This window comes from Hippoglossus hippoglossus, chromosome 21 (genome assembly GCF_009819705.1).
Source record: "Hippoglossus hippoglossus isolate fHipHip1 chromosome 21, fHipHip1.pri, whole genome shotgun sequence".
Taxonomy (NCBI): domain Eukaryota; kingdom Metazoa; phylum Chordata; class Actinopteri; order Pleuronectiformes; family Pleuronectidae; genus Hippoglossus; species Hippoglossus hippoglossus.
This window is the reverse complement of record NC_047171.1, coordinates 19,491,836-19,636,014: the sequence shown is the minus strand read 5'-3', so window position 1 is coordinate 19,636,014 and position 144,179 is coordinate 19,491,836. Positions and strand designations below refer to the sequence as shown.

General features: G+C 41.2%; 1 protein-coding gene across 1 annotated transcript; it reads left to right on the top strand.

Annotated features, from left to right (window-relative positions):
- The first annotated feature begins 67,823 nt into the window (after nucleotides 1-67,823).
- On the top strand, nucleotides 67,824-128,762 carry klf7b (Kruppel-like factor 7b). Its single transcript, XM_034574164.1, has 4 exons — nucleotides 67,824-68,875; nucleotides 108,261-108,912; nucleotides 119,623-119,746; nucleotides 127,372-128,762. Exons 1-4 carry the CDS (start codon nucleotides 68,774-68,776, stop codon nucleotides 127,421-127,423), a joined length of 930 nt encoding a protein of 309 aa, XP_034430055.1. The 5' UTR covers nucleotides 67,824-68,773; the 3' UTR covers nucleotides 127,424-128,762.
- Nucleotides 128,763-144,179: the final 15,417 nt, after the last annotated feature.

Sequence of the window (144,179 nt, the reverse complement as noted above, 5' to 3'; positions counted from 1 at the left end):
TGCCTGTTTTGAGTCATATTTCCTGAGTTCTATTTGCCTGCTCGCTTTTGGACTAATTATTTTTCCTGCACCTGTGCTCGCCAAAAACGTACCAGAACCTTTGTTTGGCTTTAGTTCAGGTGAGAGATCAGATAACATGTTTTCTGGGCATGTGAGACACTGATAAACGACCTAGTTGTCGTATAACTACAGTTTGAGAACTTGCTGGATGAGTATAAAAGTTGTTTTCTTTTCCAAGGTTGTGTCGTATCTGCTGCTGGGATTTTTGGATTCCCCTTCATTATCATGGAGTAAATTGAATTCAGGGTGTGGTGTCTAAGCAAGTTGTACAAAAATGTAAGAGTTTCTGGTCCCAGTAATAATGTCGATCTGTTCTGCTTAAGGCCTTTAACAAGGTGTGTGGGTTATTCTAAATAACTGGAACACTCTGCTTCTGTTAGGAGCCGTTGAGGTTTTAAAAGTTCGATTCAAATTATTCCCATTCAGCTCCTCTGTTATGGGGATGTGGTAGAAAGTCTCCGAGATGGTTATCTGAAAACCTTAAACTGCAAATAAAAGTCAAAGTATCTGCAGAACTGGAAACCATGGAGGCTGAGTAAGGAAATATGTTGTTGGTGTGATTCGAGAAGCCCTTAAAGGAAATCTCTACATCTGTGTGTGAGGATGTGATAAAGCTGCAGAGCTGGAACAGTCTCAGTGCACTCTGTGTTTACTTGGCCTCCATTATCTTTTATTTGTAGGCTGATAGTGTCTCTTGGCAGGGAATAAACGGGCTGCAAATCAGAAGTGTGTTTGAGCATGGGTATAAAGGAATTCATACACACAACAGGCATAAATATGCAGGTGAGGAACAGGAATGCAAAAAGACTCTTTCCATTTTATTTCACTGTGTAAAACTGGGGGAAAAAAGGCTGAAAACAGCAGCTCTGATGTGTCCATTAGCTGTGCAGAACAAAACAAACCCTCTCTGTGAATATGCACATTAGAGAATCAGCCGTAGCAAAAGCTTCACTCCTCAACACATTTGAATATGCAAATGTTTCCCGGCACAAAAAAAGCCTTGACAAGCTGTTATTACATGATTCCTGTGGGTGCAGAGACAACAGTCTGAGGAGATATTAGAGGCGGCAGAGCAGGAGAGAGAGAGGAGAGCAGCCTCAGACAGTTGCTGGGGAGATGTGTGCACGTCGCTTGCATGTTTTTGGAATGTAATTGTGCCAGTGCTGACCAGAATATGGGATGTGCACGTTCAAGGAACTAAACCCTGAACACAATTGAAGACAGCAGAAGAATAGTCAGCTGCGACTCAGATAATGTTTACAGACCATGTTGTGGTAAAAGAAAAAAATCTGTCATACAAGTCAGCAGTGGCGCTTTACATATGTTTAACTGTAGCTGTGTCCCAATTCAGGGCCTGCAGTCTAAGTGGCCCACAAAGGAGGCAGCCTTAAAACATCCGTAAAACTCTGAGCATCCTCAGCAGGCACACAGACCTCAGTTTAACACCTGCACTACACTTTAAGAGTGTACGTCAATGTGCAGGGTGATGAACTTGTTGTATCTGATTTGTTCATTTCTTACTTTTTATTCACAACCATCAATGGGTACCAGCTGGACCAATGTATAGTCTTCTGGTCGACTTGTATTTTATCTTCATGGGGGTCTAAGGAAGCACCTTAATAGCATCGATACTAACCCTGTCATGTATCACCAATTTCTAAAAGGGGCATCGTCAATTCTGTTTGTTTTGAATTTAAAGAATAACCACATCCTGGTAATCCTGTGTCTTCCATTATTTTGTATCTTTAGTGTAAAAGACCACCCAACAGTGGACAGCTCCTCTTTTAAAAATGGCAAAGATCAGTTAATGTTGACGTTAAAGTCTTGCTGAGTCATTATTGGACACAAATGTCACCACCAGACCTTAAAGTATATTATCTTATTATAATTATTGAAATACCACAACCTTACTGCTGAACGAATATTATAAACATAATCCTGCATAGGACAAATTAGCCACAAATGATTTATTGCATAGGAGTTTTATTATAATAAGATTCCTGCAATAAAGCAAACAAATAATTAGCCACAATAGATGAAATAACGTTTTTAACAGGATGGTAAAATCACAAATCTTTATTAACAATGCAAATTGCACACTAGTTGTTAATACTGTATTTACATTGAGAAATATACTGAGATATTTCTAATTACACTTATGGTATTTGTTCATATTTATGTAGTTAATACCAGGGTCCACTCTTTCAACTTTGTGTGTTGACTACATCCTCCTGCGAGGGAGTCGGAAAGCAGTGAAGGTCAAATGATAATTTGGAGGAAGAAGCAACAATGAGAAAAGGGAAATGACTACACCTCCCATTCGATGGTCATTTTGTAAAGGTCAGGGGGAAAATGTTAAAAATCTGAAGGGAATAAGAAACTGCAAATGGCAGTGAATTTGGAAACGTGTTTGTCTGCCGAAGGTCCAACTTCTTCTGTTTAACTGTTGGCGCTGGTTTAGTGACATTTTAAACTACTTTCCAAGGTCAGGTTACTTCATCATCAGCATGAATAATCTGATGTAAACTGAGATCTACACTTTGTGGAGGTTTTGGAGCCAAAGTTCTCAGTTTGATACACACAAAGTGAATAAGAACAGAGATTCCACTACCAAACACTGGAACTTACATTTTCCTACGATTAAACCTAAGCCCGAAGCATCTTGATTGCCACCTGGTGACTGGTGCAGTATAGCTCATAAACCCTGCCTCATCCATGTTAGCAGATTGAACATGGACCAAACATAAAAAAGTTAAAGTACCGGTGCCACACATTTTCTTCAAAGATGGTTTCTGTTATTTAAGCTGGTTTTTATCACACAGATGTTCAAGTGTTGGTTTAGATTAGTTCTCTTCATACTATAAAAAGATAGAGTGTTTTGGTGGGACCTTGATACCATGGGTCCCCACCACCATCACTACTGTGCAGACTCTTATGTAAAGCAAGAATTGCATTGCTGTTGAAATGTGCTATACGATTAGCCTGGCAAACAGTCACCTAATGTAGAGTCAGACGGGAACCAGCTCTGACCCTGTGACATGTTTTAAAGTACATTGAAGGAAACAACAGGTCATATTTTGATTTATTGCTTGTTACATGAAACTCTGAGTCTTTCATTTTAACGGCCAGTATTATGTTAATGGGGTCAAAGGAATACTCTGCACTGCAGGTGTCCATCCACGGTACTTACAACAACCTTCATCTTCTTGAGTTTGACTCATGGAGCGAAGACCTCATGGGGTCTATTCACTAAAGCTGTGGACATACACAGAGAGTTTCAGGTCAATCCTTAATTTCGGGCCTCTCAAAGAATCTGGTTTATGAACAATATTTATACATGTGAGGTATACTGACTGAGAGTTATTCTAGTTTCCTTCTGGATTTATGTCAATCTGCAGCATGTGGATAAAATAATTGGATTGTTCAGAGGTTGGGAGTGTCACAAAGGACCACCCCTCTTCCAGTTAAGCCCCAAATTCAAATTCATTGTACTGATCATCTAAACAGGTAGACTCTCCAATGACCAAAGAAGACTCTCTTAAAGAGCCACCAGTCAGAGATGCTGCACTGGAGACCCTGGGATGCCCAAATCTGTAGGAATGAGGACAAATATCAGAGAGCCTGTCCCAAATTGCCAAAGGGCAAGAAAAAAACCATACAAATGCTCGAGAAAAATGTTCAACCCAAATTATGAATTCAGAAAACTTGAATCTGTGCCATCGTTTTGTCATCTTGGGATATTTTGCATTTTCTGTTTGCAAAGACAGTGGCTGGTTAGTCACAGTCTAAACCAATACGACTACACCTCTGGGGACCACTGTTCTGAGATCCCCTGCTGATTTGGCCTGGTTTTCTAGCCTCCCAGTTTCCATGGGCTGCCATGTGGAGGCACAGCGGGAGTCTTGATGACTGAGAGGCACTGACATTAAAATGTAAATCCTTTACATTTTGTGAAGTGCCATCACATCACCCCATAGCAGGATTCTCACCAGCTCCCCAATAAAGTTAGGAAAAAAGGGAAGGAAGAGAAAAGTGGGTCCCCTGCATCATAACAAAGGTTGCACAGACACTGCAGAGCCGATGTTATGAATGTCCATCTGCAAGTATCAGAGGAACTTGGAGTTCAAAGTGCCAAATGCATGTTCTATTGCAACACATGCAGTATTCAACGTCCTGTTGAAGTTTTTTTGGGCTGTCAGGTGTCCATTATCCCCGTAGGGCCTCTACAGCTGAAGCAACAGCAGGCAGACCCTGAATATGTGCATACCCTACGGTATAAGTGATTCAGGATCTTCTTTCAGAGCACAGGCAACCGCTGTAAGGCAGAAGGTTCTGGCATTGAACCAGCTGCCAGGGTGCCCCCACACTGATGTGACAGAGCCGTCACCTCTGGCTGTTGCAAAAGACAGTCGAAATAATAACATACATTTCTCCCGTTGTTAAATCTGACTCGTGGGCCACATCAAAGGAGAGATATGTACACAGATCTCAGCTTTAACAAACCGACATGATTTTATTAGATCACAATAATGAAATGATTATTAATGATATTATTATAGGTCATAAACCCCGCCTTACATTTTTCTGTCATTTCAGAAAGTTCTTATCACACTGGTGTTTGTCAATTTCTTCGAGGTAAGTTTGCACTTAATTAGACATTTGATGCTATAAAAACAGGGCGAAATGTAATGATTGACAGTGCGTGTTTGGAGGAACTCCGGCTCCACCCCACGACTCTGGCTCCAAATTACATTACTGCTCAAGTTAGTTAGTGAGCCAACGTTAGTCAGTCTTCTCAAGTTGAACACATCAGTTTATTTTAAGTTTATTCAAAGTTAAGATGTGTAATAACATGTTTATTTGTACATGTCCAGGTTACTAACACAAACATTGGCTTGAAGTATCAACATCCTGCAGTGTATTTTTCACTGCTTCAGTCCATACGTCTCTACAGATTTTTGCTAGCAGGTCTTTACAGTCTCTACAACAGATCCTCAAGAACTAGCTGTCACAATTAACATCAGAGTTGGTTGTATTTTTTGTGTAAATGCCCCGTTGGATGAATAAAAACAAAGTTGAATAGAAAAGAATAAGAATACAATCTTTTCAGCGGCTCAGACATTCACAGTGAACACTGAGGCCACTCATGACCTGACCTCTTAAACAGTGATTCAGCCAAATGTCAAGTAACAATAGAAGGAGAAAGATACAATACGACACACACACAATAAAAAAACGGACATGAATAGGCTGCCACTTTCTTTTCTACCAGCCTGAAAGGTCAAGAAGCACTTAATATATGTTCCTACATGTCAGAATAACTTACATATAATAACTATTTGAAAATACTGTCACAAACTGATGCTACACACACACACACACACACACACACACACACACACACACACACACACACACACACACACACACACACACACACACACACACAGTCACACACAGTCACACACTGCTCCATTCAGCTGGATGGTTAAATGCCATTAGAGCTGACAGTGTGAGTGGGCAGAGGGGCAGCCAGTCATTTACTGAAGGGTGCTCACTCTGAAGTGTGTGATGGTTGTAAACAGACTTCACCATCATTCCAGGTCCTAACACAGATGTACTAAAGCTCCTCATATTAGACAAGCGTAAAGAAGGTAAATCGTGAATCTCTTGAGTGTCATGTTTCCATCACTGTCAACCGGAGCCTATACAAACCTGTGTCTACTGCAGAGTCATTTGGCCCCGGAGTGAATGCCGCATCCATTGGTATCCGTGCATCCAATTCCGTATGCCGACTAAAGCCAGATGTTGCCAGGTTCTGTGACCAGTGGAAAAGGGGCTTCAGAGAAACAAAGGTCATGTGGGATGAGCTTTTCAGACACCATGTCTCCACTAATGCAGATATATTGTTGTCAGCGCCAGAAAACAGAGCTTTTCAGAAGACTAATATGAAGTTAGATACAGGATTACGTAAAAAAGCTTCTCAGTGATCGAATTCTGTAGGTCAATTGACAAGATTTACGGAACAGGCCCTTATCCAGAGGCACAATACTCAAGAAGAATGACTTAAATTCAATTGGTTAAAACAGAATGACAAAGCAGCTCGACCACATCTGCAGGGAGGACGAATAAATTCTGCTTAAACCTTTCAATAGACCTTCTCTGCACAAGCCCAATAATATTTGACCTAAAAGCAGGTTCCTGTTATTTGACTATAATGACCCTGGTATCCTCTGAAAGCTAACTCCTTAAAATGTCACATTGTAATTCAAGGAGCACGCTAAAGACTTTTTGTATGACACACGTATTCCCTGTGCTAGACATCAATTGGTTTATAGACATGCATCTGTCTGTGCGTCAATCGGTGGGTAGTAGACTTTTTGTTTGAATGGAGAAAATGAGCGAATCGGTTAATTTGGTTTAATTTGTTTGCGCCTCTAATATCATGATACCAGCATCACCAACTTCGCAAGCAGTACTCCACATTAGTTTGAATGTCGCAAATAAACGCCCTTGTCGCTCAAACATAATATGTTCAGAGGTGACGACTAGAAGCAAGAGAGAGACCTGGAGAGACCAAAGCCTTTAGATTATTTTTGTTCTATTATTTAATGCTGTCTCAGCTTCCTGCAGTTGGTCAGAATTAAAAACAACTAACCAAACCATCGCTCAGTTTGATCCACACTTAAATTTTGCACCGTTGGTCAAACAAAGTAGGTCTGAAAACACCCTTTAAGTTTTCAAACATTAGTATAATTGCGTGATATACACCTGAAGTAGCATTATCAGGGGCAAAAAGGAGGCAATTTGAGACATAAGTTACATTACTGGGATTTTCCTACTATGACCAGTCAGCTGTGAAAAACACTGAGCAGCTAAGACTGATCGAAGTGATCAGGGCGATGCAGAGCAGCTGGACCTGACGCGGCTCTGAACAGACACTATACCGATTTTTGTATTTTTGTCATCACAGACTTCTTTCTTTTTGATTTGGGTTTATTGGCGGGTGGCAACAAACCTGAAGCAATTATGTTTCAGCTGGACAATGTCCATCAAATTGGTTGTTTTGCTGCTTTTACTCCTTTTATTTCCATCATCACACCCATACAGGCATAAATCTTCGATAATCTTCCAAGCCTTGTGAAGTCTCTGAAGGTTTGTTTCCCTGATAGCACTTTATTCTTGCACATTTGAATTCAGCCACAGTTTTCTCATCAAAAAGAGGGTGTGAAGTCACTTTGTGGAGTGCAGACACAAAATCCACCTAAAACTCAGTCTCAACAAATTGGTCTCATAGTTTGCACCTTTCCCTTCGCACGCACTGATGATAAATGTAACCTTCATTTGTCTAATGAAATTAAAAGGGTCTCTGTTTAAGAGGAAGCTGCATAATGCATCTCTGTGCAATTCCTGTGGGGACAGTTTAATGGCAACAAACAGCAAACACAACAAATGAGGAGGGAAACTCCATTTCCCCCTCAGCGCTGCATCCGTACACCTCCCTAATTTGAGCCTGACATTGCAGACAAATTTTCCAGATCCTCCTTTCAGCCCGTAGCCAAATCAAAAAGTTCCACATCATTAAGAAGGGTTAAGGTTGCTATACTGCTAATGAGAGACCCAATTAGCTTTTATCAAAACAAAGAAACGGGAGGGTGTAACTCAGAGGAACAGTTTCCCTCCTGTACAAAATATCGCGGACTTTTTGCCAAGTTTGCACAGACCGAGAGAAAGATGGAGAGAGAAAGAGAAGATAAGAATAGTAAAAGTGTTTATATTCATGAATTTTACCTGTGCAGGATTTTCTTTTTATACATGACAGACAAAATACTTTTTTTTTTTTTAAAGATCTTTGAGTGATGCTGAAGAGTGAATATTGTGATAAGATAAGTAAACTGCATTGATCCCATGTTGGAGAAATTCGCTTGTTACAGGAGCAGATTATCAAAATGAGATAAAGAAAAAACATGAGTATAAATAACACAATGTGTGCATAATGTACACCTTTTACTACAGAGGGAAATATTTGTATGGAACTCGAGTAAAGTGTGGTGGCACCAGATGATTGCACAAGGATCTATATTGTATTTGTGCAGCATGTATAAGGACTGCACTGCATGCCCACTAACACCTGTGACCTGCACCCACTGGATGCTATTAGCTGTCATGGTATCCATGCCCCAATGCATACGGTTCTTAATCGTCCATTTTTATCGACTCTAAATGTGACCATTATTTATAAAATGAACTTCATGCTGTATTGAAGAAGACTTGAGACCATAAACTCCTCAGGAAAATGTTTAGTGATGTTGTAAACAAATGAGAAGTAGAATTTCTCCGTACCCAGAGTCTACGACCATTTTTATCTATGCTTGCCACTCGGCAGCCATCTGGGTAGCGCCCTTGTAAATTAGGACTAACAAGACCAGGCTCCTATTTGAATCAATAGGGAGAGAGTAAACTGCGCCAGTCAAATGTGACAGTGTTTATGTTCATGTGGTCATTAGTCACTGGTAAACATCACATGAGCCGAGCCGATGAAGAACCCACAGCAGCATGTAACTAAAAGAAGCTAGAGGGCACAAAGGGAAGCCAGCCGCCCCCCTGTGCCTCCAGGCAGCGCAGGAAAACACGATGGCTTCACCACAAAGCTCGTACATTTAAGATTTATAAGCATCATGGAATAATTTGGGTAAAAATTGGAGTCTAGAGGCAATGGGAGAATAGAATAAAAGGGGTTGGATTACAACTTTACCCCAAGGCTCTTATGCCTGTCTCATGTTGTGACAGGTCATGCATCACAAAAAACAAATTGCTCTGCTCCAGTGTGGATGCCTCCCTGCACACAGGTGCAGACACAGGAGCTGAGTTCACTGACAGATGTTGCCTGGTGCCTTCCCCTCCTCTTAACTTGACAAATTCTTCATCTGCTGATTTGGCTTCTGCCCATATATATCATAGTTTTATGTGATTTCTGATATTCATCTGATTTCTGATATTTCAACTTTATGAGCTGAAAAGACCAACTGAGTAGTTAGTTTAGTGAGTCACAGATTCCGAGAGCACATGATCTTCAGAGACTGAGCACTGGGGAGGATGTTGTATCTGTAACGTTAATCCAATCTACTAAAACATGAGATTTATTTTCGACTGCACAGCAATTAATGTCATGGCCTGTTTGATAAGTTGCAGATATTTTAATACTGAAAATGTTTGTCAAACGTTCACAGACAAAATATTAGTTAATCTGGCAGAACAAATGTAGTGATGCATGTGAAGTTAAGTTTATATATTCAGCACATTTCATCTGATGAGCACAGACTTGATGTGCGTCAATATAACAAGCAACGAAACACAACAAATACATGGCATGAATAAACATGTGAAATGAAATTTTTTTAATATATAATTATATATTGCAGATGTAAAACATTAAGCCAAAAATACATAGTTAAAAATGTTATATAAATAAAGAGAATAAAATTTAAAAAAAAGACAAATAAAACAACACATTCAAGTTTTTTATACTATACTACACAATACTATTCTGTATGTCGTATATTGTCGTATATCTTTATATGACATACAGAAGAAATATTCACAGTGTAAAATGTTCTTTTCACCTATGTAACATTTCTGTTGTTATATTTCTGGCACAGGAAAGAGGTTTTCACATCGTTAATTCTGCTTACAGACTGGAGATGGCTATTTAGATGCCTAGAACCAGATTGCTCAAATCCTTCTAGGTCAGCACAAAGATTTTAATATCACTGAAGGGGTATTTTGTATATTCATTTTAAAAGCCACAAAAAAAATAAAAAGTTGGAACTTCAAAACAGTGTCTTTGTTGTGCAGCTGCAATACTGCACGCACAGTTAAATATTCCACCATATAAATTCAGGTAAAGAATAAGTTATTTTTATACTTTTCTAAAGAATTTGTCTTTCTCTGCTCATCTAAAACACTGTTCCAAGGTCTGTCCAGAGGTACTGGAAAAGCAAAGAATGAAAAAAACAAAAGAGAGGAGAGAGGGAGAATGAAGGAGACAAAGCACCATTATTTTAAGCCCGTAGGTCAATGACAGACAGAGCTGCTGGCAAATTAAAGGAGAAGAAAGAAGAGAGCCCTAAAAATGTTTTAGGGGCACTTTCTTTTCTTCTTTTTCAAATTGATCTCTTCCACACCACATCCTTTTCTTCTCTTTTAATCAACTCCCCCTCTCATACCCCCAAACTCTCCTTTGTCTCTCTCTCTCTCTCTCTCTCTCTCTCTCTCTCTCTCTCTCTCTCTCTCCTCTTTATCTCTGTTTCCTCTCTGAAAGCTCGTCTGAAGCACAGCTACATCTCCGGGGACTGCAGGCCTCTCCGTCTCCATCAGCATCTTCCCTGCTCTACGTTCTCCTACTCCCTGTCTTTCTTCTCAGAGTTGTCAGATCAGCAGAAAGAGCAGCGGCTGCTCTGTTTGCACAGAGTCGCACGTCCACTATATTGTGACCAAAGATTCATCACAGCAGTGACAAACGGCTGGAAATCACAGGATCCACTGCAGCAAGGTTTCGTGTTACACTTCTAGTCTTTTCTTTCAGGAGCCAATATTTGGGTGATTTGCTGTTTAAAATATCCTGGAGCAAAAGCCAAAAATAAAGAACCTGTTGGTTAATCTAGATTTTTTTAAAATAGCAACTTCACCATTCATTTAGCACATTGACTGTCTATAAAGACGGACAAACGGCGTGGCTCTGGCTCAGGGGGTAGAGTGGGTCTTCCTACGTCTCCACTTCCTTCCACTAACCATAAATGTAGCCAAAATATCCAAATCAGACGCTCCATGGGACCCACGATAGCGAGGTCCTGCCGATATTCTCTCTTGACCAATCATGATTTAGTCTCAGCTGTGACTGTCTATCATTTCATTTCAACGCTTTCTTATATTATCAAATGACTAATTAAAACCACACTTACTGGAAAAACACAAACATCAGTGTGACAGGAACCATCTTTGTACTTTGACTTTTTATTTTGGTCCATGTCCCATCCACGAACATAGAGGAGGAGATATGACCTTACTGCAGCCACCCGCTAGGTGGCAATGGTGACGCTTTGGCTTCTGATTTAGGGAGCATTCATCTTAATAAACAGTCTATGGTTTAAGTTTTCATGTTTCTATGTTTAATATTAGTATTATTATTATTATATCATAACTATTTTATTATGACTCTGATTGATCGAGCGAGTGTATCAATACCTTGGCTCTAAATTAGGCCACCAGCGCAAGATGGCGGTACCTGTTTCCAGGATATTTTGGCTTCATTTTTATACAATCGGAGAAAGTGGAGACCAGTCAGTCATCTTTATTTAAAGGGCCCATATTGTGTAAAATACATTTTCTGGGCTTTTACTATCCGTAATGACTTGAAGGGGGTCAGTACGGACCCTCAAAGTATGAAAACAGTCACTCCGCGGACTTTTTCACTCAGTCCATTCTAAGAAATATGTTATCGAAACGTCTTGTTTAGTACTTCCTCCCCTGTATGAGTCATACGGGTTCGCACTCGTCTCTCAGCCCCACCCAGCCGGCACCAGTCCAGCCTCTGAAGCCACCACCCCCGCTCCCCACCACCACCCCTCCACACCAAACCCGACACCAAGCAGACATGTTGCTGAGCTAGCAGCTTGTTAGCTACCACAGGCTAACCACAACAAACAACACTGAAGAAACACTGCAGCGTGGAGGGAGGCAAGGAAGAGAATGTGTCCGTGCACATTCCTCCTAAGAAAGTTACTGTTCGAGACCAGCGGTTACGCTTTATTTCTTCTGACGTGCCGTGTCGCAGTGCTCAGTACGGAGTAACGTAGACGTTACTCGTTACTCGGGACTGAAACTCCGTTGTGAAACTCCGTTGTGAAACTCGGTACTGTAACTCGGGATGTTACTCTGTTACTCCTGCATTGGCCAACTGTCCTGCTAAAACTTAAACAGAGGAGGGTGTAACTTACCGTTCAGAAACATCCTGTTGTAACAAACTGTAAATATGTGGCTGATCTTCTACAGCTGTATCCAAACATACCAACGTGTCTTTCAGCTGTGTTTACCATCGTAAATGCGCCAGAATGAGACCGGTGATCCTGGACTGGTGAGGCCTGGTCGTGTGTCACTCAAAGTGCAGTCAGCCAATCAGAGGAGGGGCTCAAGAAAAACAGCCTGTTCTGTCTGCAGCTCCAGAGAGAGGCAGAAGAGAGGACATGGAAATACACATTGCAGCAGTTTTTTCGACTTTAAACCACTGATATATCATCTTAGAGGTACCAATACATCAATTTAAGTCCCAGAAAGGTGTAAAGTATGGGGCCTTTAAATTCTGTTTTAGCATTTCAATGATCACAGTACAAGCCGTGCACCCTTACAGCAGCCATTCTTAAGTGTTTACACTCTCAGGACTGTGTTGTGTCTGTACTTCATTTACATTTCCCTCACACTCTGTTTGGTCCGTTGCACCTGTTACGTCTGAGGTTGTTTGAAGCCTCCCAGCTTCAGCCTGATTTTTATTTCATACATTACAATACTGAGTTTATCAGAACTATCCAAGGATTATTTCTGTGACGTTTCTAACATTTTAAAATTCTTAAACTTCAACCGGTGCTGCTTCTGGTTAACTCTGAATAATTCATATACGCTCGACATGGAGCGTTGCTTGTGTCTGGTCCTTGTCAGAGCAGGATGATAGAGATGGCACATAAAGGCAGTGGTGTGTGGAGAAATAAACCAATAGCCTGCCAGAAGGCAAAAAAGCCTCAGTGTCCAGGGAAACACTTTCATCCAGTCGTGCTCATAAAGGACGATTTACAGCCGCCTGGGGCTTTGACCAAGGCTGAGGTGTGTTTGTGGCCATATGGGAGTCTGAGTATAGTTTTGTTCATAGGGGTGTGACCAATGTGTCTTGTAAAATCAAAGTTGATTTGTTTGCTTGTCAACACGCTCACTCACTCACACACAGAAACACATTCAACACCTGACTACATTGTTAATATCTTTTTATGTTTGATGCAGCCTGTACAAACTTCATCTGATTGTTGAGAAAAATAAATCTTGTGTTTCAAACCTTTGACGACAGACTTGGAATACTCTGCTCCTCATGAACACAAAGTGTATTCAATATCACAAATGGTGTCTCTGTCCTCTGGGCCACGCACTCAGCATCTTGATAAGACAATCATAAAAGGTCTGATGGTTATCTATCAGGTGCATCAATGTATGCCTTTGTTCACCAATGTTATAGATGTGTTCATTACCTTAACATAATAAAGTATCTGAGTTGTACACATGCAGCCTGCAGTAACACATCTTACACATGATGAACGACTTCCTCTGTCTCCTCCATTGTTTTCTGTGAACATGCGAATCCGAGGAGCTGAATTTGTGTCTCAACTGCTGAAACGATCAGGAATCACCCGAGAAAACCTGAACACATGAGGAGTGAGAGAAGAGACGCGAACGCCACCTCTCTCTCTCCCCCGGGCTGATAAACCGCACAGCACTGTGGCTTTTTAAATAGAATACACAGACGTTTAGACACACACATACAGACTGGGGGGGAAATGACTTGATGACAGGGTGAAAACCGGCTGACAGATATTTGTGTTCATTATCTTAAAACAGTTATGACACAGAGCAAACCATAGAAGAAAATACTCCCTCACAGCAGTTTCTCCGACGGGTGAACATGTCAAATGCTGATACATGTTGTGTGACATGATTAAACTTAAAATTCGACTCATCACTTTTAACGCAATAAATGGCCTCAATCCAAACTATGTCATGGATTTATTAACCCCTGCGTGCCTGTGTGTTCTCAATGGAGCCTGACTTGTCATTCCCAGTGACCAGGCCTGTTTTGTTAGAGCCCCTGAACTGTGGAGCAGTTTGAGATCAGACCATAGACTGTAAATAAAGATGGATGACGTGTCTCCACTCATTTTCTCAGTAGAGATTGGGGGATGGAGCCACAGTAGGATCACATCCTCATCCGATCGGAGGTCAGTGTCAGCTGTCAATCGTGACATTTCACCCTGTCATACTTTATCTTTTAATTTGGTCCCATCCACTAACACGGAGGAGGCAGGGATTGTTACCTATACTGCAGCCCGCCACCGGGGGGGGGGAATTGAGACACTTTGTCTTCACCTTTGGGGAGCTGCCATGTTGTCCATCTTTATGTGCAGTCAAGGGTCCGGACAAGTAACATCCTTATGGTCTTCATAAAACATTTTTTCATCCGGAAACGTTTTATGAATGTGAATTTGACATATGTTGTGTTTTAGCTCATGTGAAACTTAATTTCTTTATTCTTCACCGTGTTTCGACTGCTGTTCTTTTCGTCTCAGTTTTTTTTCTTTCTGTTAAGCACTTTGTAACTTTGTTAGGAAAACTAAATACGTTTTTCAATACAACCCTCTTTCTTAAATTTCTGCAGCACAGATCAACTGCTATGATCTTAAAACTGTTGCTGTCCATGGTGCTGAAGAGAATGAGGAGTTATAAAGTCACAGCGTCACAACGTCCACTTCTGCCGACTCTCACACATACTGTGTAAGAAAGGTCTCTCTCTCTCTCTCTCTCTCTCTCTATCTCTCTCTCTCTCTCTCCCCCCCTCCCCCCTCCCCTTCGGCCCCCATCTCTCTCCCATCCCTCTCTGTGTTACTGTGGTTAAGTGGAGACACGTGCTGGACTCAGACCTGTGCTCCACCAGCTGCATCCCAAACAAGGCATCTACAAATACCCAGTTGAGACAAATTCTTGGTGCATCCCATGATGACGTCTTAACTTGTTAATACTTAAATGTAGCTCTGAGTTACTGGCAAAGGCAAAAAATTACCTGATTGATTTACACACTGTGCCACAACTCTGCTTTTGGCTTGTGTTGAAGGCGACAATGTGCCACTTTCAACATGCACAGAGGCACCAGCTGCCTCTATTCTCATGCCAGAAGCGTCAGGGTTCGGGTTTCTGTTGAGAACTTACTGCACTGTGTCGCAAGAAGCTGATTATGACTCTCATTTAAAATGGAGATCAAATACGCCCTTACACACCCAGTGGTTATAATGCTGAATGTCACTTTTATAATCATGCTGACCTAGATAAAGCCTTGGAGAAACACCTTAAGACCGACGGCGTGTTTCAGTTTTTATTAGAGGGGAGAAGTTTATCTCCCTCAGCCGTGCTCTCCCTCGCTCCATTCCCCTGGCCGAGGCAGCAGCAGAAGGAAAATGGCGTTGTGGGATTTAATTGGCGACTTGTACATGTTGGGAAGGACCTGCACAAACACACAGACCTGCTGTCTCACATTAACAGGTAGAAGGACGATAGTGACAGAGGATGGACAAGGAAGAAACTACAAAGCTACGAAAGCTGGTGCTTTTGCTTTAGTGTACACTGATTTGTCCTACTCCATAATGGACATGATGCAGAGCTCATGCATTCAAAAACTAGAATGGCCCTCGGTGGAGCAAATACCTCCACCAAGGACCAATAGTTTTTTTTAAATTGAATCTTAGCTCTACCAAATATCACACACTCATAGATACCAAGTCCATAAATGTGCCTGAAAATGTAAAAAAAAAAGGTTCAAGAAAGTGAGAACAAAAATTCCTGTATCTGCTCCCTGATCTAAATCTGCACCAAAAATGTAAGGCGTTCCTCTCTGAGCTATAATGCCAGGGTTGTTACCTTTTATAAATAAATAAATCAAATGAAATCAAATACTGAAAAAGGAAAAAGTGATGAAAAGTTGAAATGTAATTAAAACATTTTTTTTACTAGTAAATAGGAATTGTTGAAAATATAGAATAAGCAAATAATACAGAAACTTAAATGGATAAATTAAATAATACAAATTAAAATATTTAGTATTATGCATTAACGAATCAGATACTGGATATAAGGCAGCTAGAATATACATAAAGAACAAAAGATACCACATTACCTCATATCATTACATTCTTACTGTATTTCTCCATTATAATATTCTGTAGCATACAATGCCATATTTATACATGTTGATTATATGCATAAATTGATGCAAAGAAAAGCATCCAGTAGAACACATGCATATACAGCATATCCATATAGTATATTTACTATATACAGACACACGTTTGCATGCACAGACATAAGGACCGAGGCACCTGCTTCGAATGTTATCACTCCATTACGCAGCCGTTATCGGTTTCATCTCCATAATTGAGCTTCAGAGGAGGAAATCTGCGCCTGTGGGTCGAACAGAAGGTGCATATAATCGACGCTGTCCTCCTCTGAAAAAACAGCAGTGTAGGTCACCTACCCAAGCAGCTTGTTATGACCCATAAGTACATTTTATAATTAGGCGACCTCCAGCAGCCATAATAATTATGAAAGGAGCAAAAGTCAGGTGACACTGGTCATGTCATACAAAGAGCGACAAAGTCAGAGGCAGGAGGGGTCGGGGTGGATGGGTTCTTGGTCCGTCCCTCACCCTCTGTAGCAGGATTGGTTCAGTTCCAGTTTCAGAAAATGGTCAGACGTCTTACTATGGAGTTCAATGAATTGGTCTGACCAAATAGCCAAAGTTGTAGGAGGGCTGTTTCAATAGTTTGAGGTTGTAAGCTAGATCCTTATGAGGTTTTAGGGTTTGTTCATTTGCAACCATAAAGAGCCGGTGCTACAGTGTTAAAAGGAAACATATTCTGCTCATACCCAGGTTGATCATTTTATTATTACTTAAAAAGGTTTACATGCTCTAATATTCAGAAAACACATCACTTTCCTCAGGCTGTCCATTTCTGCAGCTCCTCCTTTCAGTCTCTGTCTGAAACGCTTGGTTTTAGGTCCTGCCTCTTGAGGACCCCCCCCCCTTGAGCAGCCATCCTGAGCATTTGGAGCCAGAGTGCATTAGCGATAGGGGAATGGAGCCACAGTAGCGAGGTCCTGAGTCAGAATCTATTATCAATCATTACATTTTGCTCCATTTTGCCTCAAATTACTAATTATAGACAAACTTACTTACTACTAATTGAACACATCCATATACCAGAGTGATAAAAACAACCTACAATGACCTTAACATCTTTGAGAAAAAGTCCTTTGACGTGTAAATTTACTATTTATTTTGGTCTATGTCCTATCTGCTAAGAACGAGAAGGGAAGTTTACGAAATATACTGCAGCCAGCCACCAGGAGGCGATACATACGCTTCATTTTGGACCAATCATTATTATCTCAAAACAACGTCTAGTTCATTTATTTAAAATGACTAGAACTACAGGTCCACATTGATGTGTGTTGTTGTTGCTCTACCTTAGCTTAGTTATCAACACACACACATCCACTGGGAGATGCTTCAAAGCTGTCGGCTGAACTGCTTTGTGTTTCATGTGTCCTCTATTTTTCCACCTATAGTGCCCTCCCTCCCTCTCCCTCCCTCCTTTCCTCTCTCTTTCTCCCCCATTGTTTATTAATGGCCCAGATGTGGCGATGGCACACGGGGAGCTCATTACACAGAAGACAACACACAGCAGTTGTTTCCATATTCAAACATTTTGGGAGGAGGTGCTTTGATGTAACATGGAACCGAACCAGTGTTACAGCATCTTAAACTAACAATGTCGCTTGTTCGACAGTTTCCACTCTGTGTTTGATTAAGTGAGAGGGAGGAAGAGGAGGAATAAGAGGAGGAGGTTGAGGTGAGTTCATGTATTATGTAACGTTAACGTAGCTGTGGTTTGAGTTTCAGCTTTGTGTTTTAGGAAGAAAGAAGGGAAAGACAAGGAAGAGGAGGGAGGAGAGAGGAGGAAAGCATGCACAGTAAAGGTGGAGAAGGTGAGAAAAAGGTGATTAAAGTAAGGAGGGGAGAGAAGGAAAAAGAACAAGTGGAGATGAAGCTGGAGGAGGTAAAGAAGCTAAGAAAAGGAGAGTGTGGTGGGATGGAGGAGAAGGCAGAGCATAAAGTAGAGTGAGGAAGGGAATGAAGTGAGGAAGATGAGGGGATGAGAAGAAAAGGGGAAGGGAGAAGAAGACATGTCAAAATGATGAAGTGAGCATCAAGAGGGCACAGATAGTTGGGGAGACTGAGAAAGGAGGAGGCTATGAGGGTGACAAGAAGAAGATGGAGGAAGAGAGGGATGAAAAGATGTGGGAGGAGGAGAGAAAAGTGGGAGGAAGAGGTATGGCAAGTTGACATGGAAGAGTAGGAGGATATGGGGGAGAAATTGAAAGATAGTGTTTAGGATGAGGAGGTAAAGAAACAGAATGAAAGGGGAAAACGGAAGGAAGGAAAAGCAGGTGGAAATAACAATGGTGTGAGGGTAGAAGAGGAGATGAAGGAGGAGACATAAAGGGAGAAGAGTGGAGAAAAGAAAGGAGGACAAAAATAAAACAAGGTGAGAAAGAGCAGGAGGTGAGGAGGAAGACAAGGTGAGAGAGGTGGTGGAGGTGGTGGAGGGGGCTGTAGGTGAGAGAGGGGTGAGGAGGACTATGTGGTGAAGAGGAGGAATACAAGAGGTAAGGGTGAAGACGAGGAGAAGGGGCAGAGGACGGAGGTGAGGATGAGGTGAGCTAAAAGGGGTGAGGAGGACCAAGCTGCAAATCTAAAGAAGAGGAAGAAATGGAGGACAGGAACCTAAGAAGAGAAGATGAGGGTGGTGGAGGAGAGAGGGTGAGAGCAGAGGATGAAGTGAGGAAGGGGGAGAAAGGCTAGGAAATGGGAAGGGAAGGAAGAAAGTGCAGGAAATGAGGAGGAAGAGTTGACGGAAGTGTCGAGAAGCAACAGGGGGTGAAAGAGAAGAGGATGTTGGAGGAAAAAGGAGAAAAATAAAGGGCAAATAAACAAATGAGGTGAGAAGGAAGATGGGGGAACCTTCGGAGTCATGCATTTGACGATGGAGTGAAAAAAGAGGGGAGAAGGAGGGAAGTGAGGAAAAGGAGGTGAGGAAGAGGAGGAGGGGGAGGAGGGTGTCAGGAGTCAGACTCACTTTCGTCACAGAAAATTTGTCGTGTTGATTGGATGTGTGAACTCAGCAAATCTGACAAATCTCTCTCACAGACCAAAGATGCGAGGCAACTGCGCGCACGTGTGTGTGTGTGTGTGTTACACCCAGGGGGACAGTCAACCTTTCCAGTGAATAGTCTTTATCAGACTCATGTTTGGGTTTGTATCTCCGTCACATGATCTACCAACCAGAAGCACTGAAAATGTCCACGTCCATATTCACTCAGACGGCAGTTTGTTATTTACACCTCGCTGACGTCAACACAGTCTAACACATCAGTCCTGTAATACAATCTACCTGCAGAGGTCCAGATTCAGTTTAAAGTGTTTAGATTTGACTGTATCATACTTAAGGTTGATAAATCCCCTTATGAAATAACATTTAAATTCACTAAATCCAGATTTTTATTTGGATCTGCACCAAATTGCACTAACTCATAAATATCAGTCCCCTACATTTGCCAGATTTTTCTCATTAAGATCCAACTTATCTCACAATGTTAAAAGTGATCAAATATTTGTGGATCCGCCCCATGATATAGATCTGCACCAAACTGCAATGGGTTCTTCCCTGACCCAGACTTCTTCATTCCACCAAGTCCAGTGGTAAAAGTGCAAAAGTGAGTGCACACACTCAAAAATATAACAATCAATCAAAATACCCTTAATAATGTGAAACTGTGACACCAACCTTATGCAGTGTTGTGCCTCAGCAGCGGTGTTTGCAGGCACAGTGAATGATTTTCTTTTCCTGCACCAGTTTTGCATTTTAGTGACCTGATTGTTGTGGTAAGAGGAGAAGTACAATAACATGTGCCTGGAAATCCGGTGACGCATTACAAGTGGTGCCTTCTGCTGCTGCCTGGTATTTTGGATCAGATCAACAGGAGCGCGCCAAAAAAAACCCTTTTGACAGATTTAAAGGAATAACTAGAAACATTAAACTGTCGGTTTTAACAGTTGTAGGTCAACAACTTGATCTTATTTTTCATGTAAAAATCGACATCGTGTCAAATTGACTTTAGTTTGAACACTGCTTTATCTCATCTTCCTGTTTTCCATTGCCCACCTCAAACTTCCACTGGTTTTGCTTTGTTAAGTTGTTTTCACATTCAGCCTTTGTTCATCTGCTTGTGTGTGTGTGTGTGTGTGTGTGTGTGTGTGTGTGTGTGTGTGTGTGTGTGTGTGTGTGTGTGTGTGTGTGTGTGTGTGTGTGTATATGTGTGTGTGTGTCTGAGTTGTGATGAGGGTCTCAGTGGCAGCCGCTGTATTATCAGCTATGAGCCGAGCAGATCTGCTTGTTTGTTCAATCTGTGGCTCCACCGCTTCAAATCAAATCTCCTGTAATTAGCTGCGTCATGTGTTTGAGTTCATGGTGTTCTCAGTTGGCTGCATGTGTGTGTGTGTGCGTGCGTGCGTGTGTGTGCGTGTGTGTGTTTGCGCTTGATCAGAATAACCATATTCATGTGGTGCTCCTCTCGGTCCCACCGGAGGAATACTGACATCATGAGGGATGGAAAGCAGCGATGGGCAAACTTACAAACAACGTTATGATCAGACAGTGAAGATTGTTGTGTGTTTGCAGTTGGTTGTGTGGAGATTTAAATGACGTGCATGGCTAACTTTAGCAACAGATGCACTGAGCATGTGTGTGGACGTTTGACTGTGTTTGTGTTCAGTTCTGATTCTGGCTGAACTCAGAAGTCTTTCCCTCCGTCAGCCTCTTACATCCCCTCATGTCTGTGCGTTTCATTCAGGTTCATAAAGACCTTGAATATGTGTGAACATTTCCATTAATGCCACTTCTAAGATTTGCTTTGTTTTTTGGTTTTACATACAATTGTCAGATTTGGTTTGGGCTACGCTTCCAAACGGTGGTCTGTAGCTGAACAGTTAATTGTCTCTAAGTGCAAAACAAAAACCAGCAGCTTTTAGCTTTTATACTCAATGAAGCTGTGACACTTTGAGGACCTGAGATCAGCAGGAAGTGTCGAAGTCTTAAAACCGTTCTCTTTAGTCTGGCTTTTTATTGAATACGGTTTAATAGGCATTACTTTATTGCATCTATGTTGTAAATTTGATTTAATTGTATGTGTTAATATTATTAGTATTTAGTTTTATCCCATTTTTTTACTTTTATTTCTTCTATTTATTGTAAAAGATGTTTTATTGTTATTCCATCTATTTTGTTAAATCTCATTTGAGGCTTTTTTTGTTGTTTTGTCTTCTGTTCTTGGCTCATCAGTACAGTGGCAGAGGCGTCTCACATCAGTGCATTCATGCAAAACACTAATGAGAAAAGCATCAACACGAAAACAAAATCCACAACACGAATGCAAACGCAACAATGCAAGCGGGAGGTACTTTCTGCAGGCCCCTGTACCGTCACACCTCAAATCAACAAGCACGGAATTATTAGCGGCGGCGAGCTTGATCTGGTTTTCACAAGCAGCGGCTCAGTCATCAAACATTACGCAGCTTGTGTCATTGTTTACATCCGTTGTCGCTCACTCCCGTTGTGGTTGTGTCTCTGTTGTGTGGCTTTTGTAGCTGAGCTGTCAGTTTTGCATTTGTGTTTTCTGTTAATGCGCTTGTGTGAGACGTCTCAGCCATCGTACATCAGTCAGCCGTGAAGCACTAACCTGTGCGTAAGGTGCTATACAAGTAAAGATCGATTGATTGATTGATATAAGGAACATTAAAGCCTGTGGTTCCAGGTGGATTTGTAGTCTTGTTAATATAGTGTCGTGTTCTGATGCCAGTGTCGTGTTCCAGGATCTCAGAGAGAAATGTGCACATGTTCACAACAGAAGCTTTTTAACGAAACCACAACCTTTCAGTCAGTGTAGCTCACCTGTCCAACCACAGATCTGTGAAGTGGTCCAGCTGGGGAGGAACTGGAGCAGTTTAGGTTTCTTTCTCAAACCAACTTACTCACTCACTAGTAGGGGGGGGGGGGGGGTAGATTTAGAGAGTTGTGATTCTGCTTCCTCCTCCATTCTTCCTCCTCTTTCCCGCCTCCTCTCCGTCTGTTTCTCTATTCTCCTGTTCACCGCCCCTGCACTCGCCTTGGCCTTGATATCAAATAAAGATGAAGGTGTCGCTCTAATCGACATTGTTGCCAATGAATCATTTAGCAGTGCTAGTCTAACATCCCAGATTCCAGGTCAGTGCGTCTCACTACACATCCCTCTGCCAGCAGGGTTTAGCCTGGTGCGTCCTGCCGGCTGCACACTGGCAGCGCCGTGTCTCTGTTGTTGCCAACCAGTAAACGCCAAATGCCTTTTTTTTTTTCTTCTGCCTCGGCCATCCCCGGGGCACTGAGCCCTGATGTGTGCTGGCATTTCCCCACTGGAGGAGAAAACTGCTGAGGGAGTGGAATATTTTACAGAGAAGCATTTGCCCCTCAGCTTGGTTTGGGTCGGATTATTTACTAGATTTTGTACAAATCTGATCCCAAATTATTTAGTTTATCTCACAAGTTAAGTTAATGATATAATAATAATAATTCCTTTCAATTATATTACGCTCTTAACACTTTATATTGGTTGAAAAACAGAGGAAGCAAATAAAAGTAAATAACTAAAACTATAAAATACACAGAATACAGAAATGCTTCTAATAGATTCTAACTTTAAGGGTCAGAATCTGTAAGAGAATAAAACGTGGTGCATACTAGAGGATTGCCAACTCTTGACCGATTTTAAAAACATGACATGACATATTTATATATATATATATATATATATCAAATCGAACATAGTGGAGGATCGCGTCATTTGTTCTGTTTTGCAGCGAAAAACAAAGCAAGAAAAAACAACTATGTATGAAGTCATATCTGAGGTGGTGGAATTGTCTTATACGTTTTGTAGCTCGAGCTAAAGGTTAGTTGGAAATGTATTGTTGTTTTTAGTCACAGCAGTACAAGTACGCAACAAACGATTGGTTTCGCTTTCTGCTCAGCTCACTCTCATTGGCTATTGCGGGTTTCGATCAGAGCCGATTATTGTAAATATTAAACATGTTTGATATTGACAATTTGAGATCGGGGAGGCTCCCACTCAATCCGTAGCATCAAGATTATTTTATTAACCCCTCACACGTCAGGATTATTTGGGCAGATGATCGGCACCGACTGACCTCCAGTCAGGAAGACCCTCACGATTGTCGGAACGGGCAAATTCAGTCTAAAATCGGCCCGATTATTCTCTAGTGTGCAGCAGCCTGAAGCTGAACTTAAAATCTGTCTTTTTGATCCTGCAGCATTTTTTGTTCCTTGGCTTAGTACATTTATTATGTTGTTATCTTGTATTCCTCTGGCAATTTAGGGTAAATGTTTTAATAGTATTGTTAAAAGCTGACATAACAGTGTTCAGCAGTGGGGTTTTTTTTGTGTTACTTTGTGTAATTTCCCTGTAATCATTTAAGGTATAAGAAGAATTTGGAAGAATACAACACATGTCCTGTTTATAAACATGTAAAATTCATCACTGCTGGTTGGCATCGAAAATGAAAATCATTTTTTTATTTTTATATATGTGTTCATGTTTGTCTGTGTGTGGTCTGGGTGTCTGTTGTGGGGACCTAAATCTAAATCTGTGTACAGAACCTAATCATTGTCGGATCAATAACATGTTTTGACGTTAGGCTAATGTTAGGTTTAGGTTTAGTTTAGGTGAAGGTCAGGGTTAGTTATGTTTAAGGTTAGAATAAGTCTCCAGGAAATTAAGTCAAAGTAATGTCCCCCGAAGACTGTGTGTGTGTGTGTGTGTGTGTGTGTGTGTGTGTGTGTGTGTGTGTGTGTGTGTGTGTGTGTGTGTGTGTGTGTGTGTGTGTGTGTGTGTGTGTGTGTGTGTGTGTGTGTGTGTGTGTGTGTGTGGGGCAGCCAGTAAAAGTAGGTCAGGAGAGAAGGGCTCCGCTAGAAGACGATGTGAACTTGTCACCTTGAATTGCATTAGAAGCTGCTGAGGGAAGAGCGAGGGAGAGACAGATGTGAGAAAGAGGACGGAGAGGAGGAGCGAGGGAGGGTCCTGAAAGAAGGAGGAGAGGGAGCGAGAGAGAGGCTGAGAAGGGAGCGAGAGCAGGAAGGAGTGAAGGGGACAACAAACAAAAAATGAATGGCAGATGAAAAGTCACATGTGCAGGTGCCATCAATGGCTTCATATAAGCTTCTGTCAGACATTTAGAGAAGTCCCAACATTTTCCTGAAATATTTGCGTGGGGGCTGTTTCTGCCAGCATCCTAGTAAAATGATCCAGGAGATCCAATGTGAGAATATAGCAGGAAGAAGTCCGGAAAATTCACAGTGAGAAGTGAATGTTTCTATATGTGAAACTGGAAGAAAACAAATATGTCAGGATGAATATGAAAAGTCGTACATGTAGAAGACGCAGACGAAATGAAGACGACGAGATTCGAGAGCTTTTGGCGGTAAGGGCCGACGCTGGTGTTAATTTGCAGTAAACAAAAACTCTGGCTTTCTTCAGCAAAATTTACTGATCGAAAAATGTTTTGGTCAGTTCTTGTCTGAAAACAGCAAAAGTTCAAAATAACCTTTTTGTGATACGAAACAGACCAAACCATCCATCTCTTCATTACTCTATTCGTCTTTGTAGTTCTTTCCCCTTCAGAAAAAAACCTCATCAAAGCAAAACAATTGTGGGTAAATAATATATATAAGCATTTAAGGTCATCATTGAGATCTTTAAAACCCTTGATAAACCCTGCCTGCACTGGGTAGTATAAGAAGAAAGGAGAAACAGATTGAGGGATGAAGTGAGGGAGACATTGACTCTCATCTTATCACAAACAGAAACCTATGAACTTTTCGCTGATGGGATGTGTCGTGTAAATATGTCACAGGAGTCACTCAGTCCTTGTGCACAGCTAACTAGGTTTTTCCTTCCATTTGGCTATGAACATGGTAAATCCATTAACATGAAGGTCACTGGGTAATGGACGCACAGGAGAGCTCAAACACTGCGGCTGTCCTTGGTGGACAGATGTATAAGAAAATCGGATCTTATTCAGCTGGTGAGCGACAGAGCGATGACTTTGTATAAGAAGTGTAATTGACATTTGTACTGGAAGAAATGATTGTGTCAACAGTATTGGAGGAATCACAATAATTTTATTGACAGTTATTACAAACATGAGATCCTATATGTTAGTCACATGAAAACTTGTTTCACAAAGGTATCGACCAAATAACAGATTATTTACAGTTTATATCAACAGAAAACTTTGGATTCTGATTGGCTGGGAGGTTTAGTGTAACTTTCAATAATGGGCAGTAAAACTGGATACCTGAGGTGTTTGTCTAGAAGACAGTTTTAATGATATCATGTGGAAAGATGATAATCTATCATAGGGTGAGTAAATATTTCAGAACAACCAAAAATGTCACATTCTTAAAAATATAATATACAAAAATCCTTCATAAGATTGTATGACTAGACCTTTTTTGACTTGTGTATTTACACGATCCAAAATTTTGCTAGTGATTTTTTTAACTAATTCTTTAAAGATAATACTTAAAATTTTGTGTCAAAGAACATTAAGGAAAAACCCACTGCTAACCAGGATTGCTGGTTCTGGTCCTGGCTCATTCTTTCCCCAAGTCAAAGTGTCCTTGAGCAGGACACTGGACACTTGCACCCAAGCTTTGCATGCCTGTTATGTGGGTATCACTGGGTGGGTGAGTGTGGATGAATGGGAGACATGTGCTCCCACTGTGCTTTAGTTATTGATCTAAATCCATCATCAAAAATAATACCAAATCTTAATTTCCCCATTTTTCTCACCAATTGTTTGGTGCAACTTTACGCTTATCAATCCAATAAGAGAATAAACTAAAAGATTTAGACTGCGCTGCTTAGATTCTCTTAGAAGACTTAGAAGAGTCGTATGTCATCACTGAATGAAACGACTCTGCACAGGGAGTCTGACGAGGACGACTTCTCTCTGCTGGGTTTAGAAAATTGGAGCCTCGGTTGAGGCTTTGGACTAAATCCGGGATTAGTGAGGCCAATGAGGAAATGGCTAAAACCCATTCAACCTGCTCAGCTGCGAATTTAGTGGAGTTGAAGAAGAAGAAAAGACAAGAAAGAGAAGGAGGCATGATTTAAAGAGAAGAGAGGAGAGGAGAGAAGAACAGTGCAATTCTTCCTGTGTTGTGATGAAAGTTCATTTGGTTTTTGGCTCAGTCGTCCTGATGGTTTAAAATATCAGAGCATCAGGATAAAAACATGAAGGGATTGTTTCACTTGTTTGTTTTTTATTCCATGCAAATGTAATTGAACAACACATTTCACAACCAACCAATGAGTGAGTGACCATACAAAGAAACAAATGGACAGACGGACGACCAAACTACCAAACAAGCGAGCCAACAAATGAGCGAGTGAATGTATGAATGAGCAAAGGAAAAGAAGGACAAACTACCAAACAAGTGGGTGAAACAAGGAGCGAGTGAACGAACGAACAAAGAAACAACAAACAGACAGATGGATAGATGGACAAATTACCAAATGAGCGAGCCAACGAAGGAGTAAGGGAATGTACAAATGAACGAAGGAACAATGGAACTACCAAATGAGCAAGCAAAGGTGTAAATGAACGACAATGACACCTGACTGAACATGAGACGTGAAGTTAACACGTTATGATTCACATTATTGATTCCATTGCATACAAATTTGTGTCACAAATAAGTGTTACAAATGTCACAAAGTGTCACAAATAAACCCACAGAGTTGATGGAAACAAATCATATTTCCATTTGTAACAAAAGCTGCTTGACAATTTCATTAACCGTGCTAACTATAATTTTTAAATGTATACTCATGAAATAAACTGAATATAAAAAAGAAAGAAAGTCTCTAATATTGAAAATACAATAAAATAAATGGACTCCCAACTTTACATTAGTTTTAACAGCTGTAACCATGGGCAGTGCTGGTTATATATAAGTAAAAGAACACAGGTCATTTCAGGCAAAAGCTGCCACCCTTCATGGATCCTCAGCTCTGAGCCGCGATGACATCCTGCGATAAAACTGTCGGATCCTTGTTTTCTCGTCAGGATTAGATTTTCATTTCAGTGATGTTTCAAACTGCTTATAAAACAAAACCATCATCCACATAATACAAGCTTACAGCATGTTTCTGAGGAGTGTCAGGGTAAAGGTGAACAAATGTGTCGGTATGTACAGAACGTATTGAGCCAGGGATAAAAAACCAAACCCTTAAAAAAAGTAATATTCCACATGTAATTCTTTTAGCAACAAGAAATTGCAAAGAAAGTCAAAACTAACTTTTAGAAAAAATTGATTTAGAATCAGTGGCAACAGAGACATGCTGCACTCAGACGTACATGCAATCATACCGTTGTGGCAAGATGGATTAAAAACACTAATTCAGGTTTCGAGAGTGAAACAGACGAAGGGCTTAGTCGTTCCTGAAACTCAGGGTGCAACAATAGAGAAAGAAAGAAAAATAAGAAAGGCAACAAGGAAGATAGACAGAAATAAGAAAAAGATGTGTCCAGTATTGTTGAGAAGTTGAGCAACAAGATCCGACATGATTTCCTGACAGGGACGTTTCCGGTCTGGTCGCTCTGAGCGGACATGAACGATGAGGAAACTGCTGTCTGGACACTTTCATCAAATCATACGTCCAGAGCATCTCACTCAAAGACGGACAAAAAACAGAGGAAGCAGCTGAAGACTGGACACGAATTCCACCTTCAATCTACTCCAGTGTGAATGCATGATCTAATAAGTCAGTATTCGTGCAGTGATGTCATATCCAGTGGGTCGGCCACCTCATCCCACGTTAAGTCAAACATGGGGATGATCTAAGCGACTTTGACCGTGGCATGACTGTTGGTGTCAGACAGGCTGGTCTGGGTATTTTGGAAATTGCTGATCTCCTGGGATTTTTCACGCACAACGGTACCTAGAAACGTCTTGTTGATGAGCGAGGTCGGAGGAGAATGGTCAGACCGGTTGGAGCTGACAGAAACGGTAAGTGAGATAACCGCTCTTCACAACTGTGATGAGCAGAGGAGCTTCTCGGAATGGACATCACATCAAACCTGGAGGTAGATGAGTTGAAACAGCAGAAGACCCCTCGTCAGGTTCCACTGCTGTCAACCAACGCACGAAATCTGAGGCTGCAGACGACACGGACTCATGGAAAAACAATAAGTGGGCAAAAAGTCTGGTGATGGTAGGGTCTGAATTTGGCATCAATGGCATGAATCCACCAACAATGTTTTCCTTGGCACAATTTGGGCCCCTTTACACCAATCAACAGTGATGTAGCTCTGATAGCATGGTTACAGTAGTTGTAGGAAAGTCAAGTTCTGATTTTACCACTAGTTCTATCCTCCTCTTCCTCTTATTAAGCTCTTTAGACACATCATGCCGTTAGCTGCAGATCTTTGTTTGAACATTCATTACGTTGAAATAACCCTGTGATATTGATTCTGGCGACAACCAGTTTGATCAAAGTCTGGATGAAAGTTGAACGTGGCCTCAAAGGAACGTCTCTACCTGCAGAAACCATCCTCTGTGGACCCAGCTCGGGCATTCAGCACATTTCATTTCTCTCCTCCAGTCCAGGAAGAGTCATCCGAATCAATAGGAGGGAACCTGTTACTTCCCATTAATGATACTGTGTATGTGTGAGCACTAATTAGCCTCCATTAGCTCGGACAAGAGCTGCAGAGAGAGGAGAGCATCAAATTTTAATGAGCCTCTTGAAGTCGCTCTGAATATTTGCTGTGGTTTAAGTGCTGCATCTACCTCTCTCTCTCACACACACACACACACACACACACACACACACACACACACACACACACACACACACACACACTTCAAATAAATAGGTGGGTTAGTCAATGCAAGTGATTTTAGGTCAAGGGAAAACATCATGTCCACTTAAAAAGAGACGCTTGTTTGTGGCTGAGATACGTTTACTTACATGAACACTGAGCATCTTCCACTGAGTGAATGAGGATCTCTGGACGAGTCCCCAAGAAGAACAGTTCTCTGTGCAAGAGACCTTTTTTCCAGGTTTATCTTTGATTCACTTGAAAACCTTGAGAACACATGTGGACGTGGAAGGACTTCATAGAAATCAGTGTTTTGTGAAGTTCTGACCAAACTGTCGTGTCTCATTTGTCACAATCCTCTCTAAAACACACCCTCCCAACACCCTCGCCTATAGACGATAAACACCAAGTATGTTCTGCTGCAATACACATTTCAAACGTAAGTTAATCAAATCATCTGGCTGCAGAATAGAACATGAACACCACCTTCTTCATGTTAGTGGATGGAACGTGGACCAAACTAAAAAGTCAGTTAAATAATTCCTTCTCCAAGACAGTCTCTGTCTTTTTAGGCACCTCTCATCCCACTGGCATATGTTCTAGTAAATTTGGTGTTAATTCGTTTTTTTGATGCTATAAAAAGATAGTGAAGCATCTGTTTGACTCCTGATTGGTCGAGAGTGTGTATTGGCGTTACCTCCATCTTTAGATGCCGTCTGTGATCAACATGACCCACGAGGGGCTGTGTGCGCAATAATCTTACAGATAAATTAATTAATACACCCATCACTCCAAATAATTCTGTTTCAATTAATGCTCAATCATTATGTATCAATATCAAGCTTGTTTCTCTTATGTTGTACATTGTTTACAGAAGAGTTATGTATGTAAGTACGGTTAAAGAAAAAGTTGCAAGAAGAAAGTGCAGTTATTGACTTTCTTGTTGAGAGGTAGAGGAGATGATTGACATCAGGGACTTCCTGGTTGTGCAGAAAATAGTGAAGGAAATGATCATGTTACATAACCTCCATAAAAAGACTCATATACTGTTAAATAAATACATATTAATATTGTATAGTGAATGTGCAATGTAAAAAAAGCCGCAAATCCTCAAATGTTAGGATGTGTTTGTTTGTCTGATAAATAAATCATGAAAACTGATGTTGAATTACAATAATTGCCATTCAGCGCTGGAATATTATTACCATCAATATCTTTTTTTATTTTATGCCTTCTAACTTGTTTACATCAGTATTTGCTGCAAATAAACGGGGATTTTGTTTTCTTTGTTTTTTTGTTTCTTTTTTTCCGAGCATCTGGAAACCCAACCCCAGATATTACAGCATCTTAACCAGCGCTTGCCGGGTCTTTGGGGTTTAGGTAATTTATTTTATTCTAACCCAGTTATGACACTTTTATCGACCAAAACTCAGGTGGTTTTAAATCACCTCTCGGAGAGTCCATTATAATTGTAACTTTTCCATGTGAGGCCTCGGCTGTGGGGGATTGAGCAGCAGCGTTTGATGAGCTTCTGATAAACCTTCATACAGACCCACACACACACTTCAGACAGACAGAGAGTCTGCCTCCTGGGCCACTAATGGACACGATCAATACAAGCAGACACACACACACACAACTGCCCAAGAGAGAGAGAGACCGAGAGAGAACAGACAAATGTTAATGGACTGGTGCCTAATGCTGGTGGCTTTAGTTTTGAGTTGGAAAGGGCAATTAGACACGTGTATTTGTGTCTGTACATGCACATTAACACGTGTTACAACAAACTACATATTTCTAAAGTCATCAGCGGTTTGTAATGTGCTTTTCTTTTCTTCTGCTGCAGCTCAACGTGTGTAAGTATAAGAGCCAAGATCTTGATTATTACCAATCTCATTGTTCCTTGAGAAACTATGAAACCTCTTTGAAGATAAAACAAACATTATAATCTCTGCCGCTACCAAACATGTCCTGCTGCACTAAAAAGACCATTTCCTTCAAGTACGTAAGGTTCTTTGCATATTAAGTCATGATACTGATGAGTCATGATACTGATGAGACAAAAGATTAAGTACTTTGTTGTTTGTGAAACTAAAGTATAATTTAATGAGATGCTCCACATTCCTCATTTTAATGCAGGTAACATGCTGATAGTCTGATATACTATCTGTATAATGACACGTAGCCGAACATTATGACCTCTATTCTCATAAAATTATGTTTTTGTAATTTTACAACTTTATTCTCTAAAATCCCCTTTAAGTGGTCTTAATACTTTGTCATGTACGTGGTCAAGGTAAAAGTTTAAAAGTAAAATACATAGTAAAATAAAGTAATGAAGTGTGATTATAGTGTAAAAGCAAACTCGATCCATTCTGAATGTGTTAGAACCATAAAAAGCACCAAGAGGAGACAGAAAAGTACTTTATTTCACTGTCACTGCTTTGAACTCATTGATGAAAACGATGAAAAAGAAAATCAGATACCTCTTACAGTGAGAACTTTATGCCAGTTTAAATCAATCTGTCGCAGTGTGAAATGATGGATTTCAGTGACCAAACAGAAACGCAAAGAAACATCTCTCCACAAAATATAAAGAAATAGAAATGAAGAAATCTCTGTCCGTCCGTCTGTCTGTATTTCAATTTTCCCAACAACAGCTCATCTGATCAACTTCCAACTTGGCGCCTGTGTTCCCAAGGACCCCAGGAAGTGCGATGTTGACCGTGAAGTTTTTCGGACGGGCAGTTGTCGAGAAAGCTTCAAATATCGCTTTCCTACATGTTACTGGATGTGAGCGCAGTGCAGCACCAGGACAATTTACAGCATGAGGATGCCAGGGATTTCTGGGAGGCGTAACTGAACTGCGACGGCACTTTCTACATTTTCACCCACACACCATCAGAGCTGTGGAGGGCAGCCAAGTGCGGCAGTGACTAGAATGGGGTGATGCAAAACTCCGCCAAGGCCCAACAATCGTACAGAAGATTTTTTACTTCTTATAGTAGAAATATAAAAGGGAAAGGGCTCCGCAGTTTTTCCCAGGTCATCATCCATCCACCAAGTTTGGTGGAAATCAGTGTTGACGTTTTTGCGTAAACTTGCTAACAAATAAACAATCAAACAGACAAGAGTGAAAATATAACCTCCCAACCAGAGTCAACGAATGAGAGAAGCTGAGTTCACACCACAGCCCCGGAAATTACACAGGCAGAGTAATTACTTACTGTTATGCATTGTACCAGTCTGAATATTAGTCTGTATATATTGCTTGTATGTGTTGACTGTAACAAGTCATTTTATTTTAATTTTAGGTTGCCATTTTAAAAACTGGCCAGGGACAACAGATGAAATTAGCCTGTTGAGCTAACTCTGGCTCATTTACAGTCATTTTGCAGTTGATTAATGAGCATTGTCCCTGTTAAATAAACAAATAAATGAAATTAAATAAAATGACCGGTACCCTGTGAACAGGGTAATGACAGTAATCACATCAGAATCCACAAATTAAGCTATGTTTAGCTTAGCTAAGCACAAAACCTGGAATACAGGCTAAAGGTCAGAAAGTACTACTTTAATATTATTGTACAGTAGAGCAGATTTTATGGGGCCTGTAATGAAATTATGCATTTTTGCATTGTGTTGCTTAATTATTATAATTTATAAGTTTTTGTTTTTTAAATATGAAGGCTCCCCAAAGTGAACCCAAAACATCTTGGTGTCTGGTTGCAGTAGAAACAGTACAAACCCCACCTCCCTCAGGTTAGTGAATGGGACATGGATCAAACTAACAGGCAAAGTGCATGTGGTTCCTGTCCTTTAGGTAGTCCTTACCTCACTGATGTATGTTCAAGGGTTACTTTTTCGGTGCGTTTGGTATTAATTAGGCAATTGATGCTATACAAATGGGGTGAAATATCATGATTGACGGCTGATACTGACTCAGGATTGGTCGAGCATGTGTATCAGCATGACAGCTCCACTCCACGATGAAGACAAGATGGCAGCCTCCGTATCCAGGATATTTTAGCTGGGGGGACGTGGAGTGTCATTATCCATCTTTATGCAAAGTCTATGTATGTGTGACTTTATAGAGTCTTTGCTTTCTTTTGTCTCTTGTAATCAGTTGCAATCGTTTACATCGCTGCTGAACTTCTCGAGAACTGAAACTTGTTTTGAACATTGAATCCATCAGCAGAGACTCCTAGATTACCTTTTTAATAGGTTGCTCGCTCCCTGATTTAATTTGTTCGGCGAGGAGACAGAAGCTTGTCGCGGGGCTGAGGCTCGGAGCAGCGATGACACGTACAGTTCAGCAGGAGTTTTTGACCACTTTGCTATTTTCTGTGGGAGCATTAATTATGTTCATATGCCAACGTCCCCTCCTGTTTGTCTTATCTATTACTATCAGCGAAATGGATGAAAGTCATTACACTGAATGATGAGTTTGTGTTGCCTGGTTTATTTACACAGTAGTTCAATTACAGCTTATGGATCTACGTTCAGCTAATGTTTTCTGAAGACAAACAAACCTCCAACTTAATGAGTAGCTCGCTAGAACAAATTTGGACTAAATTGAATTAGACCTCGTGCTGATGCGGCCCATGCTGAGTATTCTGCAGACTGCGTCGTTTGTCAGTGCCACAGAAGTGACGATGTTTACACGACTTAAAAAACAAATCTCACTGTGTAACGAGCTCAGGACCCGGTTATGAAATGCAAGATGTAATTACGAGTCATTTTAAGTCTCACAGCAATTATTGTTGGCTATTATCAGCCACACAAAGCAGCAGCCACTTCACTGATGGACTGGAGACTGCTTCCATTTGTCACTGTCACACACACACACAAAGAAAAAAACACTACTAATACACACGTACACAGGGTGTACACACAGCTACGCAAATATACACAACCTAATGGTGCTTGTTGTGATGAGACCAGCTACTCGTACACACATAACTCATAGACGGGGTTATTTTAGGTACAACTTTGATGAAGTTTTTTCTTTTTTCAGTGACAGAATAGATCGTCATGATTTGTTGTGAACACATTCATGGTCCCCTGAGGATGAAGCTGACTTTAAATCTATTGGCACCAGAAAATAAACATTTTTGGCTAAATATCATCATCACCTAAATATCTGCAAAAGCAATGACTTTTTTATAAACAAGGTAAAAATTGTACCTGCTACTTCAGCATGTCATCGTAAACATGTTAGCCTGCTAGCATTTTCGCAATTCGAAGGCTAGTTTAAATGCAGCTGACAAATGTGTTCTTCCATCCCTGATAACTGAAGGCTCGAAGCGGCCCAACCCATCCCAGAATTCATTGCACATGTGAAAAAAAACAAGGGGCATTAAAACTTTCTCGCGTGTCCAAATTCATCCCTGCTGCCAGGACAAGGGCGGGACGAGTTGGTAACAGAAATCCTCTGTAGACCAGACCGTCTCGTTTCAGTTCGGCCTCCTCGGTCTATGTGGCCCACGAAGGAGGCGGTCTTCATAGGCCGGGTAGACCCCGTTCTCTGAAGGATGCAGCTCCTGAATTGAGAGACAGCTACAGATTAACCTCAGCTGGTTAAACATCAGCTCTGTGTGTCATAGCCTCTACTATCTGTTAATACAGCCAGGCTCAATATTAACTCACTCTCTAATACACAGTTTTATATTTCTGTGGGTAAATAGATGAAAACTGTGATTAACAACCGCTCATAAACCTGTCAAACAGTCAAACAGTAACTGCTGAAATGATACACTAGTCAAATCACTATTTTACCATCGCAAACATACAGCCGGAGAGACGAGAGATTGATCCATTGGTCTGGATTAAACCATTTCTATTTTCCTGGATGTCTCGTCGCTGCCTCTGCATTAACAGAAAAGAACATTTAGAGCAGAACACAAGGAAACACAATTTGCTTCCAGGTGATGTCAGCGTTGGCTCGTCTCATTCTGAGATCACAGAGAGAAATCCCCCTACAGACATGTTTAGCTGCATCCATGGATACTGTCGGCTCGGTAACAGGGAAAATGCTTTATTAGATTACTGTGTCGTACATTGCAGATGAGACACACACACACACACACACACACACACACACACACACAAACACACTGGAATTGAATGGAAAACAAATATAAATAGATTTCAGTCCGAACTAAGAGTTAGATTCAGTATTCAAGACCTGTTTCCTGGGGAACAGGTCATAGATTCCAGATCAGTTTTGAGCGCCGTTTTTTAAAATGTTTTTAACCAAAAGAGAAAAAACATTTTAAGGGTGATTTCTCCTTCACTCGGTGGGCTTTCTACAGACCTCCAATGTGAGTGTGTGTATGTGTGTGTGTGTGTGTGTGTGTGTGTGTTTTGCGGGGGCACGTTCACCTTCACTCGTTTCCTTGACCCAGTTTCAATGTTGTCTCTGCACATTTTTAAAGCTGAAGGAAAAGAAATCCCATTTAAATCCCTCCAACATGTCTGACCTTCTCTGCTGCCCTTACACACACACTCACACTCACACACACACACTCAGTCTCACACACACACACACACACACACACACACACACACTGCATGTCGTCCTCTTTCTGCCTGGCTTCACTGCAGTTTTTGGGCAGAAGAGTTGAATTATTCAGTATTACTCCTCCCTCCAAAACACAAAAACAAAACGCATGTAATTTCATTTCAATAGAGACCCCTCCCTTCTTTCTTTGTTTTTCTTCTGTCTGTTTTGTTTTCACACATCACTGTTTGTTTGTTTGTTTATTATTTCAGCAGGATTGCGCAAAAAGCTACTGAACCGATCTGAACCATACTTGGTGGAGAGATGGAGCCTCGGCCAGAGAAAAATGAAGAACCACTTGTTTTTTTGTGGATCCAGTTAAAGGGGTGGATCGTTTTCGCCTCACAAAAGGAAAGTTCCGGGTTCGAATCCCTGTGGAGTTTGTATGTTCTCCCCATGTCATGGGTTTTCCCATTGTTTTCCAGCTCTAGGTTATTAGGAGACTTTAAATTGACTGGTGAATGTGATTGTGAACATATATACATAGGTCTCTGTGTGTCAACCCTGTGATACGCTGGCGACCTTTCCAGAGTGTGACCCGTCACTCTCCCAATGTCAGCTGGGATTGAAACCAGCTCCTCTGCGACCCTCTTAGGATAAACAGAATAGATAATAGATGGATGGACTTTCCTTTATAATCTAGCATTTCTTAACACTTTTGTCCATTTCTCAAGAAATTAAATCTGGATGTTGATGAATATTTATATATTTACAGTATAGAGATGTTTCACGTTCTACGATAAAAATAATTCTCAAGTTTTTGGTGCAAATTATCTGAGGATATCCACATTTTTCTATTATAAGAATTAGACAGACGTGTATTTCTGTGTATCCTTATTTATTACATGACATCATTACATTACAACCATACATTGTTACTTTTGTTGTGCTTAAGTATAGTTACATACAAGAAATCTGAATTCGAGTCAAGACACAACAGTATGAAACCAAATTTAAATTCACTAGATCTGGATATTAATTTGGATCCGCACCAAAAATATACACAGTCATTATATGAGAATGTTATAGAAAGTGTTAAAAAGACTCCTGGATCTGTCCCCTGATTCGGATCTGCACCAACTTTTAATGGGTTCCTGACCAGAACCACGTCCTTCCACCATGTTTTGCGTAAAACAATCCAGTAGTTTTTGTGCAATCCTGCTAACTAACAAAAACAGTGAATAAATCATAACATCTTGGTAGGAGGTAATAAGTTATGTTATTTTAGGGCTGCTGCAAACTTAAGGATAATCGAGCAGATTTTTGAAGCCTCCCTGATCTTGAATAGTAAATATCAAACATATTTGATATTTACGATAATCGGCTCCAATGGAACACTGAGCAAACCCGCAATTGCCAACGAGGGCGGGCTGACCGGGAAGCGTCACCAACCGGATGTTGTGTACTTGTACATCTGCGACTAAAAACAACAATACATTTCCAACTCACCTCCAGCTCGTGCTGCAAAAGATAATTTCTTCTCAGCAATGACTCATCCATTGTTTCTCTTTCTTTTTGGTTTTTCGCTACAAAACAGATAACAAGTGCAGCCAGCACGTCCTCCTCCATGTTTGTTTTTCTTCTGAACTCACGTGATGTTTCTGTGAGATCCCGAGTCTCTAGAATCATCAGTGTGAAGTTGTTGTTGTACAAAGTGTGTGGTCTTACGTTCTGGCCAAATCATTTAGCATGTATATTCTAACGATTATAATATAAAAAATCTATTAAATCTTTCATTATGTTTTTTTTAATCGGTTAAGAGTTGGAAATCCTCTCGTGTGCAGAAGGGATCAGTCCTATTGAGAACTGTCACCAGTTCTAGTTTCAAAGCACATTTACATTTAGTGTTTAGTACAGTTTCTGTTCAGTATTCCATCCTGTAGTTTAAGTACAGCTATTTGTATTTTTAAGTGTGTTTAAGACCCTTATGCAAATTTAAAGTATCTCATTATAGTGACGCATTTACACGTATATAGGCTACAAGAGAGATGTGTTGCTCACCAGAGCACTAGAAAGCCTCCCCTTGGAAAAAACAAAATGCAGGATTTTAAACAACACTTGCATTCGTGCAGAGCTGTCGTGAGCTAGTTTGACATCTTTATACAACAGGGTGCAGGGAAGGCTTGTAGTCAGTTACCTGCTGAACAGTTTTTCTTCGAGTCAGACTATTCTTCAGGAATCCACCTCCCACTGTGTTTGTGTGTCGCCTCTAAATGGGCCACAACCCTGCGTTCAATAGGTTTGACACGGACACAAAACATGTTGCCAAAACAATTAAACCACATCATAATGGGAAAACAGACGCTGCAGAAAAGACAACTTGACATCAGCGTCTGAAACTGAGGAAGAATTGAACTGTTATGGAGATGAAGCAACTCAAACAAAAAAAGCGCACTGACCCTCTACAATTTAATTTAAAACAATTTGTTGATTGAGATTTTTTTTCTGCGCGGTGAAAAAAACAAAACGAGAGATTTTGGGCCAAACTGTAACTGGTGCTGTTGTGCTGCTGTGTTGTCATCGTTGTCCCTTGACAGGCTTTTCTTCCTCGACAGTCGAGCTCTCTCTGTCTCTGGGTTGTTATTTTGGTTTTCTTTTTCCCCTCAGGCAAAGCTTATCAGACAGACCCTGAAGTATTGACGCCAAAATCCCAGTCTAGTTTCGTTGTGCTGCTCAGCAGGTGGCTGCACACACACACCCACACACACACACACACACACACACACACACACACACACACACACACACACACACACACACATCTCGATGGTAAAGTCCCGAGGGAAAATGGTGGAGGAAAAAAAAATGTGTAGAAAATAATACCACGGCTCGGCTTCCTCGGCTCGTACGGAATTAAAGAGCTTTCCATCTACTGTTTCTGCTTCTTCTGTAACCTCCAGCCATCCTCCCAACAAGACAGATTTTGTAGCCTGTGGTTCATCACAGCAGGCGCACACACACACACACACACACACACACACACACACACACACACACACACACACACACACACACACACACACACTCTGCCAGCTTATTGCTCAGATATAATTACACTTATTTTAGTCATAGAACCAGATGTGTTGACAACAGTGGTTGTGTTGGAGCTGGAAGGTGAAGTCAGGCACCAAACATGATGCTGCATCATCTTAAAGTCAAACTGGAAAACTTTCAAAGTTGGACATTTTCATCACTTTAGAGAAATGTGCAGCCAAACAAGAAATAAGTCCAAATGGTAAAATGCAAGTAATTTGGACACTTGATGGAGAAAAGCAAAAAAGTTTAACATTTCAATGGTGAATATACACAAAAAATGGTTAAACCTCTATTGCATGAATTATTACTTTAACGTGTTAAAGAAGTTTTGAAATCTAGGGGTGGTGGTTCGTAAATTGTTGCCATTCATCACCACTGTTGATGAAAGTTCTGGTTGTTTGTAGAAATTAATAGTAAAAAAAATAAATAAACCAACTTTGCCACCACTGGGTCATGATTGTGTTGAACTTTTGAAAAACCTTTGGACCATGAGGAGACACTTTGTCTCGCCTTAATAACTTTCACACGTGTCTTATTAACTTTGGGTATTTAGCTTCTGTGACACATAGGTGTCCGCCCACTTGCACGTCAAAATAAATCTTCGTTTTGCATCTGCATGTGTGTCCTCACCTGACACACCCCATGTTTGTGGTGTACGCGTGTTCACATGCGTCCGAGGCAGAGCAGCAGATGGTTGTTTCATGTTGTGATAGTCTGGTCCTCAGAGTATCAGACATGAATACCGAACCCTAAAGACCTGTGGCAGATATTTAGGCAGCGATATGAAAAATTTAAGCTAAATACCTGTGGCATTTATTCAAATGAATGACAGATGGTGCAGAGCAGATAGTGGAGCAGCTGAGAGGAGAGATAAGGAAACTGCACAGAGAGAAACACCTCAGTGTGAGGACGAACACTTCAGATAGATGAACCTCAGATCATCTGGGATGCATTTCACAACAAACTGCTAAGATTAATTTATTTTGAAGGTATAACAACATTTTTAATACTGAATACAGCTGATAGAATTTGATTAGACATTAACAGCGAAATGATTTTCAATAACATTTGGCTGTGATTCAATTAGAAGGCAAGTACAAAGATAAACCACAAAAATCATAATTTTTAATCTGGTCTGTTATGTCACCTTTTTACTGCCACTAATGTTGAGGAACATGTGTGTTGTCTGGAAACTGCTGGATCAGAATCATCGTGAATCCAGAAGATTATTTTTCTGATAAGGTATAAGGTCATATGCAGGAAAATGGTATCAGTGGTTTTACAGCAGGTTCACAGACAAGCCATCAGGGGTCAATAGGTGACCGAATTGGAAATCCCAGTTCCCTGCTGTGTGTCTGTTTTTGTAACTCGACTCTGTGTGACGATTGTGTTCTGTTTCGTCAAGAGGCCAAACCAGGATCTAATCTGTTGTTTCAGGTTTCTTAACATAAGTTACTCCCACCACGGTTACCCAGCCTGGGTTGATCAAACTTTGACTCGTGTCCCAGGATCATGAGTCATTCTCAGTTGTCAATCATGACGTTTCACCATGTTTTTATCGCATGTAATAACTAATTTAAAACAAACTAATCAGAAAGTTACTTATCTGCTCTAACATCCTCCTGTGAAACTCTTAAATTCGAATGTACGACTAAAGGCACATTTCCGCTGCTTTTACGTATGAAAAAGACATAACCACAGTGCCCAATGTACGTCCTTGCATCCTTGGATTACATTGTTAGCATAGCAATACATCCACTAGAGGGCAGTGCGGAATCGCAAGTTTTGACAACAACAACGGTGGTGGACAACAACAACGGTGGAGGAGGGTCCGATAATGTAGCTTTTATTACAAAGGCCAAAGCCTGTGTCTTGGCTAAGTATACGTTATATAGACCCCCCCCCCCCACTTAGCGCTAAGTGCCAATTGAAGGCTCCGTCTGTTTCCGTATAAGAATGTAACATTGGGCCTTAACGATATGGATAAAATCCCTGTTTATATTTAAACTGTTCCTTTGTCCAACCAGGGCTCACCAGTGCCGAGCACATGATCCCTCACCAGCTTCCCACTCATGAGAATAACATGAACTCTGATGGTTCGGTGTTACAGTGAGAGAAGGAACTGCTAAGGCAGATTGTCACGGTGCAAATTTACTCAAATGTAAACAGATAGAGATTTTCAAAAACTGTCAAACTGACTGAATCCATGACTAAATTCATGTCTGCATCAGTCAAAGCATGACATGTAGAAACAGCAGCTCAGGGGGAAATGAAAATATATTTTGGTATATGTACAGATCTATATCTGTGTTTTTTTAAACGTGCATGTTTATAGTTTGTGTTTATCTCCTTCTCTGTCTCCTTCTATCTCTTTTCCTTCCACATTTAATAATTGCAGAAGCACACACGCAGAAGTTTTTATTGCCAAGCGAGATTCTCGTGCCAGTACCACACTCACAGAGTAGGGAGAGAGAGAGGAGAGAGGAGGGATGGGAGGATGCGGAAAGACATTCGGGGAGATTGAGGGAAAGATGGACATGGAGAGGAGACAGGAGGTGAGGAGGCGGGAAGCAGTTTGGGAACTTTCAGAGTGCACGGTGGAGAGAGTTTCGAGGGGCACGCGGGCATGTGTGTTCATGTTGTCTGCCCATGTGGGAAGCTGATAACTGGTGTGAGTCTGTGTAGGTGTGTGTGGGTGGATTCAGTATGTGCGATGAGGTTTCTGGTTCACAGAAGTTTGGGAAAAATCACCAGAAGCACAAACTGTTGAGGATTTTAAAAACTGAAAATTCTTCTGGTGCTCAGCTCCACACACACACACACACTCTCTCTGTGCCCTGAGCCGGGTTTCTGCTTCACAGGACCTTCAGTGAAGAGAGAAGAATGATGTCATCTCTGAATAAAACATGTTAGAGTCAAGCGAGACGTCTCCGCTGGAGGAATGATCTCATCGGTTTGCGGGAAAAATCTGCTCCTGAGCGCAAAAAGATTTAAATGTCAGTGTCAGCACATCACATCAGATCTAAAATTATGTTGTGGCTTCATTTAAATCAGGCCTCACACATACACACACACACACTTGTACCTGTTTCATACACACACACATATGACTCATAAGCCGTCATTAAATCTTAAAGTTGTGGCCTCATCTTGGATTGTGTCAGATTGTTTTAAACGGCTTCACTAATTCCCCCAAATTTTCGTCCCACTGGCATTTTACTTTCTGTCCGTCTGTCTCATTCATGTGAGTTTGACGTTGAGGGAATTTCTTCAAATTGGTTTCAAATTTGACTTATGGCTGAACTGATTGGATTTTGGGGGTCGAAGGTTAAAGGTCAAGGTCCTCATGTTCTTGTGAGCGTCATATGAGGAACATAATGTCACTATAGTGAAACTTTACATTTGACCAAAAATACAATTAATAGTTTTTATTAAATTACTTTTAAGTCAATAATCACATATTATATGAGTCTTAAGTCCCTGGTTGGTGGAAGACATACAAACACATGACATTCATTCTAGTTTTTTTCTCATATTCTTCATCTGATTCTTTACACCATGATGTGGATTCCTGCTTCTCTGAACAGAACCTCAGAGCCCATCGGTTATTGTCTGACATTTAGGGCCTTCGCTGTAGACAGTGGATATCAGGGTCGACACTCTGTCGTACACTGTTTACAGTCTGATTAGTTTCTCCTGTCACACAGTCATATATTTCTCAACACAAAACACAGTTATAATTGTGTAGGTGTTTTATGTCCAGACCATATTTTGGCAAATCTGTATTAACAGCTATCTGCATATGAAAGTAGACAAATTAAAAACCAGATAGCCGATACATTTCTCTATGTCTCTTCTCCTCTCAACACAGACATGATTGGTCAAACTAGAAATAGAAACCAGAAACCTCCAGCCCCAAAATCTTCTATCTCAGCCACATATTCTGCACATTCACACATTGAATCTGTTTATAGAGATTGAATAACATTCAAATCTCTAATGAAAAATGTAGCAAACATTTATCTGTGTGTGTGTGTGTGTGTGTGTGTGTGTGTGTGTGTGTGTGTGTGTGTGTGTGTGCTCAGAATAAACAAAAAGGATGTAGAATAAAAAGAAACTGAATCAAACTACAGAAACTGACATGTACACCTGTTCGTTCAGTTGCACTGCTGATCACATCAGTCAAACAATCAAACCAATGAGAGCAAAGATGAGGAATCGAACATGCGGTAATTACTGGAGAACATCACGACCTCCTGCTTACACACCCCGGGCTCAGGAAGGGACATGTGAGAGCAGACAGTGGTTAATTACTATTGGCCCTCCACCGCCGTCCCACCAGGCATCAGCCTCGGTCGCTCCTGGTGCTAAAATAATTAATGCTGTTGCCGTCATCCCCGCTCCCTGTAGCCATGGCGATGAGAAGATTTCCCCCCCCTGAGGCCCCCCTGGTTGTCAAGCAGCAGTTAGCCAATGAGAAAAGTCAGCGTATGTGTGTGTGTGTGTGTGTGTGTGTGTGTGTGTGGTGAATATAGTTCAACGATGATTGTTTTACATGATTTAAAATATGGACTTTAAGGTTCCAGACGTCTTTCCTTTGAATCAAAGTCGCGGACATCAACTTTAAATCAAATGAAAATTTAATTTAATTGTGTGGACATTGAAAATCATCTTTGACTTTGAGACAGTGGGTTTCTTAAGACCCAAGCATTTTCTTTTTATTGCTGATAATACAGACATTTTTTGACAACTAATGAACTTTCTGCACAACTAATGACGAACGCGTCCAAGGCTATTTTTGCTTGAAAGTTGGATTTATTTGTTGCAACTCTAAAATTTATGTTAATATACTACTGAATGCTTTTGCTAGATATCAGTGGTGGAATGTACCAAAGTACATTTACTTCATTACTACACTGAAGTATATTTTTCATGCATTTGTGCTTTACTCTATTTTCTGGTACTTTCAGCTGTACTTTTGATACCAAATAAGTATAATGCAAGTACTTACTTACTTTTACTCAAGTGGAAAAGTTAATGTGGTACTTTTGCTTTTACTTGAGTACATGTTTGTCCATTTATTTATACTTTCTAAGTAAAATGTTTGACTACTCTCTCCACCACTGAGGAAACATAACAGTTGCCTAAATTATGTTCGCTGGCTTTAACACCAGAGGTCAGAATTTTTCGTTCCACATCGCACATGTGAGCACACTGGAGCTTCAAAAACACTCGTGATTTTGGTTAAATACTTAAACTTAAAAGTTGCAGAAATAATAACTTTAAAAACATAACAATGCTTCAGTTGCTATCGGCAATTATTGTAGGAATACATATACAATTTACAATTGAAAGAATCTACAGTTCTTTCCAAATAAATGTGTTTTTGTAGATTAAAAAAATGTAAAGGTATTTCTTAGGATTGACTACAAGGATGTTGGTAAACTCTTGAGGGATCCAGGAACTCTTTTGGTTTAGCTTGAGCTCCAAACTCAATGACGCTGAACATCATGATTGGTCGACTGTCAGAGAACTTTAAGCACAATAGTTAAGGACAAATGGACGACCAGCATTTAGGAGGGAAAAGGCGGTAGGGACAAAGACGCTATAATGTGTTGAATTAAAAATATGTACTTATGTATTTGACATCTTTTTGTTTTTAATTTTCAATAAGAATAGTGACAAAATAAAGTGGAAACACAGCAAAACATGAAAACTGCAGGTGTCTCAGCACAGTTTTTGTTCAAAGATTGAATTTGATGAATGTCTTTGTTCAGCAGGAGTAGCAGCACGCCTTTCTTACCTAAGTGGCTGCAGTCGTTGTGAAGGTCCTGAAGGTGCGATTGTGTTACTGTTGAATAACAGAGGACAGAGAGGATAGAGAATTATGTTTAATTGTTGCAGCAGTTTCAAGGTTTGTGTGACTTCTCCAGAAAGCTTCTAGGACTATGACCCAGAGCTGAAACTTTCAGGGGCAGGAACAACAACAAAATACAAGATTGACAGTAAGCATATCACCACTAAGACCTCTCTGAATTTATGTAATGGTAAACTACAATTTGTCTTTTCATCTCTTCTGTTCTGTTAATTCATATTTTCATCCGTAAAGTCATATCTGCACATTACAGAATTTTCAGTTTAGAAGTAGAAGTAAGTTTAAAAGTGTTGCTTTAAATGTTACTCCATGGTCAGTATAAGGCATTTAAAGCTTTATTCCTGCATGGAGTCTTGTAACTGGTTTGCACGTAAAAAGATTTGAACATGACTTTGTTTCATGGCTCTCTTCTTTGTTTTGTAGAGAGTGTTAAAGTTAAACTCAGGTTCATTTGGACACACAGTAAAACTATTGAAGAAACACATAAACTGTTGATTCTCTATTGAGTCCACATCATCTCAGCTACACATCCGTGGTAGCTAGCCTATCCTCCGATGAAACCACATTTAAATCCGATATCCAGATTTTTATTTTAATCAGCACCAAATTGGGAATTCATAAATATCAGTCCCCTAAATGGGCCTGATATTATTTCATCAAGATCCATTATTCTATGAGAATTACTCTCTGAGAAATCAATAAAAATGTCAAAAAAATACACTTCCCAATGTTAAAGTAATTTATCAAAAAGATTCCTGGATCCGCCCCCTGATCCGTATCTCTACCAAAATGTAATCCGTTCTTCCCTGACTCATATTATATCCTTTGACCAAGTTTCATAGAAATCGGTTCTGAAGTTGCAAAATGATGCTTACAAACAAACAAACAAACAAACAAACAAACAAACAAACATGGGTGAAAACATAACCTTGTTAGGGGAAGGAATAAAGTAAATTATTCCCCAGTGAATCTACATCATTTCAGCTACACATCGGTCATACTGTGCAAAAACTAAAAAAAGTCCTATGCCCCTATAAAACAATACTTAAATTGTCTAGATTTTTGTAAATATTGTATGAATCAAGATCCATACAATATTTCCTGGGACACTAGTGAAAATTAATGGAAAAAAATAAACCTGATTCCTGGATCCACACAGAAATGTGAAGGGTTCTCTCTAAGCCCGTGTTCCATCCTTCCCCCGAGGTTTGTAGAAATCTGTTCTGTACCTTTTTCTGTAATTCTGCCGACAAACAAGCAAACAAACCAACCAACAAAAAACAGGGCTGAACACATAACCTCCTCTGTGGAGATAAAAATCACTGTACACCCGTGTGTCCCTACAGAACATATCATTCCAAAACTACTGGCATTAATCTGCAGCCTGTGCTCTTTTGGTTTCCACCAGATTTGGAACCAGACTGCAGGGATTTGTTCCGATTCAGCCAGAGGAGCATCAGTGGGGTCCAACACTGATGGTGGGTGATAAGGCCTGGCTCACAGTCAGAGCGTTAGAGTTGGACGGGGTTGGAGCTCTGCGCAGGCCAGTCGAGACCATTCACACCAAACTGGGAAACGCCATTTTTTTTATGGCTGTGGCTTTGTGCACAGGGACACCGTCATGTCAAAGAGAGAAACACAAAGTTCGAAGGACAAGCATTAACATTTCCCTTCACTAGAGGCTGACGGACTGGATAAAAAACAAGAAAAACATCCCCAGGCTGTAAATACATGGAAGCTGGTGTCCACGCTGCAGTAAGAAATCGCATCACTTCCCTAACGGAGCATCTTCAGTCTCACGAGCCACATTACAAAGCACTTGTTCTGCACGCGATAATCTTGCACCACTTTAGGTCACATTGATTTTTATGGTTTTGCTCTCCACAGTAAATCTCTCACACTCTCCACGCGCCTGTTGACCTCGTCTTCCCCCTGCTTTCATTTCTGTCAAACGCACTGTGCTTTTTACGGATTGAATCGCGATGACTATGGGGGCAAACAATTTGCAACCAACCACTTGAAAAGGATTATGTGCGCGCGTGCCCGTGTGCATCAGGAGGTGTCCTGGTGGTCCTCTGTTTTCTGTTGGACCCTCTAATCCTTTTAAATCAGCTTCGTTAATCCCACTTTCTTCTCACAGCTGCCGCGTCTTCCTGCAGCCTCATTCAAGCGCTCTCTGCATGGTGCTGCGTTTTTAGCCCAGATCTAAAAAAAAAAAACGCTGACATTTTTTTGGAAAATATGCTTCCGTACAAAACACAAATCACACATCGGTTTCCCCTCTGTGTATCAGATCTGAGACACTGAGTCATTTAACTGGTAAATGGTTTACAAAGGAAAACACAAGTGAAGCAAGTGAAGATTTGCTAGGAAACACTGTCTAACACTTCCCCCTCACTTTAATCAATCGATCAATCGATCAATCAATCAATCAATCAATCAATCAATCAGGGATGTTTAAGACATCTGTTAGCTTTGTTGCTACTCTTGCTTCAGCCATGAGACACGGGAATAGTTTTTTTTCCTCCTGTTCGGTAGCCTCATACTTTGAGGAAGAAGCTGCATGATGATGGGATCGCTTTCCAGGCGAATGCTACCGACACATCCTGATCGTAAACAGTTTTATACCAGTAAGAACGGTTTAGACAACTGTTTAACTGTATTGTTGTTTGTGCAAATTAAGGATAACTCCCTATAACGTCTCACATTGTAGGTCACCACCTGCTGCTGTTTTTGTTGTACGCGCTCCTCATATTTGAACAGCGTTTGTACCCTCTTCTGGACCCGCCTCCTTGAAACCATGCTCAAACACTGTTTAGCATTTTGACCTGCTAGTGTCATTACTTCATTCCATTAATGTTGTTTGTTGTTCATGTCACTTTAAAACATTATTTTACAGTATTTCGTTGTGGGGAGGGTTGTGCCCTGGATGCATGTGACTGCCTGGTAGGATCCCTTATCACCCCACTCACTGGTTTCAGCCTGTATAGGGTCAGTCACCTCCACCGAAAATACTGCCTATATTCATCTTTATTGGATTTTAAATTTTTTATAACGCAAGTTTTGTATTTTGTCGCACTGTTTTCACTTTTTTTTTTTTTTAAATACACTGACATCTGCTGTACCATCATTTTTACAGGGTATGTTAGTCTAATGTACAACTTTGTATGATTCAGTTATTTATCTTTAAATCTGTATCAGCTTTGTAGTAGTTCTGGGGGCGAGACTTTCATCTCACTGCAGTGAACGTATTATTGACTCATTTTGACCTTTTATTATTCATATGCTCTTTGGTTTGACTGTTTTGTGTGCAACTTGATGCCTAAATTTCCCTCGGGATCAATAAAGCATCTATCCATCCATCTATCTATCTATCTATCTATCTATCTATCTATCTATCTATCTATCTATCTATCTATCTATCTGTTTTCATTGCCATTTGTTACTTAGTTTTTTTGTCTGTCAGCAGCTTTACTCAAAAATGGAAAAACCCATCATCATTTTGAGCAGATGCTTTCTTTTCTCTTACATGATAATACGGAGGTTTGCACTCTCCAAGCATCCTTCTTGCTTTGGTTTGTCTCTTTTGAATACTGGGGGTGCAGTTCTGTCAAATATTCTAATTAGAAATGTTGAAGTAAGATTTGCATCAGATTACTTTTGCTTTATCTGGCCTCCACTCTGTCACTTCCAATCACTTACTGTCATCTGATATCCTCCATTTCTTTGCTTGTCTCTTATTCAAATGCTAATGTAATATAAGTATTTGGCTCAGCGGGTTTCAGCTGATGTTAGCATGTAGCCAGATCAGACATCAGCGTAACCTACGTGCAACTGGAAGGTCTCCAGATCATGTTTATTTTGCATTCAGATCTTTATGATTATTGTTAACTTCAATGAAATGTGTTAAGTGTGTTACACATATTTACTCTGTCCTATGTCTCTTAAATTAGACGATGAATCGTTAAAGACGTTACAGGAATGGAAAGGAATGAACGGTGTGAGATCCAAAAGCAACTCTCCCCTGTGTCACCGGGATTTTTTTTGTTTTGCAGCTTTGCCCTTTTTCTCCTTCAAGTATTCGCTCGCAACCTCCTTCCCAGAGATCTGTTTATGGAGGCAGAGTCTTTGAACCCCACCCTTTATAGTTCACAGGCTGTGATGTGGGGGGGGGGGGGGGCTAATGTCAATGCTAATTATGCTTCCTCAAGCTGGAAACGCACCTCTGCGGCTCCAGTTCACAGGGTCCAAGGTGCCAACCGACCCGAGTCCTCACTTTGGAGGAGTCAGGACGGGTGAAGGGATTATCGAGGGTGGTGGCACCAAATTTCTTTGCTTTTCTTTTCTTGAGGAGCTCTATGAATGTATTCATGGAAAACAAAGATGAATGAGAAACCGCTAAAAGTTGCAATGCTTTCACAGAGAGCAACTAGAGAGGCTGCATCATTCAGCTATAGCTTGTCAACACTGAATTAGCGATGCAGCTGTAAGCCCCAGGGACAGAAACACTGGGACGCCCTTTTATTTTGCTTACTAAAGAGAACCTGAGGAGGTAAGCAAAGCTGCGGAGGAAAAAAAATCATAATGAGGATCTTATACACAACGTCTGCAGCTGTGGCCCGTTTCAGGCTGCCGCTGCTGCAGGTGGCATCCTCTCCAGAAGAGGGCTGAAGGTCAATGGACTGAAACTGCTCGTCTTCCAAAATTAAACCGTTTCTGAGGAGGATTCAGCATCGGCTCGAGCCTCGGAACCCCATTGGTTTTGCATTGAAAGGTCAAAGGTCAGAAGATGGTTGAACCTATTTTGGCCACAGACTGTATACAAAGATGGACGACATGACAGCTTCCTGAAAGTGAAGCCAAAGTGTCTCAATAGCCCCCTGGTGGCTGATGCAGCATAGGTCAGGCTTATGCTGCCTCCATGTTTGTAGATGAGACATGGACAAAACTAAAAAGTCAGTAAGTACATTTTTCCCAAAAAATGGTTTCAGTCACTTTAGGTAGTTTGTTTTATATGTTTTCTTGTTTTTAGTTCTTTCCTACTTAACCAGTGTTTTTATCCAGCTCCGACTTTACAGATTGCTCGGTTCAGGGTTCTCTGTTTTGTTTCTTTTTACCTGACTGATAATGTGATACATTAAATCTTTAATTTCTATCGGAGTTTTCCATTAAAAGTTTTTTCTTCTATTTTACGTTCAGCTGATGTCCAGTTATCTCAGGTTTCTAAATTCAACTCAACCACCCTCTGTGCGTTTCTTATATTTATATTCATTACATCATATTCATATTTATCTTCTGCCAATTACGCCGGGATTTTAACCTAGTTTTCTATTCCCCTGCTTGCTCCACTGTTCTTCACAATTAGAGTCCAACACTAGCTGGCTCTTAGTTAGCAATTAGTGTCCTAACCCACAATAAAACACTGCAGTAATAACTGTTCTTCCCTCTTTCCCATAAACACATCAAAGCAATTCAATTAGATGCCCACAAAACAGAGATTAAACTATTAAGCAAATGAGGATGCAACAAGAAACTGAGCTAAAGTGAGGTAATGAGAAACAGTCCGGTTTGGAATGAGGATCTGTCACCAGGGGGCGTTAACTACGAATAATAAGCTTTAATTTTGTGGCTCTTTCAAAAACTAAATATAACAGCGCTTTTACAAAGTATATTGTACAGTAAAGTCAAACTATAAAAAGTCAAATTAAATCTCCAGAAGGTAAATTTGATAAAGATTATTTCTTATTTGGTCTTTCTTCGATTATGTGGTTGCTGCCTCCAAGATCTCACGTCACGATTGATGTTTGTTTTCTCCTCACAGGCAGAATCATTTACTATAAAGTGCAAAGAACATAGAGAATAACAAATAAAATAATGATTAAAATAGGCACAAAGATCTGGGACAGGCAGAACTTAACAAAACTGAGAGACTGCAAATTAACGTGAGAAGAAGAAAACATGATGCTTTGGTTTATAACAGTGTTTAAAGGCTGCTGAAGTGAGAAGAAAATATAAACAGATTTACAGCCTCGGGGCAGAAAACCCAAATCAAGGGCCACAGTCTTTTTTATCTTTCAGTGCGAAACTCAAACACTGCAGCAGTTGGCAGTTGCATAGCAATTAGAGGCAGGATAAATCGATACCTCCCAGGATATGACACAGTGGAACGGCTTCCTTTCACAGATGAAATGTATTAAGGTCGGTGAGAAATAAAAATAGTGATGGGAGATGGAGAGAGATGAGAGCTGGGTTGTGCTCTATACGCAGCCCAGAGCCAGTGTGTGTGTGTGGAGCTGCTTCTATTCAGCGAGTGGGAAAATAAATATGTGCAGAAACAAGTTTGATGCATCAGAGGTTCACGTCCTGGGTCTGAGCACAAACTACTTCTGGCTATTAAATATATATATATATATATATGTATATATATATATATATATGTATACATTGGCTAAGTAAAACACGATCTTTAATATAATTTCAATGTGCACATACTCTGCATTTAATTTACATTTAAAAATTACTGAATTGATTTATTTTGGGGGTTTTGCTCTGATTGGACCGCATGGCTGCAAAGGCTCATGGGACTTTTCAGTGTTGTGGTAGAATGTAGCTGCTTTAATCGTTTTTGTAATGTTGCGTTAATATTCTGACTTGGTTGTAGTGGTTTTTATGTCTATGCGTTCAGGATAGTTTTAAGTTCAGTTCATTTTAGCCACTCTGACTGAGGGATGTGGAGTCACTGTGCATGTGTCAACAATCTGATGAATCTTCAACACACCTGATCTGCTGACGTATTCTATAATGGATCTAGATAAAAATGTGTGTCCAGTCTAAACCATCGTCCCCATACAAGACTGTTTCAGTATGACCATAACTATCTTTACTAAAATGCACACATGAGCCACTTATTGCTTTAAGTTCCAAAGCTATTTCACTTTGCCAGTACAGTTAAATTTAAACAGTGTCAAGAAAAAGTCACTGAGGATGCTCACCCACTGCAGCACAATGACTCCTCTATGTGTTTATAGTTTGGAGCTCTGTGGCCCTTCTGTTATTGATAGAAATTGGCAAAAATAAATATGAAACTCCTTTTACTTTTGACCTAAGCACCACCAGGATGATCTACAGCTATTAAATACAGGTTATTACAATAAATCTTTAGGGGCTGAAAGTCTGACTGTGCGTCCTTCACTTGTGAATGTACTTTAACTTGTGATGCTGCAACTTTTAGTCGAGTGAAAGAACTGAATCGCTTGTTCAGTCTCTGCAAACAGTTTTTATAAACAGGTGAGGAGAGCAGCAAAGGTCTGGAAATGATCACCCTCTATAGGCCACATTAGCATCACATTAACCTTTGAGACGTGTGTGTGTTGGAGTGTGTGCTTGTGTAGAGGACAAAAGAGTCAAGTTCTTTCTCTCATATCCTGCAACACCAAGACGTTCTTTCTCCCTTTCTCTTGTTTCCAAGCTTTTCTTTGCTTCAATTTTTGCAGCAAACCCATTGTATCTAAAATCAGCTGTTCTCAAAAATGCATTCATGTATGATTTTCTCTCTAATGATGACTCAAAGTTCAATCTTTGATATGCATAACGGTTGTGTGGGCACAAATGTTCTGCATCCCAATGATAAGCTACAAAACTAAAACCTTGCAGGAACACCCCTCTTCAACTTACTGCAGTGGACTAATCCACTAACATAGGTAGTTCACCTTTATACAGCCTTTGTACTTGTAAATATAAATAGACAACGTGGCCAAACAGATGTTTGCTTTTTGTTTGATTCAGTTTCCAAATCAAGATGCAATCATAGAACTAACTAGGAATTCAATTTAAAAACAACTACTCAAAAAGAGATACAAAAATCCCCGAAGATGATATATCAGGGGTTTAAAGTAAAAAAAAACTGCTGCAATGTGTATTTCCACGTGCTCTCTTCTGCCTCTCTCTGGAGCTGCAGACAGAACAGGCTGTTTTCACCTGCCTCTTGAGCCCCTCCTCTGATTGGCTGACTGCACTTTGAGTGACAGGCGACCAGGCCTATCACCGGTCTCATTCTGGCGCATTTGACGATCTCTCTGGTAAACACAGCTGAAAGTCACGTTATGTTTGGATATTGTTATAGACTCCGTACTGAGCACAGCGACACGGCACGTCAGGAGAAATAAAGCGTAACCGCTGGTCTCGAACAGTAACTTTCTTAGGAGGAATGTGCACGGACACATTCTCGTCCTTTGCATCCCTCCACGCTGCAGTGTTTCTTCAGTGTTGTTTGTTGGGGTTAGCCTGTGGTAGCTAACAAGCTGCTAGCTCACAAGTCTGCTTGGTGTCGCGTCCGGTGTGGAGGGGCGGTGGGTTTGGAGGCTGGACTGGTACCGGCTGGGTGACGAGTGCGATCCTGTATGACTCATACGGGGGAGGAAGTATGAAACAAGACGTTTCAATAACATATTTCTTAGAATGGACTGAGTGAAAAAGTCCGCGGAGTGACTGTTTTCATACTTTGAGGGTCCGTACTGACCCCCTTCCAGTAATTATGGATAGTAACAGCTCAGAAAATGTATTTTACACAATATGGGCCCTTTAACATATCAAGTAAGTTAGTAGCTTTGTTAGTATCTAAGAGCAAATGGAAAATAGTTTGGTCCTCAGTGCTCTTTTATCTGTTATCTGCTTTGTTTAGGACTCAACAAATCTGCTGCACAAGAACAAACATTAACACACAAATAGCATGAAACACAACAGTATGAAGTGGAAAAAAGTCAAAAACAATTCTTTTTCTCTTTCACCCTCAGGTCTGTCCACAGACTTTTGGAGGATCCTGCTGACGAGACCGGTCTGACACCAAATCTGGTGAGAAATATTGATTTCAAGCTCCTTTTAAAATAGTGCGCATGCAGTCAGTTTACGAGGTCACAATCAATGAGCATTAACAGGTGTGAAGGAATGAGTGACATTCTAGTTGGTTCATATTTTAGGCCGTGTTGCTCTGAAACGTTTGTATCTTGCTCCTTTGTGAATGAAGGACAGGATCTAAAGACCGTTTCCATTCACAGCAGCTGCTTTGGATTCTTATAGGCGACCAGTGGGGAAAAATCCATAGAAACACATATGTGGTTTGTAGCTACTGCTGTTAACGCTTTCATCTGTCATTCATGACCAATGCAAACAAACACATCTGCTCTTCAGAAACACGGGATTTCAGTCAGACAACTCGCGTTCACACGTTTATTGCAACAGCAGAACAGGTTAGTGTTTGTCTTCTAGGCTCCGACTTAATCACTCCCCCGATGTGATTACACAGATATGATGGGAGTGATGAGCAAATACTTGTAACCCCAGCAGCGCAGCTCGAGATGGATGCCTGCACTAGCTCGCAGGCGTCGCTCCATATAATGGAGTTTTTATTTAAGAGAAGAAATAAGAGGGAGGACTGATAAGTAAGAATCTAAATATGTTAACTCTTTGTTGCTGATCCTTCTTCTTGCGTCTCACTTCTCTCCACATGAAACATCCAGAGAGAGATGAGGCCTCTCCTCTGTCCATCAAACCCCAGACTCACACATGTGCACATACACACACACTCAGCAGGGGGACGTTGTTGGGTTTCTACTGGCTTGATGAACTGTCCTTGTGTGTGTGACTGACAACTCACTGCTGTCAGTAAATATAGGATTTATGAAGAATTTCTATGTGCATATACACACTATATATGTGTATATACACAGTATATATGCAGTCTTATACCCCCCCATTTTTATCAATGAGGATAACAATGAAACGTGTGTTGCATCTGTGTAATGCTGAACAGTTTGATATCACAAGTTGTGAAATCATACAAAAATACAGACACAAACTGAGCTCTGCTGCAGTGAGGTTCACTGGCTGTCATTTTTAGCTCAATCCGAGTAGAATTTAAGAAGCGTGTCCATGGATGTGTGTGTGTGTTTATGGATGTGTGTGTTTGTGTGTCTGGGTGCACGCATGTCCATCTCTCCTCCTCCCTCCCAGTTTTAAGCCCAGTGCTGAGCTACTAATGGAGGACAAGCCTGTTAGAGCAACACGCCACGCTTTACCAGCAGCACACCAGGGACACACACACACACACACACACACACACACACACACACACACACACACACACACAGACATAAATACACAGAAGACAGACTGAAAAACTCTGACGTATTCATGCAAAAACACAGAAATGCACCAAAAATACAGAACACATACACAGATGAATACTCAGGAAAACAACAAGTATTCAGTTCCATAATAGGAAACTTGCAAACACACAGCAAACCCTACACACACCCTCACACACACACGTCCCAGTAGAGTACACCGCCATAGCAACAGCCTGCAAACAGCTAATCTATTCAGTGATGCAGCAGTCGTCTCTCAGTGTGAGCAGAGCCTCCAATTATACCTTCATTTGTTTGTCAGTTGTTTTGAGGGGAACATGAAAACCAGCAGAACTGTAGCTCTCCAGTTTACAGTGTGGAACCTTTTCTCACATCATACAACGGAAAATTAATTATTTTTGAACAAAAACGCTTCAGGACACAGAAAAGTATTAATTAGTAATTTGCTAAATGCAGCCACGTAGTGTGTAATAGTAGGAAGCTTGCAGGTTTATCACATCGGGATTCTCATGATATGATATTACATTGTAAACATTTGTATCTTTATATTTTGTTGTCCACCCTATGGGGATAAGGACAAACACCTTTGTATGTATGATGCAAAACAGTTGCCTGAAATCTATGTTATCTTAAATGACCAGCAGAGGGCGACTTCACTGGTTGCAATAAGAACTTGGTTTCTCAAAAAGTCTGAGAAAATGATTCTACTTTTTACTTGATTTGTAACATCAGTAAATATTTTCCGGAGGAGTTTATGTTCATTTTGTAAATGATGGTCAGAGTTGGAGTCAAATAGACGATAAAGCTCGATATGCATTGACAGTGTGATTGATAATACTGTCCAATGGGTGCAGGTCGTTGGTGTAGGTGGGCGTGCAGTGTCTTCGAGCTCTCGGTCAGGCTCCACCCCCTGCTCCTCCAAATACGGTTACTTCTGGTTTCAGAAAAACAAGATGGCGCTGGACAAAATGCCAAACTTGAGGCTTCTGAACGGCAGCTCACAAACTAATGGGTGACGTCACGGTGGGTTGACACCGGATTGCAAGTCTCAGAAAATCGGAGTTATGTGTCCTGGTTGTAAATAGCGAATCACCAACTTTGGGTTTCTCGAGAATTGTCTAGGTAATGTTATTTTCAGCTACACACAGTATTTGGCATTGGTAACCATTACCAGATGACGATGGATAGTGTATGATATCCTTCTGAAAAACTCAGAACAGCTTTGGGCTGCGCTGAGGGAGGAAACAAAAACACCATTTCTCAAAGAGAAACCTTTGAAAAGCCAGGTGAAAATTTAATTCTGCTCATTGCTCTGGTTTTGACCCTCGTGTTTCACCACCCTTGCATCACTCAGATATTGGAGACTAGATGTTGAAAGGGGGTTGACAGAAGGAGAGAACAGAAGAGAAGGAGCAGAGGATGTGAGAAAGGAAGGAGGGATTCAGAGACACAGCAGTGTGTGAGCTGGAGCCAAGCATGGCAAATTGGACTGAATTTTCCGCCTGTGCGATTTCAATACACAAACGCAGGCGTACATAACCATGCTTAATAACTGCCAAGCTAATGCATTGTATAATCTCCTCTAAATTAATATGTTAGACACAATTGCCTGGTAATTAATTCCTCTCGCAGCATATCCAAATGAGGAGATTTATTCGAATCTGTCAATCATAAAAACCCCAGCGCCTGGGGCAGATTATTGCCCAGTGTGATGTGGCAGCGTAAGGATGATGATGATGATGACGATTTGCTAGTATATGTCTGGTATGTATAAACATCCATTACCCGGGTCTTTAAAGAGCCAGTGACGAGGGCTGGTCATCAAGCGAAGGTCATTGTGGCGAAGGGAAAAGCAGCAGCCTTTTGTTTTATGGCTTCATAAAGAACATAATGTCTCCAAGGGCTCTTCAGCCATCCGACATCCACCCTCCATTCAGTTTCATGGCTTTTCCTTTCCCACACTTATTACTCCCCTTTGGTGAAAGTGCAGCTACAATCCACACAAAGAGCAGCATGAAAAGCTTCCCAGTTTTTATTTCTGGAGACAGAGTCTGAAATGACTCGTGCCCTTCAACAGCAGGAAGAGTGAAATAGTAAATACAACAGAGGATGAATGGAGCTAAGATGTGTAATACTAAAACCTGTGAAGTTCACCAACCCTGGTAAGTGCAGTTTCCTTGTTGGACACTACTGGTCTTTTGGCTTTTTTTACTTTCACAAGCAGCTTGTACAGAACATATGTGATACCTGTTTGCTATGTGGTCTCATAAATAGTATTTAATGACAAAGACACATTAAAGGAGAATGATTCTGCTCATATTCAGGTTGATAATTCTAATTTGGGTTATTACTTGAAAATGTAAATACATGAAACGCATCACTCTCCTCATACTGTCCATTGCTGCAGCTCCTCTGTTCACCCGTCCATCTGAAACACTTGGTTTTAGCTCTTGTCACTTTGATTCCCAGGCCACACTGGGTGCAGCATGTCATGGCTGCATCACGTGCACGTCTGATGTTGACACAGAGCACGTCTGCTGTGTGTTTTCTGCAGAGCTGCTACGCAGGGTTTTTGGTATGACTGTGTAATCTTTGGATGAAAGTAGGCCTATGTACCCTAACTTAGTGCCAGGACTTACTCATACTTATTCTATGAAGCCATGCATCTTCTGGTCCTGCAAATATTTCACAATAAAAACCTTTTTAAAACAAATCGGCCAGTGTAGCTGCCCTAACCTGATAACGCAAGATGCTATCAATGCAAGATGTTCTGTGACACATGCGCTGCTCACGCATCCAGTGCGACCCAGGCAGAAGCCCCCCCCCCCCCCCCCCCCCCCCCCCCCCCCCCCCCCCTTGGCCAACCACTTCCTATACCACATATAGGAAGTATCAGCCTCTCGGGTGCCAGACTAGCTGTTAGGTGTGCTTCATGTAAATGTGGGCCTGGACTGACTAGGTGTTTCAGGAGCTATATTTTCTGGAGAGGAGCTTTGGTCTTTTTACTCTGCAGAAAAACTGAAAAAAAAGCATAACGTCTTCTTTAAAATTTTGGGATTTATGACTTTTTAATTGATTTATGTTATAGTTTTCTGAAGTTTGCATCAAGGTGTTGACAGCTCTGGTCGAGGCTGGCAGCTGCAAACACATGTTGAGTAGCTAAACACCTCTGTAGAGAAAAGAGAGAATAACTCGCATTGAACAGCAGATTCCAACCTGCAGATTGCAAACCAAATAATTTGAACAAACAGACCAACAGGTGCTTTAGGTTTTAACCCTAAACCAGATCAGGTACATTTTCTCCAGATCCAAAGCTCAAAACCTATATGTCATATTCAATCATAGCTGTTTTGACAGTTTGTTTCCATCTCTCTCCCTCTCTCTCCTCTGTATTCTCACAGCTATAAACCATGGTTCATAGTTTAGTCTTTCTTCTCTGATTTATGAGCTTGTCCGCCTGCAAGAGCTATGTAAATGATTTGCTAACACAAACACTGGTAACCCACATGTAGCTCACGAGCAGTTAGTCAACAGAGTGATTGTGCTGCAGAGGCGGCATAATATGCTCAGAATTCATCTTAATTAATGCACTGATACACAAAGGTGGCGCTGAAAGAAATAGTGAATTAACAATATCAATAAGGTAATCAAGAGAAAGATAAAATGGTCTAGAACATCCAAATATTCCAGCTTCTTAAATGTGAGGATTTTCACTCCATTATTAATATGAACTAAAAATGTTTTTGAATTTTAACGGTTAATTTAACTAAGAATAATAAAATTGTAAGTTGCTTATTCAGTATCAAGTAAACAACAATGGGGAAATGGTCCCTGATGGCAATGAAATGATGGGAACACTCACTATTTGTACACACACACACACAGAGACACACTATATAGACACAGTTCAAAAACGCATAGCATAAGATATAGTTCTGCACACATAAAGCCGAGAGGTAATTTACTTTTCAACTATTTGCTCATCCCTGGTTCAGCAATGAAAACACACACACAGACACACACACACACACAATCAGGCCTGCAGGCATGTGGTTTTTTTTTATTAAAAAGCAGAAAGCGCAATTAGCTGCAGAATATGCTTAACCCTGTATCACTCCCTTAGCTCGAGGATATATTGCTTCTTCCTCCCCATTATTAAAAATATCACAGACATGAGAGGAGGAGGCAAGCAGACAGGAAATATCACCGCTACATGTCTAGCAAGTGGAGGCTGGGAAACGTGTTCTATTTAGTGGCAGGAAGGCAGGCGTTAGCGTGCGTGCGTGTGTGTGCGTGCGTGTGCGTGCGTGTGCGTGTGTGTGAGAGAAAGAGGAACAACAGGCTGAATGCATCTTAATCTACATGTGTGTTTGAATATATTGTCATTGTCTGGATATAATTGCAATTTTATGTAAAATATGACACTAATTACTGGACTTGTTGGATGTACTGTGACTGTAACAGTGTCCGTCCCTCACTCACTCACTAACTGACTGGCTGACGTATGTTGTTGAAATGTCTGTGCGTCTATCATGTGACATGTTTTTCAACCTAATGAGGCGAACATGAAACTGTTATTTCGACTTTGACATGAAGTGCGTTTCCATCCGTCTGTGTTATGTGCAAGCAAAAAAAAACTCAAATAAGATCTGCTTGTTTTACTTCCGTCAGTGTTGTTTGTATGACTGAATGTGTGATGACAAAACGTTTCAATGACTTACAAATATTTGAAGGTGAAAACTACATCAACATCTTGTTAGAAGGCATCATGAATGTACTGTTAGAATCATAGACTGTTTATAAAAATGGACGACGCTTCGTCCCTCTCTCGAGAAGGGAATTCAAAATATCCCAGAAACTAACGCTGCCATCTTGCACATTTGGAGTTGGAGTCTGTGCAGTGGTGATCAGGAATAGAGCTGCAGTAACGTTTCACCCAGTTTTCTTACCTTCAAATAATGAATTGTCTTCACCGGAAAAATTAGCACTGATATCAGTGTTATTAGAATTACCTACAGTAACCATCTTTGACAAAAATGTACTTTTTAGTTTGGTCTATGTCTCATCTGCTAAGTCAGCCACCAGGGGGTGAGGGAGATGCTTTGGCTTCACTTTGGTTGGCTGTCATGTCGTCCATCTATATTTACAGTCTACGGTTATTGTAGTGGCTTTGTTAATCTTTGGGTTTGTCCTTTATCTTAACTTTCTTGCATACTTCTTCTTCATATAACCACTTTACAATTTACGCGTTGAGTCTCTAACGGTAAAACAACCGTCTTGCTCGCGGACGTAGCTTGTTTATTTTTTACAGAACCCTTTCACAATAAAAGTTACTTACTACTAACTTCCTCTATGAATCCAGCCAGTGTACTTTCACAATAAAACAAACATAAATGGCGCTTACATTTATAACAGCCCTACTGTTCCTTATATTTCTGTTGTTTTCTATTACTATTACTTTGCTGCACAAAGGTTGTGACTGTTTTATTTTGAGGTCTGGTTCATCGTATTCCTCATGGTTCAGTTTGTGGTTTCATCTCTGCTCCTCAACACAAATGTTCTGCTGCATCCTGATGTCTGCTTCAGTGATCTGACTCTCAAAGCAGGACATGGAGTCTATGTCGTCTCCCTCTGTTGGAGCCAGACAGAAAGACACAGTTTGTGTTGTGTGGTTCGTCGTCCTCCTTGATTCAGGGTCACACTTGTTCCACTGAGGAGGAGGCCTTTGTTTGTTGTGTGGTTCTCTGGAGACAGGAGAGCACTCGGGCCTCAGGCCAGCTTCAGGGTTCTTTTTAGGATTTACTTTTTTTTGGCTTCCTTTGACTTGACCTATGATCATCACTTTTCTTGTTTTTGGGTACATTTATATGCAAACAACATCTTTAGCCTGCAGGAACAATCTGAGCCTATGAAGTGGCCACTGTATAAACAACTGTGTTGTATCAGTCAGTGGTGGAGTTGCAAATATTGACAGATTTATTTCTTTAATAGAAATTGTAGTAATTTTTTAAACTTGAACTTAATGTAGAGACGCACATCTTGACTGATTGATCGATGTATGAGCTTCACAACTTACTTGACTGAGGCAGCTTCAGTCTTCCCTGGTCAGGGTTGACAGATACAATTATTGTGTGTGTGTGTGTGTGTGTGTGTGTGTGTGTGTGTGTGTGTGTGTGTGTGTGTGTGTGTGTGTGTGTGTGTGTGTGTGTGTGTGTGTGTGTGTGTGTGTGTGTGTGTGTGTGTGAGCTCTTGTACAGCTATCTTTGTGAGGACCATTTTGAGTCTACAACCTACGGAGTGAGGACATTTTGGGAAAGTGAGGACATTTTGGGAAAGTGAGGACATTTTGGCCGGTCCTCATTTTGTGACCCCCCTTTAATGGACTGTTTGGTGGTTAAGACTTCGTTTTAGGATTAGGTTTAGAATAAGGTTTGGGTTAGGGTTAGGGGGCTAGGGAATGCATTATGCCAATGAGTGTCCTCACTAAGATAGCTGTACAAACGTGTGTGTGTGTGTGTGTGTGTGTGTGTGTGTGTGTGTGTGTGTGTGTGTGTGTGTGTGTGTGTGTGTGTGTGTGTGTGTGTGTGTGTGTGTGTGTGTGTGTGTGTGTGTGTGTGTGTGTGTGTGTGTGTGTGTGAAGGATCGTAATCATTTATCTGTCATCTAATCAAGTCACCTTCATTTATTCTTAATAAAAATCTACTATAAGTACTTGGTTGTCTAAGCCAAGATTTAAACATACCAAGTAAAACATTTCCCTGTTCTGACAAACTTTGACTTACGATCTCATAATGATGTTAGCCATGTCCCAATTCAAGGATTGCCTTGTTGGGAAGACTTCAAAGGCCGAGCTGAAATAAGATGGTCTGGTCTTCGGCGAAATTCCTGTTTGGGTCTCCAGCTTGTCTCCCTCTCACCGTTGCATTGATAGCTTCTTTGAGCCATACACTTACACTTATAGCTAGCTTGTTAGAATTTACACTGGCATGCAATGAATCCTGGGATATACGTTCGCCAAAAGAAGGATCCTTCCATTGGATCCTACATTGCTTGGGAAAGGAAGGATACGTGTGATGGAACCATCTAAATGAGACAGCATATAGTTGCACTGCATTGACACAATTGGTTTTTCAAATGCAGCCCTGAAAGCTTCTTAAGTTTCCACTTCCACCACCAGTTCTCTGCAGAGTTCAGCCCATTTCTCTACATTAACATTTCTATACCTCTGTAAATGACACCATAAATTAGAGGGACTAACCCTTTATGAAAGATGTCTTTCTTTTTTCATAAATGTGGGGATTCAGGGGTTGCCTAGCAACTTGACACTACCTATTGTCCAATGTTGTCCTCAGTTATTTAATATGAGCTCCTTTCTGACAAGAAAATCAATGGATATTAATGGGAATGGGCTTTTATGTGTGAGGTTTGTAGGTTACAATCATCTTGAGGTCTGTTCCTTTCAGCTCAGAGTCGAGCGTGTAGAGTACCCTTTCATTAATAATCTCCCGGACCTGTCACCGAGATTTTGAAGCAAATGTATAAAGATTACATGTGTTAAATATCAGGTGGAGTTTATGGGAGTAGTAGCTGGTTCTCTCTGCCCAACCCATTATCCTACCTGAAGTTATATTAAATGTATATTTTCTAATCTTTCTGTGTTGACCTGTGTGGAATTTCACTTGAGTGCCACCAAACAACTTGACTTTTAATTCCATCCTAAGTTTGGACATCTTGAAGTTCCAGCCCTGATTAGATTATTGAAAAGCAGCGAAAAAAAACATCCTTCTTTCTCTCCTCTCACCAGTTCTCCTCCTCCTCCTGCTCCCTCCAGTTCCTCTCTGTGCCAAAACAACACAATAATAAGATTACAACACTGAGTGTATGTGGAGCTGGGCACCAATGCCCAGATTTTAAAAGGTTGTGTGGTTTAGAAACATGCAGCCCACACACACTCTCACACACACAGAGAGAGAGACATGCAGCTTTTGTATTTTCTCCTCTTATGGTGTTCGGCAGTTTTAGCCAGAAATGGAATTACACTTGAGATTCATTTTACCATGAAATTCTTTCTTTTTTCCCCTCTTAATCCTCTTTGTCTTTTTAATGATTTCTCAAATTTCTCGTTTTCTCTTTCCCTCCATCTTTATACAACAAAGGCACAGTTGTAGTGGTAGTTATAGAAGAAAGAGTTGAAGTAGTATTAGAATTTGAAGCAGTACAATAGCAGTAGTCGGAGGAGTATAAGAGTAATCCTAACCCTAATAGTCATCGTCTTTAGCATTCACCAGTAATAATATCTGCAGTACTCATAAGTAAGAGTAGAGTAGTCGTAGTAGCATTCATTTTTGTTTTAGTACTAGTAGGACAACTGCTCATAGTACTATGAACAGTAGTAGTAGTAGTAGCATTAGAAAAAGAGACAGTCTTAGCACTGGTTAAAGTATTTATAGATATATTCATACTTTTATTACAATGAATTTGGGAGGAGGAAGACAAGTAGGAGTAGAAATACTACTGGTATTAATAAAGATAAATCAGCTGTAGTATTATCAATGGTAAGAGTAGTAATAAGTAGTAGAGCAGTAGTGATTTTATAATAGTGGGAGAGTATAGGACTAATACTATGATGGGGATGAAGGAATATAAGTAGTACTCATCGTAGTAGTACCAGGACTAAAACTATTAAGTATAGCTCATGTAGTGGTGGTTGCACTATTTATAATAGTGCTTGGTATAACCCTGTCATGGCTAACAGGAGGTGGTATGAGTAATAGAAGAGGTATTACAGTAGATATAATAAGTCGTAGTTATAGTATCACTGGGGCGATGTGTTATCTGCTTGTTTAGAAATAAAAGATGATGATAATGATGCTTTATGCTGTTGTTAAATATTGAATCTCAAGATGCTGCATGTGAATCTGTTGAGGGTCTTACAGGCAACCAGTAGTATTGATCCATACTCCATCACCACACACACACACACACACACACACACACACAGTCTTTCTCTCTCTCCTCCTGACAGCAGCTTCCTCCTCCTTCCTTCCTCTGTCGCTCCGGTGGCAGACTGAGCTGTAAAAATCAATGGGGAAAATGTCCTGAAAACAGCCGATCCAGAAGCCATCTGGCTCTCGTAGTCCTCAGAGACAGACAGGACGTCCCCGAGGGACGAGACACATGCAGAAGAAGCTAAGGGAGAGGGGGAGAAAGAGAGAGGAAAGAAGCCCAAGCACACGACAACACAAAGCCAGTATGAACTCAATAATATGGAAATCCTCAGTATCATGTGGCTGTGACATAACAGAAGCTCCAGTAGATACAGACTGGTCTCACACACAAAATAATAAATTCTACAAAAACAAGTTAGCATGTTCCTCCATAGACACACTGGACCTCATTTGTTCTTAAGTTGTGCCTACAAGTGATTAGGGAGACCAATTTCCTTGTATTTTGAGTTTTCTTGCAGGAATGAACAGATTTACGAGTGGTCCTGACCGGTTGTAGGAGTCACCTTTAATTAGTCTGCTGAACACTTCTGTCATTGGACAGGAAGCATGGCCTTATATGCTATTATTGGGTTTTTTAATTTTGCTAATATGTGTTTATTGAATCTGACACGGCATGTTTGTACAAACTCACAAATGTAAGAGAAATTGATTGTAAGAATACGAACATGCTCTTACACGAGGCATATTGTCCGTCAACTTTTATGAAACTTGACCTGGAGGTGGAGTAGTTTCTGTATCTTCTTCTTCTACCTCTTCTTCCGGTATCTCTCCTAAAACAAGTGTCGGTGCCAGAATGTATTACTCTGCCGGTTTTGTCCAGATTAGACCCGTGTTGCCGAGGACTTCACATTTGAGTTTCAAATTTTGACCTTTTAATAATTGCACCCTTATTAAATCAATTAATGTAATTTGCAAGAGTGTCTGGATGTGTGCTGCAGTTTGCGTCAGTCACACTCACAGTGTCTGAGAAAGAGACACATATAGTCTATAGTGGAGGTTTCCGGAAAGGTTTCTAATGTCAAAACTATAAAACTACAGGAAACGGTGACAGAAGGAAAGAAACAAACCAAATGAAAAAGGAATAATGACATTATGAATGAAAGAGGAAAACAGAAAGGGGGGATTTAATCACCTGAATGTCAGTGGTGAAGGGATGCAAGAATCAGTAGGTTAAAGAAAATGTGAAAAACAGCAGTGATGAAAGATTAAAGGAAAGCAAAATGAGAGTATAGAAAAAGGAGAGAAGTGACAAAACGTAACCAAAAAAGAAGGTGGAATATAGCAAGTAGATGAAAGAAACGAGAGGAAGAAGCTAGGGTTGTTTGTGTGTGAGCGACAGTCAGTTTAATGCGACTCAGCCGCCATCAAACATTTTGAGAGGCTGCTGGAAGTGATTTCAGTCATCTGATCCTTTTAAAGGGGTTTATGATCGCTATAACAACCCAGAGGAGCCGTTCCTATCTGTGCCCATCAGGTTCACTCAGTCATGTAAGTGTTAAATAAAAACTCTGTCATCCTCTGGTCTCATCAAATGGCTCACTTACAACTGTACATGTTTACGCTCAAACACGGCTCTCTATTAAAAGACGGGTTAAGGTCTGCACGAGACCACCTGTTCTAATAAAAGATTAAAATGAAATAAATCACTGATACTGTTCACCAAATCATAAATCAGCAACCAATCAAAAATCAACACAGAAACTATTTACAGCATTAAAGAAAACAATTATCTTGAGACACAACAGTTACAAAACCATTGCTCATCACTATTTCTAAACCTAATTAAACTATTATCCCAGTTTGGTTTCCCACTGGTAGAAGAGGATATTTAAGATTTTTAGGAATCGATTGACAATTCTTTTATTTTATTATCTCTGCATACGTCTGCCAAGGCTATCGTCCGTTCTTACATTACTTTAAAGGAGGTACAAAATACCTGAATCTGAACCCATGAATCGAATCTGCTCCCAAATGTAATTGTCCTTGACCAATACCCCAACCTTCTAACTTTCAAGAAAATCAATTCAGTCGTTTTTGTGTAATCCTGGTGACAGACAGACAAATGGCAATGACAACATAACTTCCTTGGCAGTCTCAACTATATACTGGGTTGTGACAGGACATGTGTTTCAACTGGGACATCCAAAATGTTTATATGACTGTCTTAACTTATACCCTTTTATATTGGTGAAAAATAGCTCGGATCCACATTTTAGCACATGCTGATCAATTTCTGCTTATTAGCAAAACGATGCTAGTTTGGTTGGTTAGCCCGTGGATCTGTAGTTCACATACTTAGTGTTGTCATGGCAAAAGCAGATGAGGGAAATCAAAGCTGGAGGAGCCTCCAATGAAAATAAGTCTGTTTTCAGACATGAAGGACAGAAAATGTCAGGAAAATTGGGTCTTGACATTTTCCAGAGTTTGCCTTTCGTATATGAAGAATGCTGCAGGACATCGTCCAGGTCAGTCACAACAACAGCTTCATCGAGGTGAGGGGTTGTACCTGGGTAGAGCAGCAGGAGGCAGGACATGATGTATACATTCTGCTGTGGAAATCACTAGTTTTTGTTTACAGAGCTTTTTCGCCAAAAGCTCTCGAATTTCATTGTCATTCCAAGTTGTCATGTTCGTTGTTGTATTCTACATGAATGTCTCTTTTTTCCAATTTTATGTCCATCACATCATCAACACACTTAAACGTTCTCTAGGAATTTTCCAGATATTTTATCAGGGGGCTGGCAGGAAACATTTTAGAAAATGTCGGGAGCAACTGACTCAGACATTCGCCTTCTCACATGCAGCCCCTCTGGAAATTTTCAGGAAAATGTCTGAAGTTCAGTGCATGTCTGAAAGCAGCTTGTGTTAGATTGCCAGTGGACAAAATTTATTGGACTTTCATAAAACAATGTGTTGAGATTTTTTTGACTAAATTGGATCATCTGCAGAAGAAAAGAGTCAAAGTCGCAGCATCAGCCACATGTGACTGTTGGAGAGGTGGCAGGCGACAGCAGTCAGTCGGTTGTATCAGTCATGTACCAACGAACACAAGCTACAGTCACCCAGAGATTAGCCACTGCGTCGTCAGTCATAATCAACACTGATGGATGAACCTCCGGCGCTGCAGAGCTACTTAACCATGTAGAAAACGTGAAACTAAAACGAGTCCTACATATAAATAAACTCCGACTGCTCCTCCTTTTGCTGCTTCCCTGCTTTTCTGCTCAGGACAGAGCAGAACACATGATTTTATTTCCTTTGCTTCTTCTCTTGAGGCACATTGAGTCTGCACCTGTTGTATGAAATGTGTTGTATAAATAAATGTGACTTCTGACACTCTTTTTACCACTTGTCTGTGTTGTGTAACACCCCCACAACTAACACATTATCATGTTATTAGATTTATGTACTGTGTTCCAACTTTTAACAGCTTGCTAAACAAATTAATTAATTATTTAAGAAACAAATCGCCATTATCAGTTCCCATATATTAAAGTGGCAGTGGTGCCGACAAAATCCGCCCAGTTTAACATCTCGTATTATTTCATACTGTACTCAGTGGTAAAGTTCATTACACTTTTTTAAATGGTGAACTGGCATCATTATCGGTGGTAAAAAAAAAAATCACGGCAGTTTAATTCATAAAGCACATTTCATACACAGAAGTAGATTCAAGGTGTTGAACTCGTTAAAAACAACAAAGAGACAGAATTAAAAGAAATCTATTTAAAATCAGAAAGCAATAAAATAGATTAAAAAGAGTAGAATAAAAGGGGTGAAGAGATTAAAAGAGGTAAAATAAATAAACAGGATAAATCTGTATAGAAATAACCCCCAAAAATATAATTTACTTATATATGTAAGGAAGTAGATTTTTTTTAATTACTTTTAATTGTAATACTTAACCCTAACCCTATTTTACTTATTTTCCATGTGATATGTTACTTTTAACCTTTTTACATCTTTACATGTGGTGTGTAAGTATTTAACAGTTTTTTTTACATCTTTTACATGTTATAGGTTACTTTTGATAAAGAAGAGTATCTGAACCCTTCTTCCACTCGGGCTACTTTATTAGTTTACACAGTGACATTTGGTGGGTGTGGGGTCAGGTCTGAAGGATGTATATTTAAACTGTGGTAATAAAACCTGCTGAGGGGTGAATGTGGATTTACTCGCTGTTCAGCAATAAAAAAGAAAAGTGGATAAACTCTCCTGAACTGAACTGAACTGAACTGAACAGGTGGGCGTGTGGAGCTCTCCTTTGCCTCCCTGCTCTCCGTCACCACATGGAGACCACATGGAGGAGTCTCTGCGGTGAAGCGGTCACACGACAGAAAAACAAAAACAACAACACAGCGAGTCAACTCCAACGTCGGCTGCTCGCCTGTGGCAGAGGGGGAAGGTTCGATCCCCGTCTGCATGCCCGAGTGTGGGCAAGACCCTGAACCCCCGAATTGCCCCTCATAGAAAAAGTAGATGCACTGATTGAATGAGTGTGTGAATTGCAGTAAACTGAACTGTAAAGTGCTTTGAGTGGTGATGAAGCGCTTTATAAATACATTTACCATTTTCCCTGTTCCTTTACAGCAGCAGCAGCACTCGTGGTCTGTCTCCTCTCCGCCTGTGCAGCCTGTAATGACTGGAGCAGGAATGCTGCAGCTTTTATATACCCCTCTAAAAATAACTCACCCCTTGCTGCCATCTATGGGCCGGACTGACAGCTCCCTGCAGCCAATGGCCAGCCCCGCATCCCTGCTGGCTCCTCCCACTCCCCTACTCACGCCGCCTCCTTAATTGGACGCCGGTGACATCATCAACCCCATTTACCTTATTAGGTCACGCATGAAATTGATTGGCAGGTGGCTCCTCCCCCGTGCCTGCCTCCCCTCTCTCGCGCTCTGTGTCTGCAGCTGGAGAAGCAAACCTGGCAACCGGGCAGCCCGACTGGCAATGCGGAAATAGATCTGGCACCCCCGAGCGCGCACTGAGGAGAGGAGAGAGCCGAGAGGAGAGGAACCACAGAGATAACAAAAAAAACCCAACAACTATTTCTTTCCTCTGCTTCTTTTTAGTTTTTGAATTGAAGCGCTCAGGTGCGCTCTCCTGCACCGGCTGGGCTTTTGATCCAGCATTTCTTGTTTTTAAGTTTGAGAGGAAGATTTTTTTTAATCGTTTGGAATCGGGACTTCTTTTTACTGACTTTTCTTTTTTCTTTTTCCTGCATCAAGCATGGATGTGTTGGCGAATTACAGTATTTTCCAGGAACTCCAACTCGTCCATGACACTGGGTATTTCTCCGCGATGCCTTCCCTGGAGGAGAACTGGCAGCAGGTCAGCGCTCATGCGTTTCTCTCTCCTTGTTTTCCGGGGAAACTAGAGGAGGAGGGTTGGGGATGAAAATGTCACGAGATGCGGTGGTTTGATGTTTTTCTGATGTTGATGTTTTTCGGAGTGTGTGTTTCTGTGGCTGCATCAGTGGCGCGCACCGGAGCGCAGCGCACAGCAACGCGGCAGCCCCGTGTAGTTGCGTTTTTGTTTTTTTCGCTCACATGGAGCACGGCGAGGTCCGCTGACAGGAGGAAACACACACACACGCACACACACACACACACACACACACACACACACACACACACACACACTCACACAGGGAGAGGGTGAGGAGAGGGAGGAAACAGACGCGAGAGCATTACGCACAAATGGCAAAGACGGATAAAAATGCGTAAAAGCATTTTATCCGTCTTTATATTTACGCTCCCCTCTCTCCCTCAAAAGTCTCTTAAATGTAACTCAAACACTCGCCACTTAAGGCGTAAATAAAACCCTTCATCGCTAATGTAAAAGCAGGAGCATATGAAATCCCCACCTCGTGATGAATTTTGGTTTTTAACTAGAACCCAAACAGGATGACCATCTCCTCAATGACCTGAGAACATCCACCAGGCTGTTTCTCTCATAATTCTTCTTTAATGATATTCTTTGATACAGGACTCCACGTTGGTCTGATAGGGATTAAATTCAGCTTTTATTTACCCTTTGAAGATGTTTATTTTGTGCACATGTCCCAATGGAAAGTTTAATGGGGGATGCAGGATTTTTAGAAACAGTCTATATCCTGTAACTTTCCATTAAGCTCTGGATGCTGCTATATCGTATGAAGTACAGGCTCCATGCTGTCATTTTGCTAAACTGGCAGTTCAGATTCTAAGTGAGACACGATTGAAGGAGAAAGTGGATTGAGTTTTGATTTTCACTCTGAGCTGGTGATGGAGAATTTTGAGTATTTGGATCCTGGTTATTGATGGTATCTTTATATCTGCTCTGATCGACACACAGACAGACACACACACACACATGGCCATGGAAGATGGGCACATGCCTAATAGCTAGTGACTTGTTCTTAAATAATATATCCATATCTGCCACTGTTTGTTTGCAGATAATCCTGCTGAATTATGTATCATCACCCACTATAGAACATACAGTACCCTGCAGAGGAGCCCACCGACTGTTTTAACCTTTATTTCACATGTTCAACCTTATTTTATTGGCATATAAAAAATAGAACTACAGTGTTTACAGTGATTTCCTGTGTCACATGTGGAGGTTTTAAACAGTTTTTGACATGTTAGACAATTTCGAAGCAGAATTAAACAAGAAAGAATCAGGTGATTAAAAACATTTTTGTCTTCAGTTTCCCTTGTGAGCTTGATAAATGCAGCTGTTAATTGGAAGTAATCTTCTTAGCCTCATGTGTGGGTGTATGAGTGTGTGTTGCAGTGTGTTATCACCTTAATATGCTATTAAAAGTCTCCCAGTGAGTCCCTGCATGGGACAAAATCTACCTCAGATGGTGCTGGGTCGGTCCATTGTGCCTATGCAGAGAGGGGGTTAGACCATGTGGTCTTGAATGAAGCCCAGACTGCGTTTCTCCTCTCTGACTGTCTTACTGACACAAATCCACACTGTCTCATCCTATTTTTAGTCCCGACAGCACATAGATTCGTCCCCTGTAGTCTAACCTATTTTTGTGGTCTGTAATTATATTGCTAATTGATTGAGAGGTCTTCAGATTTTGATGTGGTGTCTCATTTTCCACAGAATGGCTGGAAAAGCTGTTTAAATTGGTACCTGGAGACATGAATGTAGAGCTGCACGAGGATAAATCAGTTCCACTCAGTGTTTCCACACTTTTACTCTCAGAGAACAGTTTATCATATTACAGATATGAGAGCACATTGTAAGTTATCATTTGGAATTTGACAGCAATGCCATTGTGACGCAAGACATAAGTGAATGATTGCACCTGTTTTGTGTGAGTGGCTATAATGACATATCAGCGAGAGAGTTGTTGTGTATTAGGCTTCCCATTTGTTCGTTACCCTGGCAACAACCAGTGGAAATGAATAGTAATTGGAGGCAACTCCAGACTTTTCGAAGGGACATTTTAAAATGTGGTTGTTTGTGATCTTACCAGGAATTAGATAAGAAGATATATATCAGTTCCATTGCTGCATGTCCAGTACATAGACTGGTCCGAGACATGTTTAGCCAAGATTTGCATGAGCTCTTAGAGCAGAAGGAGCTACAAGCTAAGTTCCACAGAGGTTGTCTTATATCAACTTGAATGTCAACCCACCGCGTTGTCACCCGCTAGTTTGTGATATGCTGTTTTCAGGCCATGAGTTTGGTACTTTGGCCGGTGCCATCTTTGTTTTTCATAATCAGATGTTACCATATTTGGAGGAGGGGTGGAGCCTGACTTGGAACAAGAGGACTCTGCACGCCCACCTACACCTGCCACCTGCACCCATTGGACAATATTAACTGTCAATCACCATGCTCCAATTCATAGAGAGTGACACATCCAGCGACATATATTGTGTCAGGGGTTGGTGGAGACAAAAGTGGAGCTAAAAGGAGTTTGAATTATTGTTATCATAATCATCATGTGGACACAAACACAAATGAATGGTAACATTGCTACATGCGACTGATGGCTAACACTCTAGCATTGACATTTTACAGAGCCACGATTAGTCGAGGTGTGTCGGTCTGCTTAACGTGCATTTATTTTGACCCCATAGCAGTCTGAGCAAATATATTAGCTTTATCTTTCAATGGGCTTCGACTTTTTAAGTTAATAGATAATTAAAGCTAGCTAGCTACATAGATGCAACATGTAAATAAGTCTAATTTCAAACTGATGGAACTTATAAAGGATAATTTCATAGCTACTCATATTTATTTCATCAGTAGGGGGAAGCTAGCACTTTCCCCCTGCTTCCATTGTTTGTGCTAGGCTAGGCTAATAACATCCTGGACCCATCTCTGAACTGAATTTACAGCGATGAAACAAATGCATTTATAAATCTATGATGCCAAATTTTATTATTGTCCTTTCGTGCAAGTTTCCCATCAATTTACTTTAAAAAAAATCTGAACTTGAAGAGACACAAACACACACACACACTAAGACCAGGCACAGCCATATTTTTTCCACTCTTGTTCCTTCTGTCTCCCTCTATCCCCTCAGTCACTCCATCTCTCCCTCACACACACACACACACACACACACACACACACACACACACACACACACACACACACACACACACACACACACACACACACACACACTGGCTGCACTAATGGAAAGCTATGGTCTGGCAGGATTCATCCCGCCACTTTCGACAGTAATTGGCCGTTTGCTGTCAGACTGACAGAGAAACACACACACAGACATATACTCTGAGACAAAAACACACATGCACACAAACAACCAGATTCATCTTCTCCGTTCGCCACAATAAGTTGCTCTTGGTCTTTGGTCTCTCCTCGTCTTTTATCAGGTACTTTGCATCGAGGCTAAACACGTGGAACCACCCGCCCCGCTCCTTCCTCTCACCTGTCCATCAGTCTTGCTGTCTCTGACATTTGAAGCCCATGTTGTGCGTGTAATTGCTGCATCCGTGCAGGTTTAGAATGATGTGATAGGCTCGAGCAGTGTGTGTGTGTATGAAATGGCAAACCCAGGAACCTCCCAATTAGAAGTAATCCGTTTATTTCAAAGCAAAGTCCGATGATGGAAAAAAACAAAGAGTGTGAAAACAGGAGGATGATTGAGGTGATAAACGAAGAGGAGGTTAAACTCTCTGTCTCTTTCTCTTCTCATCTCTTAATTTACATTCTCTGTGTGTGTGCAGTCATTTTCAAACTGATTGATTTATCTGCTGTGCTGTTGTTTCGCCACTCGACCAGCCAGCTCTGCAACCTCCAGCCCTGCATTTTTCTCAAGAGGGCACTTTGTCAGTGTTACATCTCCTGCACGTCTCAGTTGCTATAATGAAGAATCAAGCATTCCATCTATTTCTGTGCAATCGTCAGTGTTTCCACTAAGGAGAATCTCACAAATCTGAACAAGCCACTCTTCCACAGAAAATCATCCAGTTAACTGCTGTTGGGTTCTCTCTCTCCTGCAGAAGCTGAGCTTTCTGTCTGTTTTCTGTCAAACCCAACAAGCGGCAACATTTCAAGAATCTGTTTTTACAATCTCTAACATTCACACACCGTGTCTAAATCGAAGCATCTGTAACTCAATCTATACATTTGACTTACAAACATTGTTCACTTCCCCAACTAGGTTTGGTTTTCACCCCTATTTGTTTTGGTTTTTTTGTTGCTTTTTTTGTTTGTAAGCAGGATTATACAAAAACTACTGAATAAAACGTGATGGAAAGAAGGAACATGGGACAAGAAAGAACCCATACAATTGTGGGGTGGATCTGGACAAAAGCGCAGATTTAGTAAGTTTTGAGATAAGGCTTTTTTCGACAGCTAGTGGGACTCATCAGTGCAAGTGATGTTGCTCACAATAACAGCATATTCACGTCAATGGACACGTTCAAGACAATGGCAACGACAACTGATTCTCCAGTTAGAGGTTCTGCGTATCGAGCTTCGCCGAACTTTGAATAAACAGGTGAGCATCTCTTTGTGAGCAGCTCTTTGTGAGCAGCTCTTTGTGAAGCAGCGGTGGTGCAGCTTCAGGGTTCTGTGGACTGGGAGCCGCAGCAGGTCTTTGCTTGCTACGGCTCAATTACTGCAGATCACTTTTACAGTTTCAGAAAGAAAACTGCAACCAGCATCACCACAGGCCAAACAAACGGCTCATTCCAAACAGGCAGGTTTAGAACTGCAGTCGTAAGACAATTATCTCAAGCGTTGTTTTATGCACCAGAAGTTTATTCTCACTTGAAAAATTATCCTGTCAGTTCTCGTAGATGAAGAACCCGAGAAACTTTTACTTTATTGCCTATCACACCTTTATTCACAAGACCCACTCCCACTCAATATATGAAACAAGATACTGATCATAACCATCACTCTCCCGGCCCTCTCTCTGCTAACCTGTTAACCCTCTGCACAGACCATTGGATAGACTGGTTTTCAAACATCTCTCTCTCTTTCTCTGTCCCTCTGTTTTCTCCCTCTCTCTCTCCACCCGTGGCATGACGCTGGCCCAGGGAAGTTTGACAAGATAATAAATTGCTATGCATGCTGCGGTTTTTCACATTTCACAGCCCAGTAACTCTGTGTGTAGGATGGCAGTGGGGCGGCGGCGAGGGGACAAGCGGAGGAAAGGATGAGAGCGAACGAAAAACACCAGCCGACACAAGAAATGAGTCCAGATAAACAAATGCACATGAAAGTTAGTCAGGAAAGGGATGAGCTTCTTTTTTCCCCATTCTTTTATCACTCCATCCTCCTTTTGTCTGTGCTGCCATCCGTCCTGTATCCCCCCCACCCCCCCAACACACACACACACACACACACACACACACACACACACACACACACACACACACACACACTGTGTTATGTAATTGTCTGTGGAGCACAGCTGCTTCCTCGTAGTCACAGCAGTTCGAAAAAAAAGAGGAAAACAAAGGAACGAAGAGAAAAGGAGGAAAGAGACAACAGAGAAGTGACAGAGCGGCAGGAAGAGAGAGAGATGAAGAGAAGCAGAGATGTAGCCGTTGATTATGTAATAAGTTATTCAAGTTTCAGAAAACATAGGCCACCTTTTAAAGACATAACACATCAAACTCAATACCTCATAATCTCTAAATGCATCAAATGAAACTTTAAGGGGAAACAGGGCTGGAAGATGCTGAATAGAGTTTAATCATAAAAATCAATTATCTAACCAAAGTAAAAATAAAACCTAAAGACTTTATGTTTCAAGAAACCAAAAACCGCAAACACAGCATCCCTATTCCCTCAGAGGCTAAGTCTTTCAAACCATACCTGGCCCAGATAGTTTTCTAAATTGTAGACATAATTGCATTTGCTACTCATTCACTGTCTTGTGACAAATACAAATTAGATGAAGATGTATTTGAAGCAGTAAAAAAAAAAGTCATATCTCTAAAAAAAACTTTTATCCCAAACACGTTGCTTCACTTCTTACAGTGTGGAAGCTTCTGCCAATATTCTCCTTAATATGAGCCACTGTAATCACTGCACTCATTCATTTTCTTTTTTATCGTGCTCCCAAACACACACACACAGTTATTGTCTTTTCCTCATTATTTGAAATCACTCGAGTCAAACGCACACACGCCCGAGAGCCCATAATTCAGTAAGTGAATAAGGCGTTCAGTGTACGGCGGCAGAGATTAGATAAGAAAGTGAGCAGTCAGACTGCCACGGCAGGAAAGCAGAACAAATGAACTGCACTCGTGATGGAGAGAGAGCTTATTCTGTGGAAGCCATAGCCCTGATCTTTCAAGACGAGTGGTTTTCTATAGAGGGCAACTCTCCAGCACGATTCACCACGCAGCGCGATTACTACAGTTTACAAGGAGATTTACCCAGTGATCTCTTCACGCTTCACGTACACTCTGATCATCATTGTTGTATGGGAAACACAATCTACATCATGTTTTGCATATATATAAAAAAAATACATGTGAGGAAATGAACTTGATGGCTTTTACTGATTAGTTTCATGTGTCCGGTGAGATGAGTCGAAGTCACATTAACTTTAGCAGAGAGGGAAAGCAGAGGCAAACTGATCTTAAATAACGCCACGAAAAGCTTCCCACAATTTCAGAGCCGTCTTAAGCCGCTTTCAGACATGACCTGTGGATGAAGTCCGGAGAATTGGGTCCGGACACTTTTCCTTTCACCCCTGCCCAATGCGGCGGGAGGTTTTCTGCACAGACGTGTTCACAACAGTAACAAATCCTCCGCATTATTCAGATGAGGGGCGGAGCAGCCGAGTGCAGCAGACAGAGGCAGGAAGTGGCGTATTAACTCCGCTGCAGAGATAACTCCAGAATTTGTTTACAGCCCATCTACACAGTCGGCCGATCTTATCACTACAAACTCTCTTGGCATCTTTGTCGGTGTCTTCAAGTGTGTGGCCCCGCCTTTTCATAGAGAGATATTTGTTTTCTTTTTGTTTGTTTCATTTTTGCATCTGTCGCGTGTTTGAAGTGTCATTCACTAAAGGGGAATCCAGCCGGGAATCCCCCATCCAACTCTGCGGTTTTTATGTGGACTTTATAGTAGGAGGCCAGACGGAGAAATTCCTCAGATAATCCAGAGCCTTTCACTCGAACATTTGCATTCACACATGCACCTCCTCCAGAGAAAATATGGAGGAACTCCATAGTATATATATATATATATATGTGTGTGTGTGTGTGTGTGTGTGTGTGTGTGTGTGTGTGTGTGTCAGGGAAACAATAGAGAGACTAAATGATTCACAGCAACAAACCATAATCATAATTTGAAGGATTAGAGAAAGGTAAAGTGTGTTTGAATGAATGAAATTAGTTGTACAGGCTGTTATTACACACACACACACACACACACACACACACACACACACACACACACACACACACACACACACACACACACACACACACACACACACACACACACACACACACACACACACACACACACACACACACACACACACACACACACACACACACACATGCACAACACGACACAGTTGTGTTTGTGTCCTGCTGAGCCAGTGTTTGCAGACCGATTGGCTCAGGGATAAAGCCCTGTGACCTGGCGTACGTCCAGCCCTCCCATTCTCCTCACCCAGCACTCTGCCCGATTTTTGTTTCTTCTCTCCCTCCTCCCTCCCTTTTCAACCCCCACTCTCCCCACAACAGCCTTTTGATTTTGCACATTTCAAAATGTTGCACATTTCCTAAAAATCCTAAATAAATAGTTTGTTCCTGTGGTCTGAGGTGAGGTTGATGTGTCAGCAAAGAAAAGAAGCAATAAAAGCTGATGGAAACATATTTTTCAAGTAAACAATGACATTGTAGGAGCCGCTTCCTCTTCTTTTCTTTCTTCTTCTGCTCTTTTTTTTATTTTTTATGCCAGAGTGGAAAACTGTCAGAAATCCCGCCCAAAAAGAAGGAATAATCAAAGCTGACAAAATCCTGGTGTGTTTGTCCAGAGGAGGCAGAGATAATTAATGGAAATGAAATAAATAAGAGAAGATGCACCAGAAGAGTTACCGCTGCTCTTTGCTGTTATGACAAAAACAGCTGTCACATTGATTCATATTTTACTTTGCAAACCTTATTTATAAAAGAAAAACACACCCACTTCCTGTCTCTGTTCAAAGCTCCTCCGCTGAGCTGCTCACATGAACTGTTTGTGTGTGTGTTTTGGTTATGACATCATTCTTGGTGTGCAGAGGATGTTGACAGTGGCAGAGGAAGTGTGTGTGTGTGTGTGCGCGTGTGTGTGTGTGTGTGTGTGTGTGTGTGTGTGTGTGTGTGTGTGTGTGTGTGTGTGTGTGTGTGTGTGTGTGTGTGTGTGTGTGTGTGTGCGTGCGTGTGCGTGTAGCTTGCCAAGGCCTACATTTGGCCGTACACCACTCAGGATATAACATGCACACTTTTCACTGCTGGTTTCACACTGATGGAGTCGACTATGTTTAAAGTTAGACCTCATATAGTTTTGCTCTTTGGTCCGTTCAAAGAAAGTCAGGCAGCTGCACAAATACACATTTCTCCTACTTTTAATCTCAATAAGTCTCCACCCCGTCCTACGGCTGTCTCATTAACCACACATCACCTGACAGCCGACAAAAAGATGAAAACACGTCTCGATTTCTGGTTTGTTAGAAATGAAACAGTGTTTGATGAGTGTGGTGGAAGAAACAGAGCTGAGCAGCTTGAAACCAGGTTTTCAACTGGGGAAATTAAGAACCCAGCATATGCCTGCAGTTCATCTTTTTAAAAGATGGAGAATTAATTTGTATTTTCTGCTTTTCATTTCATGCAAGGAAGGGGGGACAATTAAAGCAATATTTTCATAAATGCCAGACTATTTTGTCTTATCTCATGAACCCTAAAGTCGAGTCAAAGATTTCCACTTATGTGGTTATATACGACAGTCATGGGCCATTTCTGTTGACTCTTGTAAAGATGTTAACACAAACCCACTTAAATGGCACCATCTCCCTACCGTGTGGTTTATAGTTTGGATGTAGTTTATTTGACTCTCATCAAAGTAGACCTATTCAGTTGACAAATAGTCACAACCAGTCATCTCTGCAAATGATGAACAGAACAAAAGACCACATTTGAACATTTAAACATATAGTACTATTTCTTTCCCCCAATATCTATGTCTATGGTAGGTAGACAATCAGGGGAAATGTATGTAACATTTCATATAAAGAACTTACATTGAGTTTCAATTCAACAACAGTGGTCCATTGTTATGCTTTATATCAGACAAAACTTTCACAGGTTTCAGCCAACAACTTTTAACTTGAATAGAATCAATACTTTAGAAGAAAAATCCTAGAAAATTCATCAGTGAGTCCCTTGAACATTGATGTTACATGGGGGTAGGAAACCTTTATCCTGTCAAAGGCAATGCCAAAAAACATCTTGTTATACTCCTCAGCAGAGGAAACTCCTCAGGGATCAGAGCAGACAGCTGTTCGTCTACGGCCCACAGGTTGGACTTCAACGCCCCTGATAAAAGATAAAGGTGAATTATTGCCACACTCAGTCAAAGTGTGTCCGTATTAAACTTTCTCCTCAGTTTCATTATATATGTCACTTTGTTTCAGAGCATTTGGGCAGAATAATATACTCAGTGTGAGTTTAGGTGAGTCTGATGCCTTTGTCGAGACGTAACAAGAGACAGAGAGAGAGAGAGTTATAGTGATGATGGAGTGAGCCAGTGTTCTTGTACGCATTTATGTATGCATGATTGGTGTGTGTGTGTGTGTGTGTGTGTGTGTCTGTGTGTGTGTGTGTGCGCAGACTGGGACACTGTAAATGGGTCAGATGCAGTGGAGGAGGATGACCTTGGGAATTTGTCCTGTTTTTTCTCATGAGTCTGCCGACGCACTTCTTTGTCTCAGAGAGAGCGAGAGCGAGGTAGAGAGACGAGGACGGAGAATTGAGAGTCAACAGATCCAACCAAATGATGATTCGGTGTCAGAGAGTAATACGCTTATTGATGGCATTGAACTTTGGAAACTGTGAGAAACGAACCCAGACACTGAGGTATGCGAGATCTGGAGATCGCATCAACCTCGTGCTTTCACATCTCTTTTCTTTGACATGCCAATAGTACGTGTTTGAAATGTTGGAAATACATTTGTTCTCCCTGTCGTGAGCTCAGAGTGGGACTACGCTCACGTTTAGTGCAAAAGCAAACTTTGTGTACGCAAGTTCAAACTTCTTCGTATTTAATAGCCGGTGTTTGGCAGTCTTAAATTCAGTGGTGATGTCATCCCTACTTTCATGTTTATGCCAGCTCTCATTGGCTTGATCCACCTGATCACACACACATGCAAACAGCTGCAGGGTCAGCAAAGTTAAAACCTCTGAGTCACTAACTGAACCCACATTTTGTCATTACAGCGAACATCCTTCCCACTGCAGCTTTGAGTGATCGGACTCAGTGGTTGGGATCAGACTAACGTTTGGAACTGAAACACACCTTGTAGTGTTATTAAAAAAGAAGAACTACTCTCTTCCACTTCCAGATGTCTCTTCTTTAAGCCTTCACGCCTTTTCTATTCCCTCCTGTCCAAACACCAGATATCTATGGAGACAATACTTTGTGCAAACATATTCATCATGAATGTTTGAGTTTGGGATTATTTGGTCACCGTTTCCAACATTTGTCACACTTGTATTTTATGTATAGTGTTTCTTAATCAGGCCGGTTGTGCTGCTGCATATGAACAAATGGTTGTGTTGTCTGGCCCAGCACAGCCATGATGCCTGCTATACTGGGATATGTGGGTCGTCAGCTATTTTAATCCACAATGTTGCCGGGAACACCTGAGGGAATAGACAAGTGCTGCAGTGTTTGTGTGTGTGCGGGGGGGGGGGGGGGGGGGGGGGGGGGGGGGGGGGGGGGGGGGGGGGGGGGGGGGGGGGGTGGGGTTGGGGTGTGAGTGTGTATCTGAGGAATATGGAATGAGAGGAAGGTGTGTTTATACTAATGCAAATAAGGTTTTGAAAATGTTTACATGTCAAACAGAGCTCTATCATTCTCTAAAGATAAAGAGAAACCACTGAAGAACTAGTTCAACCTGTTTTTTTTAGTTTGCAATGATTACTCATTAGAGACCATCTGTATTATAAGATCTGAGGTTTTAACTTGCTGTTTAGAATTCTCTGCTGCTTCCTTTGTTTCACAAGCAGGCGTTAACGATATAAAGACGGACGACGCATGCACACGTTCTGCAACAATCTAGAAATTTAGCTCAAAACAAACAAACACTGCCATCGTGCTGCGATGACATCATTTGGCGTCTGAGTCTGCACGCTAGCGCTCATGGTGTCAAGCCACAGTGTCTAGGTCCATCCAATACATGTGCTTGACCAATCGCGATTCAGTCTCCGCTGTCAGTCGTGTCATTTCACCACATTTTGATAGCATCAAATATGTAATTAAAACCAAACTTACTGGAAAAGTTGACACTTATTCATAACTTGAACAAACATCAATGTGATAAGAACAACCTAAAATGACAGAAACATTTATTTCACACGTATTTTCACAATTTAGTTTGGTCCATGTCCCATCTGCTAATGTGGAGAAAGCATTGTTTATGACATATACTGCGGCCACCCACCAGGGGGCGATTGAAAGGTATTATCATATTGTTGTTTTTATTGCTATTTTTTTGTTGCTGTTTCTATTTTTTCCATATTATAGACACAATTTAAATAATAACAGTAGTTGCTTGCCTGCGTTTTTTTGCGATGTGGCTTGTTCTCTAAATCCACTGGAGACCAGTGTGCCCACTGTGGACTCTGTGGCTGTAGCCCAAAGCAAAGACAAAGAGATGCTCTTTCAGATTTATACACATTAGTATGGACATGACCTCAGTTTCCAGTTGGATGAAAAGAAAACTCCACTTTGATGCCAATTGCAGACACTGCGTGTGTGTGTGTGTGTGTGTGTGTGTGTGTGTGTGTGTGTGTGTGTGTGTGTGTGTGTGTGTGTGTGTGTGTGTGTGTGTGTGTGTGTGTGTGTGTGTGGAAGAGGGGGAGACGTCTGAATTATTTAAGGGTGAACTGCAGGACACAGCAAAATGGAGAAAGCGGAGGGTGTTTCTCTTTTACCCCCAAGACAACTTTCTAATGCGGAGACGGCTTTATCTGGCTACATGCACACACACACACACACACACACACACACACACACACACACACACACACACACACACACACACACACACACACACACACACACACACACACACAGAGGGAGACATGTATGAGTCATGCGTCCACCTGTTTTGCTTTCCAGCAAAATAAGATCTCTGGAGGTGAAGGAGAGAGAGAGAGGGAGAGACCCTGGTGTAAAACAGAAAAGGTGTGATGACAGTGGAAGCTCCCTGGAGTCATGCACACACACACACACGATCTTGTCCTTTTAAGGGCTCTCCACTGTCTAGAGTAAATCCCTCGGCTATCATATAAACTCTTAGCTGAACATAAACCTTCAGTAATTGTAACATTTTCATTATTTGCCATTAATTTAATTATGTTATATATTATTCATTTTGTCCTGATAAGTTTCTGTTAAAGTTTCGTTTAGTGTTTTTTATGGCAAGATATTTGAACAAGAGCCTTGAAATGTGCTGCAGGAGATGGCCCTTCCTGGGCTTATTTACCGTTTCATTTTTGTTAATTTAACAACATACAGATGAGTAATGACACATGGGAAGTAAAACCTAAAACTAAACCGGGTGCAGGTTTTTCTTTTTTAAAACAGGCCAGAAGGTTTCAGTTGATGGATTTAATGAGGAGTGTGGAAAAATATGTGGATCATGTGCTTTGGTCTTCACGGTCACCAGATTTCAAAGCAGTTCAACACCTGTGTGATATTTTGGAGACAGTTGTTTTCAAGAGAAGTAATAAGGGACATCATTTCTTCATATTTTTCCCTTTTAAGAATTACACAAAAACTACTGAACCAAATTTATTCAGACTCGCTGGAAAGGTGGGGTTTGGGCCAAGGGAGAACTCATTAACTTCTTTAGCAGATTCAATTGTTTTTTTTCACCTTATTTAATCTTGTGATGTTAAGACCAGGCATCTGTCGCTAATATCTCTGAACAGGTTTGGATTGAAATAGAATAGAACTTGATTTGAATCTGGATCTGGATTTTGGATTTTAATAGGGTTCTATTCAGTTACTGTATGGTAATACAAAGAGCTGGCAAATGTGTAGCTAAGATGATGAGGATTCAGTGACTTACAAGGAGTTTTGACGTATCTGTTGGTGCAACAGGGACACACAGCTACATGAGTCTCTGCATGGTAGGTCGTGTTTGCAAAACAAAATGAATGGTTAATTTGTGAATTTTTGGATAAATACTGAGATAAAATGGTTCTGTTTACTCCAGACTTCAGGTCATAGACTGCAGCCGTGACCCTCTTACAGTCATAGCATGTGACATGTTTTAAATTATTCAGTGCCATAAAGATGTTTGGGTTTGAGAGCTCGGTGATGCATTTATTCTATGATTTTATTTTCTCTTATGGGCGCTGCTTTGTGAAGCTAAACAATACAATAAGAATCACACACACACACACACTTTCTGAAATGGTTTTACATTGTATTGATGATCACATGTTACTGTGCAGAACATAATAAGTCAATTTATCAGCCTGATGTGATTTGGCTCTCTTTGATAAATTCTCATTACAGATAATGAAGTGAATGAATTTAAACGAGTGGAACATAAAGGAAGGGATCAGCTGCTGTCCCATCTTAATGGATTGACCCTTTCTGTGTGGTGTGTGTGTGTGTGTGTGTGTGTGTGTGTGTGTGTGTGTGCACATGTGTGTGTGATGGGGTGGAAGAGGGCTGAAGTGAGGGATGAGGTCATGGTGTAGTGTGAGCATGCGTGACTGTGTGAAACAAAGGCCGATAGGACTGTGTGTGTGTATAAGTGATGACTTCACTTGTGCATTTATTTATGATCAGTGTTGCACCTCAAGCAGTGTGTGTGCGTGTGTGTGTGTGTGCGTGTGCGTGTGTTTCCCACCTTAATTGGATTGTTCTGGTCTTCAGCAGTGATTTTTGACAGTAGAGTCTGAGTCTATTAATGCATAAAACTGTCTTTACCATCCGAGCATTAAGACTTTAAATTACTTTATGTACATTTATTATTTTGGGTTAGGGTTAGGGTTAATACAGGGACCTTAATGTGAGGCTCTATTCACTGACCTAACAGAGACACCCCCTGTATGAGGTTGAAGGGTAAAATGTCATATTGTTAACAAGGAACACGGAAAATTAAAATTCAGACATTTCTTCAATTTTCTTCAGTAGATCATGTTGGTACAAGCCATAGACTGAAGATGGACAATGCTCCTATTAATTAGAAATGAAGACAATCCTCCCAGATACAATCACTGCCATTGTGCATATATGGAGCTAGAATCTGTGCAGTTGCGATCAGGGGATTGAGCCTTGACCCAGAGGTACCACCGATACACGCGCTGGACCAATCACGAGTAAGACTCAGGTGTCAATCATGACACTTCACCCCATTTTTCACATAACTAATTGAAACCAGTTTTATCAGAGAAATTAAAACTTGGACTTTCGGTGTGAAAAGAAGAACCTAAAATGACAGAAACCATCTCTAAGAAAAAAATATGCTCTTTTTAATTTGGTCCATGTCCCATCTACTGACATGGAGGAGGCAGAATTTATAACCTTCACTGCAGCCAGCCACCAGGCGTAGATCGAGAGCCGTCCATCTTTAAATACAGTCTGTGGTGCCACAATAATACTCATTGACCAGCTGAATTTTTCAAAAATAAACATTTCCTAAAAAGATTAATCGTTAGACTAACTCATTTTCAGTCATAGCAGTGAAACAGAGAGAGCTGACAAAATAATTATCATCCCGTTACATTTGCATTTTCATCAACATACAACGATGTAAAAAGTGAGTTGGACGAGTTTTTCTTCCGTGCAGCAGCAGCATGTGTCTGCCAGGGGATGTTGTGCAATGAAGCCCTGGTCTGAGTCAAGACACATGTGTGCACAGATGTGCTTTGCTGATTGAAAATAAGAGCGTTTAATGTATAAAATGGAAACATTTGCTCAGACAGAAATAGGAAGAGGTGATTGCTTTTGGCGTTATATTTCTCTGCCTGCGGAAATGTCTCGGTGATGTCTCTCTATTTCTCTTGTTTGCCTTGAAATGATAAACTGTACTGAAAGCAGCTGGGTGGTTCACGATAAGATTTTGTGTTCATTTCTTCTCCGTGGCTCGAGTGTTGATTTACAGCTTCTCTCTCAGCTTCTCACCAAACAACATCATCAGCTGGTCAACACTGCTGTTGACTCGGCCTCTGATACACATCAGCAGATCCTCGGTGCACTCGCCGCTGTAGCTCGACAAAGTCGTTTTGGAAGAAACAACAGCCGAGAGCATCATGGGAGTTATGGCCAAGACATGTCTTTTTGTGCTGTTGTAAAGAATTTTAGTATATAGAGACTGGGGCTCTTGCTGATGATTGGCTGTGGTATATTTAGACTGTATATAAAAATGGACGACATGACAGCTCCTCAAAAGTGTCTCCCTGGTGGCTGACGGCAGTATGGGTCCGCCTCCTCCATGTTAGCAGATGGGATATGAAGATATGAACCAAACAAGAAAGTCAAAGTACACGTCAAATAGGTTTTTCTTAGGAGATGGTTCTTTTCATTGTTCTTATCAAACCTATTATGTAAGTCCAATAGAGTGTGATTCAATCTAAATATTTCTGTCTGAACTTAAGAGAAAACTGAGCCTGACCTGAATCCGACAGAGATTCTGTATTTTGACTATTTTGATTAGCTGTACAAAGTTAGTGTTACCATCCCTGACACCCACGGCCATTGCTTGTTTTCCCAGAAAACCCAGCCAACATAACCGAAATGAACTGGAATAGCATTTCAAAATCTCTGAACCCGGCCTGGGTCGCAATGGGCTCGGGTCGGTTATCCACACTCTGATGTTTAAGTGTTTAGTACGTTTCATTAGTTATTTGATGCTTTTAAAACTTGTTGAAACATTGTGACTGACATCTGAGACTGAGACCTGCGATTGGTCGAGCCGGTGTATCGTCAGGACCTCAATACAGAGGCTCCATCCCGTGATCGTTGCTGAGAAACTGCACAAGATGGCAGTGTTCTTGATAATGGAGGCATGTGTACGTATATTATACAGTCTATGGTGGTGACCATCAGGGCGAGCTGTGGGACAATATTCATTGTTTCCAGCTTATAAACACGTTTGTATATTTTTCTTCTCAAAAGGTGACAGGTGGTTTGTACATTGTACAAACTACAGTGTTGGAGTGCAGCTCCCACAAAGATGACAACACAGCAGTTTGCACAGGTCGATGAATGAGGACAGTGCAGGGGTTGTGGTGCATGGTCGGGTTTGCTAAAATCCGGACTTGTGTCTTAGTGCAAACCATTGATTGTGAATCCCACTGAACTATAGGACGTTCACCTGCTTTTTTACTAAAACATGTGACCATCAAGCGACTCTATGGAGCACAACCATGATCTGAAGAGTAACAGTTCTTAATGGGCCTTCGTGCTGTGGAGAGACGGTTTACAGCAGCTTTTTACTCCATGAAAAAAACATTTTCTGCTGTGAGCTTCAAGTTCTGATGTTATTTGTTGTGACAGAGACGACACCCAGGACACAGAGCAGTGACACACACATGCACACACAGAGTCAATATGACCTCACATAGGTGACAATCCTCTACTTCAACACTATCATTGCTGCCTGAGTGCATCTAACTCTATCATTTTCTGACTCTGTGTGTGTGTGTGTGTGTGTGTGTGTGTGTGTGTGTGTGTGTGTGTGTGTGTGTGTGTGTGTGTGTGTGTGTGTGTCTTTTGTTTTCTGCCACTTCTCTTTCTTCTCCCGTCTCTCGTCACGTCTTTGTCTCAGTGTTGTTCTCAGTGCTGGCTGCTTTTCTTTGGCCCTCTCATCGCTCCGAGCAATGAAGATTAGTTTTGCACTCGGGGCACACACACACACACATACACACACACACACACACCCAAATGCACACAATCCGGCTTCTTACATCAAGCTGTTAACCCCATTTATAAGTGTGGCCTTTGAATCAGCTTGGTGAAAGTGTAATCCCTGCCCGACTATTTAATGGTAATCTCCATATCCTGATTAGATTACACACAAACACACGCACCACAAATTCACACAGACACATGTGTTGTCTGCAACGCTCCTCGAGGACTGAAGTGAAAACCTGTCCATTTGGTTCTCTCTGTGTTTCTAGGCGACTCACAGTGTTTGATGTGTCTTTTTTTTTGTTTCTGTCTCTTTTTGTCGCGTCTTTTTTTAGCACTTTATCCTTCATGTTTGTTAACTGACAGAACAGAGAGACAGGAACCATGTGGAGAGTCTTTGATGGCACCAGTCGAAGAAAGTGGAAAGTGCATCCACGCCTTTTATATATCTGCATTCAACTTTATTTTTGGAGCTATTTTACTTTCAAAAACCAAATATTCACACTCTGCAAAACAGTTTTAACTTTGATATTGTCTGTTTGTACTTGGGCTGATTTCTACAGTCATACTTGTCCCATTTACATGGCTACAGCAGAGAGTCCAAGTGCAGTCACAATTTGTATGGCTGTGGGACTGAATGTACAGATTCTGGCACTAAGTGTAGGCTGCATCCAGACGGACAATAGCCCTGAGTCCAAAAAAAGAGAAATAAAAAATTAAAATGCAGCCTCTCACTGCATTGGCACAGCAGCAGCCCTAAAACACAGAGCTCCAGGAGAAGAGGGGAGAGTTGGACCAGGTTCAACTTTCACTGCAGCACAGAACTTGAGTCAATGAAATATGCACAAGCAGGAAATGACTTTGACTTTTTCTTACATGCCGCTGTCCTCTTCTTCTCAAAGTCATGAACAATACAATCCTTCAACCAAATGTTATTGTTCTCGCCGCCCCCTCCATGATAGCTGCCTCCTGTGTTGGCCACCGCTGGTCGGCTGTATCCTCATTGGTTGTCATGTTTGTGCCCAATGCGGCACCCAAGAATTCACTTTATCATGTTTCAGAAACAAAACACAGCTCATCTCAAAAGCAAGGAAGATGTAGATATTTAACGAAAAAGTGACGTCCGCTCAAGTCGTTGAAGTTGAGTCAGTGTCAGTCAAGGAAGTCTGATTTGAATCAAGTTATATGACTCGAGTCACCCACCTCTGGCAAACAGCCCAAATCTAATTCTCCTCAAGATTGTAGATGGCGGATTAAAAACTTTTCAGAGTAATAAATTCAGAGTATTATTAAATTAAAATAAGGAAATGGACAAGATGCAGCGAGAGAAGGACAAACAAAGACAGGAAAGAGAAGAAGTGCACAGAAAGGAGAACGCATAAGACGAGACCAAGCGAAAGGACGCATCACCAAAAAATTTGTCGTTGCTGTGATTATATCTGAAACACAAAGAAAGAAGTTGTGTTAATTGTTAACTCAACAGTGATGCTTGGGCAGGATGAACACACATTGTGTTCACAGATTCAGTTTTGTTGAGTATTTCAGTCACTGTAAATCAGAAAGTGTTAAATTACTTGATGTGACGTTTGCTCTTAGATGTTAAAGATCAGTTAAAGATATCATCTGTTATCTGTACTGATGCTTTATTTTTTATTGTTGTTAATTTTGGCAGTGTACAAAGCAGCCACACACAAACATTCATGGCACAAGAGATCAGTCTCGCTTCCACATTAATTGTTTAAATCATCCCAACGGCAACATTCATAATTCTAACCGTATGGTTAAATCTGTGGTTAAAGGTAAACAGATGTGTTTTTGTCATTTAAATGTATGCATCTGCCATCTTTATTAAATTTAATCACCTCCATCTGTTCTCCATATAATCTATGATCACAAAAGTTGGTCAGATTTTTGTTCCATGACCTGTGCACATGGACCGACTGACTCCTGTGAGCAATGAGGAGTTGTTGGTACACACTCAACCAGCCAACTACTGACACACACACACACACACACACACACACACACACACACACACACACACACACACACACACACACACACACACACACACAACACACACCACACACACACATTACAGTTATTTAATGAATGTATTCTTCAGACTGCAAGCTGTCAGCAATATGCCAAGAATGCATCAGGGGGCAAAAGTCAGCATGTGTGCTGTAGACACAGTCTGTCCTTGCACACACACACACACACACACACACACACACACACACACACACACACACACACACACACACACACACACACACACACACACACACACACATGCATGCCATACACACACATCAGTGCTGACATATACACTATCATTGTGCAGAGCATCATTTAACAGCTTGTGGTGTCTGTTTGTGCTCAGACCGATGTGTGGGTGATAAAATCAGACTTGTTTTTCAGGGTTGAAACCATTTAAACTAAACGATCGTCAACAACAATAACCTCATTTAACCAGAATGAGAAATGGCCGATGAGCGTCAGTTCACCAAATAACTGCTGGGTGAGCTAATGAGCTCTCTGCAAGTGTGTAGAGGACAATTAGAATTCAGAGCCACAACTGGAAAACAAGGATTAATAATGTGTTTCTGCTTTATTCACTTTATTTACTGATGGAAAACCCTTTGTGTAAGTGTGTGGTGAGTTATGTTGAATTTGAAGAATGAAAAGTAAACTTTGGAAATAGCATCAGCATTACTTACCTTTGGAAGGTCACTTGAAAGTCACTGTATTCTGCTGGCTTTATATACCTCAGCTGAATGCCTACGTGTAAATTTGTTTATAGCACAGACAGCCTTTATGTCTTTTATATATCCTGTTGTATAAGTTTAGTTAATAATGTTAGTAAGAGGCCCCTCTGTTTTCTGTGCAGCGTTGCCAGATGGGAAATGTTGATGTATTGTACCAGAGGCAAAAAATGATCGTATGCGAGTCATACTCAAGAAAGTAAGAACAAAACATAAAAGACAAATAATTTGCTTTTGAATTAACAATCCTTTCAAAAAACAGTAAAGAGTTTTTGACATGACATTGATAAACTGAATTTAGTGACAAAGTTGAAGCAGTTTCTGAGACTTTCATTATATTCTCCTTCATGTTTTATTGACTATTTTCTATCATTTGTGTGCTTGTGATGCTTTAACTCAAGACTCAACTGTAATTAAAGCAACATATTTTATTTGAAGATAGTCATGATATACACGCCTTTCATAGTAACAGATCAGACCATGGGATATTTGTCGTTCATTGGTTCATTTCCACTCCATTCCATCCAACAAACTCTGGCTCCATCTCTAAGACTGCCTCCAGTAGCATAAATAGTTGATGTATCTGAGCCTGGCTTCCACAAAGTCAGCCGCTCAGAGAGCAGCAGCAGGACGGTATATACGGTCATACCATTAAGGTTGAGGTGTTAGATGTTAGGCTTTGTTACATGTAACGCTGGTTCTGGCCTCTGACAGCATCTGCAGGACTCAGGTGGCGCAGCCCGAGGCCTTCTTTTTCTTTTCTTTTTTTTTACCGTGACACCAACACAACATAAAAAATGTCCGTGAACTCAGTCACGCAATGCAAGCCGCCCTCCAGGACCCTCCACGGGGAGACGGGATGGTAAAGGCCAAGCTCAGCACAGCTTGACTGACCTTAAACAGGCTTCTACCTCATCTCACACACACACTCACACACAGTTATAGATACTGTCGTATTGTCACACGCTGGAGAAAATGCAGCAGTAATATCAGCGTTTTTCAAAGCAGGATTCAAAGCAGTGCTACCTGCTGACAGCAGCTGATGCTTAAGTAAAACTCACCTCACTCCACAAAGCACGAGTATAAAAGTAATCAAATGGGAATTTGCATACTTATCATGATTGGACCAGCTGCCATGCACACACCGTGGTACGTCTTTCATTCTCTAAATAAAGCCACAGACCCCCAGTGTGTGTGTGTGTGTGTGTGTGTGTGTGTGTGTGTGTGTGTGTGTGTGTGTGTGTGTGTGTTGTGTGTGTGTGTGTGTGTGTGTGTGTGTGTGTGTGTGTGTGTGTGTGTGTGTGTGTGCGCGTGTGTGTGCGTGTGTGTGTGTGTGTTTGATTCTGTCATAGGCTACCTTTGGGGACACATTTCAGACTCATTTTTGTATGTCTTCAAATTAATTTACGTCTATGTAAATGTGACCTATGTTTGATTGTGTGTTGTCCAGATATTACTCCTGTTGTGGGGACCTAAATCTGTTCATTTAGTCGCATTACAGGGACTTATCTTTGTTATGGGGGCATTTTAAGGTTTTAGGTTAGGTTTAGGTTAAGGTAAGGGTTAGGTCAAGTAGTAACTATGGTTAAGGTTAGGGTAAGTCTCCAGGAAATCAGTGTAAGTCACTGTAATGTCCTCTGAAGTCATGGTAGTCATGGAGACATGACTGTGTGTTCTGGTTAAGTTCCGGGGTAAGATGTGAATTGTGGTTAGGTTGAGTTCAGGGTTAGGCATTAATCGATCACGGTTTATTTTAGGGTTTGTTTAGGCTGTTCACAATGAATAAAAGTCAATGTAAAGTCCTAACAAGCACATCCTTTCAAAATGGGTGTGCGTGTGCGTGCGTGTGCGCGCGCGTGCGCGTGTGTGCGTGCGAGCTTGTTCCAGCAATTGGGAATAGTGTTTTCTTAAGTGCACGTACACCCACATGAATGCCATCTCCTCTCTGGTCTGGCTACTTGGAAGGAATGCAGTCTCATATCTCAGCATTAACATAATGTTCTACTTCCGCGGGTTCACTGGGTTCGGTGCAGTGTGACTCAGTACGGCTGGTGGAGACAGAAATCCTCTCTGTAGGACACTACTTTCTCTGGGTTTGGGTTTTTAAGGTTGTTTATTTAATGTGCATACACTATAGTTACAAAGATAACATCCTTTGAAAATATTATCCTCTATTCCAAATCTATTTTATTTGTATTTTATATGCTGTCTATAAATGTATGTATATAGAAATAGAGCTTGTACAGTGTATATATGATTAAGCATTACGCATTCCATACATTTTACATACGAGGAGACACAAGAAGAGAATTCTCTGCATGTGTTTGATCAGCACTTCATTAAAACCATGTGGTCTTTACATTGAACTGAATGTTAAAACCCAAGAGGGAATACTATAGTTTTATGGCTGCAGCATTCGTTTACATGGACATAAACGAGTCATTTACATGGAAATGACTTCTGCATCATTTCATACAATTTCCCCCTGATGCTTGACATCTTTAGGGTATATGGTTTAGAACAATGGGTTGAGAAACCAACATATCTCTTATTGTGACAAATTAAATTACAAATTGTTACAAAGTAAAAAATGTTAATTCTCAATCCAGTTTCTTGCAGGTACTTTTTATTTTTATGTTCTGTTTTTGTGTGGATGCATGAAAGGATTGATTTCTGTGACATTCAGCCTTTTGATATTTTACTCAAAATTACATGGAAGCGTTGCCAAATAGTCACATGTCTACCTATAAAAGATGCCTGGTTTCCATTTTGTGCTGTGCCAATATTCCTCTTCAAGACATTTCCCAAAACAATAATTTCACATCTGTTGGCAAAAAGGTGGAACAGCACCAGTTGAACCGGACCAAAGTGGAGCTAAAGGGTAGATTTCAGACCTGCTCCCTGAGTGTCTTGGCCCTGACAGACAGGGGAGCAGACAAATGAGACAGTATCAATATTGAAACAGGTTAATGGGCTAATGAATGTGGAGAGTTCTGCCTAATGTTCCCAACAGAGCTCCTAGCAAAACCATTAAAGCACTTTTATATGACTAGACAGGCACAATGCAGTAACTCGATTTATGGGGTACTTTCATGGTCAATTAGGAAGGGAGAGAAAGGCCTGATAGAAGAGGTTAGCATGTGTGTGAGTGTGTGTGTGTGTGTGTGTGGTGTGTGTGTGTGTGTGTGTGTGTGTGTGTGTGTGTGTGTGTGTGTGTGTGTGTGTGTGTGTGTGTGTGTGTGTGTGTGTGTGTGTGTGTGTGCATTTGCCCTCACCCCTGTGTGACAGTGTTTGTGTGTGTGATATGAGCTTATTATCTTTAGACAGGGTTACGCCAGTTTTGTCGATATTGTCCTGACCTACACTACTTTGTGTCATTGTGATCGACGCGTAGTCAGACTGAAAACTGCACAATAAAGAAGCTGTCAATCAAACGTCATCATATCTGTCATATCAGAGGTGGATATAAGGGACTGACTGACTGGACAGCGACTAATAACAATTCAAATAGTCACCTGGGAATCCTCCAGACCTCGGTGTGTCAGACTGAATAATAAAGTTTGACATTACTTTTATGAAAGCAGAAGCTCCCAATGGAACAATCTTATCACCTCCTTTATTACCTTTTACACAGCTGAGTGCAGGTGTGGCCAAATGTCCTTTCTTCTTCAAAACATTTTTCAGATGACTCTGCCCTCGGGGGTCTTATGAAATGACAAAGATCAGACCTACAGAGATGAAGCCGGCCACTTGAATGTCAATACAGGCGAAACCAAGGAGTTAATTATTGACCTAGAAGGAAATATCCGGGCATTCCTGTTGACATGAGTTGAACTTGAGTGTTTGAGAAGACAACAAGACCCCATAGAGGAAATGGTCTCAGTCAGGTCACAAACAAATCCTGGTGCAAACCATTGACTCCAATTCCTCCCACAATCTTGAAATGAAGCCAAACTATCCCGGATACGAACGCTGTCATCTTGTGCATTTGTGCTATCTATAATGCCCAACTACATGGTGAACTACTTTGCTAAATGAACTTGCAACAAACTATTCTATATATATATATATACATACTTTCCTTCTTGATTTATTAGATGTACTGACGACCTTTGGGACCTGCTGGCTGTGCTTATTTTCTCACTTCTCCCTCAAAATTGGATCATTTATCACCTGCAGTGAAAAGTGGTACGGCAAAAGTACTAATAACACTTTCACCTCTTCAACAATCACAGTTGAAATTTATAAATTTTGGTCAAATATCTTGCTTTTGTTAACAAATTGACTCCTGGTCTTCTTGAAGGAGGATTCCGACTGCATGTGAATAAAACATGTTTATTGACTGATTAGATCACCAGATGCTGCTCAGAACACGTTAGAGAATCTGTGTCTAGCTTTTGAATGAACTGTGATGTCTTTTGACATTTAAAGTTGAGATATTTGCTGAGATATGGACATATTTCCAGTTTGTTGTTCTCATTTAGTTGTGTTGCAAAAAATTGGCCTCATCACTCCATTGATCCACATTTAGCCATGACAGATACAAATCAAAAGATCAGTAGTTACGATCTCGTATCGTATTAAGCATGATGAACAGAGCCAGACACACTACCCGATGCAAACATCAGTCCAAAAAGGTTGTATTGTCAGTTCAGCTCCTACAAACCATCAACCAACATCCTAACATTCATAAAATCTTTATTGGATCTCAACGTAGAACACAACGTGACATTACTCGTGCAGATCCCAGTCTCTCAGAAACATACGCTCTTATATGCAGCTTCTCACATAGAGAATCACTCCACACACTCCACTCTCTCTGTTGCATCACTCTGGACCTCCTCAGAGAATTGTCGCAGCACACAAAGTGAGTGGAGGATATTTTTAGTTTTGCAAAACCTGAAATGGATAGTGCAGGTTCTCTCCTCTGCTTCTCGGGGCACATTCAAAGAAAAAGGAGTTGAATGAAATGGTTTACATTAGAGCAGCTCTGTGTGTTGCCCTAATGAACCCTGCAGAGTCGGGTTAAAGCTATTGTTCGTTTCTAAGTTTTGCATCATTTTGTAGAAGTGACTTTGCAACCAATGATGGAGCTCAATGGATGTTGCTCGTAAACCACCAGAATGCTAATGATCACTCGTGGAAACCTTGGTTCAGTCTGATGGCAGTAGAATAATTGCAATATCTTTTGTCTCAAGTGATACAAGTTTGATGGTGAGGTTTTGTTGTTCTTTGGCTGATGTAACAAACAGCTAACATAGCCAACATGTGACAAATCCAGCTAACACTGAACAACGTTATCACAATGACTCATGAATCACGATTGATTATAACCATTAGAGCCATCACTTCTACCAGTCACTTGGTAACATTAGCGATTCGTATTATTTCCTGCTAATTAGGTAGCGTATGTAGCGTATGTATTGAATCTGCCTTGTATTGTGTGAATGTTAGAATCCAGTAGGCCCGTAACAGTGAAGAATGACGAGCGGGAGGATTTTCTTTTTATGCAGCCATTTATTATCGGAACAGGAACAGAAAAGGTACTGGACGGTCATATGAATGACTCGCTACGACAGATCACACAAAGCGTGCTACAAAAGAACAGCACATTATGTTCGCGCGGCCGCTAGCTAGCTGGGTCTGGGAATGCAGCAAGTTTCTATTTGAACATTTTAGCACTTTTAAAGTACAACAACCCACTCGTTACACTTCTCATTAATATTTCCATGAGTCGCATACAGTGGACATAGTGACATTAATACACAATATTTGCACACAGTGGCAATACTTTAGAAAAGCCAGCAGTGTGTACCTACTTCTGAGAGAGGGCGCCCTTGAGACAACAACTCACTGATAACCTTATGTCATGTTATATGAATTATAGCAAGTGGAATCACGAATAATCAGACTCTGTTACACAAACGGTTTGCTTGTAGCTGCTGTGCTAAGAGCTAGCTGTGTGTTAGAAGCAACAATGTTTCCCGTGTTGTTGGTCTGATGAGGCTGGACAGAGATGCTACATGTTAATTTGCTACCAATAACTTCACATATCTTGCAGTCATTTGATTTAGCATTAGGCCTGATAAGAGAAAATGTCATCTTTCACTAAACAAAATTTGCTGTTGCATATTATTTATTAAACTTTTTTTTTTAAAGCCAACAAACAAGTCTCTTGGTTAAGCACATTTTACTGTTTACTTTGTTACTGTTACATAAATTATGAAAATATTCAGTATTTACCCTTATATAGAGACATCTCCCAAGACGCATAAGAAATACTAAGAATCATATTTCTCTTATGATTCACTCTGTTTCATTTTGAGTCAAGTGTTTATTTTTTCGTTTGAAATGTGAGATTGTGTTAGGTTAGTAGTTTTGTGTTTATAGTTATTGTATATCAGCTGTGATGAACTTTCAATTCACAACAGTGAGTGAAGGTGTTTATTCAGTATTAGAAGAGGTCTTTTATTATTTTAAACAAAGTCTATTTTTGATTTCGAATTTTTGTTAAGGCCAATCCTGGGTGGGTATACAATGTTGTACTTCAAAGTTCTTTTACAATTTTAGTGCGTATATTACCACTGGTATGACAGTAAAGCTTTACATGTGCAAATAAAAACCTAATTTCATCCCCGATCAGTCCTCGTTTTATTAAATCCAGCAGGACAGATCCTGATAATGTAATTTATTATGTAGTTTAAATAATATCATTCGGCTAACAAATTGGTTTATTCTTCTTCTATTGGTCTTGTTAGGAAAGACTGCAGCTGTAACACGCCTACAGGTGGCGCAAGTGCTGCTTATATTATTTACCTGTAGATGGCGACATTGCATGAGGTGTGTGTGAAATTGTGAATTACAAGTTTCACGATGTGCAGTTTCATCCAATTTCAACGTCATCATGTTTTCTGTTCCCGTCATTCTTTGCCCTTTGTCAGGAGAACTGTAGCAGCTTTTATCAAATCACTCGACAGGAAGTATCTCTTTACCTCTCACAAATGTCACAAGTTTCACAGTCAATCGTTTTGCTCAAGTCAAGTGTCTAACATTCATTTTTATTCTGGGGCTCTCACAGTCTGGTGTGAATGGGAGCACTCAAAGTAAAAACCACTCAGGACTCACATATACCTTGGCTGATAAAAACTGTAACGACATGAGAACACAGACAGATTTATTTTTTATGTTTTATTGTCAAATTAGATAAGACAGAGCTTTAATGATCCCTTTGGGGAAATTGAGCCATTGTTGCAGAATTAAACCATAAAGAAGAACGTAGATAGTGTGGGGCTTTAATTGCATTACATTAAAATAATTTTAACACAAGAACAGGTTAAATCGTTTAATTACTGTAACAGTGTCTGTACAGTAGCAGAAGTAATATCAGCAGAACATATTTGGCCAGTGAAAACAGATGAAAGGATAAAAATCAATATTTTCTTTTTCTATTTAACATAATAAACCAAACATTTCAAGAACCTCCCCTAAAACAACAGCTTGGCAATATATCCTTTTGTCATTAAGAGTCAGCTGTATACCAACAATGTTTTGCAGCATTTTTTTAAGTAATTGCAACATCACATTAATTGCAAGTAGCACACAAAAATAACCCCAAAATAAAAAAATAAAAATAAAATCAATTTGCAAGAGGCACTAAGGAGGCTCTTAAACGTTCATAGAAAGACCAATTCATGTAGAGCTTGACTGAAAGGTTAGACATTGTCTGGTCGTGTATGTGTGTGTGTGTGTGTCTGTCGCGGATGTGATGTGTGGACAACAAGCCCATCATTTTTCTAGCCTAGACAAATGCCTCATGGTGGAGGACAGGCCGTCCGATATGACAAATGACCTGCAGACAGGCAGAGAGATTGAGAGAGAGAGAGAGAGAGAGAGAGAGAGAGAGAGAGAGAGACAGAGAGAGAGAGAGAGAGAGACACACACCGAGAGAGTAGCTTCATTAACAGAAAGCACAACAGACAGGGGAACAGATGATTCTGCCACAGATTTCAAACCCTCCATCTCAGCCAATTAATGAAATAGCTAGGACACACACACACACACACACACACACACACACACACACACACACACACACACACACACACACACCGACTCACTGTGTGAAGGGACAAAGAGAGAGAGAATGGCCATAAGCCTGGTTAAGCAGTATTAAATTATTCTTCAAATTAAAAGGCCGTACCTGCCTTGTCCTTTTAGAGCTGTGTGTGTGTGTAAAAGCATGTGTGTGTCTAAGTAATTAAGCTGTTAATTAATTTTATGTCGCTTTATTTAATAACCGTGGACAGTTAAAATGGAGAGTGAGTGTGTGTGAGTGTTCGAGAGAGAGAGAGAGAGAGGGGATGAGTTAGTGCGTTGTGACTAATGTCTCTGTTGAGACAGTTTTGTCAGAGCAGGAGAAAGAGAGAAACAGCAAATGAGTAGAAAACCACTGGCACATATTTCCTGACTGGTTTCTGGAAAGTTTTAAATCATTCGTCTGACAGAAGAGACAAATTCACGTTTATACAAATGTGTCAACATCTGGTGGTTTTGTTGAGGACGTTTGTTTCAGCTTCTCACTCGTGCTCACAAATACAGACATGGCTGGGAATACAGACATGGATTTCGTGTGATGGTGAAAACAAGCAAGATATGTGTCAGTATTTTAAAAACATTCTCATTTAATGCAAGGAATCCCTGCATTTATCATAAACCTTATATATATTGTATGTGTATATATATATATATATATATGTGTGTGTGTATAATTTTTTTTTTTCATATATAATGGAGCTTAAATTGCAGCCTTTCTGTTGTCTGGAGAGCATCAAGTTAGATTCCATTACTTTAATTCTTCTTCTTTCATCTTATTCATTTCATTTTCATTTGATTGTGATTGACTGTTCTCAATGCGGCCGAAACCTGCAACTGAAAGGAAATGACTGTAAATCATTTAAATGTTAAAAATGTTCCAGCTGAAATAATGAGACACTTCAGGTGTTTCAGTAAGAAACAGGATGATGAGATGCGAGGAGATGAAGAGGAGGAGGAGGAGGAGGAGGAGGAGGAGGAGAGGTAAAGGAGAAAGTCAAACAAACTGTAGAATATAAAATTAGAGAAAGAACAGGAAGCAAGAAGAAAAGGAGACAGAGGAGCAGGTGACCTTTGCTTTATGAATGAGGAGGAAGTGAGACGTGTGCGATGAGGAGAAAAAAGAGGAGGAGGAGGAGATGATGATAGAGGTGAGAGGGAGGGAGGGAGGAGGAGGTGTGTGTCTGCTCAAAGGCATGGAGAGAGAGAGAGAGAGAGAGAGAGAGAGAGAGAGAGAGAGAGAGAGAGAGAGAGAGAGAGAGAGAGAGAGAGAGAGAGAGAGAGAGAGAGAGAGAGAGAGCAGTTACACAGCAGGAGAGTCTGAGTGCTCTCCCCCATCAGAGACTCTTGATTAAAATTTCATTGGCTGAGACTGGAGGTCGGAGGTGATGCTCTATGTGTGTGTGTGTGCGTGTGTGTGAGCAATAAAAGCTCAGGAGTCTGCTTTCTTCTCTCTCTCTCTCTCTCTCTCTCTCTCTCTCTCTCTCTCTCTCTCTCTCTCTCTCATTCCTCTCATCTTTTCTTTGTCTCTAGCTCTCCTGAGCTCTCTGCTTGTCTAATTGGCTCTGGTCATTAAAAAGAAAAGCTTTTAGTTATTATTAGCAAGTCACTAGTTTAGTTAGCATCTTAATGTTAGCTACCACATAAATCCAGCTTTACTTCAGGAATAAATCATCTCCAAGATCCAATTAAATGCATCAAATTTACAGGGAGAGCCTCAGAGAGATTTATTAATCAGTTTAATGTAAATCAAAGTTTTATTTGTAAAGATTAGAATTTGATGTTGCAGCCTGGGCCTTGTTCCCTTGTTTCCAGACTCACCTTCTCCCAGACGACTCAGTCTGGTCTCGTTCCTCCTCTCGTCTCTCGTAAACCATGTTTATTAGAGCCTCCTCCTGTTTTTCAAATCAGACCTCGTCAGGATTTTCTTTTGTCGTGCTGCTTTTTCAATTAAAGGAAGGACGAGACGATACCAGGGCAAACTGACAGTGCACACAGGTGTTCACACCAACACAGTGTCAGCTCTGTCACTGTGGCAGCGTTGTGTTGTGTCAGCTCCTTTGTCACAGCTGTGACACTCATTCAGGACTGACGGCTTGTTGCTGTTTTGTGACTCTGTGTGTGTGTGTGTGCGTGTGCGTGTGTGCGTGTGTGTGTGTGTGTTAGGATGCAAACCTGGCAATATTCAACTGGATTATTATTCAGTGCTGTTTTTGTATTTGATGTTGTTGTGAGCTTTGTTTTTTGTCTTTATTAGGAGGAAATGTATTGTGAGCAGATACAAACTGTGAGAGGATTTTCCTACAGGAACAGTGTATTCTACAAACTATAATTTGTGTTTGTGAAAAATATTTTAGAGAGAATATAAATATATCTAGATTAACATTTTTCAGATAATCAGATAGAAAAAACACAATAATAAACAATAAATAAATAATAAACCACATGTGACAAATGATCAACATAGTGAAGGAGGTTAGGCAGAAAAAATAAATAGTGAAAATCAAAATTAAACATATTAGCTGAGTACTACTAATAGATGTGACTGTTTAAGATATCATCATTAATAATAATCAATGTGACCCATCCATTTTTCCTTACGACAAAGAGAAATGCACAAAAGAACAAATACTCCATCCATTTCTAAAACCAGAACAAGACATAGACAGTTTTTATTATCACAGAAAAGGTTCTTGGTTCAAATCCCAGTTGGGCCGATGCCTTTCAGTGAGGAGTTGTCTCCTCGTGTCTGTGTGGGTTTTCTCTGGGCTCTTTGGCTTCCTCACACTAACCAAAAACCTGCACATTGGGGTAAGGATTGGAGAATCTAAATTGTAGGTGTGAATGTGAGTGTAAATGGTTGTTTGTGTGTTGGCCCTGAGATGGACCGATGACACTTCTCACCCAGCATCAGCCGGGCACCAGTCAACCCCCCTGTGACCCTCAAAGTATGAGCGGTATGGATAATGGATGGATGCAGCTCTGACTCGCATGTGTGTTGTGTTGCTCCACTTCCTGTGTCAAAAGTGCAACCTCACAAGTTCAATCTGAAGTCAGCGAATAACAAGATGCTCAGATTCCATATAAACTAATCCAGGATTTATCATTTACATGTTTCCATTCAAAAACAGTGAAGCTGAAGGGATTTCCTCTGCATGTGAATCTGAATCGCTGAACAATCTGACTGCAGATAAAAAAAAAGATGCATCGGAGCTGAACTGTTAAGACACTGAGCTTCAGTCGGTCTGGTTGGTTATGATGAGCTCAGTCCACCAGTTCCCTTTTACTCCACATCACTGAGTTTCCTTGGATTTAACTACGCAGCTGCTCAGACGCTGGTTTTACTGAGTCTCACCCCTCCAAGAGATGAGATGGTGCAGTTTTTATGTAAAGATGTTACTTTGCTGCACAAACCAAACACAGGTCATTTTGAGGAAGAATAATAATGTAATGTAATGTCAGTGCTGCCTGCTGTTCAACTGAGAACGGAAAGATAGAAGGAAACAAATCTAAAGTGAACCATAAAGAACTGCCAATAGAAACAGCTAAACATATTACTGTTGTTTTAGTATCTTCAGGGAATAATACACCTTTTAGGACGATGTTTTATGACAAATAAATAATTTAAGTTTTCAGAACACATGTTTTCGTCTTTATTTCTAGAACTAGTCTAACACATGTAGGATTGTTCTGCCTTGGTGTAGGTGTGCACTCTCCGAACACTCTCTAGTCATCATCATTATTATCATGTGAATTTTAAAACGTTAGAGGCAGACACATTTCTCGTGACTTTCAATGTGACTTTAAATGATTTGGTGAGTTTGACACCACATGCATCCAGTTGTGAGCCATTCTGATCCGATCGCAGGATGAACCGTTGTGAGTGCATGCGACTCCAGCTCCAGTCGACTCTGCTGCAGTGACTCAAACGGCTCCAGCATCTTCACACGCAGCTTCGCACAAACCGCACTTCAGTCTCTAACAAAGCGCACACTCACTCCGCAGCGCCGACGCTCGCTCACACATGAAAGAAGCAGCTCGCCGCCAGTGGCACCCGTTTGATATTGTACACACTCGAGCATGAGGCATTATATATTCACACACATCAGTTAAAAGTCATTATGCTCTTCTCACACTTACAAACACACACGCACACACACATGTACACAGCCACATCAGCGAATTAGCTGAATAGAGAGCCTCTTTTTGCCTTTTCTTTTGAGTGGTTAATTAGCCATCAGAGCTCGCTGCACAGAGAGAGCGAGGTCCATCAAGAGGTGGAGCTTCAAAGAGCAGTTTATGGAAGCCAAAGCACTTTAATTAGGCCCTATTTGTACGAGAAAGCAAAGAGAAAAACATAATTTGAAGCAAAAAGCTGAATTATGTGGAGTGAAAATAAACACGGAGATAAAGAGCGACAGGAACAAACTAAAGGGATTCAACCGGAGGAGAAGAGATGCTCACGAGGTGGTTTTCTGCAGCGGTGAGAGGAGAAACTGATTCATTATATCCTCTCAGTGGAGTAGTGGTTTAATGCTGTCGTCAAGACGAAATGGGAACCTACACTATTCATGACCTTCAGACCATTTCTGTTCAAGTCATATGTGTTTTTGAGGATTGAGATTATGTGTATTAAAGATGTTTCAAGGAGACGTGAAGCCAAATGACGTTTGAGAGGTTTTAAACAAGTCGGACTGGTAAAAACTTGGAAGAGAAATCATAAGCAAACACTAAAATCATCTCCTAAATACTCAAGCCGGAATTTCATTTCTTTGTCATAAGGGTTTGATAACAGGGTCTGAAAAGCAGGCAACTGCCTGTGGCCCCTAGGCTGAGAGAGAGCCCTCAAGATTGGCCAATCCACAACTTTGTGAGACCCTCCCTTAAATCCTATGATTGCCTGTGTATCAACACTGTCTGAACCCCCTTAGCAAGGCTCCGTCATGAGTTTTCTGTTTTGTATCATGTGGTTTATTTGGAGTTTGGCCTGGGGCCCCGAATTCTCTTGAAACACCCCTGCTTAGGAATCATTGCCATGTTTTCCAAAGGCCTATATATATACACTATATATCAACTGATTTAGGTATCTGAAATCTTTTACTCCCTCATAATCAGTATAAGCTTTGGCTCGGGCTCTGTACATTGCCCACACTGCATGTGGGCATGCATGCTGTTTTATGAGGCATTGGACATGTCTGAAGGAAGAACTGGTTCATACAACTGGGGATTTGTTTAAGACCGGAATTTCATGCTGTCAGTGATTGTGACGCTGTGACTGTTGATGTCAACATGGATTTCTATATTTAAAATTGATGAGCATGAAAGATAAAACAAGATCCAGAGGGTTTTGCTGAATGGAGACTCGTTTTTTCCACCAGTTTTGATTATTTCCGACTGACCTTTGTAGACTTAATGTATCAATACTGGGATTGTTAACCAATTTCATGAGGAAATCTTTGATGAAACAGCCGTCGTCTTCTTGTCACTGTACCTGACGCTCACATGTTCACCTCGTTTCTCACTCCCTGAGCTGCCGCTGCTTCATCCGTCTGTTGTTATACCGATGTCTTAATCTTCAGAGCATGAAAGAAGCTAAGAAAATATCATGAGCAAAGAAGTACTTTAAGTGATTGACACTGTAGCAGGTGAGTTAATATTGTTGGAAGTCACTTTTGTCTGAATCTTCTCTATTTCTATATTTAGACCTTTGTGTGGGAGTGAAGAGTTTTAATGAGACTTCTGTGTTTTGATTGTCATGAAGCTCAGATAATAACTTTGCCGTGATATGTTTTGTTTAGAGGAAGCAGTCAAACGCCCACATAGCAACATCGTACACGTCTGTAAACTCAGATTGTGTAAAAGCAGCATCATGTGGTCTTCACGGACAGAAATGACATGTATGATTATTTGCATATAGTGCAGGGACGTTAGATCCAAGTGGTCTCTGGGGACACATTCAGGACACATTGTAATATCAGATGTGAAACAGAAAATTTGAACGCTGTCCACTTGTGATCGGACCACTCAAGATGGATGTTAATACCAGGTCTGAACAGGTCCATGTTGGCCCTGTGGTACAGTGGCATCCGTGATGCAGCCTCCCTGTGACCCTGGAGAGATAAAGTGGCTAAGGGATGGATATTTTGTTTATCACCATTTTCGATGTGTGATTTCACTTTAGTAGGCTACACCTGTGTGTGTGTGACAGATGTTCACTGTGGTCTTTTTGGAGCCTGGATAAGACTTTGACATTGCTCCTGATTTCCAACTTCAATTTGCCTACGATGTGCACAAAAATCAGTTTTTGATTTGAACTGAGATGAAAATGAAACCATTCAGAGTTAAGGGGCTGCTTCTCTTTGACTAAACCTGGATTCCCCGTTCATACACCTGGTCAGTTTATTTCCGACAGTTCCGAATCACTTCTTGAATTTGTAGAATCTGAAATCTCATGACAGGAAAGCCGTCCATGTGCCAGATGTTGCTCAGTCACTTGTTTATGTGGCAGAAACCACATGTGAAGCACATCATTATAGGAAGTGTCACTTTACAGAATCACGTTAATGGCTTAATTTCAACATTTTCCTGTGCTGGGAATAGTCCCATTACTGTGTGTGTGTAAACACAGACGGAGCATCTCCTGCTGAATCCACTTCAATCTGTTTGCGTAGCTTTGTCCTCAATGATCCTTTGTCTGTCGAAAGCTCTTAGCGCTTCCATCCAGAGCCCTCTGCTCTCTGCATTCATTATTAATGGACCTCAGCGGGCTGAGAACACACACACGGACACACACAGGACCTGCACGTCATCGGTGGCTATTTTAGAGGAGACATTAAATCAAACACTCAAAACACAAAGGGGGGAAAATAACAATTATTGAGGGAGCGATGGATAAAGGAGGAAAAGATGGAGTTTTTACATAGTTTTTTTTAGCTCACATCACATATGTCCACAAACTAGTCGCACCAAAATACTATTGATTTCACTAGTAAACAAAGTGGAGAATTGCTTCAGACATTTGGAGCTTTTCTATAAAGTGACATATGGTGATTTCAGCAGTGACCCTGTATTTTCTTTTGCCCTTGACCTCTGACACTATTATATAAATCAGTCTTGAAAATATTCGTGCTGTGTAGGAGGCTCTATTTATTATTGATTTCTTGCATAGATTGCAAGACTTCAGTTCGGAGCTATTTAAAGGCAGTCATTGTTGTGTATTCCTAGATGTATTTATTTATTTGTGTATTTGTTTTCCAAAGGGTTTAAACTGAGACAGGGTCACACAACAGTGATAATAACCATCACTTCTATACAGGGATAGTAGCATACAGCTGTTAGAATATGATATATGAGTCGTTAAAGTCCAGGGATCTGAGTCTGAATGAGAAAGTGAAATTGGAACATCTCTTGTCACAGCAACAGAGTTTGAAGCTTTCTTATTGGAGGTTTCTTATTGAAATTGTTTTGTTTACAGTCTTGTACATTTGAACTTTTTGTCAGTGAAGCAGATTTTCGTCAGCTCAGTGTTTCTAGTGATGATTCAATGATTCAATTGGAACGATTTCATGTTTTCGTGTCCGTCCAAGTGTTGAATTGCTCAAACAGTCACAAAACAGCTTCCATGAGAAAATGAAGTGTTCCTGGTCACTCCACTGCGTGTGTGTTGTGTGTGTGTGTGTGTGTGTGTGCGTGTGTGTTGTGTGTGTGTGTGTGTGTGTGTGTGTGTGTGTGTGTGTGTGTGTGTTATCCGATGTGACCTTTCTCCATATGGTGTGGGACTGAGCAGGGGGACAGGAGGTGAGCCCTGCACATGCTATCAGTCTGAGATGTTCGCCAGCAGCCACTGACAAACGCACACACACACACACGCTGCAGGCTCTACATGTCATTGTTACCTGATATTCATGGTCGGCAGGAGAAACAGACGAAGGAGAAGGTCGTGTGATGTCAGAGACGGTGCGTTCACTGCCGGCCGTGGGTTTGATTGCCGCTCGCGTCCTTTTCCGAAGCCCTGGGCTCCCTCTACCCTCTGTCCTCCCCGCCCAGCAATCCTCAGCATCAGTCCAGCCCCCGCCAGGAGACACACAGACCTTTCTATTTTGATTTCTAGTCCAAGTGCAAACAATGGTACAGTACGCCTTAAGAAATAACAACCAGAGCTTGTATTTACTGTAACAGAGAGAAATAATACTCGTGGTGATATAATTCCACAAAGCACTGGAAAGGATAGAATGGAGGAAATATCATATTTGGGGGTTTTCTTGGAAAACATTCCTTATAGTTTTAGACTATTTTCCGTGTCCTGTGAGCAGCAACAGCCCCAATCTTCCACATAAAAGCATCATCTCCAGCAACAATTATGAACCAGAAAAGATCATTTTTATTCCTGTTGAAAATATTTTCCTTCTTGTCCCTTCCAGGACTCCATAACATAATAAATTATTTCCTATTTCTTTTTTCAGCCTCGGTTGCATTAGTGGTAGTTTTGGTCAATATTCCCATGAGTTGAGATAAAAATACACTCGTGACTAAGCAACGATACAAATAACAGGACGAGGTGAGGGCAGATTTTCCTCTAGGCTCTTTGAATTGTGTGTTGTCCGGATATGCTGTATGTCCGTATGTCATTTCCATCTACCACAAGCAAACAAAGACATTTACGAGCATCAAGCCAAAGTATTATTGTTATTTGCTAAATACTTTGTTAGTTGGATGAGACATGGAGCAAACTAAAAAGTCAGATTCCAAGTAAATACATTTTTTATTTTTTATTTAATTAGATATTCATTCTATTAAAATGGGGTGAAACGTCAAGATTGACAGCTGAGACCGATTTGTGATTGGTTTAAAGATCTAAAATGATCCAAAACAGTCACATTTTTCTTTCTATAACTTAAAATTAAAATCATTAAGACATCATTTAATTTCAATATATTTTAGATAATTCAAGAAGATGGACCTGGCTGTTGTTATAACTAATCACTTAATGATGTAACTCCCGCCTTTCAAAACCCTGCAGCTCCACCGACCTAGAAACAAAGCGTTGGCTGTTGAAGTCCCAGATAATCTCCAGCATTGGTTTCCAGATGCATTAGCAGTGACTGATCTAATTTTAAAAAAGAGCTATATAGTCCCCCTTCAGCATACCCAACGAGATATTATATTACACACAGCAGCAATTACTGAAAGGAACACAAACACTAACAAATCGCAGGGCAACAGTCTGGACTAAGTCTAACCAGAAGCTTTTCCCCTTCGGCTGTAGAATCAGCTTTACAAAAGACTTTGCTACTGGGCGTCATCTTTGTTACTTTAACATACTTGCTTATCGTTTCAAGTTTCCTTATGAGGCATTGTAACCCCCGAAGAAATCTATTTGATTTAAATTCATATGCAAATAAGCATCCTTAGGAAAAGGGCATTTTTTTTAAAGGGAGAAGAAAGAGGAGAGGGAAGTTCAGCTTAGTCGCCCTCAACAGATATTCAGACTAAATGTGTTGGTTTCGTCTTGTCTCGTCACTGAGGCTGAGCGGAGTAAAGCTGCAGTGCTGGCGTGTCTGAATGGACCGAGTCAATGAGCTGCAGCTAAGAGAAAAAAACCTCTTGTATAGTGGTTGTAATTTGCTCCAATGACAGAGGAGGACAGGAGCGAGGGATCAGGGTGAGGAGCCAAAGTAACGACACGATGGAGGACGGTGCCTGAGCCAGGTAGCTTAGAGAAAGAGCTGAGTGGACGTTCCAGCTGTGGACTCACCTGCTGCCTTCTGATAGAAACAAACAGAAAAAAACAAACACAAGACTATTTCAGTATCTTGCTTGAGTTGAAGACTATTGATTCCAGATCATTTTCCTGTGCATTTGAGACGTCGAACATGAAGCATCTGGGTAAAAAACTGAACAATGGACAAAAATTTAGGAAAATATAATTATAGTTAAACAAACGGCAAACAAAAACGTGACATTCTATATCTTATAGATCTTCTATAGAGGCTGAACATGTGTTATTGTACCTGTGGGATGGAGAGAGGGGATTTCTATGAAAGCCAGTGTTGCAGGTGGTAGATGCCAAAGAAGGATCAGGGTAAAAATCCCAAGTAGACCTCAAAGGTGCAGTCCTGAGTTCAAGAAATTACAGAGGGCCAAAAGATAGTAGGGAGAAGAACTTTGAGGTTAGAAAATGGATTTGTGACGGGAAGGTTGGTCCTCGAATCCCTTGAAATAAAGTGGCAGGTACCTTTGAGCAAGGCGCTGGACAACTGCACTGGGGGTGTACTGCTGCCAGAAGCTGGATGTGTATAGTAATTTTAGAAAAAAGCACAGATGTATCTGTTATCTGTGGATAAAGGTTGAATCAACAGTTATGGAAGCACTTGCTTACTTCTCTCTCCTTATCGCCCTTCCTTCTCCTTTGTTTGACTTTCCCTCATCATCTCGCTCTCCTTCCTTCCTTCCCTCTATCTTGTGATATAACTTCCACGGCTGGTTGATTTGGGTGAGCAGAGGGAAACAGGAAAGGCTTCCACAGTTCAGGGCTCCAGAGAGCTCAGCCGGGCAGCAGCAATCAGTCACCGACTAAATCCCTCCTCTCTCAGGACCGCCGCGTGCCAGGTGACATGGTGACCAGCTGCAGAGAAATAGCCTACAGTGTGTGTCTGAATTTAAAAAAGACCAGCAGACAGGCTCTCTCAAAAGTCTGAGGGAAATCATTGATTGTAAGAGGGAAGATTCACCTCATGTGGTCTGTTAAAATGTTTAACCCGGATATTCCTGACAACCGCAGAAGGTTTTCAGAAAACAGCAGAGCCTCTCAGGATGGTTGTGTGTACAAGGTGTGTGACTTTGGCATCATTGGAGATCAAAGTAAATGTCCCAACCCCGTCAACATTGGCGTCTCTCAGTCACAACAAAGGTCTTTCCCACTCCTTTTCAGCAGAGTAAGAAGGAGACTGTTAGATTATAAAGAGCTGTACACCTGTTTGAATGTGACTGGATGTTATTAGTCTGGTGGTCAAAGGAGGCAGTGTAGGAGAAGCTTATGGCTGATAAGCTGATATACAAGCACATCTTCAGTGTTTGAGCGAACCCGACCCAAGCCTAATTATAATTTCAACCTTTTTGTACGAACCCAGTTCGACTTGTTGGGATCTGTCAGGGTCGGGTCAGTTATCCTCACTCTAGTATGCGAGTTGTAAGAAATGCTTAGTTGACAGATGTAGAGTATATTTATGTCTGACTCTGCATTTGTTTGTATCCTTGTCTTGCAGACATGTCTGGAGTTGGAGCGATACCTACAGACGGAGCCTAAGCGACTCTCAGAGATCTTCGATGAGGAGCTGGATTGTCTCTTAACACCGGCGTTCATGCAGGGCAGTGAGAGCGATGAGGACCTGATGGACCCCCTTCTCCCCACCCTGCCGGAGCAACCCAGTCCGCCTCCACTACTTGTTACTCTCCCCAAGGTCCCAGCCAAGATCCTCTATGTGCCAAACCCCAGCAAGACCCAAGCAGAAGCAGGGACTGAAACCCCCACGACCAAGGAGCAAGTCCTCGGAGGAGTCAGCGCCGCACAGCTTAGTGCTGCCGTTACATCCCTAACGCCGCCGTCGTCACCCGAACTCGGCCGCCACCTCGTCAAACCCACACAAACACTGACTGCGACGGCAGACGGTACCTTAACACTCAAATTTGTGGCAAAGAAGGTGGGATTAGGGGCTGCAAAGCTGGTGGCAGCACGGGCGTTACCGTCCCCGCCAAGCAGGGGAGGGACAGTCAGTGACAGCGAGCAGGGAGGAGGAGGAAGTCTGGGAGGAGACGTACCAGAGAACAAGAAGAGAGTCCACCGGTGCCAGTTTAATGGCTGCAGGAAGGTTTACACCAAGAGCTCCCATCTAAAGGCCCATCAGAGGACCCACACAGGTAAGACCTTCAACAGATTCTCTACTGTTTCCCTCAGAACAAGTACTTTATATCAGATACTAACTTTATAAACTATGATATCTCTGCACTCCTGCTCTTTGATATGAAATGTAGCAGTGATTGTGAGGTAATGGTGCTGACTCTCAGCTGTAATTATGTTATTAAGATTATGGATTCACTAATCAAAACAAATATCTTGTTTATGACCCATGCATGGACGTTCAGAACTACAGAACCAATTTCCCAAAGGTTTTGTGGAAGGTCAGGGCATGACCCAAGGAAAAACTAATTAAATTTTGAAGCAAATCTAGATAAAAGAGTGAATTCTCAGTTTTTCTTTCATTTCCTTTTTTGGCCGAGATAAGTCGTTAGCCTTGGATTAGGTTTGCGTTTTCTGAGCGCCCTTCTCATTTGTCTTCTGCGCTCACGACTTGATTGTGTGGAAATGGACCCCAGTTCCCACAGTTTTAAAACACTGCTGCACAGCATAAAGATATGGTGATCGAGGAGTTGGTTTAGGTTGGCTAAGTGAATCACTTGACCTTTAACTGATCAAATGGTTTACTGCTGACGATCATGCTTAATGTCCTGATCAAGAAAGGTCTGACAGGTTGCAGCAGGGAATATACCAAGGATCAGATGTCTGTGGGTCGGATTTGGCTTCACATATCGAAAACGATGACTTAAATGTATACAACTTTTCTACATTTTCAGCAACTTTGACTAAAAATAGGTGACTATATATAGAAGTGGCTGCAATTCCTGCACTGTTAACGCACTCTCATTAAAGCTGATTGTCAGCGTTTCTACTGCATAGTCTGTGTTCCCCCATTATGCTGGAGTTTAGGAGCCATATTGTGAGTCAGTGTCAATACAATTATCAGCACTATCGTTAAACAACATGCAGAATAATATACTTAAACCTGGAGCTTTGATTAGGATCCAGCACATGTAGATCACTTCTGTAGAAATCTGCAATATATCTGATATTCTTTGATGTTTGAGAACTTTTAAAAGAGAAAGGCTCCTCTTCTTGTATTCATTTCCTCATCAGCTCTGTACCAAAAGGCCCTGCCTCAATAATGGCCTGATGATTACTTGACTGGTAGTAAATGACCTTGTGAATCCAGCCGTGTCCGGCTGGGTCTGACATGCTGCTTCAGCTGCTAACCACAGCTGCCCCATCACTGACCCTCAGACTGAACACACACCAGACTAATGTAGCTGTGAGCTCTCTGCAGTGTGAGCAAGTGGAGACGGCCTTTGTGTTGATGAAGACGTTGTGTGAAGATGTGTTTGACTAAGGCAGATTTTAATGAATGTATGATTAGCTTGGGCTTTAATAACATTAAGTAACCTGAACCCAGCCTGATACCTTATTATTTTAAGGGTGCGCTGCAAGGGGGTTCTTGGTTTGAATCCCATTTCAGCCAGGGTCCTTCTATTGTATGTGGAGTTTGCATGTTCTCCCCATGTCAGTTCTGTCTAGGTTCAGTTCCTGCAGTCTAAAGACATGCAGACTGGGGTTTGTCTCTGTACGTCTGCCCTGCTATACACTGGCGACCGGCCCAGGGTGGACCCCACATCTTGCCCAATGTCAGCTTGGCTTGGCTCAAGCCCCCCGTAACCATAGCGCTACAGAGAAGGATGGATGGATATTATTCTGAATGACTTATGGCTCAAAAAACACAGAAACGAAATCTCCAAACACTTCAGGAAACTTTTACCACAGGAAAGTCTGAGGACCCAACTGAAAAAGGTCTTTGTTGTATTGTTTGCCTTAAACCAACCATAGCGGAAATGAGTCCAGAGGAAAAACAAGACTTTCAGATGCATTATAGGGACAATATTGTTTCAGGTAGTAATGAGATACGATACTAAGATTTGTTCAACTATTTCTCACCTTATCATTTGTTGTCACAATCAGCAGGTACACTGTAGAAATATGGTGTAAATTTCAACAAAGAAATCTATGTGTCGACACACATACAGCTCGAGTCGGGTTCAGGTATATTGCTTGATGACCCTGATTTAAATTATTGATGGGTCTGTTGTCTCTCTCAACATGACCTAAAGAGTCTTTTTTATTTAATTCTACACTTGAAAATGTAAATGAACATTTATATTCATAGTTCTAATTCACAGTGTGTCTCTTAGAGCTACAGCACAACTTCAAAGTGACCGGAGCCAGTGTAACACAGATTTCTAAACTCTTACAAATCCATTTATCTGTTTTTCACTACTATGTCAGCTAGAATTGGCTCCCCCCACGACCCTTAAGGATAAGCAGAATGGCTAATGCATGGCTGGATGGATTTTTCCAAGTTGAGTTTCTGCATTAGACACATTTGAGCCATAAAGTACCTGAGGCTGAATCCATCACTGATCTGCAGCATGAGGCCTGTGCACACTTGTACCTCCTGAAGCTAGCATTATTCAACTTTAGCTCTAACCACAGCAATATTTAGAGCATCTGGAGGGGTTCATGGCCTCAAGTTGTCATCTTCCACTGTCGGCAGTTTCCTCTGTGTTCACCGGGATTACACTACATACCCTGCAGACCTCCACTGTATTAATACTGGCAACCTTGGCATCATTAATCCAGCGTGTTACAGGATTATATGATCCCAGTGACCATTGCATGACTTTAAGTGTAGCATTACATTCTAGGGCAGCACCTACCGTAGCCGGGGGGGCATACAGATGTAGCTTTATTATAGCTAATCCAGAATGAAGGAGCTAGCTCTCTGGTAGCATGACTGCTTGCTGCAGTATCTTTCAATCTTCACAGTCGAGTCATGCTAACCAGCAGTGAGCTTTTAAAAGTCGAATCATTCGAAAAAGAAGTAGACACCCTGAAGACACTGCAGTGTGTGTGTGTGTGTGTGTGGGTGTGTGTGTGGGTGGGTGGTTGGTTGGGTGTATAGACGTGGGGGCGGTGTATTCCCTCCCGATGTGTTCATTACAAGCGCAGTACTGTGGTTTAATTAGCTTAATCCTCTTTTTGAGTTATTATGACCATAAATCATTGAACATACATGTAGGGAGGGATTAACGTAGCGTAGACACCGGGAGGAGCAGCTGTAGAATGCCTGCACAGCATCAATACACTTACACTGTCACACCGTGCACACCGGAGGCAATTAGAAACACCATTAAAGAGCAGTCTGTGAGGAGTACGCTGAATATGTGCTGCAGCTCACTGTTACATCTGCGATTGTATTCCTCTCTTCATACCCAAACAATTTCTCCGAGCTGCAAGGTTTATTCTCCGTTTTGAAAATGTTCAATTAGGGATGAGTTGTAACATTAATAGATGCATAGATTAATTCAGTAAAGACAGTCCCGAGGCAGAGCTGCTGTGAGTGTGAGCCAGGGTTTTCTGGCTCTCTGGCTGTTCTGTGTTCCAATCTCTTGGATCCGGTTGGATCTGTAAAAGCAGTAGATAGCTGTATCCTCCTCGTTATTCAAGCCGCAGTCCAACAGAATATACTTAACCAGTTATTTGGCTCAGAATAGCAGAGATGATAAGCGGTTTTGGATGGAGTATAAAATTGTCTTTTTAAAAGTATTAGTTGCACTTAATGAAATCTTTGGGCGGTGCATGATCTCAGTGTGCGGGCAACTTTTTCCAAATCTGCCAACAAACCTGATCAAATATTTGGATGCGCATATGTTAGATTGTAGTTCCTAGGAATTAAATTAAACAGAGACGTGTTCAGGGTTAAATGGAAGCGTAACACCTCTAGAACAAATTAAGGGAAATGTGTGGCAGTGTTGTGCAGTCAACAATTTAAGTTGTTCTATCCAAGGACCAAAACTACTCCACTGTGATAAATTTCGGTTTTGGTGTAGGTGCACTCGTAAAAGTGAAAGCATCAAAGCATCTTGACTGCCCCGTAGTGGCTGGCTGCAGTAAAGGTTGTAAACCTCACCTACTCCATGTTTGTGGATGGGATGTTGGCTAGCTACAAGTGAGCCTAAATCTACCTTCTTCTAGAAAGACAGCTCCCCAACGTGACACCAAAGTGTCTCGATCTCAATAGACACCATCTCCTTCATGTTAGCCGATGTGACACTAAAAAGTAGACATCAAATAGATTTTTCTCAAAGATGGTTTCTTGTCTTTTCGGTTGTTTTTATCAAACTGATATACAGCATGTTTAAGTGTTCATGTTTCTGGTAAGTTTTCTTTTTTTTTCTTATTTGATGCTATATAAAGGGGGTGAAACGTCATGATTGACAGCTGAGACTGACTGACGATAGGTGGAGCGCATGTATCAGCCGGACCTCTAGACTGCGGCTCCATCCCCCGATCGCTGCTGAGCACTCTGGCTCCAAATGATTTCAGTGAAGCAAGATGGCATTGTTCTTATATGGGATATTTTGACTACATTTCTAGACAGTCGGAGGAAGTGGAGACGTGTCGTTCATCTCTTTATACAGACCATGAGAGGAACCGATAGAAAGACTCTGTTGTGGATCTAACAAAACAGCATCACTCTCTCACTCGTGCACATTCTAGGATGTTAGCTGGACTGTTCTTACACATGGTTTTTCAGAATTAATGTGAAGTATAATTATGAGAAGTGTAGTTCAGGGGTCACTTCAGCTTCAGTCTTGACTTTCTATGACCTCAACTTCTGACCTGACCCCATTCTCAGTATAGGTTCCACCGCCCACCAAAGCTTCTTATGGAAAAACCCCACTGCAACCCCAGACACACACACACACACACACACACACACACACACACACACACACACACACACACACACACACACACACACACACACACACACACACACACACATATATACCTCTATACTCTACATACACTGAATCCAACCTCCAACCTGCTCTCTCTCTCTCTCTCTCTCTCCTCTTGCTCATTCAGTTTGGGTTGCCAAGCAACTGCATCACACTCTTCCATAATTGGTTGGTGGATGGTGGATTGTCCATGCCTGTTAATCTCTCTCTCTCTCTCTCTCTCTCTCTCTCTCTCTCTCTCTCTCTCTCTCTCTCTCTCTCTCTCTCTCTCTCTCTCACTCACCCACCCACCCCCACCTCCCCCTCTTTCTCTCAGTTGCTAGGTGACTTTATCACGCATCCTTGCCTTGCCGTGCTATAATTGGCTGGCGTCATGGTTGCCGTGGCGTCAGGCCCGAGCTGGCCTTGCTTCATTCCACCAACACTATGTGTGTGTGCTTAGGGGGGGGGGTCCTATTGAAGGAAGATGGGGTGCTCTGGCCAATTACAGAAGACGGGTGTGAAACGGCCGCCTGTCTGGCACCTGCGGCCCCCACTCATACCCCATATCACACACACACACACACACACACACACACACACACACACACACACACACACACACACACACACACACACACACACACACACAGGTTCAGAGTGTAGTATTTCTCCAACAGGCCCGCAGGATAAGCTGCCAAGTGGTTTGCTATTGTATGTAGAAAATATTGGTCCTGTATTCAGGCGGAGGACTCTGTGCCGTGTATAGGAGGATTCACACACATGAAGATACTAACCCTGAACATCCAACATGAATAATTTGTGGCTCTTTACAAAAAGTACAAATAATCTGTTGCAGAATCGCACATTTCACACACAGCTGTGCCAGAGGATTGTGGGCCTTTACAGAGATATGGAACTTCCCGTTATAATTTCAACGAGCGGTAAATATGTGTATTAGAAAGGCACGAGCGCACAACTGTGCCAAGGGTCCTATCTCTCAATGTTAAAGAAAGAGGAAAAAAAATTCCTGGATGTGCCCCTTTGTCCACATCCCAGCCCAAAGTGAATTATTTTTTCGCTCATGTCCCATCCTTCCACCAAGTTTGATGGAATTCTGTTCTGTAGTTTTTGCGTCATCCTGCTGACAAACAAACAAACAAACAAATGGATGGGGATAAAAACATAACCTCCCTGGAAAAATTCATTCATTTGAACCAAATAATGAAGGTGAGTGTGAAATGACATGAATAGAGATAAATCCTGAATTTTACCCGTTAAGGCCTAATGAAATACATCAGCATGCCATTATTATCAATTGATAATTGAACTCTCGTTCATTGATATTGGCTTCTTAAGTTGTAATCTGTTGAACGTCCATCCATCCTTCCCCTGGTTATGGTCACACTGACAGTATGTTGTTTACTGTGGAGCCTCCCGAACACTTACCAACAGCAAGTTCCTCTATTTCATCCTGGGAGATCTGACACATGCTGGTAGATAAACTCTCTACAGTTCGTTATAGAGTTTCCCTCAAGGTTTCCACCAAGTCTGTGTTTTTCTTCCGAAGGGAGGCAGCTTCACCTGGAGTGTGAACCTCCTGAGTTGGTTCTGTTTGATTTGAAGGAGCAGTAATTTAATAACAGGGTCTTTCTGAACTGACTCACACTTTTAATTCATCGCTCGGCCCATACGAGCTCTTCATTACTGCAGCTGATGCGTCTAATTGACAGTCAAGCTTCTAACCTTTTATAACAGCCCGTTACGCTTTTTTGTCAAAACCTGACACCTATGTTACCCACAATGCAACTCAATTGTGTCTGAGTTTTCCACGTGATATGCTGATACCAGCCAATACAGCCTCAAGCAGAGATGGGGAGCAGACGACGAGTGTTGTGAGCTCACTCGTGCAAATTTTCATTGAGATTCAAAACACATGCAAATGGAAAAATGCATGTAAATATCAATTTTTTTATTTTAAATGTTTAAACATGTAGTTTTCAGCACAAACTGACCTTCAAATATCTTCACACATGCAAATAGTACCTGTGACCTGTGGAATAAAAAATAAAAAACTGAATAACTCGAATGAAAAACAGGAAGAGGTTTGACTTCACTTTCCTAAACCCTGGAATCCTCTGTCGTCTGTCCAATGCAGTCTCATCCACACACAGATCAGGAACTGTAGACGGGCTGGAAGAAGAAGGTCTGTTTCCAAATAATGCACAGAGACAGAAACAAAACCCAAATCCCTGTTGTGGAAACCAGCAACCAACTGCACGAGATTTGACTGGAGGATTTGAATATGCAAATCCTGGAGAGCAGAGCCCGTGATGTGGAATTCATTTAGTCCCAGAAGGAGCGCGTCACCCAGCAGACATTCTGTGTCTGCTGATGAAAGATGACTCCGTTCAAAGAGACGCAGGAACCAGGGGGGAAATACAGGGGAAGAGGGCATAATTCACAGCTGGATGTTCCTGTAGCACATCATCTTTTACTTGTCGTTGCATCACCTTGCTCTCAGAGCTGCACCTGTGAAGGTGTTTTCTATGTTCTGCTGGTCGGCTTCTTCCGGCATAATGATTAAATTAAAGTTCAGAAAACCCATGTTCAGTCGTCCTGTTGGTGTGTGATGGAGAAATGTTTCACTGTGGTGTGACTGGGGATTTATGGGTGACCGGAGAGAAAAATAATGAAAGTGAAAGTAGGATGCTGCATCTGTTGACATGTTGTATATTTAACAGGAAATTTCCAAAGATGAAGTTTCATTCCTTCAACTAGTGCATCAAAAGGTCTGAAAAGACCTACTCAAAAAATGTAGCAGAAATTATTTCACTTCATTAGTTGTTCAACTCTGCTATTTTCAGCTTATCTTAATTTCACTTTTCAATTAAAAGCAAGGGACAAAAGTGTCAAATAATGTCAGTCATTTCAGTTGCACTAACTATTGAAAAATAATAAATTTCCCAAGAGATGGACAGATTTGACTCTGGATAAACATGTTTTTTTTAGACACGGAAAAGTCCACAAAGTCTAGACAATTCTACGGATGATTTCCAGAGTTTGCCTGTCGCATATGAAGACTGCAGCAGGAGATTGTGAGGACCTTGGCAGAGAAAATAATTTTCATTGGGTCAGTTCATTGTGCAAATTCAAATGTTCCCTAATAACTGACACACCTGTGAACACATGCTTTTCTGTTACATCCTGATATGTTTCCTCCATGTTGGGAAATACTTTGTTATCACATTAGTTTAACTTTGATCTGTGTGTGTGTGTGTGTGACCGCATGCGTGTGTGTGTCTCCTCCTACAAAGACTGGGGTGTGCTGTGATAGGAGTGAAGGGGCTGCTGGGACATCTGGTTAACTGACTGTAAGCTGCAGTATTAGTCCCCATTAAGAGTCATTAAGATCCCAATTATAGTTGCCACCCCCCAGTTCACACACACACACACAACTGAGTGGCACATGCTAGAGGTCGGAATCAGGTTTGGCTACTTTTTCCTCTTTAAATATTTTGAATATTTAAAAAATGAAATTACTAAGAGGAGATATATCATCAGGTTTTCTTTCTTCCAGGATGATATCGGTTTATTGTGAATGTAACAGTTCTGCAAAGGGAGCTCCTCTCCTCTACAGAAAATACTCCTGAAACGCCTCATCAGCAGTTCAAACGCTACTTCTTAAAGGTTCTTAGGAGACAGGAGCTAAAACCAAGTGTTTCAGACAGTGGCTGAAAGGAGGAGCTGCAGCAATGGACAGGGTTTTCTGACCATAGGAGCATGTAAACCTTTTCAAGTACTAACACTAATTAAAATTATGAACCTGAATATGAGCACAATATAAAAACAAATAACTGTTTGGTTATCATTGTAGTATCCTGTCAAAAAATACATTTTCATCTAAATGAGATCTCTGCTGCGTTGATTCAGAAAAAAGGGAGAAACCAGGCTCAACTTTTGCAACGAGGTCACATTCCTGTTAGATTAATTTGTAACAGTGAAGTAGGGGATATTTGTACAATTTCAGTTACTTTCAAGGTGCATTGTGAAGGGAAAAAGTCTGAAGAGGCCACAACTCTGGCAGAACATTACTTTTACTTCAATTGTAAAGAATGTTATCTTCAAACAAACACATTTCTGCTTGTAGCCTTCATCTGGGTAGAGCTGGTTTTAATGTCATCAGATTACTCTGAAGCAAAAGTGAGAGTAAAGACCGTAAATGATTGGAGTTATAAAAACTTTCCAGAGTTGAAAAATGTGTGATTTAAGTTGCTGTGCCATGTTTTTGATAAGCTGTCAAACTGGACTATGTCTCATCTTCTGACTGGTGCATGTAGCAACACAGCCACACCAGTGCAGTCTCTTTAGAAACCCAGTACCAGACCTCCTGCTTCAAAGCACAACACAGTAAATAGGTGCAGAACCATAGATGTGCATTAAAAACTGTTTTTATTGCAGCAAGTTCCTCTATATATATATATATATATATATATATAATCCAGAGATTGTATTGTATTGCTTCTCTGTTATAGATCCAGTAAATTAATTTGATTTAATTCATTCAAATAACTTTACTATGACATATTTAAAGAGCTTGGTGACTCCAAGGTTCAATGTCACCCCATGAGGATGTTATTTAGATGATGAATGAATTGTCTTTGCTCAAATTCTTATACCTACTCATCAACTTATTGATGATCAAAGTAGTATAGTATTATTTTTTTGGGTGGTGTATGATTTATTGGAAGGTCAAATTTGCAGTTTCCTCTGCTGACCCTACACACACAAGCCTTTTTCAAACAGCCTGTTCAAGACAAAACTATTGCACCTTTATTCCACGTCATGTTCTGTATAAAAAGTACAAACATGGGATGGTGTCACATTACTCTTCCATGTTTGTGACCAGCAGTGGAAGTCGTCACAGAGCCAGATCAACGTCTGTGTAAAGCCAGGTCTGCGGGACAGACGCCAACGTACTTGTGTTACACGTCACACCTCTGATTCCTCAGCAGCAGCATGCTATCTGATATCACACACTGCGGCGGCTTCACGCCAGCTTCTTTTGTTCAATGTAAACAAGCTCAGGCGGCGTAACGAGGAGTCTTCTTAACGGCAGTATAGCTGGATCGCTCTATAAAAGAGGCTACAGAGAAACACACTCCCATACAGGCATTTACACAGTCAGACATCATCAAGTCCCATCTGAAGACAGGCTGCTCACACACACACACACACACACACACACACACACACACACACACACACACACACACACACACACACACTTCTAACTAAAAGACACACACACACACACACACACACACACACACACACACACACACACACACACACACACACACACACACACACACACAGCTGGAAGGCTTTCTATCACAGAGAGATAACTACAGGCTGAGAACAATAGACCATCTCTTCTCCCATCTGGTGAACTGGGGGATGAAACTTCATTTACATTTCAGATCCCACCACCTCAGGGTGTGTTGCGTACGTGCGTACATGTGTGTGAGAAAGCGAGCAAGTGTGTGTGTGTGCGTGTGTGTGGGCGGGGGAGGAGGGGGTTGGTGATGGAGGTGAACAAAATGAGATTCATTTCAGGGTGAATTTGGGATTATGAATTAACACGGCGCAGAGCTGAAAGACTTCATTTACAGTTAATTGAGTGTATTGGCTCATTGAAATGGCTGTTGTGTTAAAACTGATCTGCCTGCCTGGCCCCTGGGCTGCGTGTGTGTGTGTGTGTGTGTGTGTGTGTGTGTGTGTGTGTGTGTGTGCGCGTGTGGGTTTGAAAAAAGCCAGGGGGTGCTAACCTATATTAGTGAACAGCTGTAGTTTGGAAGTGTGAAATTAGATGTAGAAATTTTAATAAAACGTGACGTCTCTCTCTCCCTCTCTTTCTCTCTCCCTCGCTCTCTCTCTCGCTCTCTCTCTCTCTCTCAGGTGAGAAGCCCTACAAGTGCTCATGGGAGGGCTGCGAGTGGCGTTTTGCCCGCAGTGATGAATTGACACGACACTACCGCAAACACACCGGAGCGAAGCCATTCAAGTGCAACCACTGCGACAGGTAAACACACACGCAGGCGACAAAGCCAATGACAAACACGCATTTTTATATTTGCAGGACACTGACGCCCTTTGTGTGTGAAGGACGAGCGTTAAACTTGTGTTTCCCAACGTGCAGAACCAAACAAGCCTGAGTTGCCTTCATGTCAAATACACCAATGTCGTACAGACAGTTTTTTTTAATCTACATTAGGATTACAGCGATTTCCAAGAGACATTTTGAAACAGTTGGAGAAGCACATGTGTCAATATAAAAATATTGGCAGCTGAATCCATTCACCTGCTTGGTGTCTGATGTCGTACACGCTGGCTCAGTCATTAATGTTATTGGAACACCTGTTCTGTTTCTACTATTACGAGTCAGAACGTCCGGAGTAAAAACGACACATTAAGTTGATTGTTTCATTCAATTAAATCATTTCATAATCTTAAAAATCTTTGAAAAGTGCGAATGATGATGATCACAACTTCCCAAAGCCCAAGGTGACATGTTGAGGCTCATTAATGTCATCGGCGGAGCTATGGTTTTTCTAAATCAGGGGCCATAAAGGGGCCCGAATTTGCACAGAGGGGTCAATTATATGTCCAACACCCATGCACAATTCCTGATTCAGTAACATTCGAGTCATTCCTTCATTTGAGTTTGCTGTTGACTCTTTAACTCTGAGCACGGCAACACATCATTGATTATATTTTGAAAATTGTCCCATGCACAAGCCCATTATGATCTTCGAACAAGCTTAGAAAAAAGGATCTCTTAACAAATTACACTATTTATTGTTAGCAAGTAAGTGAAAAAATTCTGACAGAACAGGGGCACTTCAGGGGCCAATCTCGATTTCAGCTGGGGCCAGTACCCACCTGGCTTCCATCCCCGCTTTATGCTCAACGTGAGATACCATATAGAAACGGACGGAGCTCACATACTTGTGCACATCTTCTGAAAACGTTCGGATAGAGACGAAAAAGATGAAACGTAGCAGTACCACCGTAAATCATAGGGGGCAGTGCAGACAATAGTTTAAGCGAGACAATCATGACACACGAGGAAGAAATCTTAGCAATGCCAACACTTTTTGAGGAGAGACTTTGCGGACGAATTGAAACTACAGACGTGTACATGACGTTACTTTACCCCAGAAACAGGCACCAAAAATCGCTTTTGCCTTTTTCTTAAGAGGAACGATTTCACAACCCCCTCCATCGTTGACATGTTTGTTGTTGTCAGAGACTCGTGTCTGGACTGCCCTCTAATGGACGTATTGCTGAACAACCAGGCCAACGTCATTGATGCATGGAAGTATGTGGGTAGTGAAGATTACATTGTTTAAAACGATATCTTGTATCTCTCAGCCGCAACAAAGGAAGAAATATATGACTTTATAATCGCCTAATCTGACACAGTGAACATTTACAGTGACAAAAATACCCCACGGATAATTAATGATCAAAATGATAAAACAACAACAGACAGGCTTTTCTTTGCATAACTCTTCCTTGTTTCCCATCAGAGCGATAATAAACAACAATCGGCAACAGTACAACAGGATAACAAATATATATTTTTTCTATAAAACAAAACGTGCCTTGGTGCATTGTGTGGAACTACATCCAACACAGCAGGGAGTCACAGAAAGACTCTGACAGATGATAAATAAAACAACATTTTTCATTCAGCCTGGCTCCACATGCATCTCACGTGGCATTCACAGACACAAACGCAATTATCTAGCACACATTTCACATCTCTTTTCTTATGCAGGAATCAAATCCATTAAATAAACAGTTTAAAGACAAATGGCTCATTGTGAAGTTTAGAAGAGACGTGAGGAGCTTTTTTGAAATACCGCGTACAGGAGGGGTTCAGGTGAGTTTATCTGTCGGCATGATTAACGTCCAGACTCTAGCTTATTATGTAGGTAGTCAATTTAATGATAAGGAAAGTTATTATCTTTAAAAGAACTTGGTTTTGACTGCTTTGACATTATGTGGCAGACATGGGAATACATGTGAGACCAACATTATTTAGTTTCTGTTCACAAATGGAAACATTTTAAGCTTTCAAGTCCTGTTAGCTGGTCAGTGGTTGAAAATGTTGGTCGAAGTATTTCGCACAGATTCACATTTGATGTAGCTTTAACTAGAGATGTTCTGATAGCATCATTAAAAATGCCTCCAATACCGTCGGGGATCAGCGACCATGTGAATCTGACTCTCTCTCTATATATATATATATATATATATATATATATATATATATATATATACATACATAGTTGTTATGTATGTCCAGGTATCAGAATCGGTATCAGGAAAAATGCTATAGAAACATCTCTAGTGTGGAAAACAAAAGTAGAGAGAGGATGAGACGTTGTGTCTTTCAAACTTTATCTCCCTGTGGACAAAGGCCAGTGAGTCTGGAGACAATCACATCGTCTCTGTCTGCTGTGTTTTGTCCTCAAGGGTGTGTGTGTGTGTGTGTGTGTGTGTGTGTGTGTGTGTGTGTGCGTGCGTGCGTGCGTGCGTGCGTGCGTGTGTGTGCGCACGCACGCACGCACGCACGCACGCACGCACGCACGCACGCACGCGCGCCCGCTTACTCATTCCCCTGTACTGGCAGTTAAAAGGATTCTGGCTATTGGCAGACTGGTCGCAGCTAATTGAGTGGCACCAGATGCCAGCTCCACTTTAATATACACTGTGTGTGTGTGTGTGTGTGTGTGTGTGTGTGTGTGTGTGTGTGTGTGTGTGTGTGTGTGTGTGTGTGTGTGTGTGTGTGTGTGTGTGTGTGTTCCTGCACTACCTATCTGAACCACACACATGAACACTTTTGCCCTAGAGACAGTGTAATTGGCTGTTGTAGGTTCCCTCTAGTTTGGGTTTTAGACATTAAACCCTCCAGAAACCTGCTGGAAGCTTCTAATCCTGGCTGAGAGCTGGGACTGTATTAGCTCCTTTCTGGCACACACACACAGGCACACACACACACACACACACACACACACACACACACACACACACACACACACACACACACACACACACACACACACACGTATATATGCACAGTATGTAAAAACACGACACACGCCAGTACAGAGAATGGAAGCACATTTAGATCCAAAGTCATATTGACTCACACAAACATTTAAACGCTCAGATGTAACAACAACACTCTTGAATAAACAACACTGACGTCAACTTCAAAGACTGCATGAGAGTGAGAGAAGTTATTTCGGGTGACAGACATTTCTGTATCAGTAAACCACTGTGTCAAAAGATGGATGACATGACAGCTCCCTAAAAGTGGCCCCCTGGTGGCTCATACACCCTGCCCGCTCCATGTCAGTGGATGGGGACATTGGCCATACTAAAAAGATTGAATTACATGTTGAATGATTTATTTTCCCAAAGATTGTTCAGGTGTTTATGTTTCTTATAAGTTTGGTTTTAATTAGTAATTTGATGCCATAAAAGTAAAATGTCCTGATTGACAACTGAGGTTGACTCAGCACGATGGGACCTCCATACTGCAGCTCCACTACCTGATCACTAATGCACAGACTCTGGCTCCAAATAACGTCCCCAACACAAGATGGCGGTGCCCTTATACCAACATATTTTGTATACATTTTTGGACAGTGTGAGGAAGTAGAGAAGCATCGTCTCTCATGGCTGACAGGTGGAGCTCTTCATGTCTTTGGATTGACATGAAAATCTCCTGATTGAATCCACACTGCAAAGAATGAACATGTGTGTTAGAAAAGTAGAGAGAGGGAAGTGAACTCCATCTCCCAAGGGGCATTTCAGAAAGAAACATCCAATCACGGAGCATCAAAAATGACAATCTGAAGCTAACACTATAGGTCCGACAGGTTTGATTTGGAGGCTGTTTCCTCTATAGCAATATTTTAAAGTCAAGCTACTGTACATGGCTTTGTTTCAGTTTCTCCTGATGATTTATACAATGTGTTAGCTCGGATTCAAAGCTTTAAAAAGCGGTCGACTTTACACCCAACACACATTCTACCAAAGATGTGGATTCTTTATTTAACTTATATATATATAATTATATAATATTTATTTAAATTTATTTATTTGTTTGTCTTTCTCTGCCAAGTTTTCTACCTGAGCCAAGAATAACACGTTATTACTTTTAGATCAAAATCATAGAAAATTTTAAAAAGGGGAGATGAAAGTGTGCTTAACACAACCAGAAAACAAGTTTTTTACAGTAGCACAAACAAACACACGCACACACACACATACACACATACACACATCTGTGGTGGGCGGAGTTCAACAAATATTAACATGAGAATGGCAAAAAAGTGGCAACCATGAGAGGTTAACATTAGATAGACTGTTCAATCTGACAGTATTTCTCTTGGGGAAACACACACACACACACACACACACACACCAGTCTGTCATTAATCCTGCCTAATCAAGCGGGGACCCCCTGATGTTTCCATGGAGCTGGAAGGAGGAGAAGGACAAAAAAAGAAGTGAAGAGAAAAAAGGAGAGTTTAGAGGATAGGAGGAGGAGGAGAACGGGAAGGAGGAGTGTGTGTGTGTGTTTAGTGGGAGATGGGCGGTGGGTTGGGGTGTGTGGGGGGGGCGGTACCAGCTGGTCTGGCTGCTCCGCCCTCCAACAGTGACACAGTAACTGGCATGGCCATCTGTCCAGCAACACACACACACACACACACAGATTGGTGAACGGGCAGGAACCACATGGCCAGCTGAGAGCTGAGGGGAAACACTCGGCTCCAGACAACAGTGCAAAGTTCAACTGTAGCCTCACCATGTTGAATTTAAGAAATTTAACATATCGTAGCCCGAGAGAAACCAAACCGAGCCCAACCCAGACCCGAGCCTGATGTTTTTATCATTTATAAAAAAAAAAATCCGAACCTAGCCTGAGCAGTCCCGACCCATCCCCACGGGCTCAGGCTGAGAATCCATACTCTTGTCAGTACAATTTAATGGTCCAGTGTGTACGATTTAGGTGAAAGGGATCTATTGGCAGAAATTTTATATAAATTAATCCTAGTGTGTTTTACCTAAATTGTACGAATTGTTGTTTTCTTCAGCTTAGAATGGACCCTTTATATTTACATACTCTACATATTTACATTTTTAGTTTTTAGGCTCTGTCATGTTTGGAAGGGGAGGGTGAGATGAGGGCTGTTCAGCTGCAAAATGCAACTTTACCATTAGATGTCACTAAATCCTACACACTGAACTTTTTAATGATAACTTTTTTTTTCCTTGATGTGAAGTTGGACTCTAGCTATGTTGCCACTTATGTTGGATATAAAGAGCGACATGAAGAGAATGAATCACATGGAAAGCAGGAGAGAGGCAGCGGATTCTACTGCAGTGTGTCAAACTTTCTATTGTGCCTCTGAGTGTTTGGGCTCCGTCTGCTTGTATCTGGATACAACAACAGCCTGTCTAAACGCACACGCACTCACAAACACAAAGAGTAGCCTCTGCTAATTAATAATGAATAAAGCCTCTGGCGAGTTGAATTTCTAATTTATCTCCTCCACATTTTGTTTTGCCTCTTCTTTAGTCATATCATTCATGATTAATCGTATTGTGCGTGTTCGGCTTTAATGTCTTCACGGTGGTGTAATTAAATTGAAATACTTCATTATGAAGACATGACATGACATAGTGAGTCTTATATTATGCGTCAGCAGCACCTGGTTTTTATGTCTTATCTCCTACCAGGTGCAGTCGCTGCAGAGTTAAATGGCCCAGCATCAGACAGCGCTGCCAGCCCGTCTGCATTAGTGTCCGTGTTCACAATACATATCTAATTAGTTTCAACAGTAGTATTTTACTCTGAGCTGGAGGAGTGACTGCAGTGCTATGGAGCTCTGGCTGTGATTCATGGAGGTGTTTTACTTGTATTTAGAAAGTCACTGAGCCGGAATTGGCCCGTGTTTGTCTTTGCATGTCTGGTTCCATACATAGTCTGGTGCCATGCATAGTCTTATTTCATTTTGAAGTAAGACTATGACTGAACTCACTGTTGTTTGCAGGTGAAAGTCTCTGCACTTTCTCTGCATTGCTAAATTTACGTGTTAAAGCAGTTTCTGTTTTAATGTTGAAATAGTTTTCTTACATCTCCCCACTTTATATATCTACAAATTACGGTGTCTACTGGCTACGGTGAGGTTTGCAGACCAGTGAGTTCCTGCTGTCCTGAACTTTAGGCTTAAAACCAAAAAATGTGCAGTTCTGGCCCCCCCACACTCAGAAATTCTTGACCCCTAGTTATAAAAAAACATTTGAGTCAGTTGGTCATATTAAGACGTTAGAAACTCACTTCCTTCTATAAGCACTTTGTCCCTAAATGTGCTATATGCCCACGTAGCTTTTATCTTTTCTTTAGTTTTTGTTTAATGTTCAAGAAAGTATGGTTTCAAACATAGACTCTACATAAAAATGTAGACATAGACTCCAGGTGCGGAAAGTGAAGCCAATGCAAAAGTGCCTGAACCGGTATTCTCTCAAATGACCATTAGAGGGCAACAGGACTTGTTGTCTTTGAGAAAATGACGTCTCAGTTGATTTATAATGTCACTAAACATTTTTTTTCCTTAGGGGTATATAGTCTCAAATTTCAAATCATTTTCAATACGGCATGTAGATCATTTACTAAATTATGGTCCAAAATGACGATAAATCGTGGTATATGTGCACTGTGTGATTGACAGCTTGTATCATCAGGCTCCACCTGCCGCTCCTCCAAATATGGTTACTTCTGGTTACAAAAACCAAGATGGCGCCAGATAAAATGCCAAACTTGTGGATTCAAAATGACAAAAAGACAGTTCACAAACCAATGGGTTTCCAATTTGGTTTCAAAAGAAACTTTATAAATAAAGTTTAGTTACTTTCTCACATTAGATTTTCCATTCGGCATGTTCCGTTGATTATAAGCTACAGAAGCATCTATGGCAGCTACGTTTTTTAAGGAAGTATTAACTCTGTCAATTCTTGATCAATCAATTTGACATATTACCAAATGTTGGACAGTTTGTCACTGAAGGGTAGTCCCAGCAAATACACAGAGCCAGTGAGTGTTTCAATGGGTCTAGCGGTGTGGAGCATTTCCAGCAAATACACAGAGACGATGTTCAGCGTAGCGGGCTGGAAGTGTGGAGCGTTTCCAACAAATACACATTGCCAGTGGGAGGTTCAAGGGGCCTGGGATTATGGAGGGTTCCCAAGAAATACACAGAGCCAGTGGGGATTTAAAGGGGGCAGGGAGTGTGGCACACTCACAGCTAATACACAGAGCCCGAGGCACTCATCAGCAACACTTGCCAACCTGACATATTATGGTTATTTAGTGAAAATCTCCAGTAAAACGGGATTTATCGTGCCTTTGTACACATCTTTACATTGTCAGTTGTATAAATTTACATTTATTTACATTCACATGTATGTATTTTCATGGCTTTTAGTTTTCCGTTTCTGCCGCAAAACAATTCAGTTTCTACATATTAATACAGTTTTGTCTTTATGTTTTCTCATTGTAATTTCGTGCATACTTTGGATGTAACATTAATATTTCTGGCACGATTTCTTTGTTTCTCCCTGTAGGTGTTTCTCCCGGTCGGACCACCTGGCCCTGCACATGAAGAGGCACATCTGAGGGTGAACAGAAAATGAGCGGGAGAGGGGAAGAAGTAGGGGGAGGAAGAAGAGGAGGAGGAGGAGGAGAGTTCAGAGGAGAGAGGGATGGGCAGTCGAGCCGACCGCCCGCCTCATTCACCCCATCCAAAAAAAACATGTCGGCATCCATCTGAGATGGCCGTAGAGATCAAACGGCCCGACGGCCTTTTCCATCGAAGAAGATGAGGGTGACTGGAGGAAAACGAGGAGTAGCTAGATTGTTGTTTTTCTTAAAAATTACACACTCACACACTTGCAATAGAAAACAGTTCACACACCTGTCTTGAATGCATCATCCTGGTGACCTCGAGCCGCAGTCATGTGGCTCTGGGGGATTGGACACTGCCAAATCAACATATACTCGCTTGCCGAAAACATAATGCCACCTTTTTTCTTTCTCTGTATTCAGTGTTTTTTAACCCATAAAATCACTTTGGGTGAGGAGTTAGTTCAGTGGGTAAACTTTAAATATCCGTATAGTCAGTTGTTTGTGCTTTAGCAGCTTCTGAAATCAAATACTCAACTTTTTTTCCTTTGTTTTTTACTGTTTTTCATACACGGACTTTAAGAAACCATCATCTGCTGCAGTCAGCTTCAGTAATCTATGTGAGGAAAACAACAAAGCCAAATCTGCAGGAGAGAGACTTTACAGATTGACTTCTAGCATGGCTGACAATCGAACCCAGGGCTCAGACGCTGGGTGTTTTGGTGAACCCATGGGGCTTCGGTCAGCGGGCGCTACTGCAACTCTCAGGCTCTCCTTCAGCGGGTGTTTGCATCTCACCCTCACCGAGACGCCTGCCGCCTCCGCAGGCTACCTGACAGAAATGCGCAGCGACACTTTCTTCCCTTTTTTTCTACTAAGAGGACAATAATTCTTCTTGTTGTTATTACAAAGAATGATACTTTGTTCTTTTCTCTTTCGGAGAAAATGTCTTAAAACTCACTGAATTGTTGTTAGAGAGAAAAAAAAAAACTGAGAATCTAAGATGACTTCAACAGAATGTGTGGGATGAGAAGGAGAGCGTTGTTGGTCTTCTAATCCCCATGTGCACTGACTCTGCCTCTGCGGCCTGTAAGCAACCAGAGGATGAACGAAAACCAGAATCACACGACCCTCGGAAAATGGATTTGTATTTTTATTTTGGACTAAAATCAAAGAGGAAAGCAGAAGTGTCTTCGGTTTGTTGTGCTGCTCTTTCTGCTCAACGATTCACGAAAGCTGAAAAACACAACCTTGTCCTGACCCTCCGTGGAATCACACACCAGCGGAGTCAGACTCGCTGAAAACTGGAATCTTGTTTGTGTTGTTTTTTGGTGTGGGGGGGGGGGGGGGGGGGGGGGGGGGGGGGGGGGGGGGGGGGGGGGGGGGGGGGGGGGGGGGGGTGGGGGGGGGGGGGGGGGGGGTGGGGGGGGGGGGGGGGGGGGGGGGGGGGGGGGGGGGGGGGGGGGGGGGGGGGGGGGGGGGGGGGGGGGGGGGGGGGGGGGGGGGGGGGGGGGGGGGGGGGGGGGGGGGGGGGGGGGGGGGGGGGGGGGGGGGGGGGGGGGGGGGGGGGGGGGGGGGGGGGGGGGGGGGGGGGGGGGGGGGGGGGGGGGGGGGGGGGGGGGGGGGGGGGGGGGGGGGGGGGGGGGGGGGGGGGGGGGGGGGGGGGGGGGGGGGGGGGGGGGGGGGGGGGGGGGGGGGGGGGGGGGGGGGGGGGGTTTCGTTGATTCTGAAAGTCATCCTGGAGCGCTTTCACAGAATCTAAGATCTCATCTCACTGGCCGCACTGGAAGGCCAGAAATGAGGCCGCAGTGCTGCTGTTTCACGTGGGACGGAAGACGCCAACCAACCTCTAGGTGGTGGAACCGAACAGACGCGGTCACACCGGCCCACCGGTCCAATTTGCCTGTTTCGTATCCATTGACTGCACTGACTTTTTTTTCAATGTTATCTGTGCTTTTTTTTTCTACAGCGAAAAATATGGAAAAAAATAAGAAACACGATGGAAAAAAAAAACATAAAAAGGTTTGAAAAAATACACTACAAAAACAATGCTGTCTCGCTCTACACTTTGCATACAGAACAAACACACATACTCCGTCCACACACACACACACACACACACACTCACACTGCAGTTTCTTTGCTCATGGCTCTTCTCGAGATAAGACTAATAAGATTTAGGAAAATAATTATTAAACTAATGAACGGAGTTGGAAAACAAAACACTGCATGGCAGGCTTTATTGCAAATGCACACACACACCAGCTCATGATGACACACACACACACACATGCACACTCTTCCTGGAATTATATGTTCTGCTCCCAAATCTTTTTTCACAGTAGGAATTTAGCGACTGTTGTTTAGTAGAAGAGTATCTTAGCTCTCAGCTGGAGGTAACAAACGATTTCAAATCCTTTGAAGTGAGAAATCAGCTTGTTCCCAGTTCCAACAATCACCCACATATCCTCCGCCACAGTTTGTGCCTCTCATTTAATCAGCGTTTTTACCTCCAACTCTGGTTACATCGTTGGTTACGATTGAGTGCATGAGCCACTTTTTTCAGCAACGAATAAATCAGACTGAAACAACTGCAGCAGGTCTTTAAGCCAAATTTAAAACATGTTGGCATTTCACGTCCACATTCCTGTCATGGAAAGTCTTGGAAAAAAGAACTAAATTGATTTCATGCAGACTGTCTTCAGGATCACAAACATTGCAAATTTTAAACATAGACTGTAAATAAAGATGGACGACATGTCTTCACTTCCTCCGACTGTCCAGATACGAAGCCAAAATATCCCAGAAACGAATGCTGCCATCTTGCGTCCGATACACGCACCCATTACGAGTCAGTCTCAGCTGTCAATCCAGACGATTCACCCTGTTTTTAAATCATCAAATAACTAATTAGACGGTCGCTCTGGGAGCACGTACCTCCTCCCAGGCTAATGCCCTAACTCTCCATGTCAAAACAGTGTTTCCCATTAATTATCTAGACTGTGTCATATTCTAATTTGTCCCGCCACAGTTCACGTCTACCCCCCGTTACTGTCATGAATTAAACTAATTGATAATTAATTCTTTTTATGGAAAACCTAACCTCATAAAGAAAGAGATTAAGACCAAACTTACTGGGAACGTGAACACTTCAGTGTGATGAACAACATAAAATGACTGAAAACATCTTTGAGAAAAATGTATTTGGCGTGTACTTTGACTTTTCAGTTTGGTCCATGTCCCGTCCATCAACATGGAGGATGGGAGGTAGCAATCTAGACGCTTTGGCTTGACTTTTGGGTTAGCTGTCATGTCGTCCTTGTTGTTTATACAGTCTATGATTTTACACTTTTCTACTTATCAACACACAAAGAAGCATAGCAAAGTGCTTAATAAGGGAAGAAGCTAGCGTGAGGCTAACTTATGCGGAGCTCTTGGAGAATCATGATCATGTCTTCACATTTATGCTTTGCTGAAAATAGTGGCTCATCTCTGTGAATTTCCTGAATGCAGATTAAATAAAATCAAAATCTCAAAGTTAGAAGATAAAACATGAGAGGTGGAAACTTTTGCGAGCACATATCCACACAACCTGCTTCCTTTGATCAGTGGTTGCGCGGAAATAAATAAACCTGCCTCGCAATCAGGGCATTACTGACAACCAACATCAGCAGTAGCACTGACACTGCTGGTCCATCCGCCCACCACCACCTGCAGGCCCTGTAGCGCATGCAAACAGTCTAATGCTCGCTGCTGCTGCTGCTGACTGGTGTAGGCTGGGTGAGGGTGCAAGGTTCCTGAAGCTGGCAGGAGATTTCACATCCCGTCGTGCCCGGTCGCCGTGCCAGTTGGCCTTGCCAGTCCTCATTAGGTGAAACAGTGAAAACATTCCCCTTCAGGGGGGGTTTATGGTGCAGCTTCGAACAATCGATACCAAAAACCTCCAGCACGGAACTGCCCTTTAGCCACGGGCAGAATCTCCCCAGTCAGGAGAGATCAGCGGGGAACCGCCTCCGTATGAGGCCTCTGTATCCAGCGGCAGCTTTCTCTACTAACTGTCTTTCTGCTAAATATGACACAAATCAACCCACGTATGAGATGAATCCAGTGTTTCATGTTTGATTTCATTTCATTTTTACTGTTTGTTTTTTCAGTGACAAAATCTGTATCGATGGTTGTTTTCTTCAGCTTGGAAGATGCAAGGTCACGCCAAAATGTTGAGACATGCAGAGGGATGTAGAAGGACGTACAATCACAGAGGGATGGGGATCGTAGCACTTTTGATGGAATGAATGTGTATTTGTGTGTGTGTGTGTGTGTGTGTGTGTGTGTGTGTGTCCCATTAGGCAAACTGTGAGGGAAGCAGTGATTAAGCAAAATGGTTGATACCAGATTTCTTTTAACTGTGCAACCATGTGGGAGAAATGCTTTTAATCAAAGCAATGGCCTACAATGTGTTCATGAGGTTTTTTGCTCTGTCCGTTCATTCATTGATGTATTTATACAAGTCATGGAGCCCGATGACTTAAGTCAAAGAGATGCAAACTTGCACTTAATATTGAAGCACGTTAAAATCAGACAGATTAATTAAAATAACTATTTTCTTTTTTTCCTGCCCCCAAATCTCAGGATTTGTTAGTAATTGTTCTGATTGTCAAAAAACGGATGAAGTAATAATAATAGGAGTATCCAAATGTAAATCAGATCTTAAAATATCTCATCTGCTGCCCTGTAGTTTGATCATTTCATTAACAAAGGAAGTCAGATGCAAAATCAGCAAGTCATTTGCATTTTGTACTCGTTTTCCCCGACACTTTGTAAAACCTGACGCGTCCTCTAAGCTGCTAATATCCCAAGAGAACCTGATGTACAGACGAGAGTGGATCAGTGTCATCTTGCAGCTGGAAACAAACGTTTGCCTGCTCGCTAAATTACAATTAAAGTTAGAAAATTGCTTGAATTGATCTTCTCCTTTTTTAAATTAACATATTTGTAGATGAAAAACCAATAAATTGTGAATAAAATGAGCCTTAAGTAGAGTTTAAGAGAAAGTGAGACTTTCAGCACATTTCTGCGAAACAAATGTCCCCCAAAACTATGTAAACGTACCAGATTGTTGATTTCATTCACAGGTTTAAAGCATAAATGTAATGCTACGTTGAAATCGTGTTGCTGGCAAGACTGAAGCGACTAATAGTTTCTCTCCTCTTTAATTAAAATCCCTCTCGACATGTGGCAGATCTCAAAGTCACTTACGATATGAACTCACATTTCGTTCCCTCCGTGTCTCTCGGCCTGATGAAGCAGATTTTCTGTCCCTGTGTTTTGCTCGGGGGTCTCCTGTCGTCTCTCAGCCTGCTCCGGGGCCAGTTAGCGGCCGTCCCACCGCTCTGATTAGCATGAAGCACTTCCAGGTCCTGTTCTCTGGATGCAGTTCAGCTAATGAGTTATCGCTCTGGGTCACAGGGAAACTCAGTGGTCTGGGGAAAAAAAAGACACACCAGTGACCTTGAGCCAGGACTGTAACCAGAAGTTGATGCAGGAGAAACAGAATACCCCGTTGCAAATTCATTATGATGAACAAAAGGATTTCAGAAATAATTTAGCCATGTGCAAATCTTTAAATCAGCCCTTGCTTTTTATTCATGTATTGCAGATTCAATAAATTACGATTTATCTGCAAAGTCCCATCAGATATTTAATCTTGAATCCCACGACCCTCCATCATCCTCCCCAGTTGAAGTGCCATCCGTGTTTCCCTCCATCCTGACCCCCATCGCTCCCTCTCTGTCCACAGCAGTTGTCCATGCACTATAAGCTGCAGGAATGCTGAATGCACACTTTACACATTTTGCCCAAAGATTTGCATATTTGCAAGTTAACTGCTGTGAATGTAGTGGATGTAGAGGGAACGAGCCGAGAGGCAGGGACGCAGAAAATTAGCGACGGATTGGAAGGTGGAAGGAGAGGGATTGTTTTTTTCCCCGTTTTTTTTTCTTAAACACTTGTCCCATTAAATCTTAATTACCGGTTTGCTCCGAACCTTCATGCTTCGTATCATTCTCGTTCTCGGGTCCACTGTCAGCTGGAGCCAGACTCATTGTTCACAAATGTAAAATAATGTTCTCATGGTCTTATAGGGTGCCCGCTATAGTGGCGCTAGCAGCTTAAGCAGGAGTGAAGTAGCTTTAGTTAAAGTTAGTTTCTTAGCACGCTGCAAATAGCACTAATCAAGTCTCATATTTCAGAGTAAAAGGTGGACTGGAGATTTTGGGAACCAAGGTTTTATCACATGACTTCATCATCCCCATGCATCAAATGGTCAAGAGGAATCTCCTTTGGGACTAAAGGTGTTTTGACACTGGTGGATTTTTCCAAATCTGGGAATGATTCATTTAATAGCTTGATAAATAAGAACTCAAAAAAAGCTTCAGATGAATTGATAGGATTGCTTTGCAGCCAGAGAGCAGTTTGTACCCAACAAGGCTAAACTTGTCACAATAACCAGAAGCCCAGAAATGCTTCTTTGACCAAATTTCTCATATCTACGAGATGATGCCCCCTCAAACCCAGTGTGAAACAGCCTTTAGACATCCTCCTTCTTTGACCACAGGCAGTTGTTTGGGCATCGTCCTTTGAGGAACCCGACTTCAGTTTCCACAGTTCTCCACCATATCCACCCCGAAGTAGGATTGTTACTTCTGGCAGCTTTTGTAAATAGCGTGAGATCTTACGGACCGCTCTGTGTGAAATTATCCAGCACCGTCTCAGACATTTCACCATTTCTATAGGTCTACTTTAGTTCTCGCAAACATTGCACTACATGATCATACTTAGCTTTTGCACTCACCACATCCGGGCACAGCTAGCATAGTCTGTTGGAGCACTCAGAAATCCACTTAACATTTGTTACACACGTCCAGGATGCACTTTGCCACCAAGAACCATTTACAATGGGTCCACTCGCAATAGATCCGACTGAGATATCAGAACCTTCCAGTGCAATGCCTTTTTCATCACCGCCAGTCTGGGGGATACTTTACACTCAGTCCAGCTGTGACTTGGTTGAACTTTCTTGGTATCACTCGCATCCCGGAGTGTCTGTCTGTCTGTCTGTCTGTCTGTCTGTCTGTCTGTCTGTCTGTAATACTGTGTCTGTCCATGCTTGATGTGTCAGTATATAAGAGATTCACAGATCCTTTACTCCTCCCGTTGTGTCTGTCTGTTCTTACCCACCTCACCCTACCCCTCTCCAACTGGAGCCACAACCGTCAGAGCCCTCAGGGGCCCAGCTCACCGATAGTCCTCAGATATCCAGCTCTACTTCTCAAGAGCCATGCAGCTTGAGAGCTCCAAGCAGTTCTTTGGTGAAACTGCAATAACTTTTCCAGCTAAATGTCCTCGGTCAGTCGACCCGTCCTTGCAGGTGCTTTTCCATCTCAGTTCGTCGCTGATGCCTGATGCTTTCTTGTTAAGTTCTCGTAGATGAAGAACTACTTTTTGGAGTTTGGCCCATTGGTTTATCTTTATCTCTATGTATGTGCATGAGGATTGGTACCAAACAATTCTGTTTGTCTTTTGAATACACAGTAGCTCCATCCTGCAACAGATTACAGCATCATATCAATCTTGGCCAATTACGAAGATAAAACTTTGACTAATGGAATCGGTCCCAATTTGATCAGGTGATTAAATTGTCATCTGTTCCTGTGCAACAACACAAACAATTCTAAATTCATAAACTGTTCATACTTGTTTACTTTCATACTTATGTCCATCAACAACAAGTCACTGCTCTCCAGCTGTTTTTTTAGGACACAGGAAAAGATTCAATATTTTCTCTGGTGCCAAACAGAACTTGTAGTTATTGTTGATCAAAATAGAGGTTTTAAGATGATAAATTAAATTTGAAAAAGTTTTAAATTTGAGGTTCATGCATGATGTTTGTCTTGCCGAAATGGATGATGCTGTGAAACTGTATTAAATGGGAAAACCTCTGCACTTCATCTTGCACGTAACATATTATCATAACCAACAAGAATAAGAAACAAAAGAGTTGAAAAAGATTCGAGAGATTTTATGTACATAGACCGAAATTCTTACTTTGCTAGTTCTCCAATAAAAGATTTAACACAAAAATAAGATTAAACACAGATACTTGCAGCAGGTTTGTTAAGTTATTTCAGTCTTTTAGCTTTAAAGTAATAAATATCAGCCTCCACATCGACTCAAACATAAATCTGGAGACACAGAATGGATTTTGGTGCCAATTCTCATCCTAACGTATTGTAAAATTGACCAATCCACAGATGTCATGTGGTGAAAGATGGTATTTAAGCCCCTTCATATCCAGTGTGTGTCCATAGTCTGTTAAGGAATCACAACTGTGTGTTTTCTGGGATGAATAAGACAAAAGTGAAGAAGATGGCAGACGTGTTTTCACCATCTCGACATCTCCGGGGCTCTGTAACCCTGACACCTCTCATATCAACCTGGGATCACTCTCACCCGCCGTCCTCTCCTCTGTCACTGTCACATCTGTTGAGTGTTTTTCTTTATTTTTTTTTTCATTTTGAGTTCTCTTACGATATTTTCCTGTACAAAGTGTTTAAAATATTATTTGTATTATATGATGTTAGTATGGTAATGTTCTTTATTAAGGAAGAAGAAAAATTTATTTTTGTTACTGGTCTGTTTCATAATTCTTTTCTAAATTGGTATTGTAAGATATCTATGCAAGAACTGTTAAGTGGAGCATTTTTATTTAAGAATGTAATATGTGTAATAAATGGTAGAATCTGGATGTGGCTCCCTTGTGTTTATTTGTAAAAAAAAAAATCCTTAACACACCTAAAATCTGCAAACTCATGACTCATGAAACACTTTTACTTGATGCAGGATCTTCCTCGGCCATTTTCAAACATGAACTCTGGTAAATTCCCAGAACGCAGCAGAAGATTGAACAGGTCAGACAAGTGGGCTCACTCAAACATTATCCAGACTTTAGTCCTAATTGATTATTTCAGTATTTGTCTCGATACATTTATTATTCGATCAATAAAAACAACCACAGAAAATGCACTAAACAGCATGCCCATCAGATTTTGTTTCCGCCAAACGTGACATCTTAATATATGGTTTGTTTTGCAGAGCCAACATCATTTATTAACCACAGTAAACAATTAACCTTGGAGATGTTGCATTTAAGCATAATGTAGTCAAATCACATGTGGAGCAGCTGTAATAGAAATTAAATAAATGTATATCTCCTTTCACTTTCTGATCCATTTAAAGTTTGCTTCTTTTCATTCCACTTGCATCCCTTCACTTTCGACGAAGCTGGCAGAAAACTCCCACTATAACCTTCCAAATGACTGAAATCACCCCTGTATGGACACCCAGACGATTAAATTATGAGCAACATGACGGCACATTATTCCTTGTTAACAGCCATTTAAAGCAGATGGAAACACCCTGTCTGGCCATTGGCGAGAGCACAGACGTATGGCGCAGAGAGCCGCCGCCACATAACCACCACAGAACGGCTCATTTTCTCAACACCGGTGGTAATTTGAGTCTTTATTACAAATTAAAACAATCTCATGAATATCTATGGCTCTCCCCTGCCTGCAAATGGCTGCTGAGACTGTCCTGCTCTTTAATTAGAGCTAACTTGTCACTGAGTGCGCTGACATCCAAACCCAGACACGCGGGCTAAATGAGGTAATCAAATAATGAATGGCTAATTGGGGATCAATTAAGTGGAGGAAAGGGAGCTCATGTGCAGCATATCTGCTCTGTAAGTTTGTCCTCTTACATAGAAATTGCTAATTAACTAATTAAAAGCGACGAAATTGTGATTGTATTTCTCTGGAAGGACAGACTTGGTATTTGCTCCCTCGATTTAAATCATCTTAACTGGTCTTTGGGCTTTTCTGTAAATACAGACTTTGCATTTTCACACATATTGTCCACGTGGAGGATTATTATCGTTCCTCAGCAGTGGGCTGTGTTGGCTGGAAACTGGACTTAACAATGCTGATTAGCGTGGGGGCATTTTGAAGTTGCGCTGTCGGAGATGCAGGAGGAAGACGAGTGAGCTGTTTATAATCTTATTCAGCAGCATTAGACTGCTTAGTGTTGGTGAGTGTTTTTTACAGAAACAGCAACCATCAGCTTCTCTTAACAGAAATGTGGTGGAACTGCCCCATTGCATTTTCTATGGTTTATCTCCCAGAAGGCCCATGTCAGCTCGTTTGAGTGACTCAGTGTCCACCACAATACTTATACTATACTTATCCAATATAGGCCTTTAATGCTGCTTTGTACTAACAGAGGACAATATCACAACTTTGCACAAAACAGCAGCAGCTCTGAAATGACTCCTGTCAACTGAAAAATTTTAATGTGGAAAAATATAATGTAAATGTGTGTTTTACCTCTTGGGCTGAAAAATAAAGTTTATTTTTAATAAACTTAATAAAGCTTTAATTTAATATATATATTATATTTGTATATATTTATTTGTCCAGTGGCCACAATTTTCTACTTTTGTTTTCCATAACATCAACACATGTCGACATTTAGACTCTAGATAACAGATTTATATGGGGCGGTTTTGGGATGGAAACAAATTGTGAACTTATCACTTTTAAAGCTGATATCGACAACTAAATAACTATAACTAGCTTTTTTTACACATAAGGCAAAGCAAGTTTTTTAACTTTTTAACTTTTTCAACAAGACAATTTTAAGTACTTTACATAAAATATTAAAGGCATCATGACAGATTGTACAAGCAACATAAGAAGACAAATACGTATTTAAGAAGAAATTAAAAAGAGTTGTGTAAAATTGTAAATAAAAATAAGAAATAATAATATACAGCAGGAGTATTATTCATTAAAGATCTCAGAGAAACACTGTCTGACCAGATAGTCAGCCTGGATGGTTTTAGTTTGGCCCTTAGCTCCACTGTGAGGAACCTTGGAGTTATGTTTGACCAGGACATATCATTTGACCCACATATAAAACAAGTCTCTAGTACAGCTTTTTTCCACCTGCGCAATATTGTGAAAATTAGGAACATCCTGTCTCTGAGAAACTAGTCCATGCATTTGTTACCTCTAGACTGGATTACTGTAATTCTTCATTATCACGATGTCCCAGTAAATCTGTGAAAAGCCTCCAGTTGGTCCAAAATGCTGCAGCACGAGTGCTGACAGGAGCTAGAAGGAGAAATCACATTACTCCTGTCTTAGCTTCTCTGCATTAGCTCCTTGTAAAATTCAGAATAGAATTTAAGATCCTGCATCTTACATATAAAGCCTTTAACAATCAAGCCCCTTCATTTATCAAAGAGCTCATAACACTGTATTGTCCCAATAGATCACTTCGCTCCCAAAACACAGGCTCCCTTGTGGTTCCAAGAATCTGTAAGAGTAGAATGAGAGGTGGAGCCTTCAGCTACCAGGCTCTTCTCCTGTGGAACCAGCTCCCACTCTGGGTTCGGGAGGTAGACACCATCTCTATATTCAAGGTTAAACTTAAAATGTTCCTTTTTGATAAAGCCTATAGTTAGGGCTGGATCAAGTGAGTCCTGAACCAGTCTAATGTGTCTAATGTGTTTCACCTGTTGCTTCAGTTCCTTCCTGTTTCGTCTGTTCGCTGTTCCCTTGTGTTTCCTGCTTCCTGAGTTTCACCAGGTTTCGCTGCCTGTAGTAGTTTGGGATCACCCGAGTTTCTCCTGTAAGTCTGATGGTTACTGAACACTAGTTTCTGCACAGCCTGCCTTATCGTGTGCCTTCCTGTTCTTCTTGCAATTTGGTTCCAGTGAAGTACCAGCTGAACAGTTTTAGCTCAGTCTCTACCAACTTCTCACTGAACTGTGTAGCCGCTTGGCTGCTAAATGCTCTGGTATGTTCACCCTGCTATGGCTGAGAGATGAGAGTGAACCAAAACAGTTTGTTGGGAGCTGGATGAGTTAAATGGGCGGAAAATAACAAAATACTTTAAAACCACAGCAGCTGTTAATTCTCGACTTATCTCTCTCACGTTGTCATTTCAATTTTATGAAAATAACCTCTTTGAATAGAGGTCAACATGTTTGGTATGGGAGAGTTTAGGAAACTAAAACACATGGTTTATGTTGAGGAAAGATCACAGATGATAATTGAACATCTATGACAAGAGATGAACTCCAGTGTCCTGCATCAATTTCATTTGATGTAATCCACAACATCAAACTCATTTCATTGAAGTTAATCCACAACATCAACCTCATTCAAGCCTCATGTTTATTCTCACAGCTGCAGCTCTGAACAACTGAAACTTCGGACAATGAAGATATGACTTCTTCTTCAAATCCGTCTTCCATCCATCCAAGCTTGATGCTCCCACCTCTGACGTGACCAGGTATAATTCATAAGTCTTGATTGTACGGCACCTAATCCGAATTAAAGCTATTAAATGTTAAACTAGCCACTCCCCAGACATGTCTCAGTTGTTGGGCTTTATGTCGATATTGTTCCTGGTTCACTGAATTCAGGTGGACCATCTCAAAGTTAATGTTTCTAAGCAGTTATTGATTCATACATTTGAAAAATATGGAGCAGTTTCACAAGATGAGTGATGTTAATATTCTAAAACCCACATCAGCCATAACTACTGTAATTGTCTTTGTGTATTTGCCACAAACTATTCCAGACAAATCTGCTCCGAAGGTAAAAATACATTTTCTCTGGCAGATTAATGTGAACAACACATGAAACAAACACTGTTGGTAGGATTTTAATTCAAATGTTTATTTGGTTCTTTACAAACTGTTGTAGATGTTGTTTTCTTGTTTTTATTTGTCGTGATTTAGCAGCATCTCATCAGTCTGAGCTGTGTGAGCTCTGCAGCCTCCAGAGTCTCAGCCCAAACACACTGATCTAAAAATACAAAAAATAAACGAACAAACCTCTCTCTCCCTCTGTCTCTCACACACACACACACACACACACACACACACACACTGTTTTAGGAGTAAGCACGTCCCATGAGACAGGAGTTATATTTTTCACGCTACTTGCTCATTTTGCTGTTAATTATTTTAATCGTGAAGCTTTAACAGTTTCCTTATATCATAATTAGAGAAAGAAAAATCAGCCTTGGTAATTAATCTACGTGTGTGTGTGTGTGTGTGTGTGTGTGTGTGTGTGTGTGTGTGTGTGTGTGTGTGTGTGTGTGTGTGGTGAGAATAATAACAGCTCTTACCATCTGTTTATACAGAAACCAGTTTTACTTACACAGAAATCTGATGGTAATTCTTATAAATTACTATAAAACAAGAGCCTTTGCTAGAAAGTAACTTAGTACATTTACTCAAGTACTGTACTGGGGTTAAATTTTGAAGTTATAGTTTCCATTTCCTGCTACAGTACTTAATATTCGATGATTGATGATTTGAGTTACTGGTTACTTGGAGAATTCAGACTAATAATAATTCAGACTAATAATTTAAAGAACCAATAATTGTATTCTATATTACACGCTACATTAAAGCAGCAATAAATATAAATCAATAATCAATGGCTTTCCTTGATTATTGATGCAGAAACTTTCATATTTATGCACCATTTTGAGTTCATGAGTTTTACTTGTAACTGTGACTTATGTTTAAGTAAAGCCTTTGAATATTTCCTCCATGACTAAAGAAAACACTGAGGAGAGATGGCCTTTTTTGCAACCTGACCCACAGTTTTGAGAAGTTATTCAATAAACTTCAGTTCAGCATCAAAACTAAAAGAACAAGGAAACTGCTACTGAGGTACAGCTTCCTGCTGCAGGACTTTGACACAATGCTTTCTGTCACTATATCCAGCAGCTGCTGGTTCACACACAGCTCCACGGCTAAAGCTGCATTTATAGTCAATGCAAGTGAAGATTTCATCCACTGATATGACCAATGCAGCAGGATTCAGATCAGGTCCTGTTTAAATTTGATTCTGAGCAACACAGAAAAGGTTCAGCTTTTAAAATAGAAGATAAATGTGCTTTCATTCATTGTGGGAGCAGACATTTAGGCAAAGGTGCTGAAAAGGAGATTCATTATTATTATTATATTTAATTTGTTTGATTTTCTGTAGGATTACACAAAAACTACTGATTGAATTGTTATGAAACTTGGTGGAAGGATGCAGTGTGGGTCAGGAAATAACCCTTAAATTTAGAGCATACATGCACTTACAGATCCACTTTAACATTGCAAGATTTTGTGTCTTCCCACATTTTTGGGGGGTTTCTAAAGAAACCACACAGAAACCTTGATTTGACCTTATTTTGGTCTTTAGGGAGCGATTCCATTGATTCTGGTGATTTATTAACATTAATAAATAACACAAGCGACATATTTATTTAACTGCACATCATCCCCCCCTTGTCAAGTGGCCTGCAGATGAGTTTGCTTTTGTTGCACTCGTGATGTGTGTGTGTGTGATGAAGGAAGAAAGCGTGAGCTCTCACTGTGTTGCTCTTGGACAGGTGTGTGTCTCTGCTGGTGGTTTCCTGGTGTGCGGGCTCGTTTCAGGCTGCCAAACTCAATACAGCTCCTGCCAGATTATGGAGGTGGGAAACCTGATTAGTTGTGACTCCGTCTTCCTGAATCTCAAACAGCAGCTTTAAGATTGAGTCAGTGCTGATAGAGTTTGCCTGCGCATCTCCTCCCGAGCCAAGTTTTGCTGCAGTCTCGCTAAAACACTTCAGTTTTACTAAAAAGATTTGGAAGCGCTGTTTTTTTCCCTGTTTTTATATACGTCAGTTTATACATGTGGTGATGTTAATTGAGGGGGAAAGGGGGAATGGACTTTCTCTCGGACCCCAGAGGCTTAGTCTGCAGAGGTCAAAGGTCACGAGTCTGGACTCCCAGGGGTCAGTGGAGCAGAGAGAGGTGGTCTGTGTAACTTCTGTCTTTACATGTTCAGATAGATGAACTAATTACAGCGAGTGTCTGCGGAGCTCCACAGACAATCAAGTCTTTAGCTTATCTGCTGCTTACAGCCACTCAGGAGGTCAAACACACATTAGCCTGCTATCACCGCTAATCTCTCGTCTCCCTGTCAGTCTCCTCCGCACTCCACTTCAGGAGCTTTCTTTTTTTTGTTGCAGGAAACCAATTTCTTAAACGTCATATCAGGACAAAAGATGGTTTTCTTCACTAATATTCAGCAGCTATAGAGGAACTCTGTTTGGACAGGGAGGCTACATTTCTGCCATGTAGACAGATGTTTGAAGTGTTTTGTGGGATTTTTCATGGACATGATAAATACTTCTGTTGTGGCAGCACTTTCAGAATTGAATAGTTATTGTAGAAATATATAGAAAAAGTCTGATAATCAAAATGATCAAATCATCAAACATGGTTAAAGAAAGTGGAAAAGTTACTGGGTCCGCCTCTTAAATCGCAAACTGCACCATCATTTAAAGGGTTTTTCCCAGATCCAGACTCAATAGTTGGACTGATGGTCAGGACTGTGATTATGCAGCAGCCCACAGTGATGCAGTTCTTCTCATTGTGGGCTGAATTGTGGTGCCGTTGCTTCTCCTGCAGTAGAATTTTTGTTTTTAATTCCTCTTTTCTAGCAATTGACTGAGAAAAATGGACAAAAATCCAAACAAAAAGAATGAGAAAAAAAAATTCATCATTTAGCAATGGCCAATTAACAGATGGAAAATCTCTTCACTCGCATTTCAGAAAAAATATAAAAAGATTCAGCCACACATTCACATTCTTAGTTTATGCTTAAAAAAATATTGCTGGACCAACTGGATGACATTGACATTGTGCCCTATAATTAATTCTCTTAGTTCTAAAGAATCTTAAGATTATATCTCAAGAGCAGTACAGGCAGTAAAGATGTATGTGTCACATTTTATATTTGTATGGCTTTATTCATATATATATGACTAACGAAACCAAGTTTCTCAGGAGGAGCACACACACAGTTCAAAGGAACATGATAAAGCATCAGCCTCCTCAAAATGACGAGGTGCAATCAGGTAACATTACGTTTTTATCTGGCGCAGTAATCTAGTAAATCGTCGTCTTTGTGCAGACGATGAGCGCTGCATGCTCTGCTTATCACAGAGAGTGGAATATCCAGCAGTGATGTTTCTACCATCGTCTGCCTCTGTCTCCGAGCTTCTGCCGTTTGGTTGACTTTATCGCTGGCTGTGCTGTAAAGCTTTAAATTATTCAGTGCCTGCACAGATTGAGAGAGAGAGAGAGAGATTATGTGTGGCAGCAGCCTCTTCTTCCTCTTTCGTCTCACTACACACCGGTTCAGACACTGTTTACCAGAATAAACGCGTCGTCCTCCTCCTCCGTCTTATGGATGTTTATTTTTATTCTGGCCAGAAGTGTTCAATTTATTCAGCAGCTGTGGATTATCGTGTCCTTTACAGTCGAACTGAGCCACACACAGTGAAACATCTATACTCGTAAATACACCCTGCTTCCCTCACCTGAAATATGGTTCACTGCTGGAGAGAACTCATCCTTCTCAATGTCACAAGTTTGAGATGTGAAAACGCCACACTGCCACCAACAAAACACAACACCGGCTGGCTTTTAGTATCTTTATAATGTCTAATATCGTCATTATACAGTGTCCTAGTGTTGCAATATACTGTAGTATCCCATAGTCTTATTATACAGCCACCAAAACATCATTCATTATCATTATGTGGTGTCCTATAGTGTCAATACTGT

Bases quoted from the DNA above. Each gene is read 5' to 3' on its own strand.
- klf7b (XM_034574164.1), top strand. From the start codon at position 68,774: ATGGATGTGTTGGCGAATTACAGTATTTTCCAGGAACTCCAACTCGTC. The intron at 68,876-108,260 runs GTCAGCGCTCAT...CTTGTCTTGCAG, and splicing joins TGGAGGAGAACTGGCAGCAG to ACATGTCTGGAGTTGGAGCG. The intron at 119,747-127,371 runs GTAAACACACAC...TTCTCCCTGTAG, and splicing joins AAGTGCAACCACTGCGACAG to GTGTTTCTCCCGGTCGGACC.